Raw genomic sequence first — 121,867 nt, 5'->3', positions numbered from 1 at the left:
GCAGTAATATGACATGGGTTGTGTCAATTTCAGGTGGCTCCTTTTTTAATTAATTTTTTTAATTAAAAAGTAATCAAGCAAATTCTTGATTACAAAAGAATAGGTGATACCTATTTTCTATGCATTCTTGACACTTTTTCCAGTTTCTGCAGTCTTCCTTCTTTCTGTATCTTTCCTTGGTATATTTAGAAAGCTGAATCTATCCTCATTATCTCCTATCTGGGAGTTACTGATTTTTATCTGTTCTTGCTATGTTTTCCCACCTCAGAATGAATGAGTGAAAGGTAGAAGGAATGTACTATTTTTCTCTTTACATACAACCAAAAGTCTCCAGAAGAGAACAGAAAATACAAGTAGAAGAAAATGGAGCTTCAAATGAACAGATGATAACTTGTGGAGATTACAGGATGGGTCAAAGTTGTGGTATAGTTAATAAATGGTTCAGATGGAAAATTTGTGCCAATTACTGAGCTTAGATTTGCCTTTGTAATGCAAATTTATGATCACTTGTCAATAGTTCCTAAGATGCTACACTTACTTCAAATTACTTGGTTTAAGCAATTTGCAATTACAGGAGCTAGGAAAAAACATGAATCATTACAGTATTTGCTTGATCTTAGCTACACTTACCACACTGGAACTGAGCTACATAAATATACTGTCTTACTGCTTGGACATTGATGGAAAAGCAGGTGAGGAGCTTTTGCTTAAGTGCCCTGGCCACACAGTTAACAGCAATTTTAGATAAACTTAACCTACTTCAATTCTTAATACTCCTTTGATAGCTGTATTGGCTTGCTGGATTTCCTAATAGGGAAAGGAAGTAGATGTGGAAAACATTATTGATTATGAAAAACTGAAAGTTTTACAGAAATAAATGTTATCTGCAACTGAGTTCCTCCTAGGCTGCATTTTTGCAAATTTTTGCATTTTTGCAAATTTCAGGCAAATTTGCATTTTTGCTCTTTTTTTGCCATTTTTATGATGGTTTCAAAATATTCCTTCTTGTTATGATCCCTAATGTGTAGACCTCCACAAGAGATGATGGAAATAAAACTGGTGTCTAAGCTCCAAGGAATTCTAACATTCAGTCACTGTCAGGATTATGCTTAAGCTTAATTCAGAATCAGAGTTCAGCATAGCCAGAGTGCTGTATTACTATCCGTAGTAGCTCCTCAATGCTAAAGCATACTGGGCAGTATAGAAGGCAACAGAGGAGAGTAGTCAAGGTATTACGAAAAAAAGCAATTTCTCATTTACTGTGGGCAGTGGAAGAAGTAAACAGGAGTTCCCTTTGCAGCACTAGCATCTAGATTTTTATCTATATAGGTAATGTCTATTATGGCTCAGAACAATGCACTGATAGGAAAATGTTTGCTGCTGGCTGACATAATGTTATACTGCTGATGTCTTTAAGAGAAGGATTGCATATACACTTTGACTGACTTGTTGCCTGTGATATGGCATTGGCAGTGACCAAAACTGACCATTACTCTGCTAGTGGAACAACAAACTCCTCTTCTGTAATGGTTGAAAAGCCCCATGAAGTTACTGACCAAGTCTGGCTGAGTGTTTTTTAGTGTTTTTTTTAATGTTGATTAAACTCTTGAACAGGGTGTTGTGTTAGTAATATCAAGTATTTCATCATCCCATCCGCTGGATGTGGTCTTCTAACCATACCACTATTTCTAGACTTGCCCATGTATGCTGAATCTGTTCCATGTCCATGTTCCATCCTAGAGCTCCGGAAGATCTAGAACATTTTCAAGTCTTGTCTTACAGCTGAGAATCTCAGAGTATCTTGTGCATGCTAATGGAGTATTGTAGAACACTCCAGGGAAGCAGCAGAAATAGTACCAAGGAAACATTAGTCACAGAGCCCAACCTATTTAACCTCTTCAATGGCTAACCTGGGGGGCGGAGGGGGAGTGTATTCATGTTAATAGGGAGCTGATGAGTAAAGTTGCAGGAAATGATCTAAAGCGACTAAAAGAGCTGAACTAGGCTCCTCTCTAGCTGAATCATGACAGCAAACCACTGTTTAAAGCACAAATGCACTCTGACACAGAGCTGATACATCTGTACTGTACATTTTGGTCCCCAAGGAAGAGAAACTATCAGGTGTTAGACACAGGTGATAGTGTGTGACATCACCACCAGGTGGCTGCAATGAAACTGAGTGAGGAAATCAACACGTGAAATCTCTATTGTTTGGTTCACGGAAATCCGTAAACCTACTAGGAAGGAAATAGTAAGATAAGAGATTCCCTTAGGCATTGAATGTGTTGGCTAACAATTTGGTAAATGGAGGAAGAAATTACAAGATAGTTCTTGAACAGCAAGCTCTTCATACTAAAATTCCATGACCTTTAGCAACTAACATTTAACAACTAGTATTCTCTTTAAGAAAAAGTCATGTGATTTTGATTTGTTAATTTATGGGGAACTCAAAACAAGAAATTCCAGTATTCTACTGCACTGCTGCAGGCAGTCTCCTTGAAGACAGTGATTCTCCCCTAAATTAACATGAGCTGACCACCACAAGAATGGATTCTTTATAAATTTTAATTAAACTCTGGTAAATGCACTGTGATTTCTCTGACTGTGGTTTAACAGCATGAGTGCTTCGGCAGCTGTACCAGCCTGTGGAGGTGGTACACCAACCTGCATTGTGTTTCTTAGTTGTGCTGCTTTAACTACTTGTGATCAGTCAATTTTTAATAATTTTATACTGTTTTTCTCTAACATAATAGAGCAATTTTTTTTCTTCTATTTTAGTTTGGATCCACTCCCTGATCCTATTTATAGCAAATCTACTTTATAACTTATGCTACAGCAAAACAGCAAACTTTTTTTTTTTTTTTTGCAAAAGGATAGAATCAGAATTTCTACCTGACCAGTCACTCCTCTGACTCTCCCATGTTAACGTAATGCTTAAATAATTTAATGCAAATTTCCTCCTTATACCCAGATACACACATGATCAAAGTACTGTTTCTCCCATAAGAACTGTCATCACTGTCAACGCAGCAATTCGAGTAATGCAGAACTCCACCCTGTTTACAAATCATTTTTGCTTCAGCAAAAATGTAAAAACTTGCTTCCTTCCTCTCTGACGCTATGTTCCCTTCTCAAACTTACAGTATCAATTAATTGGAACAAAAGAACAAACTAACAAGCAGGCAGTAGAGAACAATTACACTACAGTATCTTAATGTTCAATACTTGCAGAAAGAATACATTCAGGTTTAGTAATAAAACTTTGATGATGTTTCTTCAAATCAAAAGTTACACTGGTTGTCATCAAACTGAAAATGTTTTTAATTATTATGACCTTCAGAAACTTAAAGTAGCTGTATTTGTTTTTAAATTAGCATGACCTTTTAACTATTTAATATCCATATCATGACAGCATCTTCAGCTATTTGTTAGACAATAGAGACTTCTTCAGAACTACTGAACTGTTTGGTAGAAAATGATAATAGGAATTCTGTGGGTGGTAGAAGTACAGCAATATATTGAATGAATCCTATCTGTGATGAGTACTTCTGCCTAAACAGATTTCTCCTGCAGTATCAGTTGTAGTCTTCATTTCTTGTTTTAACTTGTTGTTCAGCATGCTTCTGATAACATTAAGAATTGGAACAATTAAGGGGAATTCTTCGGGTATGGACTGTTGTGAGGTATTTCAGATGGAATGCTATATAAACAGACACTGCAACAACTTGGGCTATGAATGCAACCAGAGTACTATAGAGGAAGAAAAATAATAAAATGGGTTAGACTGCAAACAGACATTGATACAGGACCAAGGACACAGGGAAGGCTACTTTTCTTTGTTTAACCAGAAGCATTTCCATGCCTATCTTGAGTGTACCTACAGCAGTCTTAAGCTATACTCATACTGTTATGTTAGTGATTCTTTACTGGTGATGCTTCAAGTAGCTTTTACACAAACACAGAAAAAATAATTTATCCTGTACCTGAAATTACTTATCTCCTTATACTCCTTTATAAACCAGACTGTATTCCACATGTAGTTTGAAAAAAAATAAAAAAAAAAAAAAAAAGAAAATTGGTCCAAACTAGAACCTTGAGATACTTAGATACTTTACTTTGCAAACATTTAAAGTAAATTTTGCATTTATTTCAGTAAGCTGAGAATTGGAGACATACCCATTATTTTAACAATGGTTTTTGCTGTTTCAGTGAACACTGAGATGTAAATAGCTTTTAGGATACTCTGATATGCTTAATTCTTATGAAGTAACGCATCTAGAAGAGTCTTGCCAAAAATATTTCCACTGTGGTTTCAAATTATGTATTCTTGTTAATGCCAATCATCAAGCCTCCTTTTAATTGAAGGCTACTAATTTAAACATGTACTCAGGCCTCTCTAGGGTAGAAACAGAAAGCAAGAAAATTTGTGTAGGACTTTCACATAGTGATTAGAAGAAAAAGAAAAGATGCAAGTTACTTTACCTTGTCCTGTAGTTTAGCCTTTTATAGAATAGAAATACTGGTTTTGTATTTGAGGCATAAGCAATAGACAAAGCTTTAAAGAAGCATCTCATCATCTCCAAGAAAGTATGTTGTTCTTTTGCGTACTCCTCCATGATCAACACAGTCCATTGCATTGTTTTCAATATCCTGAGGTTCAGCTGCATAATATTGTGATACCTTTTTTGAAAAAATAAGCCTAATGTAGATTCTAAACACACGTTGGTGATGTTATTCTATTGTCACTATTTCTAGGGCTTTTCACTGAATCATTTTCAACAGGATCTATCAATGCCCTATACAATTTATTTCACTCTACTTTTGATACTCATCTGTTTATCCTGCTAAAATTTGCAGTAAGCCTTGTCATAGGATCACAGTAAGAACAAACAATGTTTAAAAATATGTTTGTGGAGGATTATGAGCCAAAGCCACTTATCAGCACAAGCATTTTGTCTCATTACTGTTTCCAGGACTACAACATCATTACTTTAACTGGAAAACCACTACTTATACAAAGAATTAGAAAAGATGAACCTTAAGCATCAGTAAGGTACAAACACTTGAATGTTTTTATTTATAATATGGAAGGAACGTTACTGCAAACTTCTTAGATTACATCTGCTGGTCAGACTATTTCAGCACAGTTACTCTTCTATCAACCTGCACTATTAATAAGTATCTTGACCAAAAAATACCAAATTCATAGCAAGTTGTATTCTCCTGTACAAAAGATGGCCATGTTCTCACAATCCATTTTTTTTGTAATCAAGAAGTCCAAAAAGTGATCCCTTGACATTTTAAAATATATATATATGTATCACAAAAGTGTTTTCCATAGAATTATAGCTTACACCAAAACCATATCCTGTTCCTGAACTGTTACAGAATTCAATGTAAACAGCAGATTCAATATACTATCCAGTATTTTTGGAGGAAACTTACCTTTTGTATCTGTAAAATCTGTAGTGTGTTCACAAAAAAGGTAAAGGATGTTTGTATTTTCAGTAGTAAATTCTTAACGATGTAGTGGTTTAAATACTAAGCATAGACAGATTACTCATTTTTTTTAAAGTTTAAATTGATATGTATTTTCTTCTACTTCATGTGAATATTCCATTCAGCAACAAGTTTTTATCTCCAAGTCTCCTCTGCACATCAGCTCATCTCAATATGTACTGAAGACCACCTCCTAGTATATCCCAGACTTTAGTATCGGGCAAAAGACTTTCCTAATCTCCCATTCCAGGCTGCAGTCCAAATTCAGCCATTACCAGGCACAAGAGCAGGAAACATGACCTTCATTACAGTACACCCTCTGCATGTTTCTTTTTACATCTATTTACCTCAAGTAAGCTAACCACGAAAAAGACATCCTAGAAGAAAATGCACATTTTATATTAGGAATTATTGGATTTTTTTTTTGTATGGGAATAATTTAAATTAAACAAAAATCTACATCAGATCTAGCAATAAAGATCAGGAAGGAAGGCAGATTGTTTTCAATTACAGTAAATAAAATAGCTGATCATCTTAAACGAGGAAACAATGGTTAACAGAAGAGTTGCAGATTAGCCCACCATTTTTTGCAGCACAGAGTAAAAACTAATATAGTATCACAGAATTTTACATTAGGCCTTGAATGAGAGTGTGTTTCTGCATGAATCACTTCATGCAGCTATTGTAAAAGAAAATTTGAGTACCTGACCCACTAAATCTTGGTTCAGATACCTGAGAACAATTTTAGATTTACAATAAAAAATGAAATGGATAGGCTCTATCCTAAGACATGACCTGTCCTTCCCCTCCCCCCTTCAAACTTTAGAAGCAATGCACCCAAGAAAGTGGTATGCAAGGAAGAACAGGAGTAAAGCATGAAGGATTGAATCATTATTCTATCCTAATTAATGTTTCAGCTAATATCCTACCATCTAGCTAGTCACAGATGCTTCCATTCATTAAAAAAAATGGAAAAGAAAACATCTTGAGAAGTGAAGTGGTTACAAGCCTGAATGTGCAAACAGAGAGATCCTCTTCTAAGACTTTTAACTTTCTGTTTTGTTTTCCCCACCCTTTCTAATATAGTTAGTGGTTTCGTCATTATAAACTACAGGGGAGCAGAACAAGATTTTCTGTCTGTAAAAAGGACGGTACGTAATCTCTCTTACAGGGCTGTATCTTCTGTACTACAACAGAGAGCTACAACATAAAAAATTAACAATACCTATTTGTACAAGAATTTCATGACAATGTACAGAAACACATTCCCAATAAGGACACAGCATTCTCTCCTACATAAATTAACATTTTTTGAATCACGCGCTTTGGATTAAGCATACAACTTACGCTATTGTTTAAAGAAATTACATGTCTAATCCACTAAATGCAGGGCTGAAACATATGACCTATCAGACACTCAAATCCCAGGAAGTATACACAGCTGTAATATATACAGATGAGACGGCTTCATTCTTGCTCTAATTATTATACTCCTTTTCAGAATGATACACTGAGTTGATTGCACTGTGTAAGCTTTACATTAGTCATCTAATCCAGCATTCTTTATAACATTACAAGGTAGTGATGAAAAAGTCTCTCTCTCTTCTTCACATTTCTCAAATACTGTATACACAACACACAAAGTGTTTTTTTTAGATTATTATTTATAGTTTATCTCTGAACAAGTTTGATGGGGTTGGAAATGCATTGGCTGTATATGAATTCAAACACTGCAACATATGACTTGTTCACTATGAACTCCTTTTTGTTGCAGCCTTAGGAATTCAGCTTGTTTCTGGAATCAGAGGTTACTTGAGGACATAGTAACAAGTTAAAATAACCTTCCTGTAAATATATACTGCTTATTTTACACAGTATTTCACTAACAATATTTTAAACTACCTGCTATGAAATTCTTCTTGAAACACCTCAGTCTTTTTGTTTTGTATGCTCTGTTATAGCACACTACACCTGCATGGCAAGGTTACAAGTACTTACCTGACTCGACTTTTACAACTACTTACTTACTCATGGCCAGTTCCTCCTGCCTGCATTACAACAAATGCAAAGAAGTAATTGTTGAAAGGAGAATTATATTCTGTAATAAAGTAATTTACTAAGTTATTCAGAAAGGATTTTTTTTTAAAACACACATACAAAAACCTAAGACACCTATTTGTAGTCATTTTTTTAAGAGATTTTATTCTGTTGGTCAAGAGGAAACCCATCATACCTGTAGCCATCTAAAAGCCTGCTGTCTAATCTGAGCTAGTCATCCAGGCTCCATCTTTAATCAACAGAAAGATAGGCACCTTCAAAGACCAAGACATTTAGATAGTGGGACGAATATCTCAGGATGGAATGAATTGCCTGCAGAACTGCTTCTCTCCCTTCCCTCCCCATTCCAATTTATCTATAGAAAGAGCCTAGATGACTAATTTAGACTACATGCATAATTTTTCAATTATTGACATTGGATAAGATATATCACACTCTGACATTTGAGAATGTTTCTTTCTAGCTATTAATAGAAAGTACTTGTTATTTAAAATAATACCACATGAAAAGAAAAAAATCTTAAGTTAAAAAATAAATACTTATTTTCACGTGACACTTCCAAAGATTTAAAACATTTTCCTATGCTCCAGAGAAGCATTACCAGGTTAATGCAAAACTGAAGAAAATTGTGATCTGAGAAGGCAAGAAAACTCATTTTCCTCTTTTTGTCTATCCATAAAAAAAAACAACTAGGAGATCAGATCTGGTAGTTTTAAATACTCAAAAAACAGCAGCATTCGAAAATCTGGCCATTAGACACTTGAAAAATAAAACAGGGATTGGAACAATGTCAAGAGTGCTTTGGAAAATCTCACTAGTCTCCCATCTGTATTTTTGGGCATCTCTGCTTGTCTTAAGAACGTTGTGCATGATCATGTAAAAGGCCAGCCAGTTTATTAACTGCAGTTAATACTCATTTTTCCAATAAATCTGAGTTAAATACAAAATGTATTTTCATTTTTTTCTATATATTCATTAATTTCCAATATTTTAAAAAAATATTAATATGGTACTTTGAATGTTTGAGTCAAATTCCAATTTCTAGGTGAAGAGCTCAATATAAATCTCAATAACTAATGTTACAATAACTAATAAATAGTAAGTCCTCATTTTTTAATATTTAGAAGTTGAATAAATGTTAATTGACGGTGGCTTAAATTTGTAAAGCTGAAGGGTATTTCTCTGTTTTTCAGGTACCAAGTGGAGTGTAGTTCAGAACAACATGTATTAGAATTTATACCAAAAAATAAGCAGAAAACCTTTCCTTTAGAAAAATGTCAAAAGAATTAAGCATATTTCACACACACACACACACACACACACACACACAAATACATATTTGGAAACAAATAATTTTGATTCTGCATCTCTGGTTTTAATCTGCCTCTGTATCAGCTCCAAATTCTCTTCTCAGAAATTCCCAGGTCATGACCGCTTTCATACAATCTCTTTTATCTGAAAAGGCAACTTGTAGGTACCCCCAGTCCTTTGGTCAAGCAACATAATTTCTGCAAAGGAAAACCAGAACTTTGATGTGGAAATGCATGGACAGTGAAAAATCCCAGAAGTACGTGATCAGAAGTTATGATTTTCCTGTCTGCATTAAACAAAACATTTGTAGACACTAGGAGTTGGAACACATAGCTGGAATCAGAAGGTTTTATAATGTTTGCTGCATCCCTTGGCTGGTGAAAGGGTGGTTCTCATAAAGTCTTCTGCAGGAGAGAGGTTGATAGTTAATTTAAAGTCTTATGCTTTGTAAAGGTTGGTTAGAATTTTACTTTTTCCTTTCCTCATTTTTGTGGGAAAATGGAGATGGGAAGGGATGGGACATGTTTTGTTTTCCAAGGGAAGTAGAAATAGGAGTAAAAATAGGCTTGCATATAAAGTATCTACCATACCTTTTGAAGACATTTCCTCTTAGTTCTCAGCATCCAGTCTGTCTGGTTGCTTCATTGGTTGAACCTGTATCTGCCAAAAGGAACGCGTCTTAGAGGTTGACACTTTCATATTGCAGGCCATTATTCCAAAAAAGAGACTGTACAGAGGAGTGCCTTCCCTCCCAGGGGCAACTGTCTGCATCATATTCTCCCAGCTTTCATTCTGATAGTGTTCCTCCCATTGCAAGGGAAAAGTAATAGTGGGATAGCATTTATTGTACTTTAGCTTTTTAAATCCATCGCTGAAACAGGGAGAAATAAGCTCTGAAGTATACCTACGAGTAGTTTGTAGACCATCCTGTAAGAATCTCTGGCAAGAAGTATCACCTGATTAATGAGGAAGGCACTAATGTTTAAGGAATGAGTATGGCAAAGGTTCATGATTCCCCTGTTGCTAGAACTACAACTTTGCCACAAACATTTAGAAACATAGTAAATTCCTAGTCACTGCTATTCTTCTGTTCACTGAAGTTTAATATAAATTTGATGAGGAATTTTCTTTTCTTTTTCTTTTTTTGAATACAAAATTACATTCATTGGCTCCTCTCAAAAACTTCCTAAAACGTATCGTTTTTCCCCTCCTCGCTGCGCCCTGTCAGGGTGCTCTGTAGACAGAGTAACTCGCCTTCGGGAACGGCCGTTGAACCGAACGCCTCGAGCGCCCGCTCGACGCACGCCGCCTTTCGGCGGGGATTAACGGCCCGCCCGCGCCCCGCGGCCGCCGCGCTCCTCCCGAGCTGTTACCTTTCATCCCGCTCCTCTACTTCAGCGGAAGGAAGCGCCACAAACCGGAGCGGCGGATTTAAGGCTCATTGGAAACGTGGGAGCTCGCGGCCGGGGTCGCCGGCGGCGTGTGTACCGGCGGGGGCACCCAGTTACCGCCCACCCCTCCGAGCTGTTATCGGTTATCATCTTTTTTTTTTTTGCCATCCATTTACACCTTTCGCTGTTCCTTACCGACACGTTCCCAGCCGAGGGAAGGGGGCGGGCCCGGAGCGGCGCCGCAGGGGGAACCGGCGGGACGGGACGGGGCCACGCGTGAGGGAAACCGCCCCCCGGCGCAGCGCGGCCGGTGTTGGGGGGGGGGGGGGGTGGTTAGCGCGCCCGCCCGCACCGGGGGAGCGGAGCGACGCGCAACCCGCGAACCGGCCGCGCCTCGGCGCCGGGTCACGTGTGGCGGCAGCGCGCGTGCCCGCGGCCCCCCCCCCCCCCCCCCCGCGCCGTGCGCGCGCCGCCCCGCCCACGCCGTTTCCCGCGGCGGCCAATGGGGCCGGGGCGGCTGTTAACCCCCGGCTGGGCGGCGCGCGCAGGAAGCGCCGCGGGAAGCAGGCAGCGAGGCCGCCGCCGCCGCTGCCGCCGCTGCCGCCACCGCCACGCTGAGGAGAAGGGGGGTTGGGAGGGCTCGGAGCCCGGCCGCCGCCCGCTCCTCCTGCCGCGGGGAGCGCGGGAGGCACCTGCCGGCGCCGGCGGGGCGAGCGCGGCGTCCTCCCACCTGCGCCGTGAGCGGCGGCGGCCGGCGAGGCCCGGCGCAGCGGCAGCCTCGGCGGGGCTGGCTCGGCGGCGGCGATGATGCCGGTGAGTGGGAAGGGGCCGGCTCCGCGCCGCCCGGCGGCGGGACGCCTCCGCCTTTCCTGTGGGGCGGGCGGCGGAGGGAGCGCCGCGGCGGCGCCGTCCTGCCGGCTCGGGGTCGCGGGCAGCCAGGCCGCCGCCCGGGGCCGGGGGGCCGGGCGGGGAGGGAACGGCCGCCGAGGCGCCGCCGTGACAGGCCGAGGCTTCGCCCTGACAGGTGCCCTCCCCGGCCGTGTCGGGAACGCGGGGCGGGAGGGCTGGCGGTCGCTGCCGAGGCCTGGTGCCGTGCGCCGCTGGCCGTGTGTGTTTGGCTCTCCCTCCAAACACTGGCTTATTTTATTATTATTTATTTGTTTTCCTTCCCGCGCCGCCCAGGTGTGGGGAAGGGTTAACCAGCTCCGGCCTTCGTGCGGTTGCCAGGCCGGTGCAGAAAGCAGCCGCGTTTCGGGCTGGCCGCCTCTGGGGGAACGGCCGTCTCCCTTCCCTGCCAGCTCTTTTGTGAAACTGCCACTTATTATTTTATTTTTTTCTTTTTTCCGAAGGTAAAACCTTTGTATTCCCCTCAAACAACCTTGATTGTCTACCGTGACAGGATCTCTGTGCTGTTTCCTTCCACTCTTTCTCCCTCCTCCCCCCACTGCTCCCCGTGGGTTGGTGCAGTAGTCAGAAGAGAGGAGTTCTTCATGACAGTGTTCATCTTCTGACAGGAATTCTGAGGCTGAATAATAAACAATTATATTCTTTCTGTTAATTCCTTTAAAAAATCTGTTTCGTCTCAAATACGGGTTTGTGAAATAACCCTGTATAAGGGCTCCCATGTCTTCTGTACTTTTATTAGAAAAGAGCTTTCTATTTGCAGTTTCTCTGCAGTGCTTGCAACCAAAGCACTGCAGCAGAATGCTTTCAATGAAACAATTAAGGATTTCTTTTGCAAAATTCCGGTGCTCTAATGTTGTTTCATGTCTGAGAGGAGGAAATAAATCCTATAAACTTTCAGATTGAAGAGTACAGGTCAGTGGTCAAAAATGGGTATCAGTGGTCAAAAATGGGTATCAAGGCAAGCTTTTTAGCCAGATGTGATTTTTAACTTCCAGATGCTATGTACCAAAATACTCTGTTGATACTGTAAAAGAATTTCTGTGAACTAGATAGGCTAGAAACCAGCAGCAAGGTTCATTGAGTTGCTGGCTTGTTCCATAAGCGTATGGGTGTTTTGCAGTTTATTAGGTAATAAAAATGAAAACAAGATGACTGACAACTTTTTGAGCTTCTGTTGCAATTTGGGTTATGCTTTACATTCATAACATTCCTATTTAACAGGTGGTATGCCAATGACAGGTTAGGTCAGAACAAATATATTTGTTTCCTATTGCTACTTACTTGTGTTTGGGTTTCAGGTTAAGGAACAATGTTGTGACATCAGTAGTTCAGTGACTGACTTGTATGTGTTTGATTATTTCTGCTAGTGTCTTGTGTTGCCTTCAGGCTTCTTTAAATATGGCAGTTGCTTGTGGTTATATGAAGGTGTTACAAGATTCAGACTTTTTTGAAAGTATGTTTTGAAACATACTTCAAAGCATTTTTCAATACTGATGACTGAGTTTTAATAAAAACAAATTACCTTGCTGCAGTGCTAGTTGTGTAGCAAATTAGAGCTTGCTGAATCTAAATTCTGAAATAGTAAATATTTTGCTTTTTTGAAGAGAATTTAGCTGCTGTTTTGAGCAGTTTATCATTAGGTAGTCAGGTATATGCATATGTAAATTGACACTTTGGCAGTGCCCCTTAGTGTTCCAGTTTTTCTTCCCAGCTATTTTACTTCTGGACTATAAGGACCTTCCCTCCCCCCATTGACTGGAATAATCAGTAGATGAGGTCAAAGTAATGTGAACATAACATCTGTAGGTCTGGACCAAATGCTTTTTTACTTGACATTTCACATTTTGAAAAGGGAAAAATTAGTGCTGTAGCTCATTACGTTATGTCATTTCTTGCAAGCAAATTCATAAAGCCTTTTTTTTTGTGATCCTTTTTTTCCATGATTAACAAAAATATATAATTACAAGAGTAGAGCCTTTAATACAACTAGAACAGAGTTGCTATAACAATTGGGCATTTCTATAGTTTTGAATCAACAAATTAAATGGAAATGTTTAGAAGGTAACAGTTCTTGCTATTTTCTGTAATTTGCATCAATCAGATTTGAAGTAATTGGTTAAGGACACTTTTTTGACTAGTTAATCTTTTTAGGAATGAAGTTTTATCTGAAGAGTAGAAAATGGAACAATCATTCTTTTTTTCTTTTTTCCTGCATTTTTTTTTTTTTTGTTGGTGGTGTGTTTTCACACATCCTCCTCCCCCAGATGAGGAGCAGGGTTACCTCTGAGTGCTTTTATTAGTTACGATCTTTTGCCATCAATATACCTCTTTCTCTATTCTTTAACATTTTGTGCATAAAGTTTTCATCACTTATTTTATAACTATTTTTACATTTCATAAAAACACTGTTGGCCCTGAACACAGTTGCTCTTCCAAGAGATAATGAAACGTACAGTGTACTTCTCACTTCTTTTGTGGTTTACTGAGAAGGCACATTCATCATTAACTTTTCACGGCCTTCAGGACTTGAGGACTGTGTGTAGGACATGCTTATGATGGTACACTACATATCACCTTTACTAAAGTATTACACTGGAAGAGTTGCACTGTATAGCCTTGAACATAGTGCTGTATTTTTTCACCAAAAAAAATGGTACTTACTGCATTCTTAGAAATGCCAATCCCAGAACTGTGAGATATTCTTGCAAGCAAGAAATATTTTTGACTGAAAGCGCCATGGTTATTGTTGTTTTTCTTGCAAAATTACTACAGCTGTATATCCCTTTTCAACCATACAGTCTATGACCTGTTTTGTGGAGCTTACTTTTCTTTTTATTCTGGCCCTGTAGGATTTTTTTTGTTTGTTTGTCTGTGCATTTTGAAAAAAAAAATGGAAAATTTTTCCTTAGTGAGTGCAAATTAATGCTTTTCTCCTTGGATGGTAGTTACAAAATTGTGTGCCTCTGAAGATAGCTGCTAGCCATATTCCTTGGACCCTAGTGAGGAGGCAAGAAAAAGTTACTTTTGGAAAACGCTTATTCCCTGCCTAAGAAGAGATACAATGATAAAAGGAGCTGCTACAGCCAAGCAGGAGATAATACTTCATATTTCTTACCTAAATTTTGAGTATCATTCTTTTATGGCATATATGAGGACAGTATTTAATGCCAAAGGCATTGACAGTGCACAGACTATAATAGCTCTATATGGGGATAGCAGAAAGGGTGATGGATGCTATCTAAGAAAATTGTGATGAGCTGAGTCCCTGAGGAACAATAGATAGTATTTAATTTTTTCTTGCACCTATTATGGCAAAGCTTTTCTGATTTTGTTGTTAAGCAGGCTGGGAAAAGTTGATACCAATGTGCTCACAGCTGAGATCTAAGTTTTTTTTTTTTGTTTTTTTTTTTTTTTTGTTTTTAATATCTAGGTGGAGCATTGGGTTTTGTGTAAGGTTGAGAGTAGAAGAGCTGTTGGGCATGTGAACCCGTATGTGTAGGGTAAGGTGTTTTTTGTTGTTTTAATGGAAATGAGAGTATTGAAAAGTCTGGGGAGTGTTTAGTGTGGAGGGGTAGCTTTGTTTATTTTTTGTTTGTTTGTTTTGTCTAGTTAGTTCTGTGTGAAATTAAGTATACGCCAGTCATGGTTAACTTGCAAGAACAGTTGTAATGTCTGACTAGACAATACACATCACAGTGTTGAGATTTAATATTACAATGAATATTTATATCCCTTTAACTGTTATCGATGTTCCTGACCTATTAAGACAGATAATTTATAAAACCAGACAAAATATGTGTATCTACAGTAGTTATTTTTGAATTATCTTCCAGATAATTCCTCAGAAAGGTTGCTACTACTAAAGCTCTATTCTGCATAGTCTAAAATAGTCTATGTATACAGACGAGAAGAAGACACGTCACTTTAATACACTTAAAATGCAATTAATTTTAGGAATTTTCAGTGATGTTGAGATAATTATACATCTCTGAATTAATTGCAATATATTTTATCAGCCACACTGGTATCACCCTTGTTTGCTGCATAAATCTGAACTGACTGTAGAGAATAATTTGCAAGTTTATCAGCCATTATTAATGGAGTTATTTATTGCAACAAAGCTTAAAGGCCATTTCATATTTTCTGGATCGCATCGCTTTTTCTTTTTCTAGGATGATAGAATGTGGCCTGTTCTAGAATTAAATAAGTTTATTAGCTTCAATATGTCAAAGAAAGAGTACTGTTCATATCTTACTCTGATATTATATTTAAATATATGTAATAGATCCATGCACATTATAGTGAAACGTATGAGAATTTTGAGTCAAATGATCACGTCTATTTATATTTCTCTTCACAGATTAATGTAGGTCAGATTGTTGCCTGTTGCAGACTTCAGAAAGAATAGGTATCTATTTGAAAACAAAATACCACTCTGCTAGTTCAAGTTACGTTAATCTAAAAAAAGATGAAGTTTGATGTGAAATACAGGCCACCTCCTTATATTGTAGAAACCATTCTAAATTGTTCTATTATTAATATAAATTTAGCATACAGCTGTGGAACAGTACTCATTATGTTAAGAGTTGTCCATACATAGAATAAAGACGGTGCATTTTGTGAAGAGTTTGTGGTCTAGTGCTTACTCTTAAAACTCTCATTTATTTCATCTTAAAACTCCAGAGTTTTAGCTGCTGAATGTTTATATCCCTTTTTTTTCTACTGCATAATGTGTAGATGTTAGCATCATTTAAAAACCAGCAATTTTGAAAAGAAAAAGATTGGAGGATTACAGAACCAAACCATTGCATAATTCAGGGAAGAAGTGTATTTGTCCCTCTCCATGATGACTTGCTATTAGAACCTACTGTCTTGTAGGTTCTATGTGTGTACTTCTTATATGTATGTCTGACTTGATGTTACCATACATTGATTACAAGCATGAGCAGCTCGCAATATTTCAGGTTTTAAATTAATCCAAACAAAATGATTTTTTTTTCTTTCTTAAATTGGAAATTGTATTGTTAGGTGATTTTTAAATGTCTTTAAAGTCTTTATCGCTTCTTTCATGAAGAGCTTTCCCATCTGTCCTGAGTCATATTGCTTACTAATTCTTAAATTATACAAGTCTTAGAATAAGCAGTTTATAATATTTATTTACTAACAGTTTGCAGTGGAACGTTTTTCTGGTAGTTTGAGAGTCTTTCATTAGAATCAGTTAAACTTGGAAGCATGTAATAATCTAATGTATGAGGCAGTATAGCCATTGAATATCCTCAGTGTTTTGAGTCTTTCAAAGCAATTTTGTGTGATAGTCAGTAATGGAATTGTGCAATAATAGACACCATCCTTCAGAAGATTTGTGTGTCAAGAACAATAATGCTAATAAGAGGGTAAAGTATAAATTCTATAATAAATCCCAGGGCATGCAAATATATGAACTGTTTAGTCAAGGAAAAATATGTTATTAACATAAATTTTCACTCAGTTTATCCAGATTTTGAGTCACTCTAGTAGTTTTCTTAAATCTTGCTCTTAAGCAAGTATTTGTAATCTTGCTTGTATTTCTGAGTGCTGGTTTATCACTGTGGTGGACTAGGATATTGGAGCAACTGAATTCCTTTCAAGGCTGTGGTTTCACAATGCAGATGAGCTGAATTAACCATTTCCTGTGACCAGTGGAAAAGGTTTTGTTTCCTTCTTCCTTGCTCTTGGCTGCTCATACCCACCGTTTGCTTTGAACCTACTCTGGTGCTTGTCTCGGTAAGCAGATCCAGGTCACAAAAAATATAAAAAAAATGTTGAATATATGGTGGTATGTACACACAGACTATAAATGCATCAAGTAACAATTATGTTGTGATAGGTTATTGTCAGCGCTGGTACAAGAGAGAGCAGGCAGCTTGGCTGAGAGTGATAGCAAAGAAGGGGAAAGAAAAGTGAACTCATCATTTTGGTATCAGTGAGCTGTTTATTCAGTTTAATTGTACTGTGATGCTGTATCTCGAATGACACATTTTGAATTTTGTTCTCTGGCTATTTACCAAGTGAGTAGAACAGTAAATGAAAGTTAAGATCTCTGCAGTGCAGCAGTGTTGTTACTTCAGAGATAGTTATGTCTCACCAATTTTTACATCTTTATTGAGAAATTTTGTGTTTTCCCTGAAACAGGAGCAAGTAAGGGATTTTGTTTTTATGGTAAAACTTGTGGTCTTTTAGGAGGTCTTGGGAAGCAAATATAAAAGAACTTGAGACCAAAAAAAGGAAGAATGAAGAATACCAAATTATAGGATTTTAAATCAGTATGATGTTTAGGTAAAGGTCACTACTTTTCTGTCACTCTTTTCATTTTTCAGTATTGCACTCCTCCTAATTTCTGCCCATTCTTCCCTCATCCTTTAACATTTTTACTGTAATTTAGCTTAGTTCTTCAATAGTGGAAATACTTTTTTTTTTTTTTTAATTTTCATGTCTTTGCTTTGCTCAGCAGCAGAATTCTAGTTGTGTGTGAGAGGATTATAGCTCTAAAATTACTATTATGTTTCCAGTTTTAACAGGAAACAATAGTTTATCTAGTCTAAACTTATGTTTATTGCAGACACTGTATTTCACTTGCATGTCCTTTCATCTGCTTTAAGCCTCACTGAAGGATTTCAGCTTTCACATGACTAAACTATTGCTTTACATAGACAGAATAGGGGAAACTGAGGCTTCAGTTCTGTATGGCTGAAGCTCACCTAACTGCGGGGGCCATAATCCTGTATTCCCTGCTGCTACCTCTCTTGTGTTGGCTCTGGTATTTATCTGAATCTGTGCTGAGCCATTTCTGTATGCTAACTCAGCAGGAAGCTGTTTGCCTTTTTTTTTTTTTTCTTTTTTTTTGTTAGTTTAGCACACTGAAACTATCTCAATGCAGGCTCAGATAAGCACTGGAACTAGTGCAAGAATTTTGCCGGAAGTGTGTAGCTTGCAGGAAGGATGTCATCAGTTTTATCAATTTAGGTTGCTGGGACTGTGAGCCTGAAAAAAACCTCCAAACTGGAGAATGAGTATGGTAAGAATGTCTTGAAAATGTTAGTATATGATCTGTGTCCCAGGTGGCAGTGAAGAGTAACTTCCCTGCTCTCTGAAATGAAAACAAGGAGACGACACAGTGCCCGAGGTCTGTGCCAGGCTGTACTAGGAGAATTTTCCAATCCCAGATCCCATAGGTTGACCCCATGCACATGAGCATGGTGCTAGCATGTAATAAAGAGAATTGGAAGCATTTTCAGTCCTTTCTCCTCTCCCCGGGGAACCAATCTTTGATTCCACAGGACAAGACCTGTCCTCCCCAAAACCAAAATGCCCTTGGCTAGTTGTGTAGTTAGATTAATCTACAAAGGTGAAACAGCTGACGGTAGTTGTGAGATTTCATTATAGTTATCACACCAAAGCCAGTAGACAATCAATATATTATAAATATGATGAAAAAAAAAGCATTGTCTGACTTGCTGTCATGATCTGTGAAGGAAATGAACAGGATGGTTTGAGACTGGCAAAAATTACCATAGCCATTAGGGGTTTGTATGTGTTTGTGTGTGTATGTATGTGTATGTATTTCTCAAAGAAGCTGGGTTAAATTTTAGTTTAAAATCACAGGTACATTTTAAATTGAGGAGATGTACTTTGAATGTATATTTACATCAAAATCCTTTTCCAACCCTATTTCCTAGTGCAATTTGTCTACAGTACAGTGCTGTATCTGTTGGTATTCTAGTGATTTGCCTGAAACTGCAAGTTACCTGTTGTCATCTTATCTGCCATATTATTTGGACATATGAGAAAGTACATGGCTGACAGCCATCTCTTAAATCCTTTAAGACAATATTTATAGTATGTGAGACTACTAAGTGTTTAGTTTTTTTAAAAATGGTCAGAGCGGGTCCTTAAATTGCAAGTTGCTGTTCAGATGCATTGACAGAGGTTTTTCTGCTCTGTATTTAAAAACAGCAAGTTCTCGGAATTAAAACAACTGTATATTATTCTGCAGGTATAATGAATGGGATAACAGCTATTTAGGCTCCAAACATTTGGACTGTATGTGCACTTTGGGAGATTACTGAGTTTTTGAAACAGTGTTTTTAATTAAACTGTTAAACTCATTTCTGTATGCAGCTTCAATTCTGCACGCAGCTCTGAATGTCTCAGCATGCCTGATGCTCGATTTCCATAAATACTCCTTTATTATTCCCAATTATCTAAATTTTGAAGGATTTTAGCTGCAAGTCTGAATTGTAGTTTTCCAATAGTGGAAAAAAAATGTAATGGTTGACCTTCCTTATGCTTCTAAATCCTGTCAGACACGATGCAATTATTTTAAAACTGTATCACATGCATTGATGTCTATTCTAGCCCATGTCACTTGGAAACATTTTCAGTCTTTTCTCTCAGTAACTTCTTAGTGTATTAATGTTAGTCTATCTACCATTTTACTGCTATTTATTACCATTTCAGCAACAGCTTGTTTGATATGGTAGCATACTATGAGAGTCCATTTGAAACATTTGTTTTGTATTTTTTTTCTTGCAAAAAAGGTCACCCAAAGACAACAGACAAAAAGGAAAACGTAAAAAGGCAAAAAACTCCAAATTAAAACTCCTGACAAAATCAGTTTTTGTTTTTATGGTGATGAAGAGCAGTAATATTTGCTTTTGTAACTCTTCATAGCACGTAAAATCATGAACCAGGCTTAAATCAGTTTAAACTGTGAACTACAAACTACTTCATTTACCCCAATGTGCTTTTGGAGTCCAGCTATAATAAAGTGGTTTAATTTATGTGTCAGCTAGTGTGCTTTTGCTCATTTTTAACTAAATATAGAGGACTTCTGAACTGATTCCCATTTACCAAACTTTTGACTCTTTTGATCTGTTTTTTACACTAGAGTGTTTGTATTTTGCAGTTTGAATGTATAGTCACAAAAAGCATTTTATGGGCCATCTTAAGCATAGGTGCTTTGGTTGGGGAGGAGGGAGGGCAGTCTTCCTGAGGCTAGCACCTCTTCTTCAGCCTGCTGCCCTCAGAGTTTGGAAGTGCTGAAAGGTCTTGGCACAGAATTACAAGCTTGATCTTGGAGTGTGCATGTACTTGCCTGTAGTTTTTCAGAAGCAGGAAAGCGCTTTTGGTCAGCTTTATCTTATTTCACAAAGAACTTTTTCAAATGCTAATGTCTTGGCAGACTCTCTTCCAGTGCTCAGAGAAACTAGTATCCCTATTGTGACTAAATTTCTTTAAATTCTTTTATTTTTCCTTTTCCTGTCCTGCAACGAAATCATTCAGTTATCCTTCTCATTCTGTTAAGTATTGCAGCTTTCTTTTGAGAAAATGTACCTTCAGACAGGTGAAGGAATGCAATAATGTGAGTGTAGTAATTTATGGGGGTATGTGTGCTTATACTGGAATACACAAAATCTGATGTGCTGAGGACTTATAAATGATACCATGTTTCTAACATCCTTCGGAAAACATTTGATTAAAAATTTCCTTCCTCTCTCAGGAAAAAAACAAGTGCCAAGTATAATTTCTATTTGAAAGCACATTTTTGAATTTGAAAAAATTTGGTGTGTTTAACGCAAATTCTTTCTATACTTTAATTTTCTTTACCCTTTGACTGGGAAAAAAGAGATCCATTTTACTGATCTAGGAATGATATGTTTTATATCACTTCTACAATATATGTATTATACTGTAACAACTGTAAGCTCAGTGACTTTAGCAGAGTGTGATTTGTGGTAAGCATATTTAAGAAACCTGTAAACTTGAGTTGATATTAGTCCTGGTATCTTTTATCTTATGCATTCACCTGAAGGAGGTCTTGAGGTGTCTATTTAAAATTTCTACAGCGTGAAAATCTTAGCTAAGCAAGGCGCTGTGGAAGCACAAGTGTATTTGTGTATTGGCCTGCCTGCTCAGAAAAGTAGCTTACCCTCTGCATACTTAAGCATCTGCATACATGGTCCTCATTGATCGTATTACATTGGTTGTGAATTATCTTTTTCTTCAGATAACTTGGTGCATAAGTAGAGACTGGGTTTTCTTTCTGTTTCTTGACTTGCATTGGAGCAAATTATCCATGCTGACATTTGTGTACTTAATGTTTCCTGTCTCTACAATTGGGATTTGGATGTATAATTTCAATCTCTATTACCCTTTGAAATCTCTGGAGGAAAAATAGGAATAGGAATTCAGATATGCATGTACAGCAATCTTTACAGTGATTTTGAGGAGGGGAAAGGCAGGTGTCCTGTTTAAGATCTGTAATGGTTTGAATTTTACTGTGGCTTATTTATTTATTATAATTAATAAATCAGTTTCTTGCATCTATTTTTTCATATTGATAATGAAAAGTGCTGATAGAGTAGTGTTTTTGTAAGGATTTCTCTTTAGAAAACAAGACTAAAATGAACAGATTTAATTTAAAATAATGTATATGTTATCTTAAATAGAAGAAAAGAGAAATAGTTGACCTTCTGTGCTTGAGAAGAAGAGAATAAGTACCAGCAATTCTTGCATCTCATAATGAAAAAGAATCGTATTCCGGACTAGCTTGGCAAAACAGATGTATACTGCACAATAAAATCTAAAGGGGAATATATAAATATATAAACACCTATGAGACTTTCTGCAGCCTTTTGATACAATTATAAGTGAACCCTCTGTCTGCTGTTTGGCTATTCTCAAATGCAGTGAAATTCAGTGGAGATTTGTAATTTCTGTAACTGCAGCCAGCTGAAATATTATGTTGCTATGTTCTTTGCCTTTTAGCTAATTAGAAATGCAGTTGATTTCTTTATATTGTAGGAAATGGCTCAACATTGAAGATGAGACAATATAGATTTTAATGAACAAAGCAATCTGATGGTAACAAAAGTTAGCTTAGTATGTTACTAAAAATTAAATAGCTCAAACTTTATGACATATATAGAATGCATTACCTTGTATCAAAACCCACATACACTAAACACAGTCCATACACCATAATTTTATGCTCTAATCATGTTAAGTGTTGCATATAACTAAGGAAGTTTAAAATTTATATTTGCATATTAGGCATTTATGGTATAGCTTATATAGGAGGAAGAAAGAAATGAGAATAGTAAGGGAAGACAGAGGAATAAAGTGGGTAAGTTAATAAAACAGGCAAGCCTTAAAATTATGATATTGTGCATGTATTATTCTATTTTAATCCTTTTGAGCTCTTGCTTTTCTCTATCACTTCTTAGTGTATTTTTAATTGCTTATGTTCAGAAATTTTAGTTCAGAGCTTTATATGCATGAAATGGAAAGACATGTTATATATACTACGATGAAAAACTGTATACTTTTAAATAAATTTTATTTCTAGTTTTACTCTAATTTTGTATTTCATTATTCCATGAGGTTTTCGGAGGTCATGAACATCATGTCATCAAAACTGAATTCCTGACTCAGTATAGTTATTCAGCTGACAGGTTTACAATTTGGAAACAGTGTATCTATGGACTATATTAGAGAAAGGGAGGGACATACACTATGCTTGTATTACTTTTGTTAATCAGATTAATAATAAAGTAGATACAGGTGCTCTCAATTATTTCAGGAGAATTATTTCAGAAATTATTATTTCAGAAGTGAGAATCACAGGAAAAAAGGAAGGGGAAGTTCAGTGGCATATGTATTTATTTTAAAAGATATTGACAGTCCAGGAGGGAAAACAGGCTTCAGATTTGGACACTCCCATGTAGTTTTCATCTGCGTTTGTATGTAATGCAGTTATATTTTAAGTAAGGCTTTTATAAGTTATGCTTTTTTGTTTTGTTTAGAAGAATTCAGCTAGTAGGAATAGTTGGAAGAGCGGTACAATGTGTGTTAATATAGTCTCATTTTTCCCTCAAATATTTATTCATGTGATGATTTGTTTTCCTGGCAGATATAGATATGATCTGTTTTTGAAGAACAACCAGGCTGATTTTTTTTCCATCCTTCCAAAAGCAACGGAACCCTTTCCTTTTAAGAAATTTCCTCCAACCTCCCAGTTACTTAAAATGTTCCCAGTTACTAACAAGTTAATTTTTTAAGTTGATGCGTTTTAGATGTCTGAAGTGTTTCTACTAATTTTTTTTCCAATATACCTATCAAAATGATGCATGTTTGCTGAGGAGGAAGGAAGACTGCTTGGGATCAGAAAATGTTTTTGTTTCCAACAAAAGCCATTAAAAGAAGACAATGTTATTCCTGAATGTTGAAGCAGGCTAAATACAGTTTCTTAGTAGCTTTTTTTCCCTTCTCCTACTGCTAACATGTAGAGAAGATTAATGCAGCAATTCTGTGGATCACAAAAGAAGCAGAGAACTCATTATTTTGCCCTCCTACAGTTAGTATGTAAAGATCTATGTAGAAAATGTAGCTCATAGTCTGTCGTAAGAGAGGTGGGTTATTCGAGGTCTGTTGTGTTTCATAGTTTGGGGGGATGTTTGTTTGTTTGTTTGTTTCCTTTCTGTGTCACTTGCTTGCTCTCTTTTCCCTTTTGTCCATTAAGAGAACGGATTGAGCTGCAGAATATTCCTCTAGCTTTGCCTGTATGATTGTAGAGTAAGAGCTAAATGCACTGTTGGTGCTATTTCTCTGTATGTTCTCCACTCTAGATCCTGTATGGTGCTGACAGGAATGATGATAAACATTCGTTGTCCTTTGACATGAAGAGGGAATCGTAAACATAGTTTACCGTTTTATATTCTCTCTTGCTTGAATTATATCCAGCAAGAGGAAAGATTTTTGCCAAGTGTGGAGTAGTGCTTGGACGATAGTATTTTCTGGCATAAATATGTTTTTTTGTTGTTGTTAGCTGATTGGTCTTTCTAAAATGTTTTGTTGGTTTAAGACAATGTATCATGGAAATGTCTTTGATAGCTATTAAAATCATTTGCTCTTGGAACTTCTGCCCTTGTCATTGCCCCCGTCAACAGAAAAATCACTTATGTCTCTTGTGAGACAGATGGAGCCTTATATGTAGATTTACTAAGATGAATACTTAATATTTGTCATAACTTTATTATAATATCAAACAAAGTTTAGTATTGCACAATGAGAGGATAGCAAAACTCCCCTAGTGCCACTTTGCCTAATTAGGTGAAACTTGATCTAGCCTATCTTGTTCCTGTCACAGCTGTGGCCTGTCTTGTTTCTTTAGAACATCTTATCACTGCTCGTCATTACTGCTTGAGTTCTTATGCCAGTAGACCAAAAATATTCCATTTAAGTAGTTTTTCAGTGTAGTTGCATAGAAACTGTTCTAGGTTTTAGCTCCACACAATATATTTATATTCACTAGTATTTACAGCTATCCACATGAAGAATATTTTAAGGATGGTTCTTCAGAATATTATCAAAACATCAAAAGAGAAATCTTGGCTATCAGAAAAGACTGGACTGAACTCTAAAAATTGGAAGGACGGAGTTATAAAAAAGAAGGTGGGATTACTTAGTTTTGTGTTTATTTGCTGTAAAATAAAGCATTGTATGTTTTCCTTTTGTAAAACCTAACAGTGAATCTTTGTAAGGATTAGAATGTTTGCATGTGGAATTTTCCTTTGAAGATCACAGATTGTCATCACATAGGTTTGTTTTATAAATGAAATGTCTAAAATGTGTCAATTTATGTTGTATAAGTTCAGTTTAATGTTCTTCTTGATTCAGCCACAGTAGAGACCTGAGAACAAAACAGAACAGTTCTTAAATCTGGAAGTCGTTATTTTCTATTATGTGCAATTTCCACTCTGATGATTGGAAGAAAACTAACTCAAGACTGCCTCTTGAATCCCAAGGGATTTATTCTCTTTTCAATTTTTACATTTTTTTGCCAAGTCAGATAACATTACATCTATGACTGAGTGGTTGGTATTGCCTGAAAGCAGTACACCAATCAGTATTTTGTTAACACTGATACTTTTGTTAATTCCACTCAGTGGAATAAATCTATTCCTGTGTATTAAAAACAAAGGGCAAGAGTAGCAATGATTTCAGCTGCAACTAGCAGATTGAATTCTGTGTTTGTAGATTTCATGAAAAGTTGCTTCTGGTTCTGTATGTAAAATAAAACAGAAAGTGTTCCTGTGCTGCAAAATTGCCTTTATTAGTTGATGAAAGGCATAGTGTCTTTAGTAAGGATACTTAGTTTAATATTATTCTTATAGTGTAATAAATGAAAAGACCCAAATGTCTCTGTCTTTGTAACTTTTTTGAATAGATTATTTTCAATGTGATGGTTTGGTCAAGCTTTTATGGAATTCAGTGTGTTTTGGATGACTTTGCTGTAGCTGTTGACAAGGTCGAACACAACACTGTAGAAATATCAGCACCTTCCCTTCCCTAGCCCTAGCCAAAATATTTTTTAATAATATGAGTACACTTAGTTCTCTGATACAAATTCTGTTGGATATTTCCACCTCATGCGGATTTTGAAGACTGATTGTCTTTCAGGAAAATAAACTCAAAACCTCATGCTTAACCTTGTTCTTCAGCTTTGCCTCATGTTGCCAGAATGAGTGGTCTTTCAAAACAGATTATAATCTAATCCAAATATGCCAAAACTGAATAGGACCTGTCCTCATGCTCATCCACAATAAAAGTATAATATTTTATTTTTTTAATCTGTTGTCTGATCTTTAATCTTTAAAGGAGTTGGTGTTTGTAATGTTTCTGTTTATTTTATTTTAATTTTGATGAATATAACTTCTTCTGTGTGGGAAGCTGAGATTCTCATGCAATCAAGTGATCTCTGAAGCTGAGTCGTTTTGGAGTCATTTTCTTTTGTTTTTAATTTATTGCTAATCCATGTGAGTTTTATAGCACTGCAGTTATATTGTTTTTCAACAGCATGTCTTCCTTGCATGCTTTGGAAAGTAAAATGTTTAGTAGCAAGTATTTATTCTTGGCTATCCTTAATGAAAACAGTAAATGTCGTAGTAAAACACTGAGGCTTCTGAGCTGTTTGATTTGAAGGAGCTCAATCTTCTGCTTTACCTTCTGAAATTGGTTAATAGATGGCAAAGACTTATTTGGAATAGTCCTGTAACAAATCAGAGAATACCACTTTGCAAACTTAGAATACTTGCCTGTGAACCCAGTAAGAGTGGCTGGGAAAGGAAGCATCAACTGGTAAGAGCACAGAGTCCTTCAAGAGTTACCAGTTTCCACCTTTAATAGTAGATTTGTATGTTATGAAAGATGGCATATGGCCCATGGTCTTTTAGGCAGTGGAACAAAATGAATTTGCAGAGGAAATCTCAAAACCTTTGTCTGGGAAGAATAAAACTGTCTCCCTTTGTGTTGTATGTTGGCTAACAAAGAAATGCGCTCAGCAAGAAATTGTTGGTGCGTCTAGAATTATCACCACTCTGAAGTCTCTTGCATGGTAACTAGTGTCTTGGCAGTCCTTTTGCAGAATTATTTGCATCAAGGAGCAACAACAAGATCTCTTGCTGTTCCTCCAGATGTAACAATTTAGGAATCAAGCCAACAGATAATATGATGCAGGGATGTTGAACTCACTCTGTAGCAAGTGCCAAATTACGATTTCCACTAGCAAACATAACAAGAGGCATGTTTTATAGATTTGTGTAACTTCAGGCTGTATTCCTTTAGCTAATGACATTAAATATTGCACTTAGATTTCCTTTTAAATTAATAGTTTTATTGTAATACAACCTTTTTATTAACTTGTCCCTTTTCAGCTATACTCATTTTCCCTTCTGTAGCCAGTGTTAACTTCCTTTCTTTTTAATAAATTTGTCCAAATCCTAGCTGCTGCTTGGTTTTAAAGGAACCATCTGAATTTAACAGGAGGCATTCCAGTGTTGTGACAAACAGCAAATAGCTTCCGTAAAGATAATATGTGAAGAGCTGGCTATCGTTTAGCACCGTAGCTTGACAACAACTTCTAATATAACAAAGTATATTCTGAAATCTGGTATAGGATTATAATGTCTGAATGGTCATGTCAGCCGCCTTCTGTCTTGGCATGTGCAGGAAACTTTCATTTGTTAGGTCAGTTGTTTTTCAGCTGTATTTGTATCTTGTTCGTCATAGACTGCAGAGCATCCTTTTGAGTCTCCGTGGATTGCTTGGGTTGTTCATACATGTGAAATTCTTAGCTGCTTTCATTTCCATTAGGTGTGTCCTAGAGCACTGGAAGTCTCTTAATGAGCTACTGTTATATTTTCATTAATAATCTGCAGACCTACCTTGGTTGGTTGAATCTTTCAATGTGTGGTGATAATTGCTCTTTCTTTAGCAAAAACTGTAGCTTATTCCTCTGTCATGGAAAGTCTGTCTTGTCTGAAGGAGGAAAAAGCTTCAAATTCTATATCTTCAATTGATTTGTAGCTTTTTATATTTCTGTAACAAAGAGCAAGAAAGCTGTAAGTATCCCTTCAGCAACTAAATATCAAGATTTTTCAAATAGTCTGAATCCTGTTCGCTAGCTGTCAGACATAAAAGCTCATTTACTGAAGAAAGACAAAGACAAGAGTTACCAAAGTCCTCAAAGGAAAATCTGTGGCTGTTCTCTCTGCGTGAAACCATGACACAAAAAAATGAAGGAAAAACTTTTATTAAAAAAGATCCTTTTAATGGTATGTTTGCAGGTTTCTATAAGAATTATTAAATACTTTTTTTAAAGTGGTGACTTGTGTGCTGTAGCAAGAGAAGTGATTTTGTACTCCATTACTGAATTTGTTCATTACTGAGTTGACCAACAAGATTTTCCCCCACCACCACTTCATTTCCTGTAGCTCGGTTGTCTTGTGCAGAGCTGCATGATTGTGGATTTTTTTTTTCTTTTTTCTTTTTCTTCTTTCAGTGATCACCAAGGTGTAAGTGAGTGCAACTTGTTTATGGGCTTATCCAAAGAATGCTTTAATGAGATGAGTATAGCTAAAGTAGATTTAAGTCACATTACGTTTTCTAATTTGATCAGAAGTGACAGTATGATCCACAAATAATATTAGCTTGTTTCATTTTTGAATAATCTCATAAATGCTCACGTTCATTGATAGTAAAGTTTTGGATTTAATGCTTGTTAGCAGCCTTTCGCTGAATTGCCTGATACTTTGGTGTCAAGAGTCCTGCTCCCAGTTTTTTGATTTCCTTTGCCGGCCATATGAAGGCATAGCAGGAAGTGTTATCAGTTTCACTCTTTAAGTAATTACTGATGATTCAGTGGTTTAAAGTGTGCAAATTCACAGAAAAATCCCCCCATTTTGTGTGTTCTTTGTAAATTGAAGACTCTGTTGGTTACACTACCTTTGTGCATTTTTACCAATACAGTCAACAGGCATGACCGGGCTTTAAGTTTTGGTCTGAACTTCTAAATTTGTACAGCTTTGATGTGAGGAAACATGTTCAGAAATATGGGAAGAGTACTTAATTATTTCTCACCCCATACACGGGAAAGGGGAAAAGATGTTAAAGGGGAGTATCCTCCTAATGAAAGTCCTAAGCAATAAGAAATTTGCTTTACATTTTTAGGCTTTTATTTGCAATGAGTAAGACTCATGAACATGCTATAGGAAATTATTTTTAAAAAGAACAGTTGCATTGTGGGGGTAAATGATTATTGGAATAAAGCATACTGTTAAATAACTTGTTTATTAGACTGATTTAACATATTTTAATTTTAATATAGGAAAGTGGAATGGTTTAATCTTCTTGTGGCAGAATTGTTTCATTGCTATATTTCTAGGGTTTAGGTATAATCAACGTCAGATTTATCTGGGATGTTTGTCCTAAAATCTCTCAATATAAGGAAAAGCTCATGACTTCAGTCCAGAACATATCTTCAGATGCTTTTAATTAAAGCAATTTTATAATTATACTTTTATAGCTTGGTTTCTTTTAATTGCTTAAAGCATCACCTAATTAAGTTAGTGGTCTTGAAAACAGTATTTGTATTGTAAAAATTGTTAAATTCTGCTTTAATAATTGAAATAATGTAACTACAATTTCTACAGTTGTAGCTGATAAAAGATTGTAGGGGCATAAATTCCACACAAGAGAACTTGAACAAGATAATCAGAGAGAAAAGTTACGAATTATTCTATCAGCTATGTGCAGCGTTGTGCATACCAGTGTGTCTCATCACCAAAGAGGTGCATTTTTCACCTCTTAATATTTTTCTTACGTCTGATTTTTTTCTAGTCACTGAAAATTTCAGACTGAATCAAAGTATGTATTTGGTTGATGGGCTTCGTCACTTCAGTGAGATTTGGTTTTCTGTATTTCAGTTAAAATTTATTTCTAACAGCATCTAGCAGGCTCCTGGGAATCCCAGGTCAGTAAAATCAAGGTTGAAGAAGGCTTTGCGTTCAAGATGAAATGTGACAACCTTATTAAGACTTTTTGAGAAATACTGATATCTCTGCTGCTCAAGAGTTTTACTTTGAAGAAGTCTCTTTTTTTGCTCACTGTTCTCATCCTAGAATTTTAGGCAGCCATGGACCTAACCATTAAATGCTCTGAAATGGTAAAGGACAAGATTATGAATGGATTTTTTTTTGAACTTTATTGGGGGAATGCATGGTGAGAAGGTAATATCTTATTCCTAAGTAAAATGGAAAGAATGAAGTTGGCATTTTTATCAGAAATGTATTCTGTACTTTAAGTCTATTGTCTACCAGCATTTAATAATAAACATTTGACATACGTGGAAAAATCTCATTGCTTCTCTACTGAAAGAGAAGGGGAGAGCTTTTTCTCTTTTTTTTTCTTCTTTTTCACACTGAAGTCTCTAGGCTGGTTTAAAAAAAGCAAGGGAAAAATATAGTAAGACTAAGCAACTGTGTATGAGTTTAGCCATATTTGCTAACCAATGTTCTCTTAACTCACAATCATATGCTTAATAATTCTTAATTTGGCAGGAATTATTAACATTAGAACTATTATGAAGTATAGCTTTAATACTGTGTTGACATTCCCATATCTAGAATTGGGCAAGGAAAGCAGTGCATATCAAAAAGGAGAAAAAAAACATGTTGTTCTTCGGTGTTCTCACTTAAAAAATCTTTATTTTAAGTTTTAATATTTCAGCATGTCCTGAAATAGTACTTGGCTAATTGCTCTCTAATAGCTTAAATCATTAATTTTTTTTTTAAGGAGGATACCAGAAGATAAGTTCTTACATTGGACTGTGCTAGCCTGAAACACTAATCTTAATTGTATTTAAATATCCAAGTTAGTAAATATGTGCAACTTAGATATAAAACAAGTGGATTTCATGTAGTAGTTCTGAGGTTGCAGTTAACTTCTAACAGTCCAGGGTGTTTCATATCTTGGAAGTGTAAGGTATTATCTGAACCAAATATGCAGCTGAACATACTAACCCCCCCCCACCCCAAACAAAAAAAAATTGCATTCTTTCAGTAAGATTGTAGAAAAATGATGAGGAAAAAGATTTCAGAACTCGAAGGTTTTAACTTTCTAGACTATTTTGTGACTGAGAAAAAAGGAAGACAGCAGCTGAAAAAGCATTCTGTGGTGGTGTTACAGCTTTGTATCAGTCGTCATGTTGTCCTAGGGGAGTAAAACTGAAGTTTCAAAACACAGGTAGGAAAGTGTGAATGCATCTCTGTTGCAGAGCTCTTGGAATCTTAATTTCAGGTGAAGTAAGAATTGAACTGGACAGCTGGAGAAGTGTGAGCAGACAAACTGTTTTAAATTGGCCTGATTGTCAGCTCTGTTCAGCATATTAGCACTTCTCTCTAATGTATTTTATAGACAATACAGCAGAGCTTAAGGAAAATAAGGAGGTTGCTACACAGTTGCGTGCAAGGAAGTCCACTCAAACATGATGAAGTGCACAGAAGCTAATTTCACTGTGATGGCTGTACTGTGTATTTCATGTGTATGCTTTGATGATAATCTTCAGCAGCACATTCCTAAACTCCATCAATGCTTTCTTATATTTTGTTGCTATGCAGTATCTCCAGTTCTTACTCCATCTCCACCACAAATAGGGACAGCTATGACACTGACTTGAAAGTGCTAATAAATATGCAATATATTAATAATTTTCAATATTTTCAGTCTTCGTTTTTATCTTTCAGGCCATCTGTGCTTCAACTCCTTTGGTGCTACTCAGGCAATCTACTTAAACAAAGCAAAAAAACCCTTTAGTCAAGTTTACTTGAGGAATAGTGTGGCAGTAGCTGGCTACAGCATCTTTCCTCTTAATTGGTGAGCCTTTCTGAGATGCCCTTCACTGGACTCTCTAGCAAGTGATAATGCGAGTGACCCCCTGCTTTGGAGAAGGCAATGCAGATGTGGTTTGAGCTAGGAGATAAAATATTGTGCTTAAGGTGCAGCAAATTCTGGCCTGATTTTTCCAAGGGGAAACTGAGAGTTCATATCCTAGATACGTGTTGAATTTATGGAGAATGGATTGAGATGTGTGGGGTAACTCACTCCTCCAAGGTGTCTACAGATTCAGACAGATAATCTTGAATATAAATCAGGTTTTCTAGTGTATTATGTTAGCTGATTAAAAAATGAGAACTTGGAAACTGGGTAGAACCACATGATGTCACTGTGCTCTTTCATAACAAGGTAAGAGGTCTTCTGGATGAATGAGGAAGAGGCTGTATGTATCATTTCTTGACTTTACTGAAGTCAGTGTCTCATGGCATTTTCTTAAAGTTTGGGAAACTTGGTTTAGATGAAACTCCTCTAAAGTGTTACGAGGAAACTGTTTAGAAGATTGGCATGAATAATCCTCTGTCAAAATGGTGAGGTTTATTTTAAAAAGCTTTTCCTTACTTCTTATGCATTCTCTTAAATATAACTCCAGAGAAAAAGAAAAGTGTTTTCTACCATCCCTATGGCTAGGTGAAGAAATAATGGATTTAAGTAGTGGAAAGGAAGGCTTAGATTTTAAGAAACTTAGCCTTGCAGCAAGAATCCTGGATTTTTAGGGTGGATGGTTAAGGAAACTTGTGGAATTCCCATCATGAAAGGCTCTCCAGAACAGGTTAAACAGGCATCTCCACAGAATAATGTGGTATGGCTGATCCTGCCTGAGGCCAAGAGACTGGATTAGATGACCTCCTGAGGTTTCTTCTAAGCCTATTTTTTTTAATGTTCATATATGATTATTATTTTCTTAAATATGAGGTCAGATTCCAATACTGGATTCCATATCAGATACTCGTTCTGCAAAACGATCTGCAGGCCCCACTGAATTGAAACTATGTCTGAATCTTTTCTTCTATGGGAAAAATAAAATTATTGAGCTGCAATGAATAGGTTCTTAGAGGCATTTTCATTATCATCTGTGGCTGCATCCTGTCTATACTGCAGCTGCCTTTAATACTACTGTTGGAGAATCTTGGGCTACATTATAGTATATTTACAGTTCTGGATGACTGCTTCCTGCTTTGAAATGTAGATACTTTCAAAACTTCAGGATACTGTTTACAGAATTTGCAGGCTGAGGGAGAGTGGAAACATGAACAGAAATAGCCTGGAGGACTGAGGGAGGAGACAGAGCTAGCAACCTGGGCTTTTGTTGGCGTTTGTCTTATGCTTGCTTCTGAAACTTGATAGACTGCTCTCAGCCATTATTTAGCTGTTATTAATGCGGATCTCCAGTTTGGTACATGTACTGTGTCTTGTGAACGAGAAATATTACAAATGTAGGTGTGGGGTTTTTTTTGTTGTTTGTTTTTAAGGATGTGCTTATGCAAATTGAAGGACAACTATTTAAGTGAAGAGTGTTCATTTAATGAAGAGCTGCTAAATAACTTGATTTAGTCTTTGTGCTTCAACATTATGGGGGCAGGTTTAGCTCAGCTGGTCAGAGCGTGGTGCTGCTAATGCCAAGGTTGTTGGTGTGGGCTATGCTGAGGGTTGGACTAGATGGTCTCCAGAGGTCCCTTCCAACCTTATCATTCTGTGATTATTAATTTTGTCACTTTTTTTTTTTTAGGGACATCTATTATGTTAGCTCTGTCTTTTAAACATCACGTTATTTCTGTTCCATCCCCGTGAGCTTACAGGACAGTATCGTATCTCGTTTATGCATGGGAATCTGAGGTGCAGACAGAGAGAATGCTTGAAAGCTCCTGTTTAATTTTGGGTAGGAATATAGGGTCAGGTATCTTTCAGAGGATTTAGTGTTACATAGAAATATGTATCTTTTGAATAGGGCATTTACTGGTTGTCAAACCAGTGAGTCTGTCAGGAAGAAATGAATTTTTTAGGATCACTCTTAGGACTTTGTACCTTGATAGAATTTTTCTTTGCTTGTTTCTGTTCTTACAAGTCCCTCAGCTATTAACTACATGCTTCCAGCTTTTGCAATAAACTATGGGAGAGCCTACAGAGCATGTGCAACAAGAATACTGTATAAAGTGAAGGCCTTTAATAGGGAAAATGTATCGAGTGAACATGTTTTTAATGATCAGGTCGTAATACGTATCCAGCATGGAGGTGAGGAGGATTAAGTTAATGCATACAGTTTTTGAGTGCTTGACTTTGTAGCAAGATACGTTTGCTAACATGGAGAGGTGGGAGTATCTCTTGGTATATGTATTTTGTGTATGTTGAATTTCAGGTGGAGCAAGGAATTTGAACTGAAGCTTACTTCAACTTATATTAGTACCTAGGTTTTTAGTGCTGAGCTTCATCCTTTCCAGGTTCCATCCCACTCTTGCTTCTATTTCTTTTCTATTATCTAATTTTCATTCCCTTGTCATTTGAAGTTAGTCATCTTGAGTGTTGCTGAACAGAGGGGAAAAAGAAAATAGTTTTCTATTTTCTGCTTTCCAGCTGGAATAGCTAGGAGCAGTTACTATAAGGAAAATCGTCTTTTGATCTTGTAATTTTGAGTGAAGAGAGGATGCTTAATATCTCTGGGAAGGTTGCCCAAACAACCTGATCAACACTGTGAGTTAGAGAGAGTAAATTAGCATAGAGAGAACTGATTCTTCAGGAAAATGTGATTTAGCCCCCCAACCCACACATACACTTTCTGAGGTTTACGGTTTAACCAGGTATCTTCAGACAAATTGCAAAATTGCCTCCATCATACAAAGAGTAGCCCACCTGTGAAGGTTAGGTTACTATGCAAAAGCATGAATTTGTTTGTAGTACTTAAATGCTCTTATTTCAAACATCCAGTATATCCAAAACTTGTTCCTTACCTCTCAGCCTTATTCTCAGATAGAACCAAGCAATTTTGACTGAAGCTTTTTTTTTTTTAAAAAAATGTCAATTCAATGTACAAGGATCACAAAATTTTGACATAAAAGACTAGAGCTTTGGCAGAGTTACAAGAAACTGAAAAGTGCTTCCATCAGTAGTGTTAAAGAACCTTAATCATACATTTCCATTTAAAGGGGGATTATAAATTTTACCCATATTCTTATTCATATCATTAAAAAAATATATTCTGTCCCTTTTTGGTTTTGTTGTTTTTCAGATGATATTAACTGTGTTTCTGAGCAACAATGAGCAGATTTTGACAGAAGTTCCAATTACACCAGAAACAACCTGTCGTGATGTAGTAGAGTTCTGCAAAGAGCCTGGAGAAGGAAGCTGCCATCTAGCTGAAGTATGGCGTGGAAATGGTAAGACAGATGTTTGGTGGAAATTGATTTAAATATACATGCCATGCGTAAAAAGGTAAACTTACTTTTCTGTATGAATGATTTTGAATTTTAGTTTACTTTTTCTGTAGCAAACTTTGATGTAAAATAAGACCTCTGAATGTGTAAATTCAGTGTCAGTAAAGATAAATGCAATTCCATTCAACTTTTTTTTTTAATTCTTCCTAAATATGGAATATTTGATAAAATGTGCAGGTTAGTAAGATGTCAGGCCTCTGAATTTCACATTTTCAGCTTACATAAACAAGTCAAAGGACTTGGTATCTACCACCCCTGCCCAGAGAGAAGATGGGGATGGAGTGTTTTCAGCTTGGAGTTATTTCAAATAAGCATATAATATATGTGGGATGAGGAGGATTTAAATGAAAATATGGAATCTCAATGATCTTCTCTTATACGTGGGTGCAGATCACTGCCTAGGTATCTTTCTAAACCTGTCTCCTCCCTATGTGAGGCATATGAACAGGACCTGAGATTTAAGAACAATTTTTTTTTCCCTCCTATATCATGAGTAATAGAAGCTCTGCAGTCAGAATTGTGCCAGAATTGGATACATCTCCAGCTTCTTTGTGAACATTTCTCCTCAAAGGTTTGACAGTCTCCCTGGGGGTAGGGGGAGGCAGCAGTGCCTGTCTTCTGTTTGTGCTGCAGTTGTTATCTCTCAGAACAATTGGATGGGCAATTCTTTTCAGAAGTGTGTCCAAAAAACTCTATTATGGATTCTTTTTCTAGGTGAGTTCTTTCAATTATGCATAGTCCAAGCCTGCTGGTTATAGTATATTAACACATGAATGTGAGTGGAATAAGTGGGTGAGTTAAGATTATGTTTTGGTAGGCTCTTATCCTTCAGTTATTACAGCTGCCCCTATTTGAGCTTTTTATATCTTCTGTTTTGTTTAATGGTTAATGAGGTCATGAGTTAATATAGGATTCTTAAATCTTCCCTAGAGGTTTTTGTTTGTTTGTTTTGGTTTTGTTTGGGTGGAGTTTTTTTCAGTTATGTTTGTTTGTCAGAGAAGCTTATTGCATTCTTCAGATGTCTGCAGAGCCCTTCGGTATTAGCAATCTAGAATAGTTTCCTCCTGGAATATCTTCTTCTCCCATAAACTGTTCTAAGACTTTATACAGACAAAAGGTGCCCAAAGAAGTTATTTCCTAATTGGATTTGAACTTGGGAGTTTAGGCAAGCGTAAGCAGGGGAAAAGCATGTTGTAGTTCTAGGAATACAAATTCAGATCATATTTAGAAAACTGCCTTTAAGGATAAAATTTACAAGGGGATTAAGACTTTTTCAAATTGGAAGTGATGAGTCTGTCACATACATAGATTTATGAAAGGGATCTGCCGATTAAGTGTTGAATAGCCCCGGAATATTCCTAGTATCTTGCAATCGGTTGTCTGTGAAAGTGTAACTTGTATGGTGTTACTTGTCCTTCATTCATTATTTCTGCTTTTGCCTTCACAGTGCTTTGAGGGTGTGCTTCCTCAAAAATGTGAAGAATGTTATCAGCTAGCTTTAAAGGATTACTGGAAACTACTCAGTGATCCACAGCATTTTTGAAACACTTACACCTTTCAACCCTGGCAAATACAAGCACACATTTTCTATAATAACTTCTAAGATTGAGAGAATATTTTATTTGTGGATGTAACACAGTTTCTCAAAATGTCGAAGATTTGAAGCTAAAAGTTTCTATAGAGTGGGTCACTACAAAGAAATAAATAAAAATTCTCCAGAAAGATGCAGTGGGGGGACTAAGACTAAATTTAGTTAGTTTCCATGCGAGTTATGTGTCTGTGGTCCCACTGTAATCAATAGAGATGTTACAATCAGTAGAACATGAAGATCACTGATTTTGGCTAGTAATTGTCTGTTTGATCTTGAGCATTAGAGCTCACACTGTTCTTTTGAAGCAGACACCTACATACATACACCTGAACTTAGCTATCTTAATGTGGAGCGGAATCCTGCCAAGCTTCTACTTGTTGAATGAGGCTGTCAGATTGTTCAAAATGAGCAAGTAACTCCCAAGTTTCTTTAAAATTCACATGAAGGTGCCTTCATAAGTCTAGCTTCACTTGCTTAAATACCCTAAGTGATAAGTTTATCTTCTACTTCATAAAGAACATGGAATAGAAAGGATTAAAGAGAAAATGGGATATTCAGATATGGGAACTGTGATCCAATTCATTGATATCCTCTATTTCTTGAGCTCTCGAACAGGCCAGTATTGTCAGCAAAAATGATGGTCTGCCCACTGGCTTTGAATCTCTGACAGGAATTTCACAAGCATTTTCATTTGCTTTTCTTAGTCGTAGAGCATTGTCATAATGTCTGTGCGGTAGTGACTTTAGCTTCCTGCCACATAGTTTGGGGAATATGCGAGTTTGTTACTGAAACAACCTGAAGAATTTTTTTTTAACATAGCAAAACAATGTATTTTTCCTTCAGCTGTCCTGAGAGCTAAGGTGAAAATCTTTTCACTGAGGCTTTTAAAAATAACTTTGCCTGGAGCAGAGATCTGATATGTAGAAAATCTGAGTCTGAGGAGTTAAATTCAGCAGGTACAAACAACTCAAACCTTGGTTCAGAGTGGGAAGTGGGAAGCAATTTGCATAGGAATTGTGGCAGTCTGTGCCAGGAAGAAAATATATAGGGAGAGAGAAAGAATAAATATCTCTGACCCCTCATCCCTGATCCTCAAGAGACGTCGACAGATCTTTTTTTCAAAAGACTTTCTATAGAAAGTAAAATTCAAAATAATAATAGTGAAACTTATGGATTGAATAAACATATTAAAGTGAGTTTTTTTTTTAATAGCCCACTATAAATGATTGACTGTCTTGCTAATCTCTGCGTGTTGCATAGGTGATGCATCACAGCTTTCTCTTTTCTGCATAAGACAGAGCCACCATACTTTTCCTCTTGATAACGTACTTGCCTTCTGTGTTCTGCAGGCAGCCACAGCCTCTTCTTTTAAATAGTCTAACTGAAAATACATGCCTAGTTGAAGTCAAAGTAATCAGGTTTGTAGACTGTAGTTTTTGTATTGGGTTAAAAAAGTTTGTGTGCCTAGAATCTTGTCAACTTTCTAAACAGTATCAAACTAATAAAAATATTTTCTCCTAATAATCTTCACTTCTTGTTGTATATGAATGTTTGTGCAGATAAAAACTGAGAAATGCATCATTTTATTTTTAGAGGGTGACAGAAACAGGCCATTTCCAGAAAAATGCTATTATTAAAATCCATGCAACTTTGGCACCAAAGATTATGCAAAATGACTAGAATTTAGAAGAGGATTGAATAGCTTAAGTATTTATCATCTTAGTTTTTCTGTGCTTGTTTGTGTAGCAAGGAAATGTTTGAGGAGCTTCCCAAGAGTTGTAAAATAGTTGAGGTACTGATGGTATTACAGTTAAGGAACTGAATTTTCTCAGTTGCCTACTAAAAGGGGATTTTTTTCTAATCTGTTTGATGTCTGTACTTTTTTCTCAGTTTCTCTTTTCCAGTTTCTTGAAATGATTAATAGTTGAAAAAGACAACAGCGTTTCTGCCTGATACATTGTTATGTTTTGTAGCACTTTATGCATTGTCAGGTTTTTCTTTTTTGTATGTGTTTTTCGTGCTGTAACAGCAGAAAAAACACAGAATTCTCTTTCTCATTCCCTTTAGCTCGGTTAGAGCGTGGCGCTGCTAATGCCAAGGTCACAGGTTCAGTCCCTGTACGGGCTGTGCTGAGGGTTGGACTGGATGATCTCCAGAGGTCCCTTCCAACCTTACCATTCTATGATTCTATGAAACTGCAGTTGGTAAAGAGATCAAAAGACAGGTGTGATGCCAGGAACTCATCATATATTTCGAACATAAATGGATTTTGACCTTTAAATCCACCCATTACCCAATTGCCCACTTTCATTTACATCTGGAATGCCCTTCAGCAGTTGATGTTGTTGATCTTCCTGCGTTTAGTTGTAAAACAGAGGAAAATAACTGTGAAAGAAATAGGTGTTTACTGGAAACGTATTCCTGCAAACTTTGAGTGCTGGGGGAACAGGAGGGTGAGAGAATGCATTCCTGAAACAGCAGTGAAATCTCTGACTAAGATAATCCCTTACCTTGTATTCTGGTTTCACATAGAGCAGATATAAATGCTTATCACGAAACAGCAGGATACTTGTACTCAGGATAAAATAAGATACTGAAGTCTGAAAGTTACTATAATTTAAATATCAGGTATGTAGTTTCAACCGAAAGACTTTCACAGTACTCTTCCATCAGTATGTTTACCAGTGTTTTGGTCTTTCAGAGTGTTTCAGTCATTACAGAATACTTACAACTAGCTCATTCTCAAAATCATTGCTTAAAAAGAAAGAATTGAAATTTGCTTTTCAAGGTAGTCTTCCAGAATTTTCATCCAACTTAATCTAAGACAGCTTTTACAAATAATTGTAAATATTCATCTTATGACTTTCTAGTTAACTTTTCATTGAAAACAAATATTCTATAGATAAACAGACTGGATTTCTGCATTTTAAAAGGATATTAATAGTTTATTACTACTGTATACTCTTATTTCACCTTCTCTGTTTTTTGTTTTCTATTTAAACTTTAAAATGAAAATTAAAGTTTGAAACAGTATTGGGAGAACAATTACTGAAAAAAATGTGTCTGGAGCTGTAAGAAGTGGGAGAAGTTTAACTGCAGTATTGATTGTTGAAGAGCAAGTATTTCTGGAAAACATTCTTTAATGCTATCATTTTACAGCAAATATAATAAGATGATTCTTTCTGCAATTTTTTTTGTTTTGGAGGAGGGAATGTGGACTTTAACACTTGACATAAGATATGATGAGAGTTGATGTCTGTTTCCTCTTCCTCCTTATTTTCTGAATCTGTTTTGTGTAGCTATCTGCACAGAACAACTAGTGCTGCTGCTTTTTTTTTCCTTCTATTTCAGTGTCATTCTAACCTTGTTTTCTGTCTAATTTAGAGCAACATGTTGTTGTTGCAACAATCCAAGTTGTTTGGGTGGAAGAATTGCAAAAGCAGTACAAAATGTCTTTCTTTTCTCTCCATGGACATGTCAGAACAGTATTAGCCTTGATTCTTTAAGATGCTTTATGTGAATAGAACCTTTTTATTTTGAATAGCTTCTAGGATCGGGGCCTTGACTTGGAATGGGAGAGCAGCCTAACCAGCAGTGGTGCTGCAGCTGCTTCTCACCACGCCAGAATTAGCCCAGCCAAATTGTGGATCAGACATCCAGTTTCTTGGTACTTTCTTATCAAGCTTCAGTTCTTGCTAGGTTCAGCTAGGATTTTTTTTTTTCCCTGGGGGGGGGGGGTGGGGGGGAAATCCCAAAGCTTCAGTTCTTCTGCTTCCTAATGTCTCTGAACTAAATCATGTAGGTATTTTATCCATTGTGATCTTTGTAAGACCCATGGTGCAATTTCAGTGGATATGCTTCAAAGCACTTGAAATCTTGCCTTACTTTAGGAGTTGAAAAACCTGAAAATCATGTTTTTAAAATTCCTTTTCAAGAACAGAGTTATAATAAGCTACTGGCCATATTCTTGTGTGTGTAGGTAATATTGACAGTGTTTCTTGGAATCCACTTAAGTGGAGGGACAAGAAAAAAAATTTTTTTAACCTTTTTTTGAGCCATATAATTAGTCTGTGATTTAAATGACTCTTCTCCACTGAAAATAGCTAGAGCTAACTATTGCTTGTTTTATTTACCACAGCTATAGTCCTGTAAAAACAGAACTCTTAATCTAAGAAAAAATGGAGAAGCAGTGTGTACAGTAAATCATAAACAAATGAAAGTGATTAATCTGTCTCCTCCTATGCTAATCTTTTTGATTTCATACTTGAAAGTTAATCTAAAGGATTGTTTCTGTTTTACCAACCTCTAACTCTACTCTTACGATTCTTACTGTATTCAGTATCACTTTATCTATATCCTTGGATATGCACGGTGTATAAAGATTGAAAATTGAGCAAGGAAAAGGCATATGAGAGTTTGTTATCAGATATGAGGATGTTATCTCTGCTCTGGAGATATTTCAATTCATTTCCCTGTGCAGAATTTCTTTTTATTCCTTCTTATCTAAAAAAATTAATTGGAAAAAAAACAAAATTCTCCCTCCCTGTCCCAAAATTTAATCCACGATTAAAAAGAAATATTTTCTAAAACACATACTATGGTGTCATTAGCAGAGCTGGATTTGAGAGTAAAACAATTGAAATGGAAAAAAAAAAGCATTATAACAACTTTGGTTTAGATTTAAGCAAATGTATCTTTGCACTGCAGTGTCTAAAGAATGTTTCATCTCTTCAGTTAAATTGTTCTTCAGGTCAGTGTTCTGTGAAGACAGTCCCAACTTGGTCCTGTAGTCTGCCTTCCAAATAGCCAGTGGAACAGTGGTTTGGGTATTGAGATGAAAGGGGAAAAAACAGATTGGAGATAGTTACTGAGGTGAGGTGCTTAAGGATCAGAGGTGTGAACCATTCCTCTAGAAATAGTGAGTGCATCTCTTTCACTGGATATTTTTGGAAATAATATTTCCCTAAAAACTTTGGACAGTATGTGGAGGGAAGTATACTACTTATATACCAATTATTGTTATTCTAATAACAATATAAATATATTACTATTTTTCGTCATGTAGCTTCTGTTATATGCTTGTCTGATGTGGTCAACAATTAGAAGTTTGGTCTTAATAATGGGATTTCTGTATCTTCAATGTGTGATGTTTATTTCAGTGAAAAGGTTTCTGATACTCCTCAGTGTTAATAGCAAATAGCTGTTCCTGGGAGGCTTTAGCTGTCTTGGAATTTTGTTTGATGTGTAGGAAATGTTTGATACAGAACAGGACACAAATCCCCCCCCCCTTTTTTTTTCTTAATTGGTTAAAGATATAAAGCCTTAGGATGTTGTAATTTATATATTGGAAGTTGATTATAAAGGAATGAGGAGATCTTACTAAGATGTTGATGAGGTTGGACTACTTGACATGACAGTTCTTGTCAAAAGATTTACTATATTAAGTACATTGAGAATCAAGTGATGTAAACACATTCTTTTTTGAGTAGTATAATTACATATCCCAAGAGTAACAAGGTGTATGTACACATACATATTTCATAACACTTAAAAATCTAGGTAAATTACATTATAAAATGCATACTCGAGATGTCCCCCCCTTCTCCCTCCCACCCCAACTTTCCCCAAGATATTTGTTATATCTTTGAATAGTTCTGTCCTCTCATGTCAAATGGGCTAAATATGAAAGGGATAACACATTTTTAGAGGTGCTCGGTCTGATAAGAGGTAGTGTGGTTTGGGAATAGAGGGTTTTTTGGTTACAGTGATGAAGAATGCAAACTCTACTCTTTGGGTCCCATGCAAGCCTATTTTTCTGTAATAATCTTGGTTTGACTGATCAGAGACGAACCTAGCAAAATAATAAAATCTCTGGTAATATCAGTGTGTTCTAATTAGAAGATATTTCCTAATACCATGCTGAGTATTGGGAGGATCCTAAAAGGAAGATTTTTCTACCTTAAATGAAAAATTTTTCAAAATAAATGCAAGTATCATTCTGGAAACACTAAATATATTTGTAAACATATATTCATTTTGAAATCCGGAATATATGGTGGGTAACCTTCTAGTTATAGTATATTTGATAGATTTGAAAGAAATACTGTATTATAACAATGTTTTTATTGTCTTTAGGTGAAAACAGAAACTTACTCTTGCATAGAATTTAGCCTTTATTTGCGCTAAGGTTTGTTAGTAATTCCACTTACATTAGAAGTTAATATCCAACCCAGTGCATAGGAATGGGTGTACCTGCTCAAGTGCTTAGGAGATGGAATATCAATATAATGATTTGTTTTTAATCTGAGCAGAAAGCATGAGATTCAAACCAAATGCATTGTTTTAATAACAGAATTAAAAAAAATCTATCTGAGAATGAGAAGCAAAGATGCAAAGATCAACCATGTGAAAAGTATTGTGATGAAGAGTTCTTGACATAACTAAACCAGTGTTTGTGAATGCTGTTTTTTCTTTTATCTTTTTTTTTTTCTGGTTTTACAAACTACTTGCAAACTGCTGTTAAGCAACAAGCTATGTTACAGTAACAGAATAACTTTAATACAGTTGTGTCTGTCTGTTTCTTTGATTCTTCCTAAGGGAAGATGTGTTAGATGGATTGAATTATTACAAAAAACATTCTGATTTTTAGTGAGTTTTAGAAAACTTTTCTTAAGATAAGTTGAGTGACAGGTATTTTCTTTTTGTATTTTTAGAACGTCCCATACCCTTTGATCACATGATGTATGACCACCTACAGAAATGGGGTCCCCGCAGGGAAGAGGTAAAATTCTTTCTTCGTCATGAGGAGTCACCAGCTGAAAGCAATGAACAGAGTAAGTACACTTATCTTGTAGTGTTGGTACATAAGCATGCTTAAAATATTTTCTGAAGTGATTGATTGCTGTAAAAATTGTTGACAGTTTAAAAGAATAACAGTTTTAGCATTGATAGCTAACGTGATCTGATGATGCATGTCACAAATTTTAAACACTTTATTTTAATAATTTTTTTAATTTAGCTCTGAAAGCAGTTAACAAGGAAATACAGACTCTGTCTTAGCTACTGTGCAAGTATGGGATAGCAAAGATAAGAACCAGAGAAGCTGTCTTTGAACTTAACTCTTAACAGCTTTCTCTTCCACGTGTTCACCCATTTGCCATTTGAACTTTTGTAAAATTATTTTGTTACTCTTAACATCCTGTGGCAAGGAGTTCAGGAGTTGAACAGTGTATCAGATGAAGAATCGTCTCTGGATGATCATCTATAAGGTCCCTGCATTTTGAAGGAATGGGATTGATTTTATTCCCCACTCTCACCCATCCCTGGCAAAAAAGAATCAGTGAACTTTTTTTGCCTCCTTTAGAAACTAAATTTAAAATCTGTGTGTGTGTGTGCTTGTGTGTGTGTAGTTACATTTCACATGCTGAAAACTCTGGTCTACTTGTTTCTGTGGAAAAAGTACTTGTAAAAAGAATGCTGTATTAAGTGGAGACTTTTTAAAAGAACTAAAAAAAGCAAAATGATGAAAATAATATAGACTTAATTTATGAGAAGACTTTGAGGTTGCGCATTATATGCTTTATGGCTGTCAGACTATGTGAAGGAGAGGAAAGGAATCTTGAAGTGAGATATATATTTGCATGCTCAGATTATCCTTATTCATTCGACTAATCTGACTACTTCTGACAATTAAATTTTAAGTTTTGGCTGAGTCCTTATTGCTTTAAGCTGAGGTTTCTTTTCCTGTCTCTAAATGGCTGCTGGTTGCTTTGAATGCCAGATGTAGCAAGTCCAATAATGTATGAGGGATTTTTGTATATATTAATTCTATGCTTGTAAAATACTCACCCTTTGGGCAATATCAGAGCAATATAAATTTAAAATACATGAAGAAATTTAAGATGTACCTGAAAACAGTTTCTTGTGCATGGAGAATGTCCCTTCTGAATCAAACATGCAAAGCTTTCTAATTAATTGTTGAACTATGGATCAATTTGTAGATTAAAGATCTTTCTAAGGCCTTGGAAATACTCTCTAATATATGCATTTATAAGCTCAGTTGGAGCTGCTGCTTCTTGTGGATGCAGAATAAGAAACTTCATGCTCAGGTCATTCCCTTTTATAAGACGGCTGCCTAAACATGTGTCAGAAAAGTGGGACCTACATTTCTTTACTCTTAACAGAGGAAGCCTGTGAAGTAAACATTTCATTTCTGTTGATTCCGCTGCTTACAAAGAATAACCTAATAAGGATTTGGAGCTGGTAGAACTAAAATTCACGGGTACAGGCTTTATGTAATAGCAAACAGAGGATAGTGCAGTGTTGAAATGAATAATAAGAATGATTATTTTGCTCCTACAAGAGCAAAATGAAACTGTACTGCAATAAATAGTTACAGATGAAATACTTTGTTTAGAGTTATTGTAAGCAATTACAGAAAGAAATATTTTTTCCTCTCAAAAGATGGACTTCTGTATTTCCAATGTGTAGTACACTAGTACTACACATTTAGTACACTTCCTGTAGTACACTTCCTCTTAACTATTTATTTTTTTAATTCTCACCAATGACAGAAAATAAAAAGGAGAGCTCTGTATATTCATAAATGTGATAACTGAAGGCTTAAAAAAAGAGGGGGTTATAAAAACTACAGATTCAAGAATGTTGGAGAAATGGGCACAGGGGAACCTCATGAAGCTCAACAAAGGCAAGTGCAGGGTCCTGCACTTAGGGAGGAAAAACCCCATGCAGCAGTACAGGCTCGGGGCTGACGTGCTGGAAAGCAGCTCTGAAGAAAAACCTGGGAGTCCTGGTGGACAACAAGTTAACCATGAGCCATGTGCCCTTGTAGCCAAGAAGGCGAATGGTCTCCTATGGTGCATTAGGAAGAGTGTTATCAGCAAGTTGACGGAGGTGATTCTCCCTCTCTACTCAGCCCTGGTGAGGCCACATCTGGAGTAGCGTGTCCAATTACCGGCTCCCCAGTACGAGAGAAATACAGCACTACTGGAGAGACGCCAGCGTAGGGCTACAAAGATAATTAGGGGACTGGAGCACCTCTTATATGATGAGAGACTGCAAGAGCTGGGCCTGTTTAGTCTGGAGGAGAGAAGACTGAGAGAGGATCTTATCAATGTCTACAAATACCTTCACGGAGAGTGTTAAGAGGATGGAGTTAGACCATTTTCAGTGGTGCCAAGTGACAAGACACAAGGTAATGGGCACAAACTGAAACTCAGGAAATTCTATCTGAATATGAGGAAAAACTTCTTTACTGTGAGTGACAGAACACTGGAACAGGTTGTCCGGAGAGGTTATGGAGTCTCCTTCTCTGGAGATGGTCAAAACCCACCTGAATGTGATCCTGTCTAACATGTTTTAGGTGACCCTACTGAGCAAGGGGGTTGGACTAAATGATCTCCAGAGGTCCCTTCCAACCTCAGCCACTCTGTGATTCTGTAATGGAAACTATTTGTGTTGAAAACTGAATTTCTATGTAATACTTTACTTTTAGGTGGTCGTCAAGCCCAGAATCAAAGAAATGGAATAAATCTACCTGTGGAGAAACGTACAGAGAATGGGGTATGTAATAAATCCTAATGGTTTAACATTGGAGTTCAATTCAATTCAGCTGATGTTTTAAAAAATTCATGCTTTTCTATTATGGTGGGAACTAGTGAAAGTGTAAAGGTCTTGTTCAGTTGTGATTTTTATTATAAGAGTGTGAGAATGTTTTTTTTTTTTTTTCTTTATGAACTGCATGAAACTTTCTCTTTAGAGGGGAAACCCACCACCACCACTCCTTTGTCATGCAAAGTCCTAGTATCTAAATACTGTATTTTTCTCATCTGTCTTCCTCTGTCTTCCTCATCCTGTGTGAGAAAGAACCAGCTGTATTACTCTTGTATACTTGTATTGCCTGACTAAACATCTGTGCTTGTTTGATTTGCCTCACTGATACTGGTTCATGACTTAGCCTCATATGTATCAATGTGAAAACATATCTATGGATTAGGAAATTTTCAGATGCCGATGGAAGAGATAAAATTCCCCTCAGAGCTACCTCTTTCTACTAGTTTAAACTTACTCATTTGGTTCATTTCCTATGCTTTTTTTTTTTTTAAATGAAAATATTATCAGGTTTCTATTTTAAAATACGTGTTATATAACATAGACTATCTGTTAGGTAGTGTTCAGTGGTTCCTGATTTGAACATTCTCTATTTTACAAGTAAAATATAGCACATCTTTTTCAAAATCACGATGGCTTGAAAACTTTCTACTGCAGAGCTGACATTCATTGCTTTTTTTTCATCTCCCTTCATCTTCAGTACCAGTAAAGATTCTACAAGCTGTCTTCTGCTTTCATTCACTCAGAGGCACCCTGCTACTTTTACTCAGGCATTCTAGCTACATTGGTCTATTCTTTCATACTTCCACATTTCAAGAAAAAACTTGACCTCATCAGTTCATAGTTGTATTGTCTCTGCAGAACAGGTTATGCGTAGCAATTTAGAAAGTAGTTACAATAAACCTATCTTTTTATAAATATCTGTAGTTCTCTTTTTTGTCAGGATGAAGTAACACTTAATTAAAATCAAACAAAACTGATCAGATTTTCGTGTTCAGATGTCTTAAAACTCAGAGAACTAAAAAATAAATTTGCTGCTTCAGCAATTTAGTACTTGCGTATTGCCTGATCTTTGGCATCTAAAATTCACATGCACATTGAACAAAGTGCTGGGTTTTATTTCATTCAGCTGTTCAGCAAGTTTTCAACTCTTACCAGCTGTTTTCTGTGTGGCATGTGGACCTAGTGGAAGTAATTTTATTTTTCCTATTCAAAACAGTTAATCGTGTATTGCTCTCTGCATTTCTTTTTCCTGTAGAGAACACTAGCTGATATCCTGTGCTGCACAGCCCCATTTATCCTGCTGCCATTGTCTTAGTGACAATGTAGTGAGATCATAGTAATGTGCTAGGGGAACATAACTCTTTCATGACCTCCCCAAATCTCTTCTTTCATGTAAGTCATAGCACATTGGCCTCCTTTGAGACATAAGTATCTTTGGAAATTTGGACTGGCATGTGCAGTATGCCTTGTAATCTGATTTGGCAGCACTGAAGTATATGAAAATGCACCTTTGTCTAGTTTGGTTTGCTGTTAATTTTGTGTGTAAAACACAGACCTGGTAGCTTGATTAACACTGCTATCAGTGTGCTATTCAATGTGCATTAAAAAACAAAATGTTTGACCAAAAAATTCTAATTTATTAGAGAACCGTTCACTTTAGAATGGACTTTCAGCAACTTTACAAAATTACTACAAACACAAGAAACACTAAAAGACAAAGAGGTTATATTAATGTAAGTTGCTATGTGTTTTGTTCCAAAAGTGGTACAAATGAAGTTGTGAAAAGTGTATAAAACTATGATTTGCAATTGTACCAAGTTTTCAACTGGAGGGGGAGGGGGAAAAAGAGATGGCTTCAGGATCAAGGATTTAATCAGCTTATGCTTACGTAATGCGTTAGGCTTATTCATTGTTACTGGCATGCTAAATGTTAGAGTAGCTCTAAAATCAATACAACCCAATGGAACATTGAAGACAGCTAAAATCTTACCAAATACATTCAGGTATATTTTTGCTGTATTTTACCGCTGTAATAACAAATTTATTATTATTATTTTAATATTTTTGTAAACTTAATATCTGGATAGAGCTAAAAGTGTGACATGTGGAAGACTAAGGTGAATGTTTGCTTCAATATTTGAATCAATATTCTGGGATAAAATGATAGTCAGTCTGTCTTACTAGAATTCAATTTAGGTAAAATTATGAATTAGCAATTTGTCATATGCAATGTCTTTTCTGTTCTTTGAAAATATGTGTATGATCAGCAATTATTAAAATAATAGTGTGCTTAAAATCACAAGATTATATAAATTCTTAATCTTTTTCGTATTATCTTTCAAATAAAAAATTATCGTTAAGAATAGAGTAGGTTAGGTCTCTTTAAACAGTGAAGCATGCGTTGTTGTAAAAAGAATACTTATCTGTAAGTACTCATTTGAGAGCTTTGTTTTCTGTCTATCAAAGTATAAGAAGAAACTATGTGAGATGGTATAAATTGACTAGTTCTCTTACTCCTCAGATGACCTTTTAGTGGGTTTGCTTTTAGTGACAGCTTTGACTTTGAAGTGGAGTTTTGCTGCAATCAGAACCTGATCTCTTTTCATCACCGTCTAGAAGGTATACATGTACGTGGAGATAAGACTTGCATAACCAAGCACTTTCCTTTGCTAGGGAGACAGGATAGTTTCTCAAGAGGTTCTTTTCTCTGAGAATAGTTCTCTTCCATCCTTTTGCACATGTAACTGAGCCAGTTTGATCTGGACACAAGTAATAACAAGGGAAATTCTAATTAGATAGTGAGGGGGGAAAAATACATAATGATAATAATCAGAACAGATTTCCCAGAGTCTGAAATTTCTGTCCCTGTAGATCTTTAGAGCTTATCTGAACAGTGTCCTGAGCTTTCCAAACCACTCTGAGTGGAGGTAATTAGACCGGATTGCTTCCAGAGGTTCCTTTATACCTAAATACCTACCTAAATTCTGCCTAATATCTACCTTTGATTCTGTGGTCTTCAGTATTCTGATGTTCCAGACGTCCTTATGGCATTTAGTAATTTCCTGATTTATATCAGTGGCCACAAGAGTGGTCATATAATGCTGTCTACTGTTTGTTTCCATATGTCCTACACTTCATTCCATAGAAGGGCTAGTGGTCTGAAAATAGTCAGAAAGAGCAAGTATAGTTCTAGCCACTGGGGGTCACTAGTACCTAGAAGAGGGACCAGAAATCACCCGTAGTGGTGAAACTGCCAGTCATCAATAGGAAAATCGGAGTGGATCAGAGATTTACCTAAAGGAAGTACCAGAAAGAAGACTGACCGGATGATGACAGATTTTCAGATGAAAAGGTAATCAGATGACCACGAAATTTTTTGAGATGAAACAATGGAAAAGCAAAGGTACATTAGGAGATAAAAAGGACTAGCTACAGGAAGATGGAAGGAAAGTGTATAGAGAGAACAGTAGCAGCCTAGTGTAATGAAAGCAGTCTTGTGGGGTGGGTTGTTTTGTTTTTAATGAAGCCAAATACTCATTAAAGAATTTAAATTATTTGGTTTAAATTATTTTTCTACTTGATAATCTACTCTGGGAGAATAAAATATCAATTTATAGTCTTCAGTGCTGTTCTCTCTTCAACTTCTTTTGCTCTTTGTAATATTAAATTTCCACTCCCAGTTTAGAGAGAATATCAGTAAGCTTTTTTTCTTGATAGCTATTAATTGAAGCCTTAAGCCAGGAATTACAATGTGGAACCTGATTTTTATCTCTCAGTATGAAATTCATTAGCTTTAATGTAATGCAACTTAGGAAGAGGAAGAAAACTTCATCACCCAAACTGGAAATTATGTTCTTGTGAACTTTTAGTCTTGAAGCTTTGACAGACAGATGAAGTCCAGATTAGAATTCTGTGCTAATAGGTAACAGATGAGCTTTAACGTTTATAGTAAAGTGGATACAATCTGACTTTTAGTACAAGTTGCAATAGGTGGTTGAATAGTTTTAGGATGAAGAGAATATTCTAACTTCAGGCTGAAGGGGAACTGTTCATGGAAATTCAATTAACAGGGAGGTTAAAACTTCTAGGTTTATGTATACACAAAGCAGCTATGACTAGTACTGAATTAATTGGAGAAAGTGTCAGGGATAAATCTGGATCTCTCAGATAATCTCAAATAACTTGTCCATTTTTTTTTTTTTAACTGTCCTTGGAAGTGTAGTGGCTCTAATCTACTGCAAGTGGGCATCGTATGTAAATGCTAGAAGTTCTTGTGACTTGAGAAATCTGATGGCCAGGAGGCAATTTAGCATTTTAGAGTGCATAAATGTTTTTTGGTTTACTATGACACCCTGCTGCTCTATTAAATGCCATTTATTAATTTGTTTTGTTGCACTGTGTGCTATGTGCAGCACTGTAGCTTGATAAATGACAATGAAATTCAAGTTGTTTAACACTTATGACAAATGAGTCAAGTAACTAAACCCTGCAGCATCTGAATTCTTAATAATTAAAAAAAATAAAAATAGTTCCCTGAACAAGTCTTGAAAGCATTTTAACTTACAGCTTTGTAGACATATACTTTTTTTCCCCTTTTTTTTAATGAAGGAAAAGATATCCTTGGAAGAAGCTCATATTCACAAGAGGCAGCACTTAATGTAGTTTGATCTTAAAAATGACCGAATAGAAAAGTTGTCAGGCTTGGTAGTCTAGAATCTTCAAGATCTCATTCTAACAAAATAATTTCATTAAAGGATTATATAAGGTAATTTAAATGCAAGGAACTCTAACAGTTTTCAAGGAAAAATGGCTTCCTTTTGAGGCAATTTTCTTGGAAGCTTCCTAGAACGTTTTGACTGTGCAGAAGTCTAGTGATTAAATCAGAACCAAGTTCTTCAAAATTTCTGCTGGAGCTTTGTCTCTTGCTTTTTAAAGGAGACAAAAATGACCGTATCTGCCACGTTTCCTGGTGTGTTCCCTGATCTGAGACGTACATTCCCAAAATTCTTTTCCCTGTGAGAGAGGGGAACCTTGCTGCACCTGTGCTTCAGACTTCTAATGCAAACCCTGGGCCAGCTTGATACAGTTTAGATTCCACTCAGAACTAATGCAGTTCTTTGTTAAATTTATCTGAAGCCTTTTCCAGAGATGTTGCAGTATCCTGCTCTTCAGAAAATACAAAAACTAGTCCAACTATTGAACATTACATTAGCAGGTTAAAAAATGACAATCTAAAAACTAGTTTTGATGCGTCCAAATAGTTTTTGCATTGCTGGGCTAGAAATCCCAGGCTCTCTATCCTTTACTAAAAAACAGTTTATGTAGTCTAAAATACCTGCAAGACTAATAACTATATGATCTCATAGAAAGAACTTTTGTGAAACTAAGGAATCCAAATGCTCCTAAACTGGCATGTCACTCTGAGACCTGCCAGGCAGAATCACATCATTTGTAGGTCTGGAACGTCATGAACCCTATTTTAACATTTGACTATTTGGGGAGGGGAAACACTCTACCTGCCCACTTGGAACATTGAGAGACTGTTTTCCTCCATGTCTTCACCATCCATTTACATCCTTCTTAATCTCTGTACATCTAGCTACTCAGTATCTTTCTAGATAGGTGTAAGTATGAGAGAGATTCATTTATGGTGTGCAGATTAACACATTTTTCACCCTTTTTCATGTGTATGTAAGTATATATTTTATGTTTCCTTGTTTGTCTTTGCTTTCTTCTTGTTCATCTGAATTCAGTTCATCTCTCCATCTCTCCTGTTCATTCTTCTTCTTTTTTTTTTCCTCTTTTTTTTTTTTTTTTTTTTTTTTTTTTTTTTTTTTGGTAGTTCTGCTGCTCTTTTGAAAGATAGTTCTCTTCAGGAAGCTAAAGGGAACAAAGATATTTCTCATGTAGTACATACTAGCTAACAGGGTGCTTCATGTTTTGCTGGAGGGGGGGAGGGGAGAAGATACCTAAACTGGAAAACTGGACCATTTGCTTAATCTGCGCATTTAGTTCCCACTTTTACAGATCTGATACTGCCTCTCATCAAGCATGGCTTTTCAGTTTTGTGGCAATATTTAGTTTCAGATATCCATGGTGGAGGGGAATGAGAAGTTCTGTCCTATTTAATTAACCTCCTTCTACAGTACTTTATGTATTTTTTTAATCCCATGAACACAAAGTAAAACAGTTTTCTCTCTCCTTTTTTTTTCTTTTTTTAATGGCTAATTCAATGAAGCATGTAGAGAATTACTTCCAGTTGCTTGGCCCTTACTTTAAAGGAGGGGGAGGGAAGGGAAAGTAGAATAGTTTAGAATAAATGAATGCTTCAGGTGACAGGTAGCATTATGCACATTAGTTTATAGAATAATCCTTACCTCAAGAGTTCACTTGTTATTTTTCAAGAAGTATTGCTGTACTTGCGCGATCCTAAGGCTTGATATTCACTGACACTGTAAATTTCAATGCCTGTTGTCACAGTTGTATCCTTTGGGAATCGTCTCAATATCATTTTTAATGAAATAATTTGATACTAATTTATTGCAAGGAAGATGAGATTATCAGTTATCTCTATTCCTTTGTTTCTGTAGTTCATTTTGGGAGACAGATTATGGAATTTACTGTTTCTGTACTGAACTCTTAAGAGCTCACTGTTGCTTGAGTTTTCAGGCTGTCCCTGTGTCTCTTTGAGCAGCTTTCCAGTTCTGAGCAGGAGATTCTTCTGGTACTTACAAGGCCAGCTATTCCTTTTCAGACCACCTTTAGGGTCATCTTTTTGTGTAGCTTGTCATCAGCAGGTCAGTGTTTCTTCCCATTTTTTCCACTTTTTGGGGGGAGGGGGCATGCTGTGCAATGGTGCTGTGACCTCTTTTCTTTGACACACCTGTGACATGTTCACTGACTCATTTACTTAATTCCCTGTCCATCTAGTCTTTGGGCACCTAGCATACTTACTTCCTGCCTGTAAGTTTTTTCCCAGACAGAAGAACCTTTTCATTTCTCTGTTGTGTCTCTGCAACTGCTTCCTGATCCAATTATTGTTAGGTTTGTTCCCCCTCTAGTCTTCCTCAGATAAAAGTGAAGAAAATGAAAATCTCTCTAGCTAATTTAGGAGCAAGGAAGTTGAACTTGTTTTTCTTCTCATATTCCTGCAGGACAGTGTTAGTCTATAGCTCCTACCTTTTCTTGCTTGCTAAAAATAAGCCTGTTCTTTATGCAGCTGGAATATTCACTATATTGTGCTTGGACATACAATCCTTTAGTGTCCTTATGGAGACCCATTTGGCTGGATCTCTTGTGTAAGTGCACTGAATCGTGCTTGCATTACTTTCTTGAAAGAATGAAGAATGAACTTGCATGTCATTCTTGAGTTTTACAAGGTAAATTACAGCTTTGTGTGTTATTTTTTTTTAATCTTCCACAATATTGGATTTTTTAGAGACAGAAGAAATTGGTAATGGGATTTAGTATTTGCTTTCATGTTTAATACCTTTAAAAAAAAAAGCCTATGTTTGGGCTTGCAGTTTGACTTTTGCTCTTACATACATCATTTCTGGCTCATGTCGTCATCTTTATGTGCACAGGCTTTAAGAAAAACCTAAATTGTATAGGTAAAGTACATAAAGCATGGATTATTGACTGTGTCATACTTACCTTGACTGTAATTATTTTCTTTTATATAGTCTCTGTTAATAAACTGGCCTTGTTATATTTCACATGGTATGGTTTTCTGTCAATTTAAGCAGTAAAAATTAATGACTTTCTTGATGATCTGGTATTCAATTTTTGCACTGATTTGTTAATATTACAAAAATAAAAGTGAAACAAACTTCACTTATTATAAGATAAATTGTCTGTATTCTTGTATTTTCAGTTTAACCCAATAATTGTGAAAGAAATGCTTATTGCTCAACATTTTCCATTGAATATGAAAAGTGCAATGAATCAGGCTGATCTTAGCTGACAGCTGGCGTGATCTTGCCATGATTAGGTCTTTTACTGCTGGCAAAATCCACTAGCCTTTTCCGTTAACTAATCACTGATGAATGTAGAGAGACAGCTTTTCATATTGATAAAGAATTTTGGGAAACTTTTATTTTGATATGGAATAAGATAAAAATATCCTACCTCCTAATGATTGCACTGAGCCAAAAGCCATCGAGGAACTCAAAAGATGTATGTAGTTGATGTGGCTTGTTTACAGCAAATGGAGCAAACAAACGGTTAGTGTAGTCTGAAAGTAACAGAAACATGGAGTTGAAGCAGGCTGAAGCAATGCAAGAGTATACAGCTGACGGGCAATGCTGCAAAATAAAGATGTGCTCTCTTACAATTACATGGGAAAATAGCAAACAGGTAATTAATTACTCTTCAAAATTTGTTAGTCTTACCCTTTAGTGGACATACTATTTAAGTACTGTATTGCTTTCATAGTTGAGTTTAAATAATTGTGGGTTTCATTGTCAGGTGATCCAAAATACAGACTAGTTTGGTTTTGCTAACTGCTTGGCTCTGAAATGAAATTGAGTAATGCGTTTGCCAAAACGTAAGTTATCAAAGCCTTATCAAAGGGGGATTACTTCAAAATGTCATGGTCTACGTTTGCTTAGTTTTTATGGGACGCGGAAGTCATATGCGAAGTTTCAGAACATATCTGAACAATTACAAGTTACTTATTTTCAGTACTTCCTTGTTTGGAAATGCTTTATTTTACCACTATCTTTTTTTTTTCTTTAATCATGACAAAAATGTGTATGAAACCATTACTTAAGGGAAGAATAAGCACATTTTTGTAACGTTGAGTACTAAATGTTATTTGGGAGACTTAATTATAAGTGCATTTTAACTGTAATGACCTGGCATAACAGTAAGACGTTCGTCTTCAATACCCAGAAAAATATAGTTTTATTTAGCTCTATTTTTAAAGGAACTTGGGCAGTGTGTTTTGAAAGTTTGAGACGTACCTATTATGAATAATTACTCTAAGGCTTGGTGTTATAAGCAAATCTGAAGTTCTGTACACAACTGTTAATATGAGAAGGTTCAAGACTTCTCTGGCTATTATAAGTGTCTGCAAGGATAATGAAAAAAAGTGATATTTTAAATAATGATTTTCAGATACTACTTTCTGATATTGTAGAAGCCAGTTTGATATGATGCACTGTAGCAGATGTTCATTATATGGTTAAATCTACCTGAAACTTCAAAAATCTATTTTAGCTTTTTGTTTTGTTTTTCATTCTGTATAATTAATTTCTGGGGTTAATTTAGGCATTTTTGTCCAAAATAAAGGACTATGTCAATCTGAGAGTTCTAATAAAAACCAATATAAGTAAACATGGAATATTTGGAATCTGTGTTTTTTGCTGGACAGACTTTAAACCTTCATAGGGTTTAAAGAGTGATCTCAGAGTGAGCTATTTATATCAGCAAGTTGGAGGAACTGCTAACAGAGTAGTCTAGTTTAAGGAGAAATATTGAGATTTTATCAAACATAGATGAAATGAAATTTTTCCAGAAAACTGTTATATAGTTGAAACATATTTAGTTATTCAAAGATATTGTTAATGTGTTTATTAACAGGATTAAAATAACATTTTTATTATAATTTTCTGAGTAAAACAACCAGATTACATATGTAAATATTACCTTCAAGATTATTTGATTATCAGCAGAAAGCGGATGCTAATTGTACTTTGCTTTAATTCTCAGTATCCTGGTTGCCTTTTCTGGGTTTGATTAACTTGTTCATTTCCATTAAGCTAAAAAAAGCATGTGCTGTTATCATTAGATTCTTTAAAATGGATTTCTGCTACCGGCATCTTTCTGACCTAATTAAAAATGTGAGGCAGAGCTGTGGATGAAGCCATTAAACTGGAAATAATGTCATCCATGTAGAGATCTACAAAAAGTCTATTTGTTTATTTAAACAAAGATGTTTCTTTTGTCTCTTCGTAATGTCAAATGTGGATTTTTGCACAAAATTTTCAAGTTGTCTTTGTTTTACACAGCACTAGGACCAGCTTTCATGTAAAATATGGTTGACGTCTGGTAGAATTCTTGAACTTGGTTATCTGTTTCTAGACTGATGCTGAATATATTCCAGAAACGTAAGGAGGTCAGAGTCAATAACCTGCAGTGGATATTCCATCCTGCACTTTCCTTTTGGATTGTTCAAGTAGCACAAAAAGGCCACATACATTCTGTGTGAGGACTATTTGATACGGAACTACTATAATAAACTCCTAGGCCTGAAGATGGGGACCAAAAGATCTGTTGCTGGACAAGTTAAAGCATCCTCTCAACTATGTTATTTTAAAGGAGGGTTAAGGCAGAAAAGTCATACTTGACTGGTGGTCCTCTGCTGCCCCTGCCAGCATTAGCTTGGGACAATTAAGAAACCTTTTCCTCAATGCTACAGGCAAAGAAAATTGTTTCTGTCTTTCCTTGCTCAGGCAGTTGGATCATCATATAGTCAGGGCTGTGTTCTCTCCTTCCTGTAAATGCAGCATGGAGGAAGGCAGTGCAGGGATGGCCCATGCAGAGCTCCCTGGTTTTGGAAGGCCAAGAGCGCTCAGAGCCCTGATCGCAAACTGGTGCTTACTAGTTGAAAAAAGCTTCAATCTGCTTCTGTTCACTTTGTAGCTGCCAGTCTGCTTCGTCCTGGGAGCATAGTCATTTGTGTAGCACATTTCGCTTCCTTCTTCCATATACTCTTGCGCCTAGTGCCGCACCTGTCAGTTCTGTGCGTTTTTATGTAGTTGTATGGATTACTGGATTTTAGCAGCTCTGCAAAGATAAATCTCTAACTTGGATTTAAGTTTTCTTTTTCACCATTTTCCCTAGGAAGAACAGCTACTTCAAATGGGTATAGATTATGGAAAATTGAGTCTTTCAGCATGTGAAGCAAAACCAGGTTATTGACTTTGCTTTTATACGTAGGCTTTATAAGCCTTTTCAGCAACTTGCAGTACCTTCTGGCATTTGCTGTCCTCCCCTATTAGGCTGGTGAAGATGGTATTTCCTTTTTTCCATGGCTGAGTTTTGTGCCTCATTAGGGAATCCCTCATGAGGGAGTAAATTCTTGAAATCCTGAGTCCAAAGGAGTTATTACTTGAATTCCTCTCTCTGCTTCATTTTCTGCTGATGATTCGGTGCCAGTCCTGTCCTCTGCCTGTGTTCATTTTATTTATTTTTTTTTCCTGTTATCTCTGGCTATTAATATGTTGCTGTTCTTTTCCCAACATTGATAAAAACTTTTTCTTTCACATTTGTTTTGTCTGGAGGTATCATTACTTTTACCATGCAGACTGTCTTGGGGGAGGGAGGAAAGATGACTATTAAGGGAAGGATTTTTTTTTTTTTTTTAAGATTGCCCAATAGGCCAATGTTCCTTAATCTGTACCACAATTTTGGAGTGGCCATCCTATCCCGTGTAAAGAATCAACAGTATAGTTAAGTTGTGAATGGGTTATACACTCCATCGTCTTTAGTAGTCCCTCTGCAATGGATTGTGAATAAAATAAGTGGCTGAAAGTAGTGAGATTCAAGCAGAAAAATGTTCTTGGTAGCCCTTTTGATAGAGTCAGAACCAGCCATTTTGGGGTGTAAGGCAGAGCCTAAGGTGCAGACTTTGGTCTCCTTGTAGATAAAACATAGATATAACGCACTGGTTGGCTTTATGTTGGGCCTTGGCAATTGGTGATTTATCCTCAAAACTGTCTTTGACTGTGACAAGTGTTAAAAATAGAGAGATGAATGGATCTAAGTACTAGAAAGATTAGTAGTAAATGAGGGAATACGGTCAGAAGGTGAATGGAAGTGAATGATGAGAAAGAGGCTAGAAACCATATGAGGAGCAGAAGTATTTCATTTTACAAGAATATATGACGGAGAAGGTGAAGCTTGGCCAGTTTCAGGAGGCTTGAGGTACTTGAACCTACACTGTCTAGTGCAGAGCTCTAGGAAGGGAGCTAAGAGCAACTGTGTAGGATGAAGGTATGAGCACCTATCAAAAGAAGAGTGAAGGGATAGAGGAGAAAGGAGAATGACATAGTGGCTCTTGTAAAACTCAAGAAAGACCCAAAGAGATAGTGTGCAGGAAATGTTGGATTAAATCCTGGTACTGTTCTGGTTTTCTTTTTCAATTAACTGGTTAAATTATGCTTTCCCATGGCTAGTAGCTGCAAGGGGTTGCCAGAACTAAACTGTCAGTCATCATGATGGTCTAGAAAGCTTTTGGATATATGTTGTTTTTCTTTAAGCTATTATTTCTAAAATCATAGCATTCTCAGGGGTGGGTTTAGTAGATGTTTTATTACTATTTTCAAAGTAAATTTCTGTTCTTACCAGTGTAAACTTAGAAAATGATCAAAAAATATCTTTATGACTTAAACAGGAAGGCAAATAATTGAACAAAATAAAACTGCATCCTAATTATCTTTTTTAAAAATAGTCTGTTTCAAAGTCAATTTCTTGAGGTTTTGTTTTTAATATTGACATAATTAGATTCCTCTTAAACTGAAAAAATAGTTTTCTGATGAGAATAAAGGCAGAAGATTGTTGGATTATCTCCTTATTGCTTGAATATCTAACTACAATATGTTGTCACAGAAAAGTGAGTTCAGATGCAGTTTTTCCATTACTGTTGCGGGTTGCCAGTGAATTAGCTATTTCATAACAGTGCAGAAGTATGTGGACTGAGTGAAAAAAGCATGAGGAGGTTGTGACAATAGAAAAAAAAAAAAAACAGTGTAGTCTGAGGATAGAAATAAAGGCAAGAGGATCAGGAAAATGAACTTTCAAAGTAACCAGACTGACATGTAGAATTAAATGGTAAAGGAGGTTTCTTTTTTTAATTGTCTAAGGTATGGCTTATTTTGAGACTGCTTGTAAACTGGTTTCCACACTAATTATTGCTGTAGCATTCATCCCACCTTTCTCAATCAAGTGGCAATGTTTTAGCCTGTAGTGGGAGGGTAATATGTCAGAAGCTGAAACTCCAGTTGATTGGAAGTTCTCTCTCCCACCATGTCCTTATAAAATGACATGCTATATAAAATACAGACAAATTTCTTTAAAATGCTTGTCAATAGTAAGAAATTAGGCAATGCAGGTGCAAAGTATTTTTGTCCATATGAGCCATCTGTAGTATTTTCTCAGTGTCTAATAATGCTGTCTTTGCTCTATAGCATTTTATTTAGGAGTTCATCTGTATGTTTAAATGCTCATCAATGTTCATTGAATCAATGAAAAGAAATTTACAGTTCAGCAAAACTGTCTCCTTTGATGTATCACCATGTAGCAAACGAATCTGTGGACTCTGGAGGAGTAGATGTTTGTAGTGGTTTTTTGGTTCCTCCTTTAGAAGGCTGTTCTGTAGGAGGTAGGTTCCTCTTGCTGGAGGAGAAAGGAGAAGGTCTGGACCTCAAATGTGATAGGCTCATATTTGTTATGAAAAATGAGCAACTTCGTGAATGAAATAGTTAATAACTTGCATGAGCAGTATAAACTTAGGAATCTGAGAAACCAACAACCTCATTAAAGTGCTGAGCAAATACATGGCTCTTTTCGCCTTATATAATATTAGTTCCTGAAGAAGGAATTTTGTTTCCTCCCCCTGAGCTGTTTTGTTTGAATACAGTTTATTATAAGTAAACTCAGTTAAGATGAAATGATCTAAAGAAACTGATTGATTCAACTAGATCTTTATAAGGCAAAACTCACTAATTTTCAAGAAATTCCATAAACTCTGCTGCCTCTGGAGACCTGAAATCAATTACAATCCTTTCATAAAGAGTTAACTTGAAGTTGAAGACATCTGCTTGGTCTGTGCTACTTTTGCCATGTGGATTAAAAGGAAGCATCTGCGAGTGAAGTTACAGGTTTCAAATTTATTTATTTATTTTCCCTCAGCTGATGCCTCTTTTCATTCTTAGATACCGTGTAGGTACTTTAAGTGAAAGATACACACTTACTGGTTTTTGGTAAGGTAAACAGTAAAAGATTTCTCATGGGGAGTTTGTATTTAAATGGTTAATTATCACTATTTCCTATGCTTTGTTGTTTTGGCTTGTACAGAAATCTTTTTAAGCATTACACTTTAAGTGGAATATTGTAGTAGTTTTATATGCTAATATTTGCATTCACCTTGTATTTTACATTCAGTATTAATACAGGGTTTTTTAAGGCATTATAAGTTACATATTCAGATGTGCTTGTTTAAAGCAGTACTAGTTCTGAATTTTTGAATCAAACCTTTTTATTTTCTGGTGCTTTTACGCACCCATTTTTGTCGTCATTGTGCACTCTGTTTCATTTTGCATTTAGAAAATCTGTAATTTTCACTTGGTGAGATTGCCTTTTTACTTTGAAAAATGTATAATTATGTAGTTACCTCTTCTTGGATCTGCATATATTTTTAAACAAGGCTTCTTAGAAGAATAAAATGTTTTTCTTTCTTGGGCAGTGTTATTCTGAAAAATACTAGTGGTAACAGAATGAACTGTCAATGTTCTTAACTTTAACTGATTATCAATGCAGAGAGGAGGCAAACGTGCTAATGTTTTTGCCTAATCTCATGCAAGTATGTGCCTATTTTTGAACAGAAGTTACAGGTTTGGAGAAAATACTACCAAGTCTTTTTTTAAAAAAAAAAAAAAAAAAAAAAAAAAATTGACTTACAAACTCAAGGATCCAGAGGAAGCCTTGAAGCCATTTGGAGCCCCTTTTGAGACATGTCTTCACAGTCCAGCAATAGAGATTTAAGTTCTTCTGATGGAAGTTCATGGCCAAAGAAGTCATCAGATGGGAACATATTCTAGGAGCAGCATCTAGTTTTGCTATTGTTTTCTTGTCTCAAGTGGACAGATTTTGGCTTGTGGATGGCTCTTGGCAAAGCTTTCTTATTTTCTTACACAGTTCGAGCCTGTAAGTCTGTAATTTATTATTACTTTAATAATAAACTCTCTTCCATTTTAATAGCTGGTGGCCAGAATGGCGCACAAGTTATTTGGGCTTAAAGAATGTTGTGAAGGAAGTCTGTCTGTCGTAAGTCACATTAAGTTGGGAAAGACCAAAAAAAAAAAAAAAAAAAAAAAAAGTACACTCTATTCAGTTCAGTCTTTTTCCTTTTAAAATTACCATGCGCATTAACAAAGTGTTGAAGTAGAAAATCAGTGTGTTAGGTGGTTTTTACCTCAAAGAGAGCCTTGTTGTCAGATACAACAGAACTGCATTATGAGTCTACCCTGTTGACTTCCAAAAGTAGAGGAACTAAGTCACCTTTCTTCTTTACTCTGGGATCTCTGACCCTTGATTCAGCAAAGGAAGGAGGGAGCATGTTTTTGATGGGTTTGGTTGTTCTTGTACAGCCTGTGAAAACTTTTTGACTATATTATCTTTTGTGAACACTCATTTGAAACCGTTTCAAATACAGCTTTCCATAGATGAAAAAACGAAGAGAATTAAATGTTTTTGACCGATATTGACTGTAGTGGGGATAGAAAAATGGTATAATTTAACTTGTTTTACTGATAACATAGTCATGTGGTTTGAAGATGCTGCTTTGTTTATTGAATTATTACAGTGCGGTAGTTTGGGTCTTGTGTTGATCCAGTCAACTGACTGAATTACAGTAGATACTGAGCTATTTCGAATTTTCCAAATTTTGGCATAATTTTTCAAAGGTTGATATTCTCTTTCAGTAAAAAAGTGCAATTCAAAGGTTGCAGTGTTTTGTTTGTTTGGGGTTTTTTCTTCCCTGAAGAACAAAGCAGATATTTGGTGTTAGCTTTTGGAATTTGTCTTGTTACACTGCACTTCTTTTTCTTAGCACGTAATGGGGGGAGGAAGGGGGGAGGAATCATTTAGATTATTTATTTTAAGTAATTGAATGTGCAGTTTTAAATTACCTCTGTTTGTTGATTTAAAAACTATGAATGTTTTGAAATAGTGCATTTTTTTAATGTCTAATATTTGGTTTTACATGTTGTCACAGCATTGTATAAATTGCAAATCATATTCAGTAATGTTATACGTTGATCTTGTAGATGATTTACTAGCTTTGAAATTCAAAGGAAGTGATAAATCCCCACTAATGTCTCCTAAATATTCCATAAAAAGCTTTAAACAGTAGTAACTTATTAAAATATATATTTTTGTATTAACTGCAAAGAGCCATTCTTGTTTCCAGTGTACATTAAGTTTTTAAAGAACTGTATTCTTTCTCATCTCTATTTTCAAGGCTCGGAACTGAATTTGTCTCTTTTTAATGGTGCTAAAGTCTTTCATATGCACACTACTTAACTTCCTCTATTAGTGTAAAAAGTGAAAAGTCTATATTCAAACCAAAAATGGGAAGTCTACTGTACCAGTACAACAATAATAAGGGAGTTAAGTATTAATCTGAAGTTGGAATTGTCAGGTTTACGTCTTTGTCTGTATCTCTGTTTTGTCAGTTTGTTGTTTCCCTCCCCTCTTTTTGTCTGTACTACTTTTCCTTTCGGTATTTGTCTTCCAGTCTCTGTGTTGATAATATCCCGGACCTACATAGGCTACACAAATCATTTAAGAGATTATGTTAGAATCTCTTAAGAAGCTTCTTCTGAAGCAGCACACAAATGCCATGCATCCTAGCAGTGAATGAGGTGAAGCATCCAAAATGTTTCTCAATTTCTTCTAACTGACTGCAGTAAAATTAGTCTTTTATATGTTCCCCTGTTTTAAGCTTTACCATTAGTGGTTGCACTTAAACCTTCATCTCACTTCAGGCTTTTAACACCTAGTCCATTGACATGAAGACTAAACCTTTAAATCTTTAAAAGGGACTCATCAGGTCCAGAGCTTAGACTAAATCAGTTAACTTTCTTGGGACAACCAGGAACTCCGTGTCTGTAAAAGAAGAGAAGCATTCCTCCATAGTTAATTCTTTTGCCTACTTTTAACTTTTGATACTGGTGGAAAAAGAAAGTTGAGAGATCATTCTGGGGTGTGATCTGGCTGTGATGCTGCATCATCAGCTGCCCCGGTGATTGAACAGCTGGAGCATAATTACTCATGTAGCACCGTTAATTGTTGTATGTTGACATGGACTAAAGCAAATCTGGCATGCGATGCATTTAAGCCCAGTCCTTTGATTCACATTTTACTTTCTTCATCGTGGGTTCTCACTGTGTGATGGACTTCTACAAAAGCTTTTTTCGCTACTCTAGCCAAACTCAGATTTTCCAGTGTTAAATTTTCATCTAATACTGTTTTTTTTTCCATGATCTGTTAGCTTTCTCCAGATCTTACCTTAGTTACAGAGCTGATGTCATTGATTAAAAAAACAAACAAACAAAACCTGCAAAACAACACCTCTCTGCTTTGTGAATCAAAAATGTCAAAGCACTAGTCCAGATTTTGTTGCCTCTAGAGTAGAACAGTGATCTCTGCTGTAGAACTCGCTTTATCTGAAATCTTGCTTTGGGGCTTTCAGTAAGACTACTTTTCTACGATGACTGCAACAAAATACACACTGACATCTTTGCATAAAGATCATACGGATGTATATTTCATACCCTATGTGTACTGTCACTTGGATACAATGCACAGTGCCAATTTGATGTCTGAAGCTGTAATAGTCGTGGAAAAAAGCAATATTTAAAACTATAATCATTTAAATCCAGAAGCAAATCTGTTGGCTGAGCTTGTCTCGCTGGGCAGCGGGCATATACCACAGTAACAAATGCCAGATGAAGTTTGGTAACATAAGTTTCATCTGTGCATGCAACAGCTGCATGGTTTTGGTCATTTCAGCGTCTCCTTAAAAGGACAACAGATTACTGGATGCTTCTCTGGAACTGTTATTTTTCAGAGAGAGAAAAATCAAACAATTTGACCTCCTTTAATTAGTCTGTAATTAAATTTCTGTGACTGTAAGCAGAAATACTTAACAACTATGTGAAGGACACTGAAGGCTACTCTAGCATAAATATAAATGTTCAGACCATACATAACCAGTTCTTTCTGAAACAACTGAATATTATTTTAAATTCTTCTTTGCCAGAGTTCTTTATGTACCATAATCAACACTACAAGACTTGTACTACTTGCATACATCTAAATTTATAGTGAAAGAAAAGAAGCTTAAAGGATTAGATTATTTTAGTAGAAAACCTTATTCCTTGGCTACTTTTATCACATTGATAAGCAAGCTGTCATACCTTGCTAATCAAATAGAGCTTCTTTGAATGGCACAAGCTTCCTATGCATCTTAAAGGAATTTCTGTCAGTCTGTTTCGCTGTGTCTTACTGCCAGAATAATTCTTCAGCCAACTCTAGCTGCAATAGTTACAAAACATCATTTGACCTAAAGGTCAGGATTAAAAAAACTTCTTATAGTGTAGTTCTGAATACATTGTTTGCAGCCCCAAAGTCAATTTAGAAGGTTCCTGTTCTGTTTTGCTCTGACCACTTATTCTTGTCTTTGAGTTGTAGTTTTGCCATCCTTCCAGATCTGCTGATGCAACTGGTTAGGCGATTGGAACTGGAATCCAGATCCAGGCCAGTGAAGTGAACAGGCATTAAGTGTTTTCTTTCTTTCTCTGCTCCTTTTACTTTGTGGTGGGGGAGAGGTTTTAACATGCTTGTAGGATTCGATGGTTGGTCCTTTTTTGGAGTGCAAGCTTGCAAACATTGAACTGGCATAGCAAAGGGGACAGCAATAAGCAGACAGTGGGAATGGAAGATGGGGAACTAAATATGAAGGCTTTTTGCTTCTCTAGAGAAGGTGTACAGGAGCTTAAGTTGGTTGTCTAGCATAAGCAGAACCAATTGACAGTCAGAGCTTTCCATTTCAATAGATAAGATGTATGTGGCCTGAAGTCTAAAGAGACTGTAAACGCATCAGAAATCTTGAGTTCAGCATGTGGTCTTCGGAGTTCTGTACCTATCCCTTAGTAATAATTTTTTTCCCTCTGTCTAAAATTTGTCATCTTTACTATTGAGGCTTCATGAACTTTAGGAGACAAAAGTGTTTTTTTTTTTCTCCCTTTTCTCTTTTGCAGCTTATTGTAATGAGGAGGGAGTTCTAATCTAATTGAAAAGAGCTGTTGCTTAAAAAATGCAGTGTTATTGGTCTAAAAATTATTTTGGAAGACTACATAATCAAAAGAGAAAGAGTTCTTTTGTATTTGAACTGTGAATCTTGTCTGGAGACATCAAACTTGATTTCATAATCAGGAGTCTTGGACTGATCTGGTAGAATGTCTTTCATTGAGTTTTAGTATCTTAACACATAGCATATGTTATTTGGCACTTCAAGATAAGTGATGGAGGTCCATGTAGAAATCTTTGACAGGTAGCCTGTGATTCTTGCTGGATTTCTAAGCTCTCATGAATATAATGATGCTCAAAGGAGTACTTAATATACTGGATGATTTTGCTTATAGAAAGTGAACAACTCAAGCCCTAGAGGACAATAAAGGGGGAATTCTTATGTAATGAGACAGAGAATGAAAACTTTGTCAAAAAATGATTCTTACATGGAAGTGACGCGCTGAATCATAGTGCCATTACCATGCTTCATTTGCCAAGGGAAATCAACCTAGCTGACCGTGAAAGCAGGAAAATGCTGCCATTAACGCAAGTGTGTTTCAAAAAAGTAAGTTTGATATCAACTATTTCAGAAATGAGAATTTCTTCCATAGGTGTGTGTGAACTGTAAGAGAAATAAATAAAAAATTATTTTCTTAATGAGAAATAAGTCTGGTACCCACACCAAGTACTATTTTGGTCCTATGAGTAGATAATCTGAAGTGTAGCTTTCTATCATTTATATTGATTCTAATCTTCCTTCAGAAGATAGTACATGGCAGAGTGTAAATGTTTCTCTTAGTTCCAGTGTAGCCATATTCTTTGGGTGGATTTTTGTTTTTTGGGGGGGATTTTTTTGCCTGTTTACATCTTGGCTTGTAATGTCTTTAATGTTGCATGATAGGTATGATTCAAAAAAAGAAAATTACTAAATTTGAGTAGAGTTACTTTAATATGAAATTTATTAAAGACTGCATGTTTTTATTAATTTATTAAATATTCTAACACTAGAAGCTAACCACGTTAACGTAACATTTTGTGGTCTGCAGGTTGGGAATCCTCGCGTTGAGCTCACTCTTTCTGAACTTCAAGATATGGCTGCCCGACAACAGCAGCAGATTGAGAATCAACAGCAAATGTTGGTTGCTAAGGTAATAATGTTAGCAGCAGACAAAATGTAGAGATCATAATAAATACAAATTTCCTTCAACATATGCAAACCTAACTTTTATCACTACAGAAAAATGCACCAATTCATTCTAGAAAAGCTAAAGAAAGACAAGAGAAATCCATTGCTTTAAAAGGTTAATCTTAAAGTAGGCAATATAAAACATTTTAGTTTAAATAATATTACAATAATCTTTGTCAAGCCAACAGTTACGTGCCTTTGTAAAAACACGGCTAGATTTTGGTTTTTTTTGTGAGGCTCATTTCATAATCTTTGATAGACCAAGCTTAATTCTATGCTTATACCTAGTAGTTTATTCACTTCAGTATAGTAACAGTGGAGTGAGAAGAGAATATGCTCATTTTGTATGTATTTATACATTACATTTCCATAGTCTGAGGCATAACAATCTATGTATATTTTCGAACCTGAGAGTGGAGTTAATGTTTTAACATTATTGTGGGTGTTACAAAATACAGTATGAACTGAATACTTGGAATTCAACACAGTATTTTTAAAAGAAACCATCCTAACAATTCTGTTGTTCTTTTTTGATGGAAATAATATGGAAGAACGAGGCATCTTCTTTGTGTGCCCAGTGGACAGGCTGTTATTTTAAACTGGAATGTTTTCTTAAAGTAGGTCAGCTTGTTTGAAACAGCCTACTGGGCATATTTTGTCTCTTTTGGGAAACTGGGCAATAGTATTGGAAGCCCACTTTGCAACAACTGGGAAAGTGTTACTAGCAGCAGAAAACAAATGCTGGAGGAAGCTTCACAGATGTGTTTGAGTGTTCAGGCTAGGATTGTTTGTGCATATATATGTAGTTTGATACTTGGTCTGAAACATCTGAATTTTTGTGCTCTAAAAGAGATTTGTTTTATGTGTAAATTAATGTTAAGAGTTTCTCTAGAAGGACTGATGGATGTTTTAACTAGATGAAACTTTTTCAGATTTCTGGAAAGAAAATTCACTGATCATAGTGATGGATTCTTATAAGTCCACTTTGTTTTTAATTAAATGGGTAACAGCTACCTCTTGTCCAAAACCTTGTTTTGCCAGGAACAACGTTTACGTTATCTGAAGCAGCAAGAACGCCGCCAGCAGCAGTCTATTTCTGAGAGTGAAAAGCTTCAAAAACTTAAAGAACGAGTTGAAACCCAGGAGACAAAGCTGAAAAAAATTCGTGCCATGAGAGGACAAGTGGATTATAGCAAGATCATGAATGGCAATCTGTGTATGTGGAATTTTTAAGTAATTTATGTGACTTAATTTACTATTAAGTACATGACTAGCAAATAACAGTATGTACTGTAGCAGAACTTTAGATAGGATGTTTATTTTGTCTTACAGAGCCTTGTTTCTAGGAAATTTGTACATTATGTAGCTATTTTGCTTTATAGGGTCAGCCATAAGGTCAGAGTAAGTGGTCAGAGTAACTATTGGAAATATTTATAATATATTTATAATTCCCAATACATTATAATTTTATTATAATTTTATACATTTCATATGCTGCAGGTATAAGCTGGATTTAAAATTAGCCTGTTGCATTTCTCAATACCTGTAGAAATAAAAAAAATAGCAAGTAAACTGTATTTGTGCTTTACTTAATTGTTTTTTTCCTACTGTTATTCTGTTAATCATAGCAACTGAAATTGAGCATATCAGTGCCATGTTCCAGGAAAAGCAGCAGGAACTACAGGCTGCAGTGTTAAAAGTGGATCAACTCACGCAGCAACTGGAGGACTTAAGGAAAGGAAAACTGAATGGATTTCAGTCTTACAATGGACAGGTGACAGGACCTGCAGCAGTAGAACTGAAAAAATTGTATCAAGAGCTACAGGTAAGTAACTGAGAGATGCTGTTTAAACTATATCTGTAGATTAACAGAAGTAATATTACTGGCCTGGTGTTGTTAGGACAATTGATTCTGAGACATTCCATGAAACGGGTATGTTGGAATGTAGTTAATGTGGTTTTAGTATATAAATCTCACAAGAGAACTTCATTAGCTTTTGGAGTTACTTTATGAAATATTCTTAGGCCTAGATGCTTCAGATCAGTTGTTGTATATTGGATGTATATTGGATGCATTCTACATACACATTTGTGAGTGTCCACTTGCTTCTTGGGACATACCTTTTTTCGCTGTTTTCTTTTTAAGTGTTTCGGTTGTAAATGCTAATTTGACAGGTTATGTCAAAGAACAGAATTAGAGACTCAGAACATAGCTGGTCTATTTTGCTCCAGGTTTTTTAACACCATATTAAAAATAAATTGTACAGTACATAGAATGAAGTAACTTTCATAACAACTGCATTTTTTAAGATTCGTAACAGGCTTAACCAGGAGCAGAACTCAAAGCTTCAGCAGCAGAAAGAACTATTAAACAAACGTAACATGGAGGTGGCTATGATGGACAAGCGAATCAATGAGCTGCGAGAACGACTGTACAAGAAAAAAGTTGAGGCACGTCAAAAAGAAAACATTCCTGTAAGATAAACTATTAAAAGGGCCACACTTTAGTTTTTCAAGAGCCTATAAAAACTACATAACATGTCACTTTTCTCCAGCTGAGTAATACACCTTCACCTAAAGAACCTACTTTAAGAATAACAGACTCTTGAAAACTATTTTAAGATTTTCCTTAGATGTCAGAAAACTCTCAGACAAAATGTCCTTTCTTTTATTTTTCTTTATAGTAAAGACTATGCTGTATTAAGATTTATAGCCATTTATATTTGTAGAAAGGAAAAGTTGATAATGGGCTGGTGCTTCAGGGCACATATTAAGTTTGGATTATTTATAAAATATTAATGTTCCAAAATGAACTTTTTGACTTCCTTTCCTGGAGCAGAAAAGTGATATAAATGTAAATGGTCTGATGAAGTTAGTCATAGCAGTTGTCAGGGACTTTAAATAGAAATTAGTTGCACAACAGACCATTAGTCTAAGGACTAGAGAGAACACTTCTAGATTCCCATACATATTTCCAGTTGGAGGTAACACAAAGGCTGTTTGATCATCTAAGAACTCGTTTTAGCCCATTTGCCTAAGATGAGGCAATGAAAAGAAACTTTGCACAGAAGAAAGTTTTCTTTGTGAAACATGTGCTGTGACTGAGAACCTTAGCTTTTGAGGTTGTTTATTTTAGAGAATGAAATTTGTCTTTCTACTTCATGTTTTTGTAGAAGCACCAAGTACGATCACTTAATTATTACATTAAGGTAACTTAATACAGTGCATTGTTCTAGATAATTAAATTTAAACCTCCTAGTCATGCAGAGCAAATGCCTAGAGTAGATGGAAGTTCACATGTTTTGATTTGTCTCTTTTTAGTTGAACCGTATTAATGGAACTTCATCGCCCCAGTCATCTTTGAGTGCTTCAGGAAGGGTTGCGGCAGTGGGACCTTATATCCAAGTTCCAAGTGCTGGCACTTACACTGTACCAGTAGATCCAGTTAAACCACAGTCTCTCACCATTGCATCTGGCTCAACACATGGAAGATCAAAATCTGGTAAGCACTTAAATGTAGTGTTTATTTGTATACATTATTTGGAAAGGAGTAATAGGGAAAAGGAGATTATTCTGTGTCAGGACAATCTATGTACTGGAGGCAAGTTTTAGATATGTTGATACTGTTCTGTGAATTGGACATTAGTCATTTGATACAAAGCATGAATTTTTCCTAGGAGACTGAGGCTATTGTCTTTGTAATTTTACTAGCTGATACACCACTAAAAAGGAACACATGCTTCTTCACAACTTTCATGTTCTGTCTTTAACAGCTTTTCAATTAGTTCAAATGTTGCTGTGTACTAATGGAATCAACTTTGTGGCAAACTATATTATAAACAACTTTACAGTATGTTGCCTTTTCTTAAATAAAACAAAGCTATTGGACTAGTAAGAACAGTATTGCTTCTCAGAAGACCAACTCCAGCTGAGATACGACAGTTGGAGGTTCCAGCATAGACTTTTTTGAAGCATTTCTGAAATGGGTAACCTTAGTGTGGATGCTGTTTAACTGTTTCTGTCTTCATTAGCAAAGGAGGACTTTCAGAATACTGCCCATACCTTGCTATCTGGAATTGGCTCTATGTCTCCTATAATTAATAATTAATAATTCCCTCTATATTGAATAAATAGAAAATACAGTTTTTTATTTACATTGGAGACTGAAAGAGGCAGGTCATGCCACTTGTGCCTTGAGTTTTTATTCTGGCGAAGCTCACCTGTCTGGTCAATTTATCAGTAAACATTTTGGCAAAAACAGAATACTGAAAGCGGCTGGCAGGAAGCACCTGCTTAATGTAGATAAAAATGCACAGTCCCATGGATGTGACCATAGGAGTTGGTTTGAGTGCTCTTCTATGAGAGATCTAAAAATGAGTATGACCACTAGAGCAAAGCTCCTGCAATATTAACGTGTTTTCCAGTACTTAATACTGAGTAGTCCAGCAGAGTTGGCAGAATGCTTCTGAATGGGCAAGAGGAGATGGAGGGAAGACTGCTGAATGTTTCTGTAGGATAGACCCTAACAATTTAATAAGGTCTGTGAAATAATCTTCTACCAAGGATATGTCATTAGTCTTGCTTATTCTATATAACCAAATACTTGCCAAAAGTTTAATCTTCAGACAGAAAGTTAAAGATGGCACTAAAGATTTGTCTGTGTTCTGTTTTTGTAGAAACATGTGAGATGTCTAGTTCTAGTACATAGTCTACCAGTCTTATTGAAAGAACAGGGGGAAAAACCCAGACAAACAAGCCAACCAATCAACCCAGGGTCGGGAAATGAAACCATCCAAATGGAGCTGAAAAAAAAACAGCGTTTTTCTTTGATATCAGTGATAAAATAATACCTTTAGTAGAAGTCAAATACTGTACAAACCCCATACTGTGTTGTAGGGTAAAATGACAGATTTGCAGCAGATTTGGTATTGGACATGCGAATTCCTCTTTCCTATATATAGGAAAGGACAATTTATAACTTCTAAATTCTCAGACCAAAAATAATTCATTGTTTTGGACATACCAACCAATATCAATAATACATTCCCACTTGTAGGAACAGGTTACTTGCTTTTATCAAAGGGATTATTCTACTGTAGCACTGACTTTGTTTATTACTCTGAACATACCTGAAGAAAATCCCTCAAGATAAATTTGTGTAAGAAAATACTACTCACAGGAAGGAAAACAACTTTGAGAATTTTTTCAACTGTCCTGCTTTTATTTCTCATTATCTGAGTTTTCCTGTTCTAATTTCTCCATTGTCATTGTTATAATTTTTCCACCACTTTTTTTTTCTTTTTTTTTCTGTGTAACTGGATCTGCCTTGGTGTGTCCGGTAGAGACAGACTGTGGGTGTGTGAAAAAATCTCCAGACACCTGGAAGGTTTCTGATTTAGACATAATAGTGGATCCTATTCTGTCACCTTCCACCTCTCTTCAGTCTGCTGTTCACAATGTCATCCGCCTGGCACCTACTGTCTTTGACACCCAACACTGTGAGTCTGTAGAAGATCTTTGGCTAGCTAAGAACTCAGTTTTTAATATGATCATCTGAGCTCTTTCATACAGATGCATATTAAACAGCATCTTAAGAACTTATGCTGTGTTCTGGTATGCAGTAGATGCTGTTGAAATGTAAAATTGCTTGGAAGTTGCTTTTCTTTGAAGGAAACATTTGCAGCAGATTCACCCCTGGGGTACTGCAGTAGACTTACACTAAGAATGAGTTTTCCTCATTGAAAAATCCTGAAAAAAGGAATTACTAGAAATTCTGTGCTAATCATCAAAGCATGTTTTAGGATATCTAAGATTAAATAAATGTAATGGATACAGGTTTAGTATGAGTTATTTTATGTAAGAGTTTGAGAATTTTCATGATACATTGGCCTCAGATTTGGGATAAAAACTGACTTTGGCCAAGTCAATAGCAAGAAGCTCATTGGCTTCAGTAGGACAAAAATGTTATACTTGGTTTGCAGTTCAGTTGCTATAGCAACTCTCTAGAATCCATATCTGTAAAAATGTTTAGGTGAAATCAAGAGAAAATATACAAAAGCTTTTTTTTTTTTTTTTTTTTTTTTTTTTTTTTTTTTTTTTTTAATGTCTTTCCTCACTGCCTGATTTATGTAAGTGCCAAATGGATTAATGAGAGATAAAATAGGTGGATTGTTGGTAGTCTTACAAATGATAGGAGGGTACATTTGCAGGAGCAAATGAAGCTAGCTGGGTGAAGTGGTTGTGGGATGTCTGTTAGGACTTGCCAGAAGGGTGTTGCCATTAGATGGATATGAGTGTCTGGGACCTGTTCAGTCTAACAAAAGATGATTTAAAAAAAAAGGGGGGGGGCAAAAGCTGTTTGGTTGCCTCCTCTTTGCATCCATCGTGTCAGCTTCTGGCACCATATGCTGCCGTTGCAAATTGCAACAGCAGCTTATTTACATGCATGAAATTCAGCTTGGATTATGGGAATGCAGGCAATGTGCACCCATGCAGAACGCATGACATTTGGCAGGTCTGCCAGATGTAATATGAAGGACACAAAGATGGGAAGTGTTACACTCTGATGTTTATAGAAGTAGAATTAAACGGAGATGTCAGAGAGGGGAGGAGGAGTCTGAATTTTATTTCCAACGTGTTACCTCAGGATTCAGGGATGACCAAACTAATATTTGGAACTCTAAGGATTACAAAAAAAATTTTGTTTAACTCTCTCTCTAATAGAAGTCTGTGTGTTTATATATGCAGGTAAGAGAAGTAAGTATTTTAGCATTTTTGTTGTTTCTGTAAGTGCTTTCTTAACAGCTAAGCTTATGAGTAAAGATGCTTCATCTTTTGTATGAATCAGTTATAAGAGCTTGTTTTGATCTTTAGAATGGAAGTTTTACTGAACTGTAACCTCACTAGAAGTATGGAAGTAGGACATTTTTGTCCTACTGAAGCCAATGGATTCTTGCTATTGACTTGGCCAAAGCCAGTTTTTATCCCAAATCTGGGGCCAAGGTATCATGAAAATTCTCAAACTGTTATGTAAAATAAACTAAGTACAGTTTACTGTGTATTTTGTACAGAAAATGTAAATTTGATGTATACTTGGAAAACTTACTATAATTTAGGGCTAGAGTGTTTACACATTCATCTCTTTTAATCTTGCTCTTGTTAACCAGATAACTAAGGAAAAAACACCCAGGATGTCCAGTTCTTGGAAGTTACCAGTATTAAGCAGGGCCTCCTTACCTCACTCTTTCTTGGCAGTTTGTATGTGTGAAAAATGATTTCTGGACTGCATATTATTTATATTCTTAGTGTAAAAATACACAAGTGTTAGTTCTGTTTCAATGACCAACCACAAAAATATTCTTACTCCAAAGTTGTCATCTCTCAGTATTCAACCACAGTTGATCTGAATTTGAAAGGGTAACATAATATTGTGGTAAGGAATGGTCTGCACGTATATATTTCAAAAATAATTAGTAGAGCAGATCATATGCAGAGGTATAACTTCATATTTTTTACTCACTTAGAAGTAAGCTTACAAACAGATTTATGCACTAATAGACTGAATTTGTGCTCATGTTGAAAACATTAATTGTCAATAAATCTTCAGGTTGTCACTTCTGGGGAGAAAAGAAATGGATAGTCAGAAAAAGAGGATAAGGCTTTCCAAAAGCAAATAGAGTGGTGGTGTTAAATTCACTATAATTAGAATATTTCTATGCAGCTTCTTCTTAAATTAACTTTTATAGTAGACAGAGAATGGAAAAGAATTCTAGAAATAGTTTTGCTAATCTTGTTTTTAAGCAGCTTAAAATTGAAATGAAATGAGAAGCTTTGCCAGTAAGTACCTCTGGGTTTTTTTTTTTTTTTTTTTTTTCTTTTTTTCTTTGATCTTGTTTTACTATGAGGTCTAGAAACCTCAGTAAATCTTCCTTTTTCCCTGCAGTATACTTCATTTTGTTTGTTATCCTCTAGTAAAATTAGTTATCTGTTACATGCCATCTGCATTAAGCTTAAAGGCTCCACTAAGATCATTACAGAGCAGTAGGGAAGGAGAAAATCACCTCTGGCCTTCTTGGAGTAAGAGAAACCTGAAGTTTAATCTTTTTAAAGGCAGGTCAAAGCCTTTGGATCTAGCCAAGGATCTCTCTAGTTACTATAGAACAGTTCGAATTATCAGACCTTTTAAACTGCTTGCTTAGATTTAGAAAGTAAACAGTCTCTTCCAGTTAATAAAGGAACATATCAAAGCATCTAGGAGTTCATTAAGGGTTTGTTGCCTCAGTTTGCGTGCAGCTATGCATGATTTTTTTGCATATGATGAGGATAAAAGCCCATGACTTGTATCTTGATGTTGTGACTTGAAATTGCCAGCTGACTTTATACATTTCTGTAAAATTAACTCTCTGAGGCAATGCTGATTAGGTAAGTGTGTTGAGGAGAAACAAAAGGTAAGTTAAAAGCCAATTCCAGCAAAGAAATGTATGTTTTTGTTTCACTGCATTGTTCAAATGAATTCCTGGTATGGTTCAATGAATCTAGTAACAATAGTTTAAATTTAGAGTAAGTCTAATTGGAGCTTATATAGAGCTTACATAGATTTAACATCTAGCGTATTTTGACAATGTTTTTGAATTGTATCAAAAGAAACATATTTATTGGAATATTTCTGTAAGGATTTTTTTTCTGAACCTAACTTAAAGTTTGTCTTTTAAAAGCAGAACATACAACCCTTACTCAAATTTTAACCATTTTTTTCTTAGCTAATTTATAATACAGTTTGTATATCAAAGGCTAATGAACAGTGTATTATATACAGTGATTGAACTTTCAGTATTGATTTCTGAATCAGACATTAGTAAGGATTTATCTCATTTCTGGAGTGAAATTCATCCTATTGTAACTTAAACTATTCTACTTCATGTGTTATTTTGCTTGTTTATGATGATGACATGGATTGTCTTAAATATAATATTTTTCTTTGTTTTCAAGCGAATGATGGAAATTGGCCAATACTTAAACAAAGTTCAACTCCTGTGGTAAAGCCCCCTCAGATCTCCAACACAGACTGGAAGGAATCAAGCATGGATACTGCTTTAAAACAAGGAACTATATCCAGCCAGCCTTTGCCAACTTCAGTGTTAGGAAGTACTGATAAGCTGGTGCGTTTCATCTATGGAGTATTTTTAAATCTAGTCTATTGAAATTGTAAACCTTTGGCTTCTGTAGCCAAACTCTCTTTTAGATATTTACACATTTCATTTTCTTGCTGATAATTATTAAAATCATCACAAATCAAATTACCTTTATATTCCTTCTTTTTCTATTCTTACAACATTAGAATTTTTTTTCTGCTCCAGTGTTTTTTATGCGTTCTTATTCCGTTACATCACAGTCTCTCCCTTTCCCCCTTTGCGTCTCCTAATCATCTTCCCCACCCTCCTATTTTTCTATTTCAGATCTTTATGTTTCTATTTTACTTGGCATAGATTATCACTTCTTCAATGTGTGCTCTTTTTTCTCACAAAAATCCTTTTAAAAAAAAGTCATTAAATTCCTCCTTCAGAGATCTTGTCGTTGCTGTTTATTTGCATTGTCATTCTTGTACTTTATGAATTCTTTAAGACTGTACTCTTTAGCAAATAAGGATCTTGTCTTTGATTTGTTTTGGTAAACTGTCATTGTTACCATACTATGTGTTATCAAATAGATACTGAGATCCAGAACCTAGAACTAGTCAGTCAAATTTAGAAAATATGCAAATGGCTTTTGATTCATAAATGAAAATACCTTTAACACTAGTCTCTGTCTATGACATTATGATGATGTCTTGTGAAAAATTAAGGTAGAATCATGTCTGGCGATTAAGGAACACAAATTGTGTATATTAACTCCTTCACTGTCACATAAGAATATTAGTTTGCTTTGTTCAGTGTGAAATATTCTTGCTCACGAGTATTTATGTAGCAAAATTGCATACCTAAAATTCATATGCTAGTGTTATTTTTCTTACATAGGGTCTTGATCTGGGGAAAGTGCCACCAACAATTCCTGGTGTGAGCAAGCAGTTGCCTCAAAACTATGGGACCTATCCAAGTCCAGTTCCCTTAGGAACAGGTTCTACAAATTCTCTAGAAAGAAGAAAGGACGGCAGTCTACCCAGACCTGGCACCACTATAACAAATCGACAAAGACCTGTTCCGCTACCGCCAGCTAGCAATGTACATCAGCCCAGTTCCTCACAACAGATTCAACAGAGAATTTCTGTACCTCCCAGCCCTACATATCAGCCTTCCGGTCCCCCCTTGTTTCCGGGAGGAGATGGCAGGCCAGAACTGCCTTTGACTGTGGCTATCAGACCTTTTCTAGCTGATAAAGGATCAAGACCTCAGTCTCCCAGAAAAGGACCACAGACAGTGAACTCCAGTTCCATCTACTCAATGTATCTTCAGCAAGCAACACCACCAAAGAATTACCAACAAGCTGTATACAATACATTAAATAAGTCAGTAAAAGCAGGTAGAATATATTGTGTTTTTTTCCTCCCCTTTGAAATACATTGTTATTTGTTAGGCTTTGTTTAATTTCTGTATAAGTTACTTGTTGCTTCAAAATCTCATCTAAATTTGTGAGAAGAGGAAAGATATTTTATGTGCAGCATGGCAGCAGAATGATCTCAGTTATTTTGGGAGTGATAGATAAGTATATATTCAGTTACCTTTTATTTAAAAGAAGATGCTCTTAGATCAATAGACTATATAATCTGGATACTCTACGTATATTTTCAGAAATAAATTGAAAAATCTTGTCTAGAGAAGTTTTCTCCGTCATACTATTTCCCCCTAAAAGAGGAAAAACATTCTAGGCATTACTTATTGCCATTTATAATTGTAAGAAGCATTGCCATCAATAACATCTGAGTACTTATTCCTGTTTTGATAGACTCCAATGTAATTCATTTGATTTTTTTTTCTATATTAGTTTTGAACTAGTAGCAATGGATATACATGCAGTGTATTTGCAGATATTGGGTAATTTCAGAACAATTCTTCACTGTTTTCCTTCTTTCTTTTCTTCAGTTTATGGAAAACCTGTTTTACAGTCTGGTTCAACTTCTCCCTCACCATTGCCATTTCTTCATGGTTCTTTGCCTGCGCAGACTTCGCAGCCCCAGACTGAGGTCTCTGAGAAAGATCAAGAGCTGGAAAACGTTCCACCATCCAGTGAAAACAGTAATGTGGAAAACATTCCTCGTCCACTCAGTCCTACTAAGCTTACACCTATCGTACATTCACCCCTACGATATCAAAGTGATGCTGATCTTGAAGCTCTGAGAAGAAAATTGGCCAATGCTCCTAGGCCATTAAAGAAACGTAGCTCTATCACTGAACCGGAAGGCCCAAGCGGACCAAATATACAAAAACTACTGTATCAGCGCTTTAATACTCTTGCTGGAGGAATAGAAAGTGCTCCTTTTTACCAGCCAAGCAACCCACAGGACTTTATAGGCATCTTAGCAGACGTTGATAATGGTAACACTAGTACCAATGGCAATATTGAAGAACCCATTTCTGTGCCACCTACAGTCCCTCTTCCTGATGAGCCACCACCTTCATCAGATGCCAATGATAATGAATTACCTTCTCCTGCTACTGAGGAACTCATAAGCACTGAAACCACAAATCAAACATCAGAGACAACTGAAGATAACAACAACAATCCTGCCATAGTTCCTGCTGTTGAACCGTCATCCACGCCCACACCTGAGGTCAGCTCTCCAGTAGAGGAAGAAGCTCCTTTACCACCAGCTGTTCCTCCTCCACTTCCTGCAGTAAGTGACCCAAAAAAAGACAATTATATCAACTTTAGAGTTAGTTGTGTATTTAAGCAAAACTGGAAGATGATGTTACTATGCTAAATGGTGTGCTGCACTTTAAGTTTTAGGAAACTAAAATAAAAGAAAACCAAGAGAGCACCAAGGAAGACTCTTACATATTGGTTTCTTTACAAGTGTAGCATTTTAATAGAGGAAAATATGCACACAGGTAAAGTATATACATTAGGCTACAGAATAACTTTGGGGATTATGCTCTTGTTAGAGAAGTAATTCTGATATCTAGAGATACCATTTTAAAAATTTCATTTCATCGGGGCTACAAATAATTATTCTATTATGACTATTTGTATGAACCTATGGGTAAGTTACTGCAGTGGGCCTTTTTAATTTGCAAACAAGCTGAAAGGACTATGCTGGGAGAAGTGAATTCCTGCTTCCCTCTCAGGAGGGGGATGTGAAACCAGAGTTGCAACACTACCAGTGACAAAGCTGACTTGTTTTAGCAGAAATATTTTTCTAATGTGCTTCTTTCATAATTTGAATTGCTTTCAGTATTTCTCCTCCAGCTGTACCAAAACCTTCTAAATACTACTTGGATTTGTCATTACCAAAACCTAGAGCATATGGAGAATTGAAAATGGAGAGAAGAATGAATTTTATTCTTAGTTAATGTTTCAATTTAACGTTGATTTCAGAGACCATCTCCACTTTTTGATTCATGTAAAGCTATCATAAATGCTTTAGCAAAATCCTTAGATTCCTATTACCGTTCGATTGTGGTGTGCACACAACCTTGTATGCATTTCCTATGAGCACAAGTGTCCAGGGTACCTAGCAATGTATATTATTCATATTGTAAAAGGTTTATTTTCCAAAGTGGAATAACTGTATTAAATAGGAGTGAAAACAGTTCTTACAGAGCTACAGAATATGCACTTCATTAATAACCTTTTTCTTGGAAACTGGCAAAGACACATGTGAATGATGCAGAATGTTCTCAAAACACATTTAAATGTGTTTAGATCTTGAGAATGCTTCTCCTAGCAGCACCAGCTAGAATCTCACATAAAATATTTTCATGTTCTGTAAACTTCTTTCTCACAGCAAAGCTCAGAACTTCTTAGTACAGACTTGCAGTGAACATTTGCTAATTCAAGGCAGAGATTCTTCTAAATAGACTGACACTCAGACTTGATTGTGTCATGTTTTCTAGTCTAAGCAAAAGTTTTGACAGTGTCTCAGAAAATCCACCAGAAATACATTCAGCTCATACTAAATACAGTTTTAAGATTATAGTGGTCAGAAATTCTGGATTACTTTGTCCCTTGTAATAACTACCTTTAAATAAAACTCTCTAGATTGTTTTGGCATGCTTTTTAATTTTTCAGCTGAATAAAACATATTAAGGTATCAAGGCTTGAAATAGATTTTATAATAAAAGTGTTTGCATACTTCTAATTAACTTTTAAGGAGAACGGGGCTTTTTGTCCAGTTTGAAAGTAACTGAATGGTTTGTGCACTTATGCACCCTGAAATTGTCTTCTAACTTTCATCTTCACTCAGACCAAACGTACCAACCTGAAGAAGCCTAACTCAGAAAGAACTGGCCATGGCTTGAGGGTGAAGTTTAATCCATTAGCCCTCCTCCTAGATGCTTCTTTGGAGGGAGAATTTGATCTAGTGCAAAGAATCATATATGAGGTGAGCTTCTAAGCCAGTGCAACTTCTCTCAATACTTAAAAAAAAAAAAAAAAAAAAAAAAAAAAAAAAAAAAAAAAAAACAACAACACCCTTAATGTGTGAATGTTTTCAATAGGTTGATGATCCCAGTAAACCCAATGATGAAGGAATTACACCTTTGCATAATGCAGTATGTGCTGGTCATCACCACATTGTGAAATTCCTGCTTGATTTTGGTGTAAATGTAAATGCAGCAGATAGTGATGGGTGGTAAGTGTCAAGATTTTTAACCTAACATCTGAAAAAGACCATTTTGATGCAAACTTATAAACAAAATTCCATTTTAACCACAGCAAATGAGCACGTTCTAATCTCTGCATGGTGACAAACTTGAATTCAACTTTACATAGTGTTGAACTCATGTGAAAGTTCATTTAGGTCATAAATTATACTATATTTTGGTTTTATTTAATAGTATAATTGAATTTCTTGTTCACATACCAAAATAATTAAACTCTAAATATCAAGTGTCTGAAGTTCATTTGTTTAAGAAGTTTCATCTCCATAAAATCCATCCACAGATTTTTGTACCAGATCTGAAAGCTTACCATGCTGATCAGTTTCTCCCTTGTCTTGTTTTCCCTTTCACATTTCCTCATACTAGGAAATGCCATTTTATATCCAGCAGCCTTGCAAGATAGGAAAATTTACGTTTCTGATAACATCGATTTTATAATGCTTGGCTTTAGTGGAGTCAGGAATCCACTCCGAGTTGTGTGACAGGTTTTGCACATAATCAGGACAAAACAGTTGGGATTCCTGAAACATTTTTTCTAATGTCTGCATTTTTGCTTTACTTCAGGACACCTTTGCATTGTGCTGCTTCTTGCAATAGTGTTCATCTCTGTAAACTACTTGTTGAATCCGGGGCAGCAATTTTTGCTTCAACTATAAGTGATATAGAAACTGCTGCAGACAAGTGTGAAGAGATGGAAGAAGGTTATATTCAGTGTTCTCAGTTCTTGTATGGTAGGTTGCAATGCATCTTAAAACCTTCTAAATTTCAGACCTTTTCTGTCCAACAGCATGCTGTCCCTCTGTTCTGTATGAAACATTTTATTATCTTCTATTTTGGCCCTAGACTTGAAGATACTGCCCTTTACCGGTACTTTTAAAATGCTAATAACAAAATAGCCTTTTGATTACTACGTTTCTCATATTCTCTACCCTCTTTGAATTACTTCACAGGCTCTTTTTAATGTTAGATTTTTTTAAAAAAGATTAATTTGGCTTAGTATCAGTGAAATGCCTCCACTGAAAGGTTTTGACGGTAACGAGTTCTCAAGTATCTTGATAAGATACTGCAACTTCCAGATGCACAAAATTCCAGCAGATCACATGAAGAAACATGTATCCTTTATGAATAAATGAGTTAGAGAATGTGTTTAGTTACCGAGATGTATTTTGCAAGAGAAGTACCTAAGATGCAGCTGGCAAATTTTCAGTTTGCATCAGAGAAGGTTGTAAGCTTTGTTAAGACTTTTTGTTAAGACTTTTGTTAAGATGTACATGAGACTGTGCATATTTTCAGAAGTTTCAAGTGTTACTGTATAAAGTGTGCTGTAGAAAGTAGTCCTGTGAGAAATACAGAACAGCTCTGTAAAGGTGCTTTGCTCAAACATATGTAAAACTATTTTGTCCTTATTTGAATAAGACCACAAAGTTTCCATTGCATATAAAATAAAAGGAAAAAACTCATGCTGTAAATCCAGATATTCTGCAAGATGTGGTTTTACAATTTCAATTTCTGAAAGCATTCATTGTGGAAGTGCTGGTAATTGTTTATGGAATTTTATTAATAGGAGACTAATGTATTTGGGTCACAATGTCCACACTAAAAATCCGAGAGGGAAGAACAAGGTATTTACTGTGTTCTCTAACTTTTTGTTAACAGGAGTGCAGGAGAAGTTGGGAGTTATGAATAAGGGAGTAGTGTATGCTCTGTGGGATTATGAAGCCCAGAATAACGACGAGTTGTCATTCCATGAAGGTGATGCCATTACTATTCTGCGACGCAAGGATGACAATGAAACAGAGTGGTGGTGGGCCCGGCTCAATGATAAAGAAGGCTACGTGCCTAAAAATCTGCTTGGCGTAAGTACTTCCTAGGTTACCCTCTCCCTTCTACTTTTTACTTCCTCCTAAATTAGGAACGCAGGCAGACCGTTGGCCTGAAGCCATCTGTGCATCAGTTTGATACACCACGATGAAGTGGTACATAGCAGGTTATCCTTACTCTTTCAGGCCTCTGTGCTGCTGTTGCGAACAGAAAGGAGAGGCTATGATAAACCCAGCTTTTTTGTTCAGTAAGTTTAGTATACTTAAGAGTTTTCCTTTGGTTAAAAAATAGGGAGTTCCTATGTGAAATGTGGTGGCTCTATTAACCAGCCCTAAGGTTTGGCGCAGGAAGGACAGTTGTATTAAAAAGGTCTCAAAACCCATTGTAGAAAACAAAACAAAACAAAACAAACAAAAAAAAACCATCTGGAGATCTGGCCAGAACGCAGATGTAGCCAAAAGTGCTCAGAATCCTAAAGCAGGGAAGTTTCTATGTTGAATGGTCAGAAGCAGGTTCTGCTTCTTAATTTATGTTTGATCCAATTATTTCATAAAAACGAAAAACATTATTTAGGTGAAAGGCATGGTGCTACCTAACCAATTGTATAGAGCAAAATTCTCCAGCTGCAGGGTATATTGAGATAATGGTGCAACCTCCTTGTGCAGTTCTATGCAGCTTGCAGCTGACAGTGACAGCTTGTCAGTGGAACATCAACACTGGCCAGAGACTGTCACGAGGTTGGCAAAAGCAAGCGGGGGAGGGAGTTGCTTTGTGTAGCTTTGTATTAGGGGCCGCGCGCTAAAAATGAGCCATTCGCCCCTACTGCTTGCAGCTTTTGCAGGTGCTTGGTGCCAGAGGAACAGGTTAGCACGTCTACTCGATTTTCCCCTTTTCCCACTCCCTCTCCTACGTTGCTCCCATGAAATGGTGAGTCTGAGTTTTTTGAGAATGACAGGGGTTAACAATCCTGCCTTGTATCCCTTTTCTGTCTTCCTGCAAGTTTTTTAGGAAGTATTTTTAATATTTGGCACAAGACAGGCTGTATGTGTGTGCGTATACACACATGCATATGCACCTCTACCTTAAAAACACAAGAAAGTCTTGAAAAGGACGACCCTAAGCAAATTGCTTAAGTAGCTCTCAGTCACCTTGATGGAACACTGCCATCACAAGAGACCAGGGACTTAAAGCTCCTAAGTAGAGAGAGAAAAGACCAAATATGTGAAAGAAAATCTTACAGTGGAGGAAATAAGCTCTAAGGCTAGATTTTTCTAATAAGGAGAATTCTTGTACTTAAAAGCATGCTTGGTCTTCTCTGTGTCTTAAGCAAATGAATGAAGTAATTTTTAGAGCAGTAATTTTGGTGCTGCTGGCAGGAATAAGTCAGCCCTGGCCTCCTGCAGTTTCTGATTGCATTTTTCAGAGGGTACCTAAGAACACACTGCAGCTTACCAAAAAAACAAACAAACAAACAAACAAACAAACAAAAAAAACCCCCCAATCCAACAAATAAAAAAACCCACCATACCCCAATGATGTACCCTGTATGACCCAGTTCTTATAAGTACCCTTTTGGTTATAATGAAATTTCATTATACTTAACCTTGTAGCAAGTATGCAAAACTTAATATTTTTATTCTGTTTTTACAGTTATATCCACGAATAAAACCTAGACAGCGAACCCTTGCTTGAATTCAGTTGTACAAGAGTGCAATACCTTGCTGGTAACTGGAAACTTAAAACATACACTGGAGCCATCGTTTTCAATCATTTCACCTGGAGAAATAAAACTATGGTATTTAGTTTTAATGGTGCTTTCTCTTGTTAAATGGACAGCATTCAAGATTTTCCAAGATCTGCAGTTTGTAAATGAGGATTGTTTTATGTGACCCACCACTGAATGAAGAGAGCGATACCGCCAGTACCTACAGTGTTCCTCCAAATATAGTCTAAAGCAGCGTATTAAGTCCAAGTTCTGTGGTAGGAGCTTTCTTGTGTTAAATGTTCAGAGGTGTCATTTGCAAAGTGCAGATATGCTGTCCAGTCTGCTCCGATCCCACAGTAACTGTCCCACGTCAGAGTTTTGGATATTTTCATGCAAGTGAATGTTGAGTTCTCTCATTAACTCTTTGGGTTCTAGAACACAAGATTTTCACCTGCTAAGTGCATAAGTAGTCATCAAAGCTTTAAGAGGGCTAGGATTTTAAGTGTTAACTTACTATATACACTTAAATCCTAGTCTAGACAACCCCAACTAAAGCTTTATGTAGTCTAGCATCTAGTATTATTTGCATTTAGAGACAAACTAGAGAACTAACAAAACAACAGTATTTGTACACTTTTCAGAATCCCTACACAATAATTCACTTGGTGTTTTATTTTCTTGTTATTCAACTTACAGCACCAGTGTTACCTCTACTAATGTAAAGGTTGCCCTACTAACCACCCGAGTTTGTTTGTAATGGACAAAACAGTTAATATTAACTTGCAACAGCTTAAGGGATTTGTATGTCTGCATGGATGAAAGTGCAATAGTTGAGAAGGGTAAGAGTCTGCTAGGAGTTACACTGTGTCAAGTGAAGTCTGTCTGAGTCAGTCTAGAAGACAATATGAAGGACTGAATAGGAGCAGGAGGAGGGTTGTATGGATGCGAAGTCATGGAGAAGAAAGAAACAAGGTTTGGAGAAGAACTTAAGAAAGGCAGTAGCTTATTTGAGGACAGTTTCTGTGGTTCTTGGCAGCTTACAGCTGTTGCCAAGGCAAGTTATGCAATAAACTATTCCACTACATTGTAGTTTCAAGCAAAAAAAAGCACTTCACTGGAATTTTAATTGTACATGATTTTATATACCAAAAATATATTTTGAATTTCCCATTATAAGTTGTAGCCATATTTCTTGTAATTTTCTCCTGTTAAACAGTATGCAATTGGATTAATTCTTCATGTACAAGTTTTGTGTATTATTTATATATCCATTTCTGCAGTGCTGTAACTTGCTTTTACCACAGGTTTAGCATTAACTGTATATATTGTGGTGAAAAGTGAAAGGGTATTATTGTTGAAGAATTTGCTACATGAATGTGATTTCAAGAGCCTATGATACACTAATTCAGAGAACATGTAAATGTGCACAATAAAGTACTGCTAAGGCATGGCTGCACTCTCTAGTATTTTTATGGTAGAGATACTGCTGGCCGTCATCTGCATGAAAAGACTTGAACTCCAGCTTGCCTCAACCTGTTTGTTAATTCAAGTTTCCTCATTGTTTTACCTGATGCATAGACGTTGATTTACAAAACCATTTTTAAGCCCTGTTACAATATAAACTCCACTGTTCCAGGTGTGACAAATTAATACTTGTCTAGGAAACTCTCATGGGTGTTTTACATGCCGTCAGACAACTGAGCCTTGTGTGGTGGATTGCTCAATTTTTACTGCTACAGGAAATACAGGAAAATGGAGGGCAGGAAGACACTTGCTGTAGCTTGTGGAGCCAGAGGATTCATCCCTAATAGCTGAGTAAATTACCCAGGCTTAAAACTAAACACGGGTATTGTTTGAAAAGGAAATCAACAGTCTCAGAGTTCAGACAATGGTAGTATAGTACCTATCACCCTGTACTCTACTGTGAAAGTAAACATCACCTCTTATTTAAATAACTGAATTTATTCCATATTGTATACATTTTAATGTACAAATTCCAGATAGCATTACAGTTAGATTAACAAAAACTAGTTACCAAAAAGAAAATACAAAACTAAACATTATTCAGAAGGCTATTTATTACAGAAGGGAATTTTCAAGATCTTGTTTATGAAATTCTAATTTTGTGGTATCTGGTGAAATATGTTTAGAAAGCCAAGAAGTAACTTCTATAAAATCATATCTAAGGCAGATTTTATTGTACATTGATTTTAAACATTTGGATAGAGGGGAAAACCTGAGATCTATACCCAAAAGTTATTCTCTGCAGAAGAGACATACACATTTGTTTGCTTTTTGTGGCAAACGATACATAACTGTTACTATAAAAGTTGTGCTGTACATTAGCTGTAGTGTAGGTTTTATTTTCATATTTCATATTAAGTGCCAATAAACGTTTAACAAAATATACAAAGTCTTAAAAGGTGAGGCTGTTTAAAGCATTAATTGTATACATATTGCACACTATAGTGAATACTCATGGTTCAAAAAGTTATTCACATTGCATTTGCCAGTTCTTACATCGTGAACCACACTGGAATGAGAAAGGGTCAAGAACAGCAAATGTTACCAGCTGTCAAATTAGCAAAAAGTGAGATGCAAGTCCTTAGAGGTTGGTCTCTTCCCTCAAATTGCCAACAGTTTGCCATTCTTACTGGTCCCGGGACTCATAAAGAAGTTTTGTTGCCTAATATAAAAACAAAATGTGATTGTGTTAACTGAAATTTCATTTGCAGGCATTTACTCTCCCCCTATCCATCAAAAAAAAAATTCTTTAAAGCTTTTGGGTTTAGGTTCTTACTGTGCTATTTTCATTAGTTTAAGACATCTGGTAGCATTGAGATAGGCAAAGTAGTTTTTGAGGCTATTGAGCTGTTTACATTTAGAAGCCAAAGTCACTGAAGAAGGTCACTGAGCATATAACTTAATTTGTCTCCTCTGAGTCAGAAATGGCATTTCTGATCAAAGGTGGTTTGGAAGAAGTTAAATAAAGCATTTCTGAGGTTTTGGTGATTTGATTAAACATATATAGAAAACAATGTATTATTCTGTTTGCAAGGTGGAGGGCAGAAGGAGTAGGAGGAATAACAAAGATTTGGTGAGATGCTCCAATCATCTCTTAACCAACCCCCTATGATAGGCATAATGTGCTCTAGCAACAAGTCAGCAAGTCCTTTAAATAGGTTGTTCAGGCAACACTTTTAGTTACTGAAAAGGAAGGCCAAGAGCTGACACGCAACTTACAGCTTCAGCAAGACAGCAAGCAGTGACACTTCTTCTAGATGGACACACAGCTTTTACTTGCTTTAAACCTGAAGTTTCAACACTAATCTTTATCCATACACTCCATATATTTAATCATTGGTTCTACTTTAGCAACTTAACTAACTTCCACCTTTTTTTTTTTTTTTTTTTTTTTCCCTTCAAAGCCTTTCAACTTCCACTACTGCATCTTAACATCCTGAAAAGGTTAAGAGACTTCTCTACTTCCTTAAGGTTCTAGATAGGAACTCCATAAGCAATTCAGACATACTACCATCTAGCATATACATTAGCAATGGAACCAGCTACTACAGAAGAACTGTTACTGTCAATCTTAAATGGTGGCTTTCCTTCAAGTTGATCTAATCCATTCAAATTTTGTTTATACAGAATGCTTGTGAATAGGACTGTCAGCAGCCTCAAAAGAAGATAAAGCTTTAGGAAGAAACAGTTTTGTGAATTCCTATTTAATATACTCCTCCTTAAAATCCTTTTATTTCTTATTCTCAGGTATTCCTTATAATGTAAAGAATTAGTTACAAAATTCTCTTCATACATCAAACAAAACAAGATCCAGAGAAGATGGTAGCTGCATTGTTATGTACTGCTGTACATATTTACAGATTCATTCCTAGATATTAAGAACTTCAATGTTTTCATATCAAGATCTCTACAAGCTATGGAGTGACCTTACTAACTTGAAAGCACCATCACAGAAAAGTTGCAATAAAAAATCACCTTGCTGAGCAGGATAACAGAAAATACAAGCCCCACATTTCAGAAATAAGAGCATGCTGTTAGCTAGGGCCTTTGAAGATCTCACTGCTTCATCAGTCACAAAAAAAACAATCTAAGCTTGTATCAAAGGAGATAAATTAGGAGTTAAGTTTACCTATAGAAACACAGCAAGAACAGTATTTTAAGAGCTGTACTGTTTGTGACAGATGAATCCAAACAAGTATCAGGAAGTGCTAAACTGTACTCATGTGACTATATAAAGTTTGAGTGCATTTTGCTGAATACAGAAGTTAAATGCTGGTTGGAGGGGGGTGGGAAGCTTAAGAGCAACTGAAAGGAGCAAATAGAGCCAAACAAGTGCGTTTGCAGACAGCGTATCAGTTACAGTTCCAGTTGTCAGATGAAGTCTCAGACCAGTTTTGTCTCCCGTAACTTTGAGTTATAAAATACAAAACCTGAGTTGCATCACACAGTTACGATATAGTACCTAACAAGAACAGAAGAGACTCAGTCTTCCACAGAGTCCTGCCCACACCTCTGGTCCTGTTTTAAGAATGAACCATTTCTCTGAACCTTCAATAAGCTAGTAAATACAATTACCTGATCATGGTTCCAGAGAATATGCCTTCGTGTACATTATTCAATGAGTAACAGAAACCTAAAAACTGGAAAATTAAACTCTTACTTTCTTATCACCTAAGGACATAGATAAGATCCTGGAGAACCCTTTGTGGTAGATCTTCTTCAGGTATCTGAGCACGAGGCTAAAGTCATGTCCGTAACAAGCATCCATAGCTTCTGTCGTCTTAAGCAATAAGAAGTCCTTTGAAGAGTCCGTTAGAAAAAGGACTCCAAAGGCTGCATACTCTTATCTGCTGTTACTAAGTACCCCATGTACAGATAGTCTCCCCCCTGGAAACCAGAACAAGCAGGTTTTCTGCATCAGAGAAAAGGGTTTTAGTTTGAATAAAGATGATGTGATGGCAAATAAGCAACTGGGGGAAAGAAACTTTTTTCCTCCTTTCTGCCCAATCTTTTCTCCAGCCCTAGCCTTCAGAAAAAGATCAAGTTCAGGCAATGTTTTTTAATGCTTTTCCCTGCCCACCCCCCAGCTTACCTTATGCATAGCTGCCAGCCAGGTTGCTGACAGCTTCTTGTTACAGCTGAAGTCTTCACTAGCCGTGAATTTCATCTGTGCAAGCTCTTCTGATCCTGGTACCTTATACTGCAGAATCATACCTATGGCACGAGTATTACCTCCTGGAAAAAGAAAGAAAATCCTGAACCAGCAACATATTTTACCAACTAACTAACTTTCTACAAACCAATATGCATGTTTAAATAAACTATCCTATTGCTTAGTTCAAAGCATTATCAATTCTGTCACTGTGTCCTGAGACCACAGGGCTCCAGCATACCTTGGTAAACCCAGAACTGCAGCATCAGAGGAGGCAGTGACAAAGAGTGTTAATGCCAGGAAAGAGAACAGGCGGATTCAGTATTGTTTAATTCTATCTGGCAATCACTGAGGCAGAACTTGTACAAGTCATCACAGGCAATGCCACTAGTTAACACACAGAGAAAACCCTTGCAGGTTAATACTGTAATCTGTTTTCTCTTAAGTAGATACTATAGTTTCATACTGTAGCCTGCAGTTTGTAACTGAACTGCTAGTGTCCAATTAGACTGATATCAAAGAGGGATCCTTGCTTGATAAGAAGTCTGGCAGGACAACGAGAAGTCCATCCAAATCTGGGAAAAATTCGGAAAGAAGCCTCCCAACAGCTATCTCTGCAAGGCTGGAAGACTGCCAACATCATTTACTGCACAAGGGGAATCCACTACAAAAGACATTCCTTTAACAGTATGATTTGTGAACAGTGGCTGTATCTTTTTTACTCTAATTGCATACAGCTTTCAAGATGAACCAAAGCAAAAATACAGAAATGAAACAGAAGTTTGGTTTAGAATATCACATTGATGCCTTTACACATACTTTACTGGGCCACTTACTTACTGAAGTGGTACAGCATAAATTAAACCAGGGGAACAGCATCACCATACAAGGAACCCTTTTTGCAATATAAAGGCTGCCTGCATGAGAAGAAGGGGTCCTGGAGGCTATTGCTATAGTATCTAAGAAGCCAAAGATAATCTTGGCTAAGTTTCCTCATAAAAAGGTCACAAGCACCATTTATAAAAATAGCTATTTTCTTCTCTTGTAGAATAAGCTGAAATCTAGTTTCTCCATTATTCACTCCCCTGCATCTATCTGACCAGACCAACATGTTAAGGCCTTACTTAAAGACAAACCAAAGGAAATCAAACACCTGGAGCCTTGATCAGTTTTGTTTATTTACACTGCACATGTCTGGCATTCCAGGATATTTTCTGATTTAGGCAGAACGTATCTTGCTTAACAAGAGGGCATGTTTCTTTTAAAGAAATGTAAAAGAAAGCCTATTAACAGTTTAAAACAGAGTTTCTAATGGGTACTCAAATTTTGTATCATTCTCTTTACTTTTATCAGTCCCTATATTTTCTATTGTTTGAAGCAATTCTGTGGTAAAATTGTGCAGAAAATCTTTGTAAGACATTTATTTATTCAGCCTATAGCACTACTGAACAGTACACAGGAAGTGAAGGCTAAATTTGTATTATTTATTTCTCTGCTGGGGACAGCTCTGCTGAAGGATGTGATGTGTAATACTGTACACCATCAAAAATCCTGTTTTGTCTGTCTCTCCTTCTTGCTCCTAGCAGAGATGATAGCATGTCAGGTTTAAAGGAGGTCTGGAATATTTTAATTTATCTCCAGTAAGTTATAAAATATTCATTCTCAGTTTATTTAATAAGAGAGATGGAAAGAAAAAAGTATGAGCCTACAGTTGTGCAAGTTATACATCTAATATTTGAACATTTTTTTTCCAAAGTTGAACATCAACAGAAGATCAAGCAAACAAAATGACACTGCAAAGGAAAGAATGGGAAAGGTGTTGTGATAGCATGCTTGGGCAAGTCATGCTCATAAAAGATACTGCTGATACCTTCAGTAATATGCTGGCTCTCCAGAAGGCTGGTGTAAGTGTGAATATCTTTTTCTACCATCAAGAAGAAAGGCAGGCAGGCAAAAGATAAAGCAGTCAGAAGAGCAATGAACAAGGAATTAAAGGATCATTAATTCAGCAACACATCTGGTTGATTAGAATACTACAGTCAGTTCCCTTAAGTTAACATGTTGCACTGAACGAATATTGTACAGGTGAACTGTTTAATTAAAAAAAATCCAGCAGTGACAGTTGTTGCTAAAGAGCAATTATTAAAACTCCTGTCTGTGTTTGTTCTCATTTCAGTGAGATCGTGCTCAAGTTCTTCCCAGAATAGTACCGAATAGTAGGTAACAGTAAGTAGCTGCCCTCTGATTCAGATCTTACCAGTTTCATTTGGCCACCCCTTCATTTTAAATTAAATTGAGAGAGTAGAGTTTTAACTTTATTTTAAACATGTTAGTTCTTACTCTCTTCAGTTATTTGTACCAACAAAAGTACATCCCAGCTGGGTTATGAGCCTTTGAATTAATGTTTATATTCATCTAAAAGAAAGGATTAGAACAGGTGATGACCATCTTTATTTAAACCTACTGAGAAGTTCTCCCACGTTAGTTGTCCCAATCTCTGAATTCTTAGATCTTCCCTGAAATCCCAGTAGCCACACGGACAGGTTTCCCAGCATTACATTCTATTCTGAAAATAGCTGTAACCAAGATAGTTGCACCTAAGTTGCTAATAGGCTAGAAACACACCATCTAGTTAGAACAAAAACTGTAATTTTGCATATTTTTCTTAATAGTAAATTTGTATTCACTGAAAGATTTACCTCCAGGAGTAAATCCCTCCGTAAGTATCTGAACAGTTGAAATCTGTACAATTTCAATTTCATAGTGGCTGTCTCCATCCAAAACCAGGTATCTACACATACCAAAAAAAGAGTATTTCCTCGTTTACAACATCAAGTCTGAATTACATGAAATAGAATAAACAGATCTCAGAGTTCACTGCATTTCAAACAATCTCTCAGTGACTGGTTTTCTGTATCTTCTTTGGGGTCGGGAGATGGAAGAAATCATCAAACAGAAAGTCTTTTTCACTGAAGTGTTTCACTTAAAAACCCTCGAACACCAACAAAAAGCAGCAAAAACATATTGACTGGTTTAGGAGATCCTTTCAAAACATTAAAGCCTCCTTCCACAGCGCTGGAGGAAGGAGAGAACATGGAGTTTGAGGTGTACTTGCCAATCAAAATCTAGGGATGCCCTAAATAATGTTTTCTCTGTAATGTTAAACAATATGCTTAGTACTGGGGTCAACATTCTGAAACAAGTTCTTTAAAGGGGTTACAGATACCTTCCCAGTCATTCTTCTGACAATCCTCCCATTAGCTGGCAAAACACTGTATTCCAGTGACACTGAGATGCCTTAAAAATGAGTGGAGTTCCACTGCTCTAAGGCATTCTGGCATTTCCGCCCCTTGCTGCTTCTGGAAACAGTCTTCACAATATAAAGCAGTGGGAGTTCACACCTCTTCTTCTGAGAGTCACTGACCCACCCCACTAGTAAATTCAAACTTAATCCAATAAAATTGCAACCATCTTTACAGAATACTCTCTCCAGGATCCTCACAGCAAGTTACTCTTTTTGTTTGTTTGGGTTATTAGATAATATTAATTATAGCTGTGTTTACAAGTGCAATTTCTATTAACATTCTCACCTCTGATTGTTGGACAGTCGACATACCATTAGCTCAGATTTATCTGATGTTCCCAGAGTTACAAAGAATGTAGCACCTGAAAAGAAGTCTATTATTATTCTAACACAGTTTAGAAAGGACCATTAAAATATCAAAACCAGTAAGCAATTTTATTTATTGCACCTAATAGACTGAATTGCATGAATCATTAAGAGATTAACTGGAACAGTAAACTGACTGACATTTTTAGAGTACTCAAATGTAAGAAGTCCATCTTTAATTACCATGTTCTGAATCACATGACTTTTCACAATTACTATGTAACATTTCTCCCACAGAGTGTAGAAATACAGATGATATGCAAGCAGAAACTTTAAAACGAGAATGAACTGGAAGACGTTAAAGACTGGCAATTAAAGACCCTATCTTTTCACCATTATACACTAAAATACTACTGAAATTATTATTTTGATATTCCAAATAAATCTGTGAGAATCAAATAGCAGGATGTGATCTTCAGCTTAATTAATATGCTATTTAAAATTGACAATTCATGATGACCTGCCACGTACACAGCCTTAGGCTACGGACAATGTCAAAGCTCACAAGCGAGGTTTGAAGCAAGCACAGTATCTTGTTAGAAAACATTAAAATATTCTCTACTGCTAAGTGTTTTTTATTCAATGCAGGAACATAGCTAAAAAAGTGTGTTAACATAATAAAAATGACAAGTGCGCACACACACACACACGCCTGCCACAGCACTAAAACTTCCTTCATCTTTAATTACATCACACTAGTCTTTCTGTTTATCAGATTTGTTTAACACAGCATTTGAACAAATATAAGCAAAATCAAACCAGCACACATATATATGCACACACGCACGCGCATACACACACACACAGTGTGTTACTTACCATTCATGAGCACTTTAAGCTGTTTGTCATAAAACTCTGTTTCTTTTTGAGAGATGAGGGCACATTCAGCACACTGGCGCACAGGGTCCACAAAGCACATGCGAGGCAGAGGCACTTTTTTACTGCAGCATTTGTCGCAGAAGCACTTTCCACATCTTCGACAGTGATGCTAAGTATGAGATAATATTTTATTTATTCATTTACAAATGAAGAATCTGAAGAAGTTACTGCATTAAACACCTTCTCATCCGAGAAAAAGAACACAGTTTCTGCAATTTGAAACAAAGTAGTCGAGGGACAGGACAGTAGTCAAGTGGTTACAGAAAATTAATGGCTGCAACAGTAGAACTACATCTCTTAAGACTGAACTCAAAGGATAAAGTTTACCATGAACAGCAGCATACAAATCTGCTGGCACTCTGTCAACAGGCTTGTTGTCATGCCCGTTTTTTCCATGGTAACAGGCTAGAAAACAAAACTAACCAAAATCTTCATACTCAAAACCTAAAGCTATTTATCAGAAATGACAGGTGGCATAGTAAAAAATCCAGAGAAGCTATAATACTAGTAAAAATCAATAACTGCTATTGCAATGCATTTCACAGTTACTAAGTGTTCAACAAGTGCTTGTTCTCCAAATCACTATTGGGGTGTGACAGGCATGGTAGCTCTTGCTGATCCAAGTTCTCAGGGGATGACAGTAACTCATGTAAGAACAAGTATTTCCAGGCAAGCAAGAACAGACGTGTGGCTCAAAGCAAGTTTAAACAGCTTGATACAAGCAACTGATAAACTGCAGTTTTAGTCATTGTTATATTTTTCTTCCAAATATAATGGAAAAATTTCTCCAGAAACTTATTTTCTATGGCTACCTCCTTACTTCCCAAAGTTGACAACACAAGAAAAATACAGCAGAATAATGAATTATTTCTTTTCAATCTAAAAGCCCTAGCCCACCAACATCCATACTCTTAACCCATCCAAGCACAGAAGACAACAAGGACCAAGAGGCTGCACACACTATCATTTAGTTGCCCTAACTGACATCCTAATGTTCTTCGGGCATTTTGAAAATCTATCTTTTATGACATACAGGTATGCTGATTTTAAGATTTCTCCTTACCTCTCCCTCCAACCAATAAATTCAAAACCAAATATCAACTACTTCAATGCATTACAGGCCATATTCCCGCATCTTTCTTTACTTCACAAGCTGCACCCTAACAGAGTGTCAAGATAGTTACACAAAGCAACATTATTTCCTGCTAAAATCATTGCTGGCCTTTTTTGGGAGACTGCTTTCCTTCTCCAAGCAGAAACTCCAGTTTCAACAGAATTCTTCCTGGTAATAGTATTCAGTAAACCAGCATGCATTCTACAAAGATCTGCTTACATTTATGAATGAACACGCTTTAACGTTAATGTTTTCTCTTTATACAGCATACCTCATTATGGTTCAGAGCAGTCGAGACAGTTCATAGTTTTCCATTTTAACCAGAGATTCTCTTTCTAATCCCAAAACAGATCTTGTTTCATTTTTAGAACAGGAAAATCTGAGCTTTTGTTTTGGTCTTTCAAACTTTGACGATGAGGTTCTTCAATACAAGATTGTAAATGATTGTGATTCAAAATATTTTTTTGCTTACATTTCCACAACTAATTTTTATCTTACCAAAAAAAAAAAAAAAAAAAAAAAACACAAACCATTTGGTTTCTGTGTTAGTGCTGACATTAGCAGTACACTCTGGCATGAGTTCTTCTAACTCTTCCTTTGAATGTAAATCCCATGGTTACCCAGTATTTTAGAACAAGCCTAGCCACAAACCAAAATCTCATTGTAAGCATACTGAGCACACAAGAAGGAGGTCAAAGGAACAGAACTAAAAAAAAAGGATCTCTGCCCAGCAAAGAGAGAACAGAAAGAAAAACTATTTTAAGTTACATCAGGCGTCTCCATTTTTAAATCAGAAAAAGCTCATGTTTATATGTTGCAACAGTTAAAGTTTTATGTTTTAATTCATTTCTCTTACCTTTCTAGTTATGAAGTCAAATTTTGTATCACACTGCATACATCTTGGGCACTAGAAAACAGTACAGATTAACATTAAACTACAAAATATCTTTCTCTTTAATCCTACCACCATGCACAAAGACTGAGCTTTGTATTATCTCCCAAGAAGAAACAGCTCCAACAAATTTCCAACAAATTTCCATCTTTTATCTTTTCACCATGAATGGTTTTATTTTTTTTTTCATATTTTAAATACTAATGCAGCAAAAGAGTCATGTCCACCCAAAAGATCAAAAAAAAAAGAAAAGGAAAAAAAAAAAAGAGACGCTTATCTGTTCTATTGCATCTTGCCAGCAGTCAAAACTACATCTCAGAAATTCACACCTTGCTTAACCAGTTTGGCTATCCAGAATGTTTATTATGTTTTTGTATAAGTTACTATCCTCATTGTATTACATTGCAATGCTCCGCTGACCTCCTAAAACATTCCTTATGTATTTTAAGGCTCCCAATAGTTTATGTACTTTTCAAACACACTAGATTTTTGGTTTTCTTCCAAATCATCAAGACTTAATTTTTATTCCTGCTAAAAAAATGTCATCTCCTGAAACATCTCTTTATGAAAAGAAGATTACACCAACACTCCTCCCAAAATAAAATCCATGAAAAAAAAATGAAGAGACTTCTCTAAACAGAATTTTAGGGGTCAAAAGCTTTCATTTCTAAACTACAAGCAGAGATCAGTGATAGTTATGATGAAATTTTCTATATAGAAAGTCACCTACCAGAAGACTGAATCTCAGCAGTAGATCACTGGATTTTTACCAAGACTTCACGTAACTCTACCCACTGTCAGAAACCAAGACTTACAAAGCGAGCATTGCTAGATTTATTTGCATATATTAATGCATAACTCTGCTTGACATCTGAATCAGAAGAACATGGTTAGATTCTGTAATGAGTTTTGTATCTCTAGAGAACTAAACTCTTCAGAGTATCTCAGATTTCAGCAGAATGTCATCTTAAAAACATGTTTTAAGCTGAGTATGTGCCATTTGCTAAGCACACAGTAGTCACTGCTTTCCTTTAGTTAGCATATTTCAATACTTAACCCTTAACAACAGCTTTTGTAGTGTATTTCAGACTTCTGCTTCAACAAATTCCCAGTTACTGTCACAAATATAATTGCAGCCAAGAAAAATACTGCAGCAGATAAACTAAAAATTCTCTAGAAATTTTGCTTTTGCGTATGTGTAAGATTGTTCAGACACGTCAGAACATTTCATATAAGCTGCTGTAATTAAGAGCAAAGTTTAATAAATTAGAAATCAGACAATAACCACAGTTACTATACCAGAAGGTAAACACTTGCAATATTTGTTAGTTATCTGCATTTCTAAATTTCACACAGAAGAGAACTAGAACTGTTCTTGTATTGTTTCAAATAATGAACTGAATTAGCCAACCAAACACCTCTTTTCACAATGGCTGTATACGAGCATATTTTAACATTTCCTGATGAATAACCCCATCTGGTCAAAGCAGTAGTCTTAAGATCTCATCTCTATAACAAGTAATATTCTACAAATAGTATCACATTTTGCTCTATAATGACCTTGATTTAGTGCTTTATTTTCTGATGTATGTGGTTTAATGCACTGTCTGGGAACTGGGCCTGGCAAGTATTTCAGTATACTTTCGAATTTGCAAGGAGTCTAAACTATTTTCTTAATGAAAATGTGGGTGCTTTTTTTAGGTCAGAAATCAAAAAGCACAAGCTACAAACTAAAGATCTCTAAATACTGTCTTAAATATGTTACACAAAAAACATATTTAAGTTGCTTCAGTAACTTCAACAAGTAACAGAATTATCCCTCTTCCTATTTTTATCCTTCAGAAAGTCTGGGGAAAATACTTCTGAATTCCAGAACCACCATGATAAAAAGGTCCAATACACAGAGCTGATGTAAATAACTCACAAATAAAAAGTATACAGTAGCAGACATCACAAAATGGGATTTTCCTGAAAGAATGTTGTTTCTAACTCAATATACAAGACACTTCTGCTTTGTAAAGACATTTACATAATATCAGCATTTGGACTTGATCTCCAAAGGTGCCTTCCAATCTCAACCATTCTGTGATCAAGTTCTACTTTGGCCAGGGAAAAGATCACTATTGAGTGACACCTTAACAGCTGAATCCTTCTTATTCATCCATATGCTGACATAGCTAGAAAGTACATGAGTACTTTCTATTTTATTACTTGAAGTTTTGTATCACATTTACACAGAGGTAAGCATGATGTCTGAGAGTTATTTAAGTTTTCAAGGTACTGGCATTTTAAAACTACAATTAATCTGAGTTTTTTGGATAAGATTTGAGATAAGGAAAATTAAAAACACTCGTCATGAATATGTTCCTTTTACATGCAATCAACATGCCACTAATACTAGTATCAGAAAACTCCATATAGCAAGCAGAAAATGGAAGCATATCCACCAGTTATTGCATCTTGGAATTAAGTTAAAAATACTGAGAGCTAATCTATTATACAGTGGGATTTCTCATGCATGTAGTGTAATAACAGATTAGTATAGTACTCTGGATCCACACCAGGGTCAGAATACTGTAGATGGACAGTAAGTGATGGCTACATTTCATGTGCTTTTTTTGCATATACAGTTCCAAAATGATTGCAGCAGTGATGCCACCTAACATCTCGCTAAGCTTCTTATCACAGTGAGTTTCTGCAAATGGGAAAATTTGCAAACTTATCAAATCAGACCTTGTACCATGCCCTACCAAAACAGCTGATGCCAGAGTGGAAGAAACTACAACATGAGCATACAGTAGATATGGCTTTTGATTTTTTCTGATATGTTATGATTGTACATGGCTAATTTATGGCTCAAGCTACATTGGGTGGGTAAGCAGTCTAAGTGCAGCTCTGCCACACAACTACTGTTGGCTCTGAGAACCTGACCCAACAAAGGCTCCACTTTAATTAAACTCAGTTCCTTTCCACAATGAAGCAGATGGATCCCTAGGGAACCACAGTCACCTCACCTGTAAACTTCTCACAGGTCTTACACATCCCCGCTCCAAGGCATGTAGTATTCCACTGCCACAAAAAGATCCACTACGAAGCTGGACTTTCACGAGGTTTGGCCACCTCAGCAGGCACTAACCACAGATAATATTGTCCCTTTAAAGTTTATTTGATTATTAAAAACATTTTTATTATTAAAAATATGGTTTATAAGCTTTCTTGTATATTGTATACTTTAAGAAGATCGTAATATGATATTTCATTAATATTAATCAAATGGAATTTAGAATTTGAGTACACTTAGACTTCAAGAAATCTAGTAAAACAGTTATTTCTATAAAATAACAAGAATTGTAAGATTGAGAATATGAATGAACACACGTATCTAAAATGTGTGTCTATAACATACTTCCTCTCAATAGCAATTACCAGCAAGTTTGATGCAAAAGCGACGTTCAGTCACAAACCAACGTCACCAGTCTATTGTCCAACAGACGAGAGGAAAGGTTGATTCTTAAGGAGAATACCTGAGATACAAATGTCATATGAAAGTCAAAGTAATAGTATGCAGATTGATTTGAGTTACCTAAATTTTACAGTCACATTCTCAAATAAATCTAACAAATTTAAGTAAATCCTAATATAATTCCCAAACAACCTTCAGTTGAATTAAGATATTACTATACTCAGCTAGAAGCATTTTACTTTTCTTAAGGAACCTGCTATAATTCAGAATTACTGAAATATAAAGCCACATTTCAGAAGGTCAAAGAGAAAACTACTTTCAATTTAAAATAAATGTTACGCACTGATGATGATGATGTCAGCAATCAGGTTTTCAGGAGGCTCAGACCAATGCACACAGAGCACATGAAGCCACATGCTCAGCAAAATCAGACTCTACACTACAAACAACACACAGAAACTACCTAGAGAATAATCTGAACTTGGACTTTGCTACACACTCCCCGATCACCGTATCTGCAGCCATCCCAGTGCACCACACCTGACTTACAATGCCAACTGGGAGCCCCAAAAGCTGTGGACCTATACAATAAATGACACTCAGCACTTGTCATTGAATAGTTCATCTTATCTACACTAAATGCTACCAGTGACCCCCCTTTAAGAACAGAAGAGACTAACTTGATAGAATTCCCCCAAGACACTCTGCATTTTCTCATATCGCTTTAAAATAAGCTGGAAAAGTCACTGTTCAAAAAATGGTTGTTATTTTGGAAAAAACAGCCAATCAACTTAGCAGCCATGCACCATATGCCAGCAAAGGCTAGTCTCAGGTGACTGAGCCACAAAAGCTCCACTAGTACAGTGAGGCTGCTCATATAATTACTTTTAAACAGCACTTTGCCTCAACAGACACCTGTTAGAGGCGCAATTTTTTTCTTGTTCCTAATGAAGTTAGTCATGACAGGAAAACATAGTGTTTCCATAAAAGATAAACCAACCATATCAGTATCTGGCAAGGGATGGGTTTGTTTAACGACTGCTTGCTTAATTCCATATTGCTTTATCACTACCAAAAATAATCTCAATTTTGCATCATATTAAAGACATACATCCACCCTACCAACTGGGAAAAAACAACATAAACAACTGATTATGAGTTCTGTTAGTATCTGAAAAGACTAGTAATAAGTAATGTGTACTATAGAAAATTCTGTGTAGCATTATGATTTGATAGCTTACTTGAAAAGTATTTAAAAGTAAAGTTGGTTGAAATAGTCTAAGTTACTCAATTATTAAGTTACTCAGTTATTTAACACTAAGAATATTCACACTGAGAGCCAGAAAGGGCTACCTTAGCCTTTCACTATACTTTTTTTTATCAACATGGTCTTCGAAGTTACATTTGCTGTTTTACAAGCATTTAAACAGAACAACACTTTAATAAACATTCGTGTCACACACAGTTCACAACACTTACTAAAATCTCCACTAACTTTTGTGACAGGGTCTTTGCTCTATGAAAAAGAGCAATGCTCCCACCCATTGTATCTCACTAACCTAAGCGAAAAAAAAAAAGAGAGAGAGAGAGAGAGGGAGAGGGGGGGGGGAGAGAGAGAAAGCGCAGGCGGCCAGTCCGATGTGCTGCCTTATGAGTCCGCCACAAGCGGCGGTGGCGACGGACGCTGCCCCGAAGGAGCCGCTTCGAGACGAAAAAAGGGGAAGAAGCGCCAGCCCAGCGCCCAGGCGGCGGCCCCCCGTCCCCGGGGCAGGCGGGCGCGCGGATGGGGCGCAGCGACCCCGCGGGCCAACGGCCGCCGCCAGCCGTTGGCAGCCGTTGGGGCGCGGGCAGGGCCCCTTCGGGCGCGCGCGCCGCCTGAGGGGGAGTTCCTCCGAGTCTCTCCCGGCGCCTCCACACCGCGCCCCGGCTGATACCTCCTTGTCGGGCACCCAGGGCGGCTCGTCCAAGCCGAAGGGGCTGCGGGCAGAGCGGTGCTCGGGCACCATGCGCAGCCCGCTGGGCGAGCGCACCAGCTTCTTGGCGTCGCGAGCCTCGCAGCCCGACATCTTCCCCCGCCAACTCCGCCACCGCTACTCGCCCCTCGAGACTGGCGTCACTGCCGCCCAATCGCAGCCCGGGCCCCTCGGAACGGACACGGCTGGGGACCAATGGAGTGCGGCGAACCGCCAGTCCCCGCCGCCCGCTCCTGGCGCCCAATAGGGCCCAGCCCCCGGACTTCCCGGCCAATTCCTTATCGCTCGGGGTGTGGCGCTGGTATTTAGTCCCTCCCCCCGCCCCTGGGCGAGCGAGAGGCGCGTGCGCCACGGGAAGATCCACCTCACAACCCGGAAGCGAAGGACACAGGCGCCTCAGACAGGGTTCCGAATTCGGCACCCGAGGAAACTTGATAAGGGGTCAGCGAGGGGGAGGGAACGGGGGCCGGGCTCCCCTGGCCGAGCTGACGCGGCTTCTTCGGAGCGCTCTGTGCGAGGCCGGTGGCTGCCGCGGCCACCGATCGACTCTGCGCTGCCCCGCCGTAGCGGACCACAGCTGAAAGCGTCCCGACGCCTTTCCGGGTAGCGCCCTGCCCGCCGGCACCGCCCGCTATTGAGGCTCTCGGATTGGTCTGTGCCTAGTGACGTTGCAGGCAAGCCGCGTCGCCGATTGGCTGCGGTGTTAGGCGTGGCGCGCCGTCGCGGGGGCGGTTGGAACCGGCGCGGGGCGGTTGCAGCTCGTCCGTTGGTGGCCGCGCCGGAGCTGATTTCGCTCTGTGCTGGCTGCCTCTGCGGGGAGGAGAAAATCTGGGCGCTCTGCCCTGCTTTACTGCTTTAGAGTGTATCAGTTTGTGCGTCTCCACTGCGCCTCCAGCCATAAGTACAAATCAGTGCTAAAGAGATGATACTCCTTTCCCCAACTGATAAACTGAGCATCATACAGTTAAGTGCATGAGGATCTTGAAACAGGCTTCTAAATCGAAGGCACTCGGTATTTTTTGCTCCAATTCTGCTTTGCTACAGTTGTTCCCTGGTAATTTCCCTTTCCTCCTAGTGCCTTTGCGGCAGTGGCTGAGTTTCAATGGCTTTGGATGAGTGAGGTATACAAAACGATGTGGAATCCTTTCAGTCAAAGGTCATCATAATGATTAGTTTCAGTAAGCCTGAACTTTGAAACACTTGTCAGAAAGTTGATTTTAATAAGTATTGCTTAAAAAGAATTGATTTTGTTTCTCCTACATTCATTGTGTTCTCAGGATCCATGCCAAGCATCCTTCTCTGTTAAAAAGGTGAATGTTCAGTAAGTGATATATTCTTGCATATCTCTTAAGTGTGAGCTGCTCTCCATAAAAATGATCTACATAACAGTAACAAGCATCATAGGATGTTTTTCTTCTTTTTGAGGTAATTATAGTACTAAACCAGAGTTTTAGATCAAAATATTAAAATACCATGTAATGTTATTAGTAACAAACTGTGTTTCAGTAAATCAAAATACATTTGAATTTCAGATACATGACTAGTCTTGGATTATTCTAAAATACATGTGTGTGTGAGGAGGTCTTTTTTCCTTTTTGAAAATAAAAAATTCTTGTAAAGAATGGCAAGATAGAAATTACTTTATCCAACATATTTGTGAGCTTCAATCCAGAGCAAATACCCTAACTGGGTATGCAATTAAAATCACTAGCAATTTGTAACTACATCACTATTAGTAGAAGTCTTTAGTAGCGTATATGATAAGAACCATCTGAGAAGACCTTGGTCCATGTGCTGAACCATTGCTGCTTTTCTAAAATAATGAAGAAATACAAAGTTACCACAAGGCATGCTTGGATTTTTGTATTGCATGTATATCTGATTAAAAAAAAATGCAATAACCAGTAATAATTACCTGATGCTCTGTTCACCCCAGTTACTGAATCAGGAAATGGATTGGGAGCAGTTTGACTTGAACCCCAAAGTAATTGCTGCCCTTAAAAAAGGTAACTTAATCTGCAAACCTATAGCTAATAGGTCTTCCTTTAAATAATTGTATGTTTATGAATATAAATGTATAGACATACACCAACATTTTGGAACAGTAATTAAATATTTTGTAAGCTAATCTTGTGAGTAATTAGAAGTGACGGCTTCTCCCTCAATTCAGTGATTCCAAATACTTCTATATATAGTGTGTTTTGATACATTCACAGTAAATGTTGCCTGCTTAGATCACAAGAATCTAATCCTGCAGCGTAGATAAAGTCTATATACGTGACTAGTAGGAAGTGAAAAAAGTTTTCTTTTGTGCATAAGACTGTAATCCAGCCAAAAGTATTGATAAGAATTTCTCTAATTTCAGCTGACATAAAATCAGTGAAAGAGATTTTAACTCTTTCTGAAGCAGACTTGCAAAGACTGATGAAACTATCCAATGCAGATATACAGTATTTATTGAAAACAATCTCTCGCACGCTGAGGAAAAATAGTATGCTTACAGGTAATACAGCTAACAGACAAAAAAAGAAGTCATCTGTATAAATCATCAAATGTATTGTCATGGGGAGAAGGTATAGTTTTGGCTCCTAGGTAATAAGTAATATGATAAGTAATCTGAAAAATGAAAAGGTAAGTGTTTTGGTTATGCTGTAGTGAATGAGAGTCATTTCTCAGGATCAAGCCTTTTTAAAACACAACGAAATAATTTTTTCAACCTGGAAAAGTCGATTGGGGGAACACAAGATTTGCTTTTCCCTTGACAAACTCGTGCTCTCTCTCATTATTTTCCTTTTGGACTGAGACTAGTTGAAAAGCACTAGTTGAAAAGCTTGTCTGTTATAAACTACATAAATGATGTAATACAAACACATAATTCCAAATCTGCAGGCTTTGACAGCTCCTCCTGTATAAGTGCTTCGTGGTAGCTGTCCTTCTAATCTATTTCCTTGAGCTCTGTGTATCTTCAGGTCTTGGCCAGATGCCTGCTATGCTGTTTCATAGTCTGCTATAGCTTTCCATTTCCATAATTGCTCTGCTTGAACTGTATGGACACGATTTTCCCTGTGTGTAGCTTTCCACAGAGACTCTTTAAAGGCAGAGAAAAGAAAAAAAATATGGAGGAGGAAAGGATGCAGTGTAAACTATCTATTTTTGAACAAGGCATAGAAATATTAGATTGTGCATAGGAAGGGAAGTGGGGAAGACCAGGCTAATTTAGAAAAATCTCTCGCCAACAAAGAAAATATCTGTTGGAGATGAAACCTGAAGTATAGCCTCTGTATTGTATCATTGTGTTAGATACTAAATGGAACTTTTTCTTTCCTCCCTCTTCCCTCCCCTCCCCCCTCTCCCCTACTTAAAAAATATCCTTCAGCGCTTCAGCTCTACCAAGATAAACATCATCTCACTTCACAACACCAGAAACTAAGCCTGGGATGTTCAGCCTTAGATAACTTGTTAAAAGGTGGTATTCCTTTAGTGGGAATCACAGAACTTGCCGGCGAAAGTTCTGCTGGGAAGACTCAGATTAGTTTGCAGCTGTGCCTTTGTGTGCAGTATCCGTACAAATATGGTGGATTAGAATCTGGTAAGTACTGAAATGTATTGATTTATTTGCCATTTGGAGGAATATGCTGTCTTTAAAAGCATTATCTGTATGTTGAAGTAAATGTTGAAGTAAATGTTTTTATTCACTGAACATTTTATCCTTGTGCAATAGCATTAATGGTAAGCTAATTCATAATGCAGCATTATGGAGAGAAAAGCATATTCTGCACATGCCCTGCATTGCAGCATAATGTAATATAAAATCGCTATTGGCTCTTGTTTACTCACCTTCCAATGCGCACATGCAAACAACGTAGGAAAAGCATCACTGTCATAAGTACTTACTGACTTCTCAAATAAAAACCACGGCAAAACAGCTTGTCAAACTGGTAATTTTCCACAAGCATCTGTGGTATGTGGTATATATTCCCAGTTAGAGGTTTTAAATTTCAAACAGTATCTAGCTTGATTACACTAATTAAAATGATTTACAGAGTAAAATTAATGGAAAACTAGTTGAACAAAGCATTGTTTTGTACATGTGATTTTCTGGGTTTTGCAAAAATAAATAGATTTGTTCTTTGAATATGGCTTTTAACTGTCATCTGTCTCTGTCATCTTAATCTAACTTCTGATATTTTCTTTTGAATATTTTTATGCCTTTTTAAAAAGGGAAAAATCTGTCTCAGTTCTGAGAATTCACTGTCCCCGTAGTCTGCTTTAGTTGTTTTTTTACTGTGATCTTGCTCTTCTTTCCATATAACACTGGATTTACTTTGGCTGCTCTGTGGTTTGTTGTGGGGAAACTTCCTCAATTACTTCTTGTTCTGATTCTACCCATGAGGAGGAATCCTGAACTGTCCAAATGAAGCTATGATTTAAGGGGCAGAAATGAGCCTTTGACTTAATACTTCGCTTTAAGTTATGTCATTAATCAGAGCAGAAGCAAATATATGCTGTTCAGCTCCTTCCTGTGTTGCTGTTAACTGCTACAGATAGCATGAGTGAGAGTATATTTTCGTTCATGCCGGAGTGCTTCTATTTACGTTGGAAAAAAAGAACAAACCAGAACAAATTCAGAATACAGAAAGAGGAGCCAAACAGCCTGTTGGAATTTTTGCCTCTAGAATCTTCTTTCCAGAGCCACAGAGTGGCCAGTCTGCTGCTGTTTGTGTGTGGAGATGGTGGCTGTTCCTTAGCCCGTAGTGCTATTGTCATTGCTTCGTTGTGGTTGCATTCCCTATTTACCTGCTGCCAAGCATTTAATGAAGCAGCAGTAAATAAGATGGTCATCCTATTGATGCTCCTGTGAGAGGACCAGAGCATTTTTGAAGGGCTGAGAGGACACAACTTTTGAGGATCTTGATTCGACTACAGTATAAGTACATAAAGAAATCCTTGTTTTTAGAAACAGGTAATAAAGGGTACCTATCTTTGTGAGATTTGTTAGTAGGAGCTGCAACATAGCAGATCATCATAGTACGTCAGAGCAGATCTATGCTGAGCTTAAATTTAAAATTCTAAATCGTAATCACAATTACAACTAATATGTGGGATTTAGTGAACTGTTTTGTAAAATTAGAGTACTCCAAAATGAAGGAGAAAAAAAAAGATTTGATTCTTTTACAATCTAGCATTAAGAAATGTTGGGTTTCACATCAAGAAATAAAGGAAATAAAGCAATGAAGAGCTTTTTTTTCCCTTGGAAAACTTGGAGGAAGGAAAATAGTGGTGCTTATTAATCATCACAGAAGTCTAGCTCAACCAGTATAAGATGACAATACTTCCTGCTAAAAGTTTGCTAAACGTTAAAATTTATGGAGGTGTATTTCTTTCATGTTAGAAACTTTTGCCTTCTCTTAGGTGGTGATGTTGAAATACGTTTTTTGAGACAGTAGAGATTTACTGTGTATTCACTTTTTTTGATTTTGTGCTATTGTTATGTACAATGTTCAGCACTAGAAGGCTGGCAGCAAACCAAAAAATTGGGATGTCCTTTGCCTCAAGGTCTCTTTGTGCCATTCTAAGAATATCAGTTATGGTCTATTGCATATTGGGTGAACTTATATTCATGAGTAATATATGAATATAATGTGACAAATTCTGATTCTTGTTAACAAAGTCAGTTTAGTGCATGGCAGATTATGTTTCTAGGGCTGAAAATTCTTCCATGCCCTTATTTGAAGATTATCTACAACTTTTGAGGGGATTTTTTTGTTTGTTTTTGTTTTGTTTTTTGGTCAACAACCAGTGTAGTACATGTTGGTTATCAGCCTAAATGACAGTAAAGCATTGAGATGTGATAAAATAGCTAATTTCTATTTTTGTGTTTTGGAACTGTGGGGAAGGGTGCTTATGTGGTCATTCAGGACAACTTCCTAAGAGTGTCTCCAATCTTCTCTTTCAAAAGTGATAAATATCTGGACTCTTGATTTGCTGCTAGCGTTGAGAGCTTCCTAATAAACTGTAAATAGCGTGATGTCATAGGCTTTTCTCCTTGTATTGTACTGGTCTCTATTTAGGTTATGACAATCCACCTATCATTAAGATATCTGAACATTAAGTGCTGTGGCTTCATGATTAGACATTTTTAGTCTTTACTACTGGGTTTATTTGTCTGTGTGTTGCTTCTAACTTGAACTCCTGTAACTTTGCTACAAAGCACCACTTGTATCTGTAATGCATGGGTGCATATTCTTGCTAATTGAAGGTTTTTATTGTGGCTCAAACTGAAGATCCCAAACAGAAGTTGAAGAGCCTTACAAAGGTCCAATAGGATAGAGTGCTACTCTCCTTTTACTGTGAGACTTGAATTTTAGGCCAAAACAAAGTTCGTTCATTGTATTTTGTGTGAGTTAACTCTCTCAAGAAAGATCAAGAAGAAAATTACATTACCATCTTCTGAAATGACCAGCATTTCAAGAAGGAAAGAAGGTTACCTCACTGTATGCTTTGGAGGAGGCACAGATTAACCAGTTATGTACTGAGAATACAGTATCTGCTCTATTAGATTTCACTGATGGTTTGATGGGTAACTGATTTGGTGTTTACAGAACTGAACTGAGGCAGGAAACACCAGTCAGTCTGCACTGAAACTGTTCTTAAGAAGGAAATAATTTTGTTTGATTCTTAACACAAATGTTTCCCTGAAACAATTATTTAGCATGAGTAAATATGACCATTTAAACTTTAAAATCCCTGCTGTGACTTTACAAAGGGGATAGACTCTATATATTGGGCAGGTATTTAAAATTAGGTTGTTGGACCAGTAGCTCAGAGAAGACCAGATTTTTGCTTCTCTCGCTTTTTATTCTTCCCTAGAGGTATTATAGCTGCAGGATTACCTTGCTTGCCTTGATTTACTTGTTCATCATATACAAATGTGAAACTGAGACTCAGATGAGTATGTTTGTAATACAGTAGGGTTAGCTGATACTTTTAGTTTTCTTCTACACTATGATTGTTCCTATCACTGTTCTTACTAGTGTATTGAAGTTATCTGTGAGGAAAGTCTTTATCTTTAGTAGAAGTTTACATTTGTTTGTCTCCAGATAATTCTCTCTATATAGAATATATATTTTTTTTTCCAACAAGAACATTATGTTCTTTAGTTTGAAATATATTGAATGGTGCAATAGCTCTAGACTGGAAGGCAAATATCTAAACAATATAGTATCGGTTTCTGTAGAAATGTGAGTCTACATTTGAAAGGATATAAACAATGTGAAATAACAAACATTCTACCCTTTATGTAAACTGAGGAGAGTACAAAGGACATACTGTGTAAGGCAGGTCTGACTTTAAAAAGCAGATACACTCTCTGTCAGCCAGTATCTGTGATAAGAAATTCCTATCTTTCAGAATTACGCTGTGTTGTGCAAAAGCCAATCTGTTGTGAATAAGAATAGTAGACGAGAGGTCCAAAATGTTGCGCATAGGAACTGTTCTAGCCTTAAAACATTTCAACACAGGTGGGCTTAGCTTTTTTTAGTATGAACTCAGAACCACATGGGTTTAAGGAAGCTATATATCTTTCCTCCCACCTTCCTTGTCCTGCCTTCACCAAGTTCATCCAAAGCTATGGATTTGCACCATAAGGATTTGAGTTTTGTGACTTAAGTGTTGCAAGATATTACTGGTTTATCTGAGCAAATATTGATACCGGATATACATAACATGCATCGAATTTATGATTAGAAATTTGTCTCTACTCACTGGCTTTTTAAAAATCATGAAACTGAAAAATATGATTAGGAGTGTATGGAACTGCCTTCAGTCAAGTTACATACCTGCCTATTCGATATTCATTTACCACCCAAACTGACAGTGGAGAAATGATTCAGTTAGGAGAAGATAACCTAGAAAAATATTCAAGAAAGTTAAAGTTCACTGAATCAGCTCTTTAATAACTAGCTATTTAACTAACTTAAGCAGTTAAATTATACAATTTATTAAATAATATACTGTGTTTTTCTTGCCTTGATATTCATACCAGTTCATAGAATATTCAGCAAGCTATAGATGTCACTGTAAACTTAATGTATTCAAGTATCAGTGGATGTATTTTCTAATCTGATTTCCTTCTGCCTAAATGAAAATTTGCACATACACTCATTTGTGTCTACAAGTATTGCATATGAGTTCAACTTTTGTAATTATCAAATAAATTGTTTATGCCCACAGTTTCAAAAATTCAAAATTGCATCCACTCAACTAATACTTGAAATAGGAAGTGGGGAAAAATACAGAAACATTTATAGTTCATTTTTTTTTGTTTGTTTTAATACAGGAATCATGATCAGGTTGTGACTGCTCTGATTAATAATGTTTTATTTTAGTCCTCATTCAATGTCAAATGTTGTAAGCTGCTAAAAACCCTAAGTTCCCTCTGACATCACTACCAGTATATAATGAAATGAGGGGAAATTAATAGTATGGACTGAATATATTACTGAGAAAGGCTGTGGCAGCCGGAGCCAAGGGAGGTGAAAAGATGCTGAAGTATGTTTTGAAACTTTTCCTAGGTAGAATAGAAGGGTCGTCAGTGATGAATTTAGAAATTGTGGAAATGTTCCTTTGAAAGGAGAGGATAATGAAGAAATATTTTCCTTTCTGTTAATAGCTGAGGAGGACTTTAAAATCCCATCTGTCAAAGATGAACATTTTTTATTCAGTGGGCATGCATAAACTAAATTGCTCTAGCTGATAGCTTTCTGCATACTTAAAAACAAGACTTTCTGGGCTTTGGAAAAATAATGAATTTTTTTGATATTTCACAAATGAAGTAGGGCAATTTATAAAAGAATTCATGGTAGAGAAGTAGGAAAGGTTAAGCTGAAGAAACAAGTTTAGTCTTCAAGAAAATTAGGCTTATGATCATGCTTCTCTCTTTTGTAAGAGTTCTCAAAATTCAATACCTTGTGTTATTCAGGTGTCAGCAAAATATTTTTATTTGGAATGGAAATATCTTAATGTTTCCTTAATCCAGTCCTGTGCTCTTCCAGGTCCTACTATGGGATATAGTTTTGTATTTTTTCTGTGGAATATGTTGTGTGTTTCGAAGTTGCAACTAGCAATGGAACTCTGCTCCCTGGAAAGCCAGTGTAGAAAATGGACTGCTGGGTGGAAATACTGAGGATTTCTAGTGCTGCCAAGCACATCAGCTGCCAAGCTCTATTAGCATCAGAGTGGGCTTACATGTAATCCTGTAGTTATTAGCTGTTATTTTCAGATGATTTTTGCTAATTCTACAATAACAGCAACAGTTTTCTAACAAAATACTGTACATAATCATTTTTTTCCTCCAAGATCTTTGACATGTATAGTTAACTTTCTCTACAGTAGTACATACTTGTTAACCAGAACCTGCAGTAAAAATATATAGACATCACTGATAGTAATGTGATGAAGTATAATACTTTTTATCTAATGTACCATTTTCAGGAAGAGTTAATTGGAGTGAGAATGGATGACTGATCCTCTTTAAACTGTTTTACAAGTTATGGCAAAAAGTACCCCTCCATATATAAATTTGATATTGAGAAAGTTCAAAAGGGTGAGTGAAATTAATTAAATTAGACTTGGTAGTCTAAGGCAAAATACGTAGTATTAATGTTACTCTATTTGTAGTTGAAAGCATTATGGTACTCAATCATCCCAGTTAGGCAGGCAGGTGTTCTGCAGCCATGCAAGAAGAGTGACACCTAGTGGACCACGGGAGAGTACAAAACCACGTTTTTGCCAGAAGGCACTAAAAGGGTATCTGGCAGCTACAGGAAAGTCATAGCAGCGCTTTCTTGTGGTTGTTCATTGTTGATGCAAAAGGGATGTAGAAAAGTAAAAAGAATTTCCAGTTAAGTGTGCTTAGCTTTTAAGTACATAATGCATTGTTTTGTTTTGGGGCTATTAAAAAAACTGTTTGTGTAAGAGCCATGATTTAGTAACAGAGGCTGTTTTCTGGATTGTAGGAGCAGTCTATATTTGTACAGAAGACGTATTCCCAAGTAAACGTTTGCAGCAACTCATAGATCAACAGCCTAAGCTGCGTGCAGATGTTCCAGCTGAAATCATTCAGAAAATCAAATTTGGAAACAGCATTTTCATTGAGCATGCAGCAGACCTAGTAAGTAGTAGCATGACTTTCAATCATTATAATGCTATAATCTAGTTACCACAGGAGTTTTCTTGGTGTAGAAGAGCTTGCAAAAGACTGCAAGTGACCTAAGATTTACAATGAATACTTACTACTTTATCTCTGCAAATTAGCATTAGAAAATTGAGTCAGGTCTTCAGGAGCTAACTCTTTTACTTAGTGTTTCATTGTGAAAGATTGAGAGATATTCAAAGATAAATATTGATCTTTTTTAGAAGGAATGATTTGGTGGGTTTTATAAATAATTACATTAAAAATTTGTAGCAGTATTGCTGCTGGTTTTACTATAGCTCCTGGAGAGGTCCTGATTAAGTTTGTAGACAGCATACAAATATGTATGCAAAAGGTGGTCCATATTTGCAATATAAGACCAGAGGTAATGATTTTAAAATCAAATGGATAGGAAGGAAGGACACAAATGATACCCAGAATAAGTAGTGGCACAACATAACAGCTGTAAAGTTGCTGTCTTTCTCCTTCTCTCATTTTTAGACAACTTAGTAGAGCTGAGGGGGAAAAAAGATACTAACTTCAATATTGCGTTCTTGCCTTGTAAAGACACATGTATGTGCTTTCTGATCTCTTAAATGGGCTCACTTTAAAAAAAAGAAGGGATAAAAAAGAAAAAGCCTTTGATAGTACAATACTACTGCTTTTGTCAAGAGCAGCTAATTTAATAGAATGGATCTTACTGCAATTCAGATTTGAGAATTACAATCTAGTTCTAATAGCTGTGGAGTATTGAAAGATATTACATATAATTTTGGTTGCATGTAAGCTTTTAGCCATGAGCTCCTATTTCTTCGTAAAGAATGGCACCAATCAAAAGAACTATAACTGTCTGGTTATTGTTTGTGGCTTTTTTTTTCTAATGTTGCCCCTGAATCATTGATACCTAGAAGCTAAGATTATTGTACGCTTGCTCTCCTTTTTACTCAGCTATTGTAGACCACTGCTAAAGACAAGATGTGGCTAGAATAGCCTTTACTCTGACGAGTATGACTATTATTATATGAAGTTACACTCTGCAAAGTATTTGCTAGTAAAAACTTCCTGTAATTGGAAAGTTTGGGTGTCTTCGAAATATTCAATTGATAAATCTTTTTTATGAAAAAGAGGAAATAAGTTGCAGATACTGTATTAATAGGACTTTTGACCAAGGTAGGTTTGATATAGTAGGTGTGTATTTTATTACGAAACATCATTAGCGGAACAGCAGGATAGTCTTTAACTTCTGTTTTGAATGTAATGCTAGTCTTGAGTCCTCAGTATTTCAGTGAGAACTACTGCTGCAAAATAGGAGTGGGTCAGGACTTTACTATTGCATTCTTGAGATCTGGGAGCAGCTGTACATACTTGATTTAAGTGAGTACAGCTGCAAATAACTTCAGTAGATTGTTCATGATATACACAGGCTGTGTATAGCTTCCTTTGTTTGTTTTAGATAAAACCATAAGACACCTCTTAAATTTTTACCAGCAAAACTTACAGATCCACAAACTTATTCTATGATTAGAAACTCTGACAGCTTACATTTAAGTGACTATCTTAATCTTACAAATATTATTTGAATTATTTCAATCTCAGGGGTTTGTATTTTGTGATAGGACACCTTCCACAACTGCATTACTAAAAGGATTTCTTTACTGCTCACAAGAGGCATGGTGCGGCTGGTGGTCATAGACTCTATTGCAGCTTTGTTTCGATGCGAATTTGGAGTTTCAGACTCTGTTACGAAAGCTCGGTATTTGCAGATGTTTGGAGCACAGCTACACAGCTTAAGCACTAGATTCAGGACTCCAATAATGTGCATTAACCAGGTACAACATGACAAATACTTCTTACTTTATAAGGCCATTATATTAATGGTTGTTGGGGGGAAGGTTTGTGTAGACAGATTTGTAGGTGTTGCTTTTAAAGGGATGCTGTCAACTGAGTCTTAATGACAAATAGAAACTTCCAGTTTCTTTAAACCAGTTTAAACCAGTAAATTTTAGCTTTTTCAAAATTTATCATTTAAACTTGATCGGACAGGCCTTTGAAAGTAGTAAATTCATTAGGAATTACACAGCTTTTTGAGATTTGAGTATCAGTACCTTTTATCTACACATACAAAAGCTTAAGTATGGAAAAGGTGTGTGTGGTGTGAGGTTTTTCTTTAGTGTTTCTTTTAATAGATTCAGCATCTAATAGCAGTTACATTCATACAAACTTTATCTAGCTAAATTGTTGAAGTGCTGTGAACTAAGCTAACACTTCACAACTCCTTTAGTTAACTTTGAAAGAAAAGGGGTTTTATATATTAAATTCAATATTTTGAATTTTATTGGCTTCATTCCCTTTCCTTCTGTTTGCCAAAAATAAATACATAACTACAAGTCAACTTCAAATATTACTTTTCTGATTTAGGTGACTGATGCAGTGAGTGAATCAGAAGCTGCTCAGTGCAATTGTAGGTAAGTCATCTTCTGCAAAAGGAAATGTAACAATGTCATACATAGAAGCATATAAGCAGCGTATTTTTCTTTAACTTCCATATAAACTATAAGAACATATTAAGAGCAGCAGTGGAGCTACCCAACAAGTTGTATTTGCTGGAGAGCAGTAATACCTACTGTGCTGTAAGTTGGAAGGAAAAAAAACCACATAGTATCCAGTTATGTGGTAACCCGTTACCACAGGGAGTAGGTTGGGGAAAAAATTCTCTGGAGTTAATGGCTGCTGTACTTGGTAACACTGGAGAATTTGTATCTCTTCTTGTTTCTGATATAATTGGGTATATTTTCTGTCTGTTTAGAAAAATATAGCAACTCAGCCTTGTGGGTGGTGGTGGTTGTTGCTGTTATAAGAAAAAAATCTGAGCAACAACTGTTTTTTGACATCAAGAGATTAATAGAATTCAAGCAGATAGAGTTTTGTTTGAAGGCTAATGATAATCTTAATTTATTACATAAGCTAGGAGTTAAAAACATACTTCTTTTTGAGAAGTTAACATAGGCCCTCCTGATTCAGAATTTGACAAAGAAGAAGATAACTGTAACTCTTTACTGGAGAGATTGTATATTCTCCAGGAAGAAGATTGTTTTAAGCTTTGATAAATTGAAAAAATATATATATTTTATATATATATGTGTGTGTGTGTATATATACACACACACACGCACACATACACACCCCACATACATGCATGCATACATATATAAATAGTGTTATATCTATCCAGCATTTCTAAACGTAGCTTCTAATGGAATTCAGGGCCAAAAGTATTTTAAGTTCAAACACTTTTCTATTACTATTTTCCTGCTGCAAGAGGGGATTCTTCAAGACAGAGGCAGGTATTCACCATGGCTGAAGTTTGAAGAATGACTGAACTATTCTGTATAAAAGCACTCTTCCTCTTCCAGCTCTCAGCTGACTATAGAGGAAACCTAGCGTTTACTGTTGTGAGTACACTGTGTAATCTCTACAGCTTTAAATAGAGCAAATGGTACTAAATATATAAGACAGTAGATGATTTTTAGTTATAATCAAACTCAAGGTGTTTCATATTAAATTCATACATGTGGAAATCTGCAATGCTTTCTTTATAGTGCAGTGGATAACAGAGTTTCTCCAGCACTTGGAATAACCTGGGCAAATCAACTGCTAATGAGATTGATGGTCAGTCGAGTATCACAACCTGAACAGTTTTCTGGAGTTATGTTACACCACACTGGAAGTGTGAGGACTTTAAGAGTAGTTTTTGCTCCCCATCTCCCTCCATCTTTTTGCTACTATACAGTAAAATTGGAAGGTGTGAAAGGAATAAATCCATTGCATAGTATGGCATCATGCTTCAAAAATTCATAGAATTTACTGTGCTACATGAAGAATTTTTAGTAACCTGAGGCTGCTCGCAGATGAGAGAAATGGATCCTGAAATACATAAAAGGTGACATGACAATACATTTTAAAGCGTCTTCTCCATTGTGAAAAGCTGCTGTTTCTATATTTAGATATATCATCAGCTTTTCATCTTGAGGTAAGTATTCTGAAGGAGAGTAAAGCTGTGGCAGGTAAGACAGCATAATGCAGTGTGATGTGGAGATCGCTATGTTAAGGAGACCTGACTTTTAATTTTTTTTAATAGCACACTACTCTAAAAACAGCATAACTGCAATAATATACCTTTTCTGCTCTCAGACCCCAAAGGGGCACAAATTCAACCAGTTAATGCTGCCTGCTTGTATGTCTAGTTCTCATGTTGGCATTAAGCATAGCCATTTTTCTATTTTTAGGGCCTCACAAATAACCTTTGTCACAGATCAGCTGACTTCTTTTAATAAAAACACTTGTTCTTCATGTTAGGACAAACAGGAAGAAAGACCTTAAAGTACTTGATAATTTTAATCAAATTACTTTTTTTTTTTTTTTTTTTTTTTTTTTTTTTTTTTTTGACTATGTAACTTCTACATGTTATCTGGAAAAGTAAAGAAAGAATTATAGGGTCACACAAGCAGTGGTAGCTATGAGAGGCAAAACAGACCTAAAAGGACAGGATTAGTCAGTCACAGATCCAGAGATTCCACTAACATTATTCATTCCAGCCTGCTCTTTTTCCACTTTTCCTGCTTTCCAGCTTGCTTTCCTCACAGCAAAAGCCTGTTTAGCCTCTTCCGTTTAAACAAGCCAACGGCACACCCCAACCCCCTTGTTCTGTTTGCCTTTGTCTGAAACTCACTGAGTGGTAACCAGATGGTGTCAGAGCGTGAGCTCCATTCATGTTCTTGGCTATACAGGTGGCTCTGTTCTGTAAGGTGTATTTAGTGTTCCTGACTGTTTTCTGGTTCTACTCATCTTATTTCTGTAGTGTCTGTTTTCTAAACAATTTTTGCCATTGCTGTTCAGTGCAGGGTGGTGGTCTCCTTGCCTTACTGTCCCTCTGCCTTCTCTCTGCAAAACCTTGTTCAAAAACACAAGCAACTCGCTGGTGAGCTTTCTACTGTAGATTAGTGCTCTATCTAGCTAGCTCTACAAATCAAGGTATTAGCTGTCCAACACCTTCCTGTGAATCTCCACACAGGCTTATCAGATCTAAAACAGCTTTCCTTCCTTCCCTTGCTGCTCTGTATTTCAAAGTGCAGTAGACTATACTGTTGTCTTCTCTGCTGTGTGCGCCTATGCATAAGCAATGATCACTGTATGTCCTTACAGCTAGGCCCAAGCTAAATCTTGCTGTGTTTTCTGAATGGCACTGTTGGGTGTTTTCATCCATTCACGGAGCTATAGCTCTTTCCAGGGGTTTTCATTATCTTTACATTGTTTCCTTTACAGCTTGCTTTTTGTTACTGTTCATCACATCTTTTTCTGTCCTCTGCTACAGTTTCCCTTTCCAGCCATCATCACTTGCATTACATTCATTGTGAAAGCCAGCTAGATGAAAAGTTACTTAGGCATGTTTTCTAAAGACATTAGACCTCATTCTGCCTGTGCGACTTGGATGGCTCACTTGTATCAGGTACTTGTTAAGCTTTCAGGCAGGATGCCCAAAGGCAGCATCTGTCTCATTCTGGTCTTTTGTTTTCCTTTAAAATTACGTTTTCAGTTAAGCCTTTCTGCTAATGAGAACATTCAGTTCTCCATGGTCTATAATAAAAAAATTCCTTCTAGGGTAAGTACAAGGGGCCAGTTCTGTAGTCATAAAGCTCTTTTAGTTTTGTGAGGCTCCAGTCCATTGTTAAAGCGTGAGCATCTTCCCTCAGTACCATCACGCAGTAAAATGTAAGTCCAGGATCATTCCTTTTACATTCTTCAAGTACATCACAACCCTACTACATTTCTGGTAGGAAATCTTCCTTTCCCCTATCCCCCTGTAATAGTCTTCAAGGATGCCTCCGTGTCTTGTCACAGCACACAGCTGGGCAGCATAAAGGAAGTTTTGTGCAGCTGTTACAAGTCTGCTGGGAGCCTCCGGCAGCAGACCTCTCAGAGAACAGAAAAGTACGATGCAAGAAAGTGAGATGTAAGACGAGATGGCGAGCATGACTGCCTCAGGGAAGTCCTTCAGCAGAATATACACAGGCAGGCCTTGGCACTGAAGGAAGGACACTCCAAGCAGGACTTCTGAGACCCCCTTCTGTTGTGCAATAGCATAAACTGAAATTGACTTTAAAACCCCTTTTTAATGCCTTATTCAGCTCTGTATATTCAAAAAATGACCATGCTGTCTTGTGTTTTTAATAAAAATCCAACCACGAAAATTACAAGTGTACTCAGTCTAAAGAGAAAATTAAACTGCTGTAGGTTAGAGCTCAGGGTACCTCTGTACGTTCCACCCCCTCCTTGAAACATTTTAATGAAGATGAACAAATGTACCATTGCTAACACTCCTATTACTGTTTTCTATTCCTGGCCTATTTATCTGGGACAGGGACTTTAAACAGTATTTTGCACATCCTACTATAAAAATAATTCTTTTTTAAAAAATAAAAGCTGTCTGCTATTGGAGTTGATTTGTGAGAACTCCTGAGGAGGCGTTTGCTGATTCCAGTTACAGAGCGTCATTAAAGCCCAGGCAGGCGAGGACCCCTGGGGCCTGCCTCACTGTGAACCACTCAGTCAGGATAGGTCTTGTCTGTTTTGTAATACTGTGGTAGCTCAGGCTGAAACCTCACTGCTCTCTGGAATAAGATGGAAGCATTAAAGAACCACAGTTAATTCTGTAACTTAAGTCCCAGTTTACTTGATGGGAGGAAAGGGGAGGGAGAGAAAGGGGAGTTTTACTAACTAACTACTTTAAATAATACCTTTCTTGAGCAAATCTTTGCCATTGCCCATTTTGGTCCTTACTTGACTCTGCAGCTGAATCTGTGTTGGAACACTTTGCAGTACGCTTCCCAGCTTAGTGTCACACACAATCTGAATCTCTAGCACCTAACAGATCCCCATATTTATATTGCAGTCAGTCCACTAGTTAAATTTTCATCTGCAGTTTTACTAAAAATATTTAAAGCATCTATCCTTTTCCTGAACTGCACTTACTTCCAGAGCTTATAAACCTGTGAAGAGTAGATGCCCCAAGTTATTTTGAGAAGCATCTGCTCTGCACAAAATCATCCATCAACAGTTACACTTGCTCTTCATTTTAAAAGCACTGCTTTGGCAGTAGTAGTTTTAAATAATAAACACACTCTATTTAAGAACCTTCCATTTATACAGCTTTATTCATCTTTGGATTTCACAATTGAGATTTGCTTTTATACAAGAAAAATCCAAGTAAGTAATTTTTACATGAAAGATTTACATTCTAGAAGGTGTAAGTATACCTATCTTTATCCTGTAAAACCATTTAAATACTTTATTTTCTACGCATCAAAAATGAATGCTAAGTGACACTTTAGAAACTTTTAGACAACTTTAGATTAATCTACAACTCTGTGAAGTCAAAAAAGGACTTTTTCAGCAGAAACATGATATACAGTTCTGGAAACATTGCTTTTGAAAAGTAAGTAGTAAAACCAAATTATTTTTCTGCAAAGAATTTACACCCCTGAAGTATTAACAAAACAGATGTAATGAAACAGATTAATCTCATTACAAGTTCCTTGATCGAATCACTGTGAATTACTACTATTTGGTTACAAGTAGCATTTGCAGAAATTTATTTTCAAAGTTAATGGGTTAAAACAAACAGGTAAACTCAGAATTGTGTTTTTTCCATAGCTGTGACAAACAGTAAATATACATGGAGATCAAGCTGCAGCATCTTAATGTCGATTGTGGAAGGTTTAAGATTTTTTTTTTAAACAAATATGAAATCCACCTATCTAAAAAAAAATCATTTTTTTCAAGATGGATAAGTTAACATTACTAAAGATGGTTGCTGCTATTGTTGGATTTGGGGTTGGTTGTTTTCACCCCGTCTCAGAAAACGCAAAATAACGTTACTAATTGCATAGAACCAAAGCTACATGGTTTAATTATATTACAGCCTACAAACACTACAGTATAACAAATACTTCTACATAATTGGAACTGAGGACTCAACTTTCTATTCTTGAATTGTGACTTGAATGCATCTGATGAATATAGAGAGCCTAAGAATCGCTCTTGTTCTAAAACCATTTTATTACACTTATTCCAAACCATATACTATATTTCATTATTTGACTTCATTGCATATGCCTGTAGAGCCCTAGAGCAGCTTGAAGAGCTTTTAGATGTAGCTGGAGTGTTAAATTACCTTCAGCTACGATTCCCTAAATCCCTCTTAATTAAAAGCAGCCATAACCAAAGAACAGAATATAGACACGTTTTGCCACTTCACTATCAGAATAAATCTTTATTTTCTCAAACACTGAGATCTTTTGAACTCAACCAGATGACAACAGTGTTTTTCTTCATTTGTTGTTGTGGGCTTCTGCTTTTTTTAAAAAAACTACTGACCTTGACTATTCAAAAGAGTGAGTCTGTTGTAAACAGTTTGAGGGGAATTTTGAGCATCTATGCTTGATTATTTCAAATTAATCAATTTTTAAAAGAGCCAACATTTATACCTATACTTCTATAAAAGTGTATCTGTGATAATGTAAAGTCATTACAATAAAACTGTAAACTTCACATCACAGCTTTCTAGCATTTATTCTCTCAATACAGGCTGACATTAATACCAAAAATGCAACTCTCTTAGCAGCTTTCAGACAAAATATGACCTGCATAACAAAAACTAAATTAACTTGAACCTATCAAGTATTGTAAACACACTTTAGATGAAGCACTGCATGTCCCTTTTGCTTTACATTCACAACACAATCACACTATTTTCTAAAATTGCTGGAATCAAACCATTTAATTTAACCACAAATACTTCTCAAGCTTGAAACCATTTTAAATTACTACCATTCAGGAGGGCTTTAGGAGCTTTTTTGTTTTAAGAAAAGACCCAAAACTCTAAAAGTCATGTCCAGTGGTTATTTCATTCCATTAACTGCTATGTTCTATGATCACAAATGCTACAGCATTAATTCAGTTATTTCTCCAGAAGAGGAGCAAATTATTATTGTAAAAATAACACCTGTATATTTAATAAGCTCTAAACTCAAAACCAGGTATTGCCAATATTGCTAAAAACTAGTGCATGACCAGATAGATTAAAGGGAACAGGCACCTACCTCTATCAGTAACAATTCATACACGATTCTTCCTACACTGTCTCGCTGACAGTATACCGCGGAAAAACAAGCCACTGCTAATTGAAAGAGAATCTACTGGAACTGGCTTAGTCTGAAGTCTTCATGACATTTTTAATAAAGCTGATGCTTACTATTCCGAATGAAGAAAAACATTGTAGATTAAGAATAAACTACTACTACCAAGGCCTGCAGCTTCTCTAACAAGATCTGTCAATTCTGAAGGTCTTTTATGTTTCATCAGAACCGTGATTAAGTTTGTTACAGAAGACATGTAGGAATTCAAGTCAGTTGGCCATTTCACTTGTACACTTCATGCAAACTGTTAGCTGCAACTGGAGCAGAGGGAATTCAGAAAGGCCATCTTACATAAAGCCAACTGAGAAGCCCACCTGAAATTTAAATATATACAAACCACATCCATACAGTAATTAATTTGTGGTTTGAGGAATTAAATCATGAAGCTTAACCTTAGATTTGTTTTCGTATTTTACAAAGTTTCTCTCAAACTCCAAATAGTACCCTGGGTTATGACCATAAGATTGATAAGTATTTGGCCATCACCCTTGAGCATCTATGTAATAGCAAACAGTCTTGAAATTTGTATTTCTTCTCTGAAAATTTTCCATCTTTTAAATACAGGAATTGTTTAATAAGCACTAGGCCAACAGTTTAGCTTCATCTCCCAGTACACTTAAACACTACATAAGGGCTTAAGCCCTTTAAAAAGCACAGTACTAGTAATGCCACCAACTACAAAAGCTACTGTAAACCCTCAATGAGAAAAATGCCTATCACAATCAACATACCATAGTCTTGGAAAGGTAATGTTTATGTCTAGTCTGACATGGTTAAATATTTTATCTCTATTTATAAAGTTCCAGTTTTTTGAGAGGCTGCAAAAACATTTCCCTTTAAATTTGAAAGATGAAGGTTCAAAACTAAGTTGTTCAGTTTCTTTTAACTAATTCCCTATTACCAACGCAAGCTCTGTGTCCACACCAGCTTTCCTGTTTAGGAAGTCAGACTTCGAAGCAACAGTTGTGGCAGAGTCTTCCCGCAGGCCTGCCCATCGACTAGGAGAGATACCCGCCTGGCTTGGCAACTCTGTGAATAGTTCTCTGTACAAAACTAATTAAATCAGGCTTTATGCAGAGAACTGAATTCACCAATGGGTACATATAACATGTTTTACTGGAAGAAAAAAAAGGATATATATATATAATATATATATATATATATATATAAAAGCTCTTTAATAAAAGATTAAAACTCCAGAGTTTACATTATATGAGTATATATTAAGAAAACTGAGCAACAATTTGTTTTTGCTCAAATTCATTAATGAATTGCACTATTCTGTGCTAAAAACTTCTACACATTAGCAGCATCATACCTCACCGTTTCCAAACACTCTTTATAGCAGGTATACCATATGCAACTTTCTTTAAAAGAGATGCTAATAGGGTACCTCCTAGTAAACATAGTCAAGTGCATTACATATACAACTTTTTGCATCAGTTACTGTAACACAGTTTAAAACCAGATGCAAAACAAGTCATATACTTCTAAGAAGTACTAATTCTAAGGACTTCTTCGCAGCCTATTCAAACACTAAAACTTGTTTATGTTCTTTCGTTTCTCCTT

General features: G+C 36.4%; 3 protein-coding genes and 1 long non-coding RNA gene across 13 annotated transcripts; 2 read left to right on the top strand and 2 right to left on the bottom strand.

The window, feature by feature from the left end:
- Positions 1 to 8,910: 8,910 nt before the first annotated feature.
- Positions 8,911 to 10,669, bottom strand: LOC134141085 (uncharacterized). Its single transcript, XR_009958535.1, has 3 exons — positions 10,455 to 10,669; positions 9,459 to 9,528; positions 8,911 to 9,065 (listed from the first exon to the last, which is right to left on the bottom strand). It is a non-coding gene; the product is annotated as an uncharacterized LOC134141085 (long non-coding RNA).
- A 128-nt stretch (positions 10,670 to 10,797) lies between these two features.
- Positions 10,798 to 85,141, top strand: PPP1R13B (protein phosphatase 1 regulatory subunit 13B). 6 transcript variants are annotated; one of them, XM_062577004.1, is made up of 18 exons: positions 10,798 to 11,072; positions 34,657 to 34,804; positions 43,166 to 43,285; positions 45,967 to 46,034; positions 66,209 to 66,310; positions 67,390 to 67,564; positions 67,977 to 68,173; positions 68,659 to 68,823; positions 69,670 to 69,850; positions 71,691 to 71,846; positions 75,337 to 75,506; positions 76,362 to 76,863; positions 77,424 to 78,175; positions 79,745 to 79,882; positions 79,998 to 80,131; positions 80,724 to 80,890; positions 81,816 to 82,015; positions 83,631 to 85,141. In XM_062577004.1, exons 1-18 carry the CDS (start codon positions 11,064 to 11,066, stop codon positions 83,670 to 83,672), a joined length of 3,426 nt encoding a protein of 1,141 aa, XP_062432988.1. In that variant the 5' UTR covers positions 10,798 to 11,063; the 3' UTR covers positions 83,673 to 85,141. The 6 variants fall into 6 exon arrangements, with proteins under 6 accessions (XP_062432988.1, XP_062432989.1, XP_062432987.1 ...); XM_062577005.1 differs by lacking the exon at positions 10,798 to 11,072 and adding an exon at positions 14,625 to 14,665; XM_062577003.1 differs by lacking the exon at positions 10,798 to 11,072 and adding an exon at positions 24,461 to 24,656 and having other exon boundaries at positions 68,659 to 68,799.
- A 550-nt stretch (positions 85,142 to 85,691) lies between these two features.
- Positions 85,692 to 100,967, bottom strand: ZFYVE21 (zinc finger FYVE-type containing 21). 2 transcript variants are annotated; one of them, XM_062577010.1, is made up of 8 exons: positions 100,814 to 100,967; positions 95,381 to 95,431; positions 93,351 to 93,519; positions 92,452 to 92,527; positions 91,561 to 91,652; positions 90,732 to 90,785; positions 88,802 to 88,944; positions 85,692 to 86,371 (listed from the first exon to the last, which is right to left on the bottom strand). In XM_062577010.1, exons 1-8 carry the CDS (start codon positions 100,943 to 100,945, stop codon positions 86,336 to 86,338), a joined length of 753 nt encoding a protein of 250 aa, XP_062432994.1. In that variant the 5' UTR covers positions 100,946 to 100,967; the 3' UTR covers positions 85,692 to 86,335. The 2 variants fall into 2 exon arrangements, with proteins under 2 accessions (XP_062432994.1, XP_062432995.1); XM_062577011.1 differs by lacking the exon at positions 90,732 to 90,785 and having other exon boundaries at positions 85,698 to 86,371.
- Positions 100,968 to 101,240: 273 nt separating this feature from the next.
- XRCC3 (X-ray repair cross complementing 3) lies at positions 101,241 to 117,292 on the top strand. 4 transcript variants are annotated; one of them, XM_062576994.1, is made up of 9 exons: positions 101,241 to 101,503; positions 102,130 to 102,277; positions 102,789 to 102,858; positions 103,218 to 103,355; positions 104,229 to 104,441; positions 110,869 to 111,023; positions 112,661 to 112,873; positions 113,463 to 113,509; positions 114,644 to 115,420. In XM_062576994.1, the coding sequence occupies exons 3-9, from the start codon at positions 102,804 to 102,806 to the stop codon at positions 114,900 to 114,902; spliced, it is 1,080 nt and encodes a 359-aa protein (XP_062432978.1). In that variant the 5' UTR covers positions 101,241 to 101,503; positions 102,130 to 102,277; positions 102,789 to 102,803; the 3' UTR covers positions 114,903 to 115,420. The 4 variants fall into 4 exon arrangements, 3 of the variants coding, with proteins under 3 accessions (XP_062432978.1, XP_062432977.1, XP_062432980.1); XR_009958534.1 differs by lacking the exons at positions 101,241 to 101,503; positions 102,130 to 102,277 and adding an exon at positions 116,943 to 117,292 and having other exon boundaries at positions 102,534 to 102,858; positions 114,644 to 115,074; XM_062576993.1 differs by lacking the exons at positions 101,241 to 101,503; positions 102,130 to 102,277 and having other exon boundaries at positions 102,534 to 102,858.
- Positions 117,293 to 121,867: the final 4,575 nt, after the last annotated feature.

This window comes from Rhea pennata, chromosome 5 (assembly GCF_028389875.1).
Source record: "Rhea pennata isolate bPtePen1 chromosome 5, bPtePen1.pri, whole genome shotgun sequence".
NCBI classification, from domain to species: domain Eukaryota; kingdom Metazoa; phylum Chordata; class Aves; order Rheiformes; family Rheidae; genus Rhea; species Rhea pennata.
Note: the sequence above shows the minus strand (reverse complement) of the source record. Positions and strands in the feature narration are given on the sequence as shown.

Coding starts and splice junctions, on each gene's coding strand:
- PPP1R13B (XM_062577002.1), top strand. CDS start 24,534: ATGAAGAATATTTTAAGGATGGTTCTTCAGAATATTATCAAAACATCA. Junction 67,565..67,976: donor GATCATGAATGGCAATCTGT/GTATGTGGAATT, acceptor TGTTAATCATAG/CAACTGAAATTGAGCATATC. Junction 71,847..75,336: donor TGTCTTTGACACCCAACACT/GTGAGTCTGTAG, acceptor TTTGTTTTCAAG/CGAATGATGGAAATTGGCCA.
- ZFYVE21 (XM_062577010.1), bottom strand. CDS start 100,945: ATGTCGGGCTGCGAGGCTCGCGACGCCAAGAAGCTGGTGCGCTCGCCC. Junction 93,520..95,380: donor TTGACTTCATAACTAGAAAG/GTAAGAGAAATG, acceptor TCTCATACTTAG/CATCACTGTCGAAGATGTGG. Junction 91,653..92,451: donor CGACTGTCCAACAATCAGAG/GTGAGAATGTTA, acceptor TGGTATGTGTAG/ATACCTGGTTTTGGATGGAG.
- XRCC3 (XM_062576993.1), top strand. CDS start 102,771: ATGCTCTGTTCACCCCAGTTACTGAATCAGGAAATGGATTGGGAGCAG. Junction 103,356..104,228: donor GAAAAATAGTATGCTTACAG/GTAATACAGCTA, acceptor AATATCCTTCAG/CGCTTCAGCTCTACCAAGAT. Junction 111,024..112,660: donor TTGAGCATGCAGCAGACCTA/GTAAGTAGTAGC, acceptor ATTTTGTGATAG/GACACCTTCCACAACTGCAT.